At 37.4% G+C, this 144179-nt stretch overlaps 4 protein-coding genes and 1 pseudogene across 7 annotated transcripts; 1 reads left to right on the plus strand and 4 right to left on the minus strand.

The window, feature by feature from the left end:
* Positions 1-12627: 12627 nt before the first annotated feature.
* Positions 12628-33617, minus strand: LOC114094985 (adaptin ear-binding coat-associated protein 1 pseudogene; annotated as a pseudogene).
* A 3582-nt stretch (positions 33618-37199) lies between these two features.
* Cdc20b (cell division cycle 20B) lies at positions 37200-91027 on the plus strand. Of its 3 annotated transcripts, none has more exons than XM_027938148.2 (12): positions 37200-37262; positions 37506-37568; positions 56091-56313; positions 58695-58825; positions 63811-63904; positions 69108-69224; positions 80040-80236; positions 81426-81520; positions 83898-84123; positions 86287-86412; positions 86901-87018; positions 90476-91027. In XM_027938148.2, the coding sequence occupies exons 1-12, from the start codon at positions 37200-37202 to the stop codon at positions 90592-90594; spliced, it is 1572 nt and encodes a 523-aa protein (XP_027793949.2). In that variant the 3' UTR covers positions 90595-91027. The 3 variants fall into 3 exon arrangements, with proteins under 3 accessions (XP_027793949.2, XP_027793951.2, XP_027793952.2); XM_027938150.2 differs by having other exon boundaries at positions 86901-87006; XM_027938151.2 differs by lacking the exon at positions 86287-86412.
* Positions 43770-48042, minus strand: Gpx8 (glutathione peroxidase 8 (putative)). Of its 2 annotated transcripts, XM_027938152.2 has the most exons (3): positions 47704-48042; positions 46873-47134; positions 43770-44322 (listed from the first exon to the last, which is right to left on the minus strand). In XM_027938152.2, exons 1-3 carry the CDS (start codon positions 47905-47907, stop codon positions 44159-44161), a joined length of 630 nt encoding a protein of 209 aa, XP_027793953.1. In that variant the 5' UTR covers positions 47908-48042; the 3' UTR covers positions 43770-44158. The 2 variants fall into 2 exon arrangements, with proteins under 2 accessions (XP_027793953.1, XP_027793956.1); XM_027938155.2 differs by lacking the exon at positions 46873-47134 and having other exon boundaries at positions 44191-44322.
* A 381-nt stretch (positions 91028-91408) lies between the features above and the next one.
* On the minus strand, positions 91409-99232 carry LOC114095000 (granzyme A). Its single transcript, XM_027938158.3, has 5 exons — positions 99119-99232; positions 96044-96188; positions 94117-94258; positions 93448-93717; positions 91409-91761 (listed from the first exon to the last, which is right to left on the minus strand). Exons 1-5 carry the CDS (start codon positions 99186-99188, stop codon positions 91600-91602), a joined length of 789 nt encoding a protein of 262 aa, XP_027793959.1. The 5' UTR covers positions 99189-99232; the 3' UTR covers positions 91409-91599.
* Positions 99233-102840: 3608 nt separating this feature from the next.
* On the minus strand, positions 102841-113479 carry LOC114094999 (granzyme A-like). Its single transcript, XM_027938157.3, has 5 exons — positions 113312-113479; positions 110055-110202; positions 108201-108342; positions 105849-106121; positions 102841-103815 (listed from the first exon to the last, which is right to left on the minus strand). Exons 1-5 carry the CDS (start codon positions 113400-113402, stop codon positions 103663-103665), a joined length of 807 nt encoding a protein of 268 aa, XP_027793958.1. The 5' UTR covers positions 113403-113479; the 3' UTR covers positions 102841-103662.
* Positions 113480-144179: the final 30700 nt, after the last annotated feature.

Raw genomic sequence — 144179 nt, forward strand, 5'->3', positions numbered from 1 at the left:
ACTACACTTTTATCTCATTCCTGTTAGAATGACAACCATCATACAAATAATAAATGCTGAAGAGGATGTGGAAAAAAGGAACAATTTTATATTGTTGGATTGTGAATTAGTACAATCACTATGGAAATCAGCTTGGAAGTTCCTCAAAAGACTAGGTATTTATCCTAAAAAAATTAAGGTCAGCATACCCATGTTTATAGTAGCACAATTCACAATAGCTGAATATGGAAGCAGCCTAGATGTCAATCAATGAATGAATGGACAAAGAAAATGTGATTATATTTTCCATATACACAAACACACAATGGAATTTTATTCAGTCATAATGCAGAATGAAGTTGTCATTTATAGGAAAATAGAACTTGAGAACATTATGGTTAAGAAAAATAAGCTAAACTCAAAAAGTCAAGGGTTTTACTGTTTCCTCTTATGTGGAAGCTAGAGAGAAAAAAGGGAAAACAAAGGTGTGTAGTTGTAGACCTCCCAAGTTATCTGATAATTATTTCAAATTTAATTTTACTGTAGTCTGAAAGCAGACATTTTATGATTTCTATTCTTTTAAATTTGTTAAGGTGTGTTGTATGGCTCAGAATGTGACTATGTTGATAAATGTTCCATCTGAGCTTGATAATGTATATTCTCCTGTTGTTGGATGAAGTAGTCTATAGATGTCCATTACATTCAGTGGACCACTGGTGTTGCTGAGTTCAATTATGTGTTTACTAATCTACATTTTGGATATGTCTATTTTTGACAAGGGGGTATTGAAGCCTCAAACTAAAATAATGGGTCCATCAATTCTTCCCTGTAGTTTTATCAGTGTTTGCATTACATATTTTGAGGCTCTGTAAGTAGACCCATACATATTAAGGATTGTTATGTCTTCTTGGTAAACTGACCCCATTATCCTTTTTTTTTTATCCCTGATAACTGTCCTTGCTCTGAAGATTGCAGTATCTGAAGTTAATTTAGTCACTCTGGCTTAACAAATTTTAAAATATTTTTTAGTTATAGGTGGACACAATATTTTTATTTTATTTTTATGTGGTGCTGGAGATTGAACCCAGTGCCTCACACATTAGTAGGTGAGACTCTACCTCTGAGCCACAACCCCAGCCCCAGGTTTAACCATTTTTAAATTTTTTTAAATTGACAAATAAAGATTGTATATATTCAATGTATACAGTGTGGTGATTTGATATATGTATAAATTGTATAATGATTATCACAACAAATTAATACATCCATAACCACCTTCTCCTCCGAGTTCATCTTTTTTAGGTTCCATTTATAAGGAGATCATATAGTACTTTCCTTTTTGTGTCCAGCTTATTTTACTTATGAGTTGTCCATGTTGTCACAAATAGCAGGATTTTTTTTTCCTTTTGGTACTAGGGATTGAACCCAGAGGTGCTTTACCATTGAGCTACATCCTCAGCCCTTTAAAAAAAATTTTTTTTAGTTGTAGATGTAAATACCTTTATTTATTTTTATGTGGTGCTGAAGATCGAACCCAGTGCCTCACGCAAGCTAGGCAAGTGCTCTACCATTGAGCTACAACCCCAGCCCCTCAGATCTTTTTAAAAATATTTGAGACAGGGTCTTGCTAAGCTGCCTAGGGCTTCACTAAGTTGCTGAATCTGGCCTTGAACTTGTGATCCTCCTGCCTCAGCCCACCAAGTTGTTGGGGCCACAGTGTGCCACTACACCCAGCTTTGCCTCATAAAATTTTTAATGGGTTATAATTACATATAATATTGGGATCCATTGTTACATGCAAATTATATAATGATATAATTTCTTCTTTCTTACGGCTAAATCATATATTGTATATATTACCACAATTTCTTTATCCATTCTTCTGTTAATGGACATTTAAGTAGTTTCTGTACCTTGGCTATTGTGAATAATGCTGCAGTGAGTTTGGGATGAAGATATATCTTCAGGCTACTGATTGTTATTTCCCTCAGATATATACCTACAAGAGGGGTTGCTGGATTGCTCAGTAGTTCTATTTTTAATTTAAGGAAAACTATGCTGTTTTCCAAAAGTGCTGTACTTATTTATATTGCCATCAGTAGCATAAGGGAGTTGTCTTTTCTTTACATCGTCACCAATTGTTATCTCTTTTAGATAACCATTCTAAGAGGTGGGAGGTGATATCTCACTGGGATTTTTATTTGCATTTTCCTATTGATTAGTAATGTGGAACATCTTTTCATGTGCCTGTTGGCCATTTGTATATTTTCTTTGGAGAAATATCTATGTAGGTACTCTGTCCATTTAAAAAATCAGATTTTTTTTTTTTTTTGCTACAAACCACATTCTGTTAAGCCAAAGTAAAACCAGAGAAAGCAGTAACTTTAGATTATTCTAATGTTAAGAGATGTGAGAAAGTTTCATAAAATTGAAGGTGCCAGAGTTTGATTCATGATGTTTATGGCAAGAGGCCCAATTTACATAAAATAAAAGTGCAAGGTGAAGAAGCAACTGCTGGTGTAGAAGCTGCAGCAAGTTATGAAGAAGATATTGCTATTTGATGAAGATGTGTTATGTTTTATTCACTAGGAGTCCCCAAAAGCTCACAAATTAGACAATGCAAAAAGGTTTAAAGGTGAAATGATTCGGTTTTGAGAGCCTTAACTCAATCATTGAATTAATCCTCTGAGAAGCATGAATAGTCAGCATGCATGGAAGGGGATGTCCTTGGCCTTCCCCAAGCTTGGAGGAGTAGGTGGCACCTACAGAGGCATCTATTGGCTGTGAAAGAAGTCCAGTTGCCAAGACAGAAGCAGATGGTGGCCAGCCTCAGTGTTCACAGCAAGGTTCACATGGAAGTGCTCAGCAGTGCCATTGAGTTTTTGTGAGGTATATTTTTTGGATATTAACCCCTTATCAGATAAGTATTTTTAATTTTGTTGAATTCTCCTTTGCTATGCAGAAGCTTTTTAGCTAGATGAAGCCACGCTTATTTTTGCTTTTGTTCCTTGAGCTTTCGGGTTCATATTCAGAAAATCATCACCTAGACCAATGTCTGGAAGCTTTTTCTACTATGTTTTCTTCTAAGAATAGTTTCAGGTCTTACATTTAATTCTTTAATCCATTTTAAGCCATTTTTTGTAACTGATGTAAGATAGGGTCTAATTTCATTCCTTCCATGTGGACATCCAGTTTCCCCAGTACCAGTAATGGAGGAGACTATCCTTTTCCCATTGTGTATTATTGGCAAGCTCGTCAAATGACTACATTCCCATTTTTTATTGTATCCACATGGTATGTCTATGTATTCTAATTTCTACATATCTGTATCAATAAAGTTGTTTTTTAAGATAAGTAACATAGTTGAGGGTATTGTTTTTTGATCCTCTCTGGCAATCTGTCTTTCAATTAGTATATTTAGATCACTGACATTTATAGTGATTATTGATGTAATTGTATTAGTAGCTGTTATTTTGGTTACTGTTTTCTATATGTTGCCTTTATTATTTATTCCTATTTTTGCCTTCCATTCTTTTTCTGTCATTTGGGGTTTTAATTGAGTATTTTATATGATTATATTTCTTTCTTTTCTTAGTATATCAATCATACATTGAAAAAAGCTTTTTAAAGTGGTTACCCTAGAATTTGCACTATATATTTACAAATAACCTATGACCACTTTCAAATAATACATATGCTAGTTTGTGGATAGTTGGAAATACCTTATAATAACAAAATTATTGTGATTTCTTCCTCTCCTCCCTTATGTTATTGCTACCATTAATTTCACTTATACATAAGCATTCATAAGCACATGTACACATATATTGAATACATTTTGGACAAATTCTTACTAGTATATCAATTAAAAATAAGAAAAATAATTCTTTTACCTTCACCTATTTTCTGATGTCTTCCTTTGTTGATATAGATCCAAATTTCTTACCTATATAATTATATAATTTCTTTCACTCTAGAAAATTTCTTTTAACATTTCTTGCAAGTCAGGTCTACTGGCAACAAATTCCTTCAATTTTTATTTTTCTGGAAAGATCTTCATCTCTTCTTCTCTTTTGAAGGATAATTTTGTAGAATAAAGAATTATAAGTTATTTTTTTTCACTCTCAACTTAAAAGATTTCATTCCATTTCTTTTTTTGCTTTCATGATTTTCAGAGGAAAAGGGTCATGATATCAGATATCAGATATGATGTGATTATTTGTTTCTCTATAGGTAATTTTTTTAAGTTGAAAATTATGTGTTTAGGTAAGTTTTTCAGGCATTTATCCTGATTTGTGTCTTCTGAGTTTCCTGGACCTGTGGTTTAGTGTCTGACATCAATTTGGGGGAAATCCTCAGTCATTATTATTTCAGGTATTTTTTCTGCTTCTTTCTTTTCTTTTTGTATTCCAATTGTCCTACATCCTTGGGTATTCTGTTATCTGTTCTCCCAGTCTTTTTTCCTCTTTGTTTTTCAGTTTTGGAACTTAATCTATCGATATAGTCTCAAGCTCAGAGAATTTCCTCAACTGTGTCTAGTCTACTCATAAGTCCATCAAAGGCAGGCTACATTGTTGATATACTGTTTTTGATCTGTATCATTTCTTTTTTGGTTCTTTCTTAGGGTTTCCATCTCTCTATTTACATTGCCCACCTATCTTTTTTTTTTTTTTTTTTGATACCAGGGATTGAACACAGGGTCACTTGACTACTGAGCCACATCCCCAGCCCTATTTTGTATTTTATTTAGAGATAGGGCCTCACTGTTGCTGAGGCTGGCTTTGAACTCGTGATCCTCCTGCCTCAGCCTCTGGGATTACAGGCGTGCGCCACTGTGCCCAGCTTGCACACCTATTCTTGCATGCTTTGTATTTTATCTGTTAGATCCCTCAAAATATTAATCATAATGATACCAGATTGAGCCCCCCTATCAGCTCTGTTTGCTTACAGATGCTATTTTCTATGAAAGTTAAAACTGGATGTGGAAAACCATATGATCCCAATTGCTGACCATCAAGTTTTCATATGCTCCCAATAACAAAGGAACTCCAGACTGGCTCCATATGATTTAAATGCCATATTGACACTCTAGGCAACTTTAAATTCATTGTAATCTCATTGTAATGATAAAAACACATTTGCTGGTGCCATGACAGATCTGGTCATGCCAAAATTATGACAGAAAAGAAGTGGCCACTCTGACTCCTGGAAATCTCTCTTTTCAGTGAAAAACTGATGATGGCATATATACAATGCTTTTTCAGTCCTAACAAAAACCCAGACCTGCTTGGGAAGAAAATGCCTGTAGACCAATATTTATTAACCATTAATGAAATTCTCATCTATTCCCAGAACTTTTGGTTATTTACAAATAGCATTTTAAAAAAATATTTTTGGATTAACAATTTTTATTAGCACATATTATAGTGAGATTTATTGTTACATATTTGTATATGCATTCAATATAACAATATAATTTAGTCAGTTTCATTCCTTAGAACCTCCCCCTTTCTTTTCCCACACATACCTTTCCTCTATTCTACTGGTCTCCCTTCTCTGCTCATGACATTCCCCCTGTTTTCATTAGCTTTTTGTCACTATGACCAAAATATCTGACAAGGACAACTTAGAGGAAAGTTTATTTTGGTTCATTGTTTCAGAGGTCTCGGTCCATAGACCACTGACTCCATTACTCTGGGCTCAAGGTGAGCAGAACATCATGGTGGAAGGGCAGGGTGGATGAGTACTGCTCCACTCATGGTTGTGGGGTGTGTGGCAAGAAATATTAACCCTTCCCAGGGCACCCCTCCAGTGAGCTTACCTCCTCTAGTCATGCCCCACCTGCCTACAGTTACCACCCAATCTGTTCAAACTAGGATGGACTGATTAAGTTACAGCTCTCACAATTCAATCATTTCACTTCTGAACATTTCTACATTAACACAGGAGCTATGGGGAAACAATATCAAAACCACAGTACCCTCTTTACCTTTTTCCCTCTTTTTTTCTCTGTAACTTCCACATAATGAGAGAAAACATATAACTCTTGACTTCTGAGTTTGGCTTGTTAGATATAATGCTTTCAAGTTCCATCTATTTTTGGAAATGACATAATTTCATTCTTCTTTATAACTGAATAAAACTTAATAGTATGGGTTTGGGTTGTAGCTCAGTGGTAGAGCAATTGCCTCTCATGCTTGAGGCCCTAGGTTCAATCCTCAGCATCACATAAAAATAAATAAAGATATTGCGTCCATCTATGACTAGAAAAAAGAATGAAAAAAAAACTTAATAGTGTAGATGTACCACATTTTCTTTACCTGTTCATTCATTGACAGACACCTAGGTTAGGTGTTCCATAGTTTGGCTTTTATGAGTTATGCTGCTATAAACATGAGCATGCAGGTATCCCTGTAGTATGCTAATTCTTTAGGACAAATCCTGAGGAATAGCATAGCTGGGTCATATTTTGGTTCCATATTTGGAAGTTCTTTGAGGAACTTCCATACTGATTTCCATGGTGGTCATACTGATTTATAATCCCACCAGTAGAGTGAAAATGTTCCTTTTCTTCCACATATTCTCCAGCACTTATTATTCTTTGTATTTGTTTTTTGTGCCAGGGGTTGAAGGTGCTTAACTACTGGGCCCTTTTTATTCTTTATTTTAAGACAGGGTCTTGCTAAATTGCTGGCTGGCTTTGAATTTGGCAATCCTCCTGCCTCAACCTTCCAAGTTGCTGGGATTGCAGGTATGCACCACCATGCTTGGCTTATTGTTTGTATTTTGTTTATTTATATTTGGTGCTGAGGATCAAAACCAGGGCCTTACATATGCTAGGCAAGCGCTCTACCACTGAGCCACAACCCCAGCCCTTATTGTTTGTATTTGATGGCTGCCTTTCTAACTGGAATGAGATAAAAATCTCAGTGTAGCTTTGATTTTCACTTTCCCGATTGCTAAGGATATTCAACATTTTTTTCATGTTTGTTGGCCATTAGTATTTCTTCTTTTGAGAAGTGATTTTTTTTAAAGTTCATTTACCTGATTATTAATATTGTGTGTGTGTGCTTGTTAAGTTTTTTGCATTCTTTTATATTCTACATATTAATTCCCTGTAGTTAGCAAAGATTTCCTCTCTTCATACTCTTGTTTTCTTTGCTTTGCTAAAGAATTTTAATTTGATCCCATCCCACTTATTAAATCTTGGTGTTATTTTGTGAGCTTTAGGGATTCCTACTGAGGGAATCACTGCCTGTGCCTATGTTTTGGAGTGTTGACCTTATATTTTCTCCTAGCTGTTGTAGTTTTTGGTCTAATTCCTAGGTCATTGATCCACTTTGAGTTGACTTAGGTATAGGTTGAAAGATAGGGATCTAGTTTTGTTAATAAGGATCTACTTTTGTTAATTTTATTGAGTAGGAAAAATAAGCTTCAGCTTCAATAACAGATTTCTGGCTACTCTACCAAGCCTCCCAGATTGGAGGGGTCTCCCAAGCTTCCAGGAGTTCCCTGACTCCCAGTGGTGGCACAAGCAGTGGGTGGCAGCAGCTTGTCCAGGACTAATTCTGTCAAGTTGTTGAAACTGGAGGGAGCCTTGTTGCTAGATGACTGAGAGATACCCCAAGATTGTCCTACTTAACATTGATTTTTTCCTTCCCTTGGCCTTCTTTTTCTAGGGCCAGGGACCCAAGACCAGGAAGAACTGCAACCAAGTGGCAAGACAGCTTTTGTTCTCAGCTAATTAGCAACCCCCAAAGCCACAGGAAATCTAATGGACTCATTCTTGGGTCATTGAAAGATGTCGCTGCTGTGAGGTTGAGGGCTAAGATCTAAGAAGGGACCAGGACTCCCAGTCAACCCCCAGGAAGGTGCCAGAGACACTAGAGTACATGGTCAATACAGATATATTTGCAACTACCTTTTTAGTTTCTCATTTTTTTATGTGACTCTGGTTAAGATACCACTAACATCTGCTTCCTTTCCACTGCTTATTGCTTCTTAATATTTGGGGAGCCTTGCCTTCTTTTTTCTTTAATTCTTGATAGTCCCCCTATTTTTATATATTTATTTTTTAGTTTTAGGTGGACACAATATCTTTATTTTATTTTTATGTGGTGCTGAAGATCAAACCCAGTGCCTCATGCATGCTAGAAGAGCACTTTACCACTGAGCCACAACCCCAGCCCATAAGCCCCCTATTTTTGTCAGCTTTTTCACCACTTTGATCAAAAGACCTGACAAGAACAATTTTAGAGGAGGAAAAGTTTATCTGGATCTCACAGTTTCAGAAGTCACAGTCCATTCAGCCACCTCCATTGCTCTGTGCCCAAAGTGAGGAAGAACATCATAGTGGAATGGTGTGCCCTAGTAAAAGCAGCCCAGGACATGACAATCAGGAAGAACTCTTCTCACCAAGAACAAAATATATACCCCAAAAGCGTGTCCCCATTGACCACCCTGTTAATCCCTATCTGGGGATTCATGTACTGATTAGGTTAAAACTCTCATAACTTAATTGTTTCACTTTTGAACTTTCTTGCATTGTCTCAGACAAGAGCTTTTGAAGGACATCTTGTATCTAACCATAATACTGCCCCCCAACCAAGAAAAGAAAAAATTAAAGATTGACCACTAGGGAGTTCTACTTAGCTATCAAAAGGAATGAAATTATGGCATTTGCCAGTAAATGGATGGAAATGGATAATGTCATGCTAAGCCAAACTTAAGAAACTCAAAGTTCAAATGTTTTCTTTTATATATGGAAGCTGGAATAAAATAAATGGCAGGGAAGGATAGAATAACAAAGAACCAATCAAATACAAATAAATATATAAGTGAAAGGAAATCTAGTAGAAGGAAAATGGTTGGGGGGACGATAGGGGGAAAAAGGAAGAGGGAAAAGGGAGGAGGATCATGAACTGAAATCAATATCCATTTATGTATGAGTTTTTTTTTTAGGATAAACCCAACTACTATGCATAACTATAAAGCTCTAAAAAAAGAAAGGGAGATCAGTAAAGGAAAGGGACCAAGTGGTGGAAGATAGAGAAAGAGGAGGTGAGTGCTGGGGAGTGATATTGGCCAAATTATATTGTTATATCGTGCGCATGTAAAATATGTAACAACAAATTCTATCATTATGTACAACTATAATGCACCAATTAAAAATGTGGGACATGGGGGCTGGGTTGTGGCTCAGTGGTGGAGTGCTTGCCTGGCACATTTGAGGCACTGGGTTCGATCCTCAGCACCATATAAAGATAAATAAATAAAGGTATTATGTCCATTTACAACTAAAAATATATTTTTTAAAAGTGTGGAAAAGCCAGGCACAGTGGTGCACACCTGCAATCCCAGTGGCTTGGGAGGCTGAGGTAGGAGGATTATGAGTTCAAAGCCAGCCTCAGCAAAAGTGAGGTGCTAAGCAACTTAGTGAGATCCTGTCTCTAAATAAAATACAAAATAGGGCTGGGGATGTGGCTCATGGTGGAATGCCCCTGAATTCAATGTCCAGCACCCCCAAAAATGTGGGGAAAAAGACCGCCCTTTGGAATTGGTGAGTACTCAATGGGTCCCAACTAGGAAGGAATGCCTGTTGAGGAGGTTGTTAACATGGCACCTGTGCAGTAAGGGACCCACAGTAGATCCCCAGGCTAAAGAAATGGCTGGAGATCTCTTTAATCTTTAGACCACACCTGATCTCATGGTCTCTCACACTCCTTGGGATCTCTGGTCTAGTTCTGCTCTGGTCAAAAAATGCACTCTGGTTTACAGTAATTGCTTTACATATTCTCTTGTCTATAAATTTATTAGTCTGTGTTTGTGATAACTGGCTTGATAGAGGCTAAGGATTTGATGGCTACAGCGACAGTCCTATTAGAACTTTATATCCATGAGGGTCCCATTCTGGGACCTAGGCGACTAGCATCTTCATGGAGGTATCAGAACTTACCCATGTTGTGAAGCAGTCTCATAGGGAACCACATAAGAAGAATACATCTTGTTTCTGGGTTGGAGGAAAACAGGAGATGCTAAGGCAGCCTCTCCTGCATCTTGAGCTGTTCCACACCTCTTGGTGTTTAGGTTTTCAGAATACCTGGTGACTCTCTGCAAAGGAATTTCCATAAGTTGTATGTTACCAGACCCCAGACATTTCGTTAGAACTGACTCTTGCTCCAGATAAGCTTCTCACAAAATGTATCCCAGAGACAACAGTAGGCAAAATTCAGTTCTAATTCATCAAGATAATCTGCTCCCAGGAGTCCTAGGAATAGTTTTGGTGGAGGTTTCCATGGCTGCTCCCCTTTTTTGGCAGGGATTTCTCCTATACTTTTAAAATAATTGAGCTTAAGGTAATTATTTTATGGCCTTTTCCTGGTAAATTCACTTTTGGATCAGCATAGCTATTTTTTTTAAACAGATGTTTACTGAATAACGGAAATGACAGCACTACCTGAGCTGGGACTGGATAACTCCTAATATGTTTTGATCAGAATAGATGTCCTCTGCCCATTCCAGTTATAAACCTGTATGGGTCTGAGTTCATGAAATTTAGGAAACTCAACTCATCTTGCTCTTTGTTTTGGCATTATCAATACCTGCTTTAGGTCACCAGTCTGGGAAGTGAAATGCAACATGAATCGATCAGTTTTATTTGGTAGTGCACAGCCAGATTCCCTCTAGTGCAGGTGGGTTAGTGATGAACTGCATCAGATTGTGTAAGTCTGATGAAGTTATTTTCCCTTCAGTTTTGAAAGCTATTTTCATTGAGGTTAGAATATCAGATTCCTGTTTTTCTTTTCTTACAGTGCATTGATGATGTCATTTTACTATCTCTTGCTGTACCATTTCTGATGGGAAATTTGCCACGATCCTTCACTTTTCCCCTCTGTCTTTTTTTTTATGGCTTGTTTTCATAATTTCTTTTCTTTTAGAAAAATATTTTGATTGGCATGCCTAATTTAAAATTTTTTACTGAACATCTTTAAAATAATTCCTAGGCTGGCTTTGTAGAGTTTACATGAAATGGCTTTTAACCTTTCATCTATGTTAAATCTATTGACCTTTGCACATCTTATTTATTTATTTACTTACTTATTTTCTTTTTTTTCATTTTCCATATTTTTAATTACCATTATTGCACCAATACAGCATACGCTTTATATACATATATCTTAAACTTCATTTTCAATTTTTCAGCAATTCAAATACATAATATATTATCATCTTGAGAATACAAAGAACACAACATGGAGGAAGATTGAGAAAATAGGTTCCCAATGTTAGTCACTAGTGATTCTACAGACTTTCTTTTTAGTGTTTTCTATTGGAATTTTAAAATGTCCTGCCATGGCTCTGCAAGAATAGAGCTGCCTGGAAGGGGAAGCAATGAAAATTATGGACCCAAAGTTAGAAAGAGTTAAGAATGGAAACGGGCTGGGGATGTGGCTCAAGCGGTAGCATGCTCGCCTGGCATGCATGCGGCCCAGGTTTGATCCTCAGCACCACATACAAAGATGTTGTATCCGCCGAGAACTAAAAAATAAATATTAAAAAATTCTCTCTCTCTCTCTCTCTCAAAAAAAAAAAAAAAAAAGAATGGAATCCAGGAGAAACAATACATTTTCAAACTAAACATAAGGATCCCCCTTCAGCCAGAATGTATATCTCCAAATAGGTGCTAAGGGAAGTAATTACATCCTCCCATCTAATTCTCAAAATTGCCCTTTAACAAACAAAATAGGTAGTGCCCATTCATCCGAGGAGGTGAACTGTCTTCACAGCATTGTAAAAGGAATGGCAGGGCAGAGGGAAAGGAAAGTGAAGGGAGAGCAACTTGCTTTTAAGATACCCTAGCTAGCGGGTATCAAAGTCCAAGACAAAAACTGTCACAATAAAGCTGTGACTTTCTAACATCCTTCATAAGTGACAATATATGTAATAGCAGCTTTCTATTGAAGAGCCAGATGGATTGAAAAAAAAATGCTTATGGAAAGGGGTCAGATACCCAGGCAGCAAGGCAATGTGGGTACTGAATAAGACTTAAGTGCTTTCAACCTCTCTGTTCTACAGATCAGGTTAAAAACACAACTCTTCAAATTAGGTCAAATAAAGGGGTGAACATAAATTAATGCTGTGCTTCAAATGCAGCAACGAGGTGGAGCTGCAAGAAATTAAACACATCTATCGAATATAACTTGGAAAGCACAGCCCCTTGAACTTCCTCCATCCCAGAAACATCCAAAGATGTCAAAGATGTTGCACTATTCAATAAACACAACAGTAGGGATGCCACCAATACAACCCTCTTATCATAGGAAAAGACATGTAAACACACAAGAGGGCGATGGAGCTGCACCTAGCGCTGGACGTTCATTGAATAGGACAAGCCTGGAGGCTATACAGAAGAGACCCAAGATACTCATCTTTCTCCAAACATACCCTTATCAAAATTCTGAATCTGTAAATACTGAGGTCAGCCTGTCCATTTTTAGAGTCTTGGGTTAGTGGAAAAGAAAGTTTCAAGGCTTTGTCTCCCCTGAAATTGTAAAATAGGGTTTCACAAAGAGGCACACAAGGATCATGAGATGATTCTAAAATAAGTTCAAGAATTTAAAAGATGGAGAAAAATTTTACGGATTAAAGGTCATTTCCCCTCAAAAAGACACTGGTCTTTTGAACCCTGCATAGCCAGCCACAAGTATAGTTAAGATCTACTGTTCTCCTGCATTGGTAATCACCAGGAAATAACAGATACTCTCTTGGCTGTATAGCAAGTAATGACATAGAAGAGTGACATAAATCAACTTGAATATAATGGAAAAGCTATGAAGAAGATTGTCCATTAATTTTGGTTTGGGGGAGGGAAGGGGTTCCTAACCTCCCTCACAGATTGGTGCCCTCAACATCATTTTTATTCTTCAAGTCTGTCCTTACTGTCTTGCAATGCTATTCAAGACTAGACCCAGTTGGATGGCTGTGGTGCCTGGTTTGGAACTGAGCTGGATGCAGTACTAAAGTCTCCCCACAAGTCATTGCTTGCAGAAACTGGAGCTGGTGCTGTTGTTGTGACAGGTACAGGAGAATCCAAATCTAAAAGGATATCTGAATTACTACCTCCATGGTTAGATTTTGGAATGGGTGGTGGAGTGATATGATTACTGATGGCAACTGAGGAAGATGGTGGGGGAATAGTGACTTTGCCTCCAGCGGGAGGAGGAAGTAAACTTAGGCCCCCAGCTCCTGTAGTCCTGGGCTTAGAAGCAGCTCCTTTCTTGGTTGTAATGTTCCCAATACTCAACTTGATGGTCTGTCCTTCCTTGAAGCCTAGATCCAACTTGGGATGAGTATCCATTTCCTGAGATTCTTTGGAAATCTCAGATTCCTGCTTTACCCACTTGAAGTGATCTTGCAAGGAAACGTTAAAGTCAAAGGCATCTCCCCGATCTGTGAATCCAATGCCAATGAACGCACTTCGACCAGTACCATCCTGGATCCGAATTACAAAGTAGCGGCTAGAATCTGTCACTGTCTCCACAGCAATACCAGGATATTGTTCTACTGGTGCCTGAGCAAAGAGCTCTCCTGAAACTTTATCTTCAAGTTTGATATAGGCAATCTTTCCTTTTGAAGTAATTCCGAGACGACCGGTCCAATCAGGTTGGTCTAATTTCCAGTCAGATGCCCTGTAACCGCGTTTGGAGGCCCGGGGTGGAATCCGGTAGACGCTGACGTCCGGCTTTACACACAGCACAGATTCATACTCCAACTCGTCCTCCCTCTTGACTCCGCTCTCCGCGTTGCCAGGGGCGGCCTTACTTATTTTCTTTATTGGTACTGGGATCTGAACCCAGGGGCACTTTACACTGAGTTACATCACCAGTCCATTTTGTATTTTATTTGGAGACATTGTTTCTCTAAATTGACAAGACTGGCCTTGGCATTCTGAGTAGCTGGCCTTACAGGCAATGTTGGACCAGATCAGACCAACAACTAGGACAGGTCAATCCTGGCAATGGACAATCAACATGGATAAGATTGTTGATCACTGATGTTTTCAGAAAATGAAAGGAAGAAATGTAAAAAATTGTAAAATTTGTCAAAATAAAAATAAGGGTTACTTGTGTCAACCTTACCAACAGGTAAATAAAGCCAGGAGGTTATAAAGGAAGGCTACTTATGCATGATTGCTTGATAATATCAGAAAAGACCACAAGTGTGTATGGAGGCCACCATAACCATAAGTAAAAAGTACTACTGATAATTATTCTCAATTACCTGCTAGCAAAGGAGGTAACAGTTTCTAATGCTTTTTCTTATTTTTCATCTTCTTTCTTTCTTTGGTATCAGGAATTGAACCCAGATATGCTTAACCACAGAGCCATATCCCCAGCCCTTTTTCTTTTTTCTTTTGAGAGAGGCTCTCACAAAGTTGCTTAGAGCTTTGCTAAGTTTCTGAGATTGGCTTTGAATCTGTGATCCTCCTGTCTCAAACTCCCAAGTTGCTGGGATTACAGATTGGTGCCACCATGCCCTGCTTATTTTTTATATTCTTGATAAGTTTTGAGAAGCATTGGTCAAGCATATTGTAGGATGCCCCTTTATTAAAACTTTTCTGATATTTTTCTGATGATTAGATTGGAATAATATTTTTTTTCAGAGAAAGAGTATATCATATCAGGAGCATGTTCTTATCAACACAATTTATGATGACTGATGTTCACTTTGATTACCTGATGGAACACTATTTGTCAGATTTTGCCATTGTAATGATACCCTCTTATCCCTTTCCCTGCTGTACTCTTTGGGAGGACATCTTTATATGTAGTCTGATTTAGAAGTGAGGGGTTGGACATCCTCTTCTTTGGAACACAGCATGTACATAAATTATTTGGAGGTCTCTTGAACAGGAAATTTGTCTCCTATCCCCCAGACACTCATGTTTTAATTCTATCTATTTATCTATCCATCCATCCATCCATCCTTTCCTTTCCTGGTTAAACAGGGAAAACAGTAAAATATGACCTTGTTCTATAAGGCTTAATTTTGTTTCTTAATCTAGAATGAAATGTTATTTCTTTATGCCAAAATTTAAATAGAATAATGCCATTATGTTTGCTTCATCTTTACTAATATTTGAATTTTTTACCTAAAATATTAAAATAAAATTCTCTATTCCTTTTACTATTTAGTTTTTCAAGAGTTTGGCCTATAGGATAGAGCTATTAATCTTGTTTCACAGATGAAAAGACAAAAGTGCCATTACTAAGTTCTGACAACAAATGTATTAGCTGCTGCAAAAATTGATTCTTAGTGTGGCCCCCCACTTCACAGAGTGTTGTTACTTAATCAGCTCTGTCAATTTTAGTAAATTTTTTTTTTTTTTTTTTTGGTACTGGGAATTGAACCCAGAAGCACTTTATCCCTGAGCTATATTCCTAGCCTTTAAAAAAAATTTTTTTTTAGTTGTAGATGGATACAACACCTTTATTTTATTTATTTTTATGTGGTGTTGAGGATTGAACCCTGAATTATAACCCCAGCCCCTGAGCTACAACCCCAGTCCCTCCCCAGCCCTTTTTATTTTTTATTTTGAGACAGGGTCTTGCTAAATTGCTGAGGCTGGCTTTGAACTTGTGATCTTCCTGCAAACCTCCTAAGCCTCAGGCATGTGCCACTGTGCTTGGCTAGTTGAGTTTTTTGACATATAGTTACAGTGGGAAGATTTGGGCTGGACATGGTATGTTAACCAGGATAGTGTCTGGAAAGTTCTCCAAATACCTGTGTGTTGAAAGCTTAGTTCCCACTTGGCACTATGGGAGATGATGGGAACTTTAAGTGGTAGAGTCTAGAGGGAGGTCATCTGGTCATCTGAGATGTGCCCCTGAAGGTGATAGTGGGACCCAGGGCCCTTCCTCTATTTTTTGCTATTCTGACACCAGGTGACGGATTTTGCTTTACTGTGAGATTCCAATATGATGTGCCACCATAGGCCGCAGGCAGTGGGGTCAACTGATCAAGGACTAAAACCTCTAAACTGTGAGCCAGAATAAATCTTTTCTCTTTAAGTTATCTCACTTATTTGTTACAGTAATGAAAAACTAACTAATTTAGTATCTATGGATATTTGTTGGGTCTACTTATTTTCAGTGCTTCTCCTTAAAAATGCCTGAAAAGATTCTTTTACTTTGAGAGATTATAAAGAAAACTAATTGAAGAAAATCTCCACACCAGATGAAATAAATCATGCATGATTTATATACAAGTACATGCATTTACACAGTGAATGACAAAGGGCTGATAGCCCCATTGTGTGTCTGCACACTTGATAACCAGCCATTTCCCACAAAGGTAATGACTGAACCTTGGGCCAGAATTACTTAATATAACCTGCTTATTATCTCCTTTTTAAAATTTTTCCTCTTTTATATAATTTCCCATTTCTGTATTCTTATAGTCTACACTAGTTCATTTGAAATTGACTGCTTCTTTGAATAATCTGCTAATTGCAGGATTTGCATTCTGTTCATAGTTGCTCTTTCAATTATAGATTTTTCTACCTAAACTAGGGAGAATCCATTAATGATACTCCACAGTGTTGTCTGTTTATGTTTTTATTTCTTATTCTGCAAATTTGTATGGTATGGGAAATTTAGGTGGTATTAAAAATTATCAACATGAATAATTAATACAGTAGAATTATTAAATTATTATTCTGTAAATGCTTATTAATACTTATTTATTCTGTCTATAAAACGAACCAACTAAATTATCATTGTTGCATGAGAAGAGGTTTTATAAATTGCATTGGCTTCAGTCAAGAAAAAAAATCTTCTAGGCTCAGTGTTAACCGGAAATGTTTTTTTTTTTTATTATTTCAGAGATTATGTAATTGAGTAAACAAACCTTGGATTTGTTCCTCACCTGAAAAGATAAAAAAGAGACTAGGCCTTATGGGCATTTTCCTCTATGATCAGAGATAAATTCATAAACAATCCTTAAGAATTTAAAAGGGGGTATGATTACGTTAATGCAAGCAGAAAATATTTTCTTTTTTTTTAAATCAAAGTAATGACCGCCATAAGTATGTAGAATGACATTTAAAAACACATGGTTATTTTGGTTTTGTCTTGAGACTGAGTTATTGCCAATATAAATGTTGAGAAAATTTAGTTTTTGTGTGCTAGAATAATCAAGAGAAGCAAAAAAGCATAAGTTAAAGAAAAAAAAAAAAAACAGATTGAGATATGTTTGGATTTAAGACTACTTCTATCAAGAGTAGTAATGACGTTTATATGGTCAACACATGAAGTGTGGATGCCTGCATTGTTGAAAAGTTCAGGTGAATGTTGTCAATACAGAAGAGTTTTAATGCAAAATTGGAAAGACAAAGGCTATTCCTATACACATAAAGTGAAATTGAGGCAACTGATTTTCTAGATGTTTTCCACAAAATCAATTTTGACTTGCAAAATTCTGAAAATTGCTCAGTGACCCCTCTTCCTGCCTATACAAAGATAACATCTAAGGTGTTTTGTAATGGAGTTCCTTATTCTAATTTTAGCTTTTAAGTAAACTATAGGAAATTTCTACTATTACTAGGGTCCGGGGAGTCTTCAATTTGTAAAGTGGTTTTATGTTGTGGAAACAGGTGGGTGTTTTGGAAACATTTTTGGATTCAAAAATGGCATTGGGGAAAGAATTGCAAAAAGTACTGTTTGCTTAGGAAATCTCATGTCAAGCCAGGGAAGGCCTCTTGCCCTGCCCAGGTACACCTCCTTCAAGTCTTTTCAATTCTTTTAGACAGACACATTGTTGGACTTTCCTTTGATTAATAATTAATTTTGGTTAATAAATAGACTCTTAAAAATATGACTTCCCCCATTATAACTAGTATGTGTTCATTAATATTGTTTTAGAAAATAGAGAGTTTCCCCTTCCAAACAATCATTGTTAATATTTTGGTGCATTTCATATTGGTTTTTGGTAATTATTGGTTTTATTTTCCCCATAGTTGTGATTATCCAGTCAATAACACTTAGCAATTTTGTTTCACTTTTTAACATACCTCTCCCATAAATTATTTTGACAACTTCAAAGAAGGAACATGAGACTCCATAGCATTCCTGACTTAGTGCAGTTTTTTATACCAGGTTATTTCTCTCCTCCTACCTACCCAAGATATTGTGTTTAACAGGTGCTTTGAATGAAGGCAGAAGCTTGGTCCTTGAGGAGCTCGTGGACAACTTGGGAAAAACTATCAACCAAAGGATGAAAGTTTTGACAAAGAGGGAGAACCCTGGAATACTTGGGGAGATATGACAGATCAGGGCAGAACTATGAAAAGCATGAGGATTACATCTTCCAAGATCATCAGAGAAACGAGTACAGAAATAAAGGGGGGAAGTTACCAAAAAGAACTCCTCAGTATGACATTTTCCTAGGTAAATCTGAGGGTGTTGAAGTAAACATTGTTGAGTAAACATTGGCGAGAGGTGTTGACCAGGGAAAGAGGATGAAGAAACCTCATCTTTATCTAAATGCTGGTTGCATAGGTGTATTCACAGGAGAATCATCATCAAGCTATACACTTTAGATTAGCACACTTGATGGGAGTTATATATCAGCAAAAAACCTCTTGGGCTGCCCTTCTGCTCCAGTGGGAGAGGCTTAGAGTTGGTTTCTTCTGCTCTCTCCTGAGCTGCATCTCACTGTTCACAGGCACTAGGACTCAGGCTTGGCAATTAATATCATGGCTCTGCTATAAGTTGAAAAGCCTTTTGTGAACTAATTTTATACACCTTTTAAAGTTAACTCTATAGGGAAATGCAGTTGACTTACAAAAGAACATCAGGGAGGTAATTCAGCAAACATTTATGGAACATCTCTACTGTGTAAAAATGGACTTTTGTGCTGCGAATGTCTACAAGATGAATGAGACCAGGATTCTATTGTCAGAAACTTGTCCCTCGGTTAGGGTCTTTCCCATATTACTATTGGGACAAGTTTTAATTTTCCAAGTTTTAGAAATAATAAAAAATAGTGTTTTATGAAAAGATACCATCTTGTGCTGCTGTCGCAGAATACCATAGAGTGGGCAATTAATAAATGATTTTATTCTCTTATAGTTCTAAAGGCCAGGAAGTCTAAGATTAAGGTGCTTGTCTTAGCACCTTTGTTTCTGGTTCCAAGAAAGGTGCCTGACTGTTTCATGTTCCAGAGACAAGGAAATTGTGTCCTCATGTGGCAGAAGAGAGAATCCCTCTTACAAGCCCTTTTTACAGTAGCATTGCATTTGTTTAGGAGGGCAGAGGCTTCTAGACCTAAACACCTCCCCAAAGGCTCTGTCTCCCAGTGCTGTTGCCTTGGGGATTGAGTTTCTAACATATGCATTTTTTTTTAAGGAACACAATCAACCCATAGCAGATGCATACATCATTAGCTATCATAGAAATACAAATAAAACCACAATTATATGCCACTTTATACCCACTAAAATGGCTATAAGTGTTGACAAGATATGGAAAAATTAGAATCCTCATACACTGCTCTTGGCAATGTTTAAATGGTACAGCTGCTTTGGAAGACAGCTTGGCAGTTCCTTAAAAATAGAGCTACTGTATGACCTAGCTTTACTCTTTTAGGTATTTATCTAAGAGAAATAGAGACATAAAGGGCAAAACAAAACCTTTTGCATGAATGTTCACAGAAGCATTATTCACAATAGTCAAGAGGTGGAAACAACCTAAATGTGCATCAATTGATGGATAAATAAAATATGGTTTATGTCCATACATACAATAGAATATTATTCAGCAATAAAAAGGAATTAAGTATTATATATTCTACAACATAGATAAAATCATGCTAAATGAAATAAACTAGTCACAAAAGATCATATATTGCAAGTTTCTATTTATGTAAAATGTCCCATAATAAGCAACTATGCAGACAGAAAATCGATTAGTGGTTGCCTAAGGCCGGGGAGAGATGACTGCTAAATGGTAAGTAATTTCTTTTGGAAGAATCAAAATATTCTGTAACTGATTGCATTTATGGTTCTACAATACTGAATACGCTAAAGATCATTAAATCACACACTTTAAATGGCGAATTTTATACTATGTGAATTACATCTCAGTAAAGTTGTTTTAAAATATTGGCGTCTTTGAAGAAAGCACAAGTTAACACCACCATTCAGTTAAAAATTAAGAGGTACTCGGTTAAGAGGTACCCTGAAGAAGACCACTTGTGTTTTAACCTGGGCTAACTATCTGCTAGCTGTGGGATGGTGGGCATGTTATTTATCCTATCTGTGCCTCAGTTTTCTGTCTGGAAAATGGAGATAATGGTATGGCCTACTTCAATTGTAGGTAGATATGCACACAGGCCTTATGCATAACTGTAGTAATAAAATAAGCTCATGAACAGCATTCTTGATCAGTGCTTAATAAATGTTAGCTATTATTTGTAGAGCACTCTAACATTTTAAAAACACTCATATACATTTTTTCATTTCATAATACAAGTACTCAGGGAACTTTCTTTCCTTCTGCCTCCGTAATGTTTTGAGCAACTTGTTTTTGGCACTCAAAGCTCTGCTCACATCTGTGGCTCTCTTACCACTCCTCCACCCATAACACCCAGGGTTTGTCACTATTTAATTCTTGCTTTCACCTAATTTCACAGTCCGTTCGTCTAATAAGTGTTTGAAGAGTAGATGGGTTTACCCTGCTTTGAACATTATACAATGTATGCATGTCTCAAAACGCTGCCTGGTATTTGCTCCATAAATATGTAAAATTGTTGTGTATCAGCTAAAAAATGTGACCCAGCCAAGGACATTTCCATGTTAAAAGCAAAATCTTAAAAACCAAAAGAACTTGTAGCATCCAAAACACTGGAAAATCCCCAAGCACATCATTAGAGAGGCCGGTTCCAATTACTATGGTTCTGACTTTTTTGGGGATTAGCTTAGTATTTGGTATGCAAAATGTGTCTACTTTAAAATTAGCTTAAAAGTTCTAAAATTTAAGAATCATCTCCTTTTTACAATGTATACTTTTTAGGTTTATGAGATCTCATGCTAATAATTTACTTTAAATATTATGAGGTATCTTAGTTTTGTCTTTCAAAATAAAGCAAAAAAAAAAAAGTCAACATAAAACATTCATATTCCTTCCATTTTGAAGGAGACTTCCAGACAGCCATGATGATCCCTCCAGATCCCCTCCTCCTCCTTCTTCTTCCTTTCCCTTTCTCCTTCTCCTTCTCCTTCTCCTTCTTCCAGGGATTGAATCCCTGGATGCTTTAACACTGAGTTGCACCCGAAGTCCTTGTTTTTATTTTAAGACAGGGTTTCACTAAGTTGCTTAGAGTCTTGCTAAGTTTCTGTGCCTGGCTTTGAACTTGAAATTCTCCTGCCTCAGCCTCCCCAGTCATTGGGATTACAAATGTGTGTCACCAGACCTGGCACTTCCAGACTCTTGTGTGTATAAAGCACATATACATACATATAAATAGAATTTTGGTAAATTAGGATAGGAATCATAATCCACTGTGTGCCTTCTTCTTCTAACTAGCAGTGGTTATGGTTCTTTTATGATTTTTCTGATTTTTTTTTTTTTTTTTTGGTTCTGGGGATCAAACTTTGGGCCCTATACCTGCTAAAACTGCACTCTACCACTGAGCTGTATCTTCAGCTGACATAATTTATGACTTCATTTCATTATATAGATATTATTTAATCAATTTGCCCTGGCTATTTAATAAATATGCACCAGATCATCATCACCATTTTTCTGGTACACAGACTGAACCCAGGGACAGTTAACCTCTGAACCACATCCCCAGCCCTTTTTTGTATTTTATTTGGAGACAAGATCTCACTAAGTAGCTGAGGGTGGCTTTGAATTTTTAAACCTACTAAATCAGCTTTCAGAATTACAGGCCTGCACCACTGCACCCAGCTTGGATCATTAACGTTTACTATAATTATTTCAAAAGTGAATGAAATGCTAGCAAACTAAAGTAAGCAAGACATTTCTTCCAAAATTCAACCTTTGAACCTGGTGGTAAAATTTTGAGTTCTATAATCTAAGATAAATATTGAAACCTGAGGATTCAGGAGGACAGTAAACAAAGCATTGAGAAATAGAAATTGAAATTATTTAAACTTAAGAACAGAAAGCTTAAATATGGTTAGAGTTACATTTACAATATATAACTCCTATAATCCCTGATAGCACCTTGTATTTTCACTATATCACTCTCACATTCTGTCCATATTAGAATAATTATCTTAAATACCTTTTACGTTCTGGCCCAAGATCTCCCAGAGGAAATTATTTTCTATTTCCCATGCAGTGTGTGCTGTTTGAAGCATATATTTTTTAAAAAACTCAAGTTGAATATAATCATGATACTTCAAAGGAAGAGAGCAGGGATACTTTGGTCCTGCCTCTAGTCACAGTGTTAACTTTTATGAATTTCTAAAGGAATTGCCAGGAACGTGACCATAAATCTTGCTAGTATGCTCTTATTTGTTTCCTACTCCCATGAAGAATTATTTAAGGGCTTTTCCTCACTGTCTTGCTCTAATAAATCAGGTCTTTCTGTGTAATAGTACTGAAATGTCAACACATTTGTGTTGAAATAATGACCCACGTGCTAATATGAACTTCATGAAATGTTAACTAAATGCTTCTGTATTTACACAGGTATGTTTACTTGCTGGATAAGCATAGTTGGAAGTGTTTCATTTAAGTGTGATGATCTGCTAATCTTGTGGTGTAGCTGAAGGGTAAGTTTTCCACACTGCAATGTAAGTCAATTCAAGTTTTTGTTTTATTTTTGACTAAATATCTAGGAGATACCAAATTCATGTATTCAAATTATATTGCCTCAAATTTCCAGTGCTATTGTAAAATTTTAGTCTCTCGAGCAGCAACATTTTGGGTTGTTTGAATCACAACTTCCCATATTGGATGACAAAATTTCTTGGCTGGCTTATGCCTTGCTAAACTAGGTCTGATTCTAGCATTGTTAGTGGCTGTTTGTTCAAAGAAAACAGAAATTGTCTTTGATTTGATCTTCTTTTTCCCTTTGCCTTTCCTTTTCTTCTTTCCCCTCTCACTCCCTCTACCCTTCTTTCCTCCTTTCCCTCCTTCCTTCCCTCCCTTTCTCCTTTTTGGTAACAGGTAACAAAAGAATCAGATCTTCATTTAATAAAAACTTGATGTTTTGTTTCCTTATATGTTGTCTCCCCCCCAAAAAAAAGCAGAGAAACAAGTTTATAAACTCTTAATTTCTCTACAAAAATCAAATTAAGTTAAAGCTATAGGACTCAAATGCTCTTTCCTTGAAACTGGGGATTAAACCTAGGGATACTATCACTCAGATACACCTTCAACCCTTTAAAAATTCTTTTGAGACAGGGCCTTGCCCAGGCTGGCCTTGAACTGTGTGTGATCCTCCTGCCTCAGCCTCCTGAGTCACTGGGATTGCAGGCGTATACCACAGTGCCAGGCTCAAATACTCTTTTTAAAATAGCGCCTCCTGGGCTGGGGTTGTAGCTCAGTGGTAGAGCACTTGCCTCAGATGTGTAAGGCACTGGGTTCGATTCTTCAGCACTACATGTGAATAAAATAAAGGTCTATCAACAAACTAAAAAGATTTGACTCCTCTTTTCTGAATTCCACTACTTCTTAGTACAGTGTCTGAACATAGTTACTATTCAATAAATTTTAGCCATTAGATTTTTAAAAAACAGTATTTTAACATTAAAAATTCACTCAAAAAGTTAATAATGGGATAGGAGTATAGCTGAAGCTTAGTGTGTGCAAGGTTTCAGAACAAAAACAAAAAGAAAAAAGTTAATGGGTACAGTTACTATAGACAATACATTTGATTTTCAAAGGGAAGGAAAAAGAATTGCTATTTTCCTTCCATTTTGATTAAGATTATCAAAATCATCAAAATAATCGAGATGCTTATTATATTACCTTTAAAAAATCTAATAAAATAGTCTTATAATTCCAAAATAAAATAGTGAACAGAGCTAAGTACTTTTTATGTTCACAGCACCACCTTCCGGAAATAAAAGTGTTCTTTTAATTTATTCCATATGTATCCTTTGAGGAGGCTAGATCAAGTACCTAAACAGGTGTGATAATAATAATGTTTTAGTTTGTCATGATAATGTCTGTTATTTCATTGTTTTGGGAGGTACCAGGGATTGAACTTGGGGGCACTTGACCACTGAACCACATCCCCAGCCCTATTTTGTATTTTATTTCGAGACAGGGTCTCACTGAGTTGCTTAGCACCTCTCTGTTGCTGAAGCTGGCTTTGAATTCGTGATCATCCTATCTCAGCCTCCTGAGCCGATGGGTTACAGGTGTGTGCTAGTGCTCCCTGCTGATAATGTCTATTCTCAATCTTTCAGCCTTACTGTGTTCAATTTAGAAGAACAACCTGTGAGTCTAACTTTTGCAATGAGGCATTGAAAAAAAATGGGTTAGAGATGAAATGTATATGATTTCTAATTTATTCTGTTTGGAATACCAAATTTAGATAATCATATGTAAATTATGGGAATTTTATAAATCTCCAGGAGATTTAAGGATCTCCATTGATAATCTGTTCTTTTAACCAGTCTCATAAGGAAATCTTCAATTATATAAATAATGGGATTAAGCAATTACTCACTTTAAATACCAGAAATCGTACCCAGTGAATGAACAATTAGTTGAGGAGGCCAGTGTGAATCAGATTAGACAGCAGACAGCCTGAGGGAAGAGAAGGGGAAAAGCTACTAGAACTCTCTAGGGCTGCATTGTCTTTTAATACTGTAGCCACCAGCCACCTGTGGCTATTGAACACATGATATCCAGATGGTAAGAATTGAGGTGTGTTGTAACTGTAGAATACCCACAGGATTCTGAAGAACTAAAAAATAAATAAAATATATCATTAACAATTTTGTATTGATGACATGTAGGAATTATATATGTGTGTGTATGTATATATGTATATATTTTGTTGTTGTTGTTTGTTTTGTTTTGTACCAGGGATTGAACTCAGGGACACTGGACCACTGAGCCACATCCTCAGCACTATTTTGTATTTTATTTAGAGACAGGGTCTCAGTGAGTTGCTTAGTGCCTCGGTTGCTGAGGCTGGCTTTGTACTTGCAATCCTCCAGCCTCAGCCTCCTGAGCTGCTGGAATTACAGGCATGCGCCACCACACCTAACTGAAATAATAATATTTTATGCACATATTCAGTTAAATAAAATGTTTTAAAATTAATTTTACTTATTTAATTTTATATTTATAAAATATTTATATATTTATATTCATAAATATAAAATTAAAATATATTTATAAAACCTTGGCTATCACAAGTTTAAATATGTGGCCTAAATTTTATTTCTATTTGCCACTTGTGCTCTGGGGCATATGAATTATAGTGGAAGCAGCACTCAATCACAATAGGTGTTTTGAGCACACGACATGTGTTTGGTGCTGAACTAAGTGCTCATAAGAAAGCTGTATGGTAAAGTTCTCTGATTACTCCTGTTTTTACCTGGTAATTGAGGCTGACATTAAATAACTCTCTAAGATATCATAGCTAGTAAGTAGAATAGGTATTTGAAGTAATTTGATTCTATTCTAGACTACACTCTACACCTATCTGGAATAACCTTTACTTGAAATCATAGAATGCAGAAAAATATAGAGAAGAAAGAAATTTTAATTCAAACTCACAATAGCTGGGAGATATGAGGCCAAGAAAAGTTAGGTGACTTGACTGAGATCTATTGTAGTTGAGTCTCATGTGACTTATATCCTCATTTGGTGTGGGTTGAATCATTTATACATCCTAAGCAGGAAAAGATGAGACTGTCAGGAGAGCAAATGATTTGAGGGGTGGATATGTTCTGAAAGATCAAGAGAGGAAGTGATGGGTAAGAGCAGAAATTAACTAGGTCAAGGAGGAGGGACATTAAGAGGGAAAAATACACAATGAACTCTAGGTGAAAAGGAGTACGACTCTTTCAAGGGAGAATGCAAGGGCAAGTGTGGGTCCAGAGCAGGCTGCTGAGGCAGGCTTTTAGGTCTTATTAAAATGAATCTGCTTTTTTGTTCACTTGTTTTTTTTGCTGTCCTGGGGACTGACGCAGGGCTTCGTACATACTATGCAAGTGCTCTACCAAGGATTCTGGCTTTTGGAAAGTCAGAAACAGTGGAGTGACATGATCTTATTAATCTGCTCTTAAATGAGATCACTATGGGCTTTATTGTTAAAAAAAAAAAAAATAGAGTCGGAAGCAGGCTACTATGGCTGTTGTTAGAAGCAAGTGATTTTCACCTCCAGCAGCCTCTCTGCAGTTTCATGGCATGGATTTACTTAAGGGAAAATGCCACACATTTGGATACAGTCTTAGGACTTTTGTAACTGATGAGAGAGCAATAGGAATGTAGTATTATTGTTCTGCATATGAATATATGGTGGTGCTTTTAAATCATTACCTCTCTCCTTCCTCCATAACAATATTTGGAAGAATATGTTTTTGATTTTTTTAAGGATAATACAGATTTTTATATTTGGCCCAATGAAGTGTTATTTTGGTAACTGATGTATTGCTCATAGCCTGTGAAAGTTGTTTTAGACTTTTGTATTGCTCCCAGACATGTTGACTCTTTTTCAAATCATATAAATATTTGGGATGATAGAAAAATAATTAGAAACAACAAATACACAATAAAATACAAATGACAAGCCATAACAGCTAATGGGCTAGCTACTAAATTGAAAAGATGGACTCTATAATATCCTACATATAATTTTTCTTTTTTTAAATGAAACATTCAGCATTCTCCTCTTTTTATTTTTTTAGAGAGAGAGAGAGAGAATTTTTAATATTTATTTTTTAGTAAATAAACAATTTACGGACACAACATCTTTGTTTGTATGTGGTGCTGAGGATCGAACCCGGGCCGCACGCATGCCAGGCGAGCGTGCTATCGCTTGAGCCACATTCCAGCCCCCATATAATTTTTCAAAGATAAAATTCGGCCAGGTGGCACACATTTGTAATCCCAGCAGCTCAGGAGGATGAGGCAGGAGGATCCTGAGTTCAAAGCCAGCTTCAGCAACTTAGTGAGGCCCTAAGCAACTAAGTGAGACCCTGTCTCTAAAATATTAAAAAGGGTTAGGGATGTGGCTTAGTGGTTAAGCACCCCTGGGTTCAATCCCTAGTACCAATAAATAATTAAATAAATAATAAAAAATTTGGTAATTTTTCTCTTCTCTTTTTTTGTGTGGTTCTGGAGATTGAACCCTTGCCTTCATGAATGCTAGGCAAGAGCTGTACCACTGAGCTACATCTCCAGCCCTAAGGGTAAAATTTGGACCATTAATTATTCCATATACCTCATTTGATCTCAAATAATAAGATTTTTTAAGAATGCTTAAGATATAATTTCTACATGGATCAAAGTCATATTTAATTTGTGTTGTGATTCATGTAGACTTATGTATTTGAGTGGACATTTAAAAACTTAAGTACTATATATGGATTAAGTTTTTTCAAAGATATGAGATATTCTCATGTTCAAATTAATAAAAGTAAGCTTATAGTTTTAAAAATAATTTCAATTTTTAAAAATGCAGCAACTAAAACAATTTAAAAAATAGTTAATATCCTCATGAGGGAAAAACCTCATTTAATCAAAAGATCAGTATACTAAAAACCAGAAGAAATGATAAAACCATAATATATTCTGAATCTTAGTGTTAAGAGTAAAGATGAAGAAAGTGGAACAAACTGAAAATGAAATTGAGAAGGAGTTAGTGAAGCTCTCACAGGCCGTGGAGATGATCAGTCTAGAGATTTCAGAGTGAAACTTCCTTCTTTACTCAAGAAAAACTAAGTTTCCCTCTTTTCTGTCTACCACTGCATCCCACAAATTATTAAAAGGATAAAAGACAAAGGCTTAGTCTTTGAAAATGCCTTAGTTTGCCTAGTAAGATTGTACAGAATTTAAAACAAAGCAAATCAAAGAGAAAGGCTTTTCTTGATATGACATATTTCATTAATGCTAAAATATATGTAGTAAGCAAAATATAAGTGAACATAATTTTTTGTATCAGAATCAGAACATTATAGGCCAATTGTACTTTGAACACATGGTTTCAATTAGAATAAAGGAGGTATAATGGCTTAAAAGGAATTATAACAAAATCCTCAAGCAATGTAAGTTTTATTTATTTAGAATGCAAAATTTTAATGCATTTTTGGGCTTTTTGATTCTGATATGTCATATTTGAATTAACTGAATTTTAATGAAGGTAGTCAAATGATTTTACTATTTAGAAATAAATTTAATAAACTGAATAGTCAGGAAATTGAAGTAATAATTTCAACGATGTTAATATTTTACAAACCCTGTGGGTTAACAAAATTTCAATGACATCTAAATTTCTAGCCTGTCTGGTGGTGCACACCTGTAATCCCATCTACTCAGAAAGCTGAGGCAAGAGAGTTTGTAAAATTTGAGGCCCGCCTCAGCAATTTAGCAAGACTGTCTTTATAACAAACAAATTAAGAGCTATCTGTAGAAATCTTGAAATCAGACTGTGAAAATGATATAAAGGGAAACAAAAATTCTGTGGCCATATAGGACTCAGTTCCCTGCTCTCATGATATTCTGTTACCTAAGGGTATGGATAATATTCATTCCTAGAAAGCAAAATGCTTAACCATTTTCACTAACTATGTTTAAATAAAACATTTTATTGAGATAATTGTAGATCCACATGCAGTTTTAAGAAATATGGTGTGATTCTGTTCATCTGTTACCCAGTTTATTCGATCATAACATCTTGCAAGACCACAGTACAATACTATAACCATTGACATTGATAGAATTCAATGACTTTATTCAAGTCTTTCCTAGTTTTACTAATACTTATTTTCATGCACATGCATTTAGTTCTATACATTCTTTCACATGGGTAGGTACTGTGTATTTACCACCAAATTCAATATTCAGAACTACCAATCTGCTTTCCAGTTCCAAAATTTTGTCTTTTCAAAAGTATTATCTATGTGGAGTCATACAGTATATAACCTTTTGGGATTGGCCTTCCCCCCCACCCCCCAGCATAGTTCCCTGGAGATTAAAGATAGTTTGTCCTTTTTATTATTGAGTAGTACTCCGTGGTATGGATATATCACTGTTTAATCATTCACCTGTGGAAGGGCATCTGGGCTGTATGTATCCAGCTTTTTGCTATTACAAATAACTTCCAGCTAATTTTTAAACAGATGTAGGAAATTTTGGCATATTTCAGTTGTTTGCAATTTTTGGTGATTGGCTCTTACCTTTTGCAAAGTTTTCCCCTAAATTTCTTTTCCACTTGATATTCATTCCAACATGTGTATTATTATTGCTATTTTGCAGATGAGGAAACTGAGGTTTTTAGAAGGGATTGTTAAATGACTTGGCCAAGTTCACACAGCTAGTAGATGGAAAAGCTAGGATTCCAACAGATCCTCTGACTCCAAAGCCTGTGTTCTTTCTACAAGTCTGTGCTACAAAGGAGCAAAAGGGAAGAGGGTGTGATTTTTATGTCAGTCTAGGCTTAAAGGAGGTAATACAATTCTACAGAAATAAAAGCAGAAACCTAACATATGTTTTGGAAGATGCTCTTCAGGGTCTCTAGCATTCGTACATGTCTTGCTGGATATGCCAAGGATGACCCTTTATTGTTTCTCAGAATTGACTTGCAGCAAGCCACCCTGAGGGCTGAAGTAACCTGGGACAAAAAACAACCTTGCTATTGCTGACTATAAAAGCATGAATTCTCCAAGCTAAGTGTTCCTCTCTTTTCTAATGCAGTCTACAGTGGGTGTAGGCATGTATATTTGGGCCTTCTGCATCACCTCTGTGGGATATGGGAGCAAAGTGAATTGATGTAATCAGATGCTCATGCCTCTTGCTATTTTGTAATAAAGCTTTTTGTCTCTGATCCAGGATTCGTTTATCTTCTGCTAACTTCCACGAAACAGTAATAGGCTAATTTATTAGATTATAATTAGGATAAAATCAAATCCCAGACCCAAAAGTTTGTATCTAAAAGTCTCTGTAGCCCCTGGAAAACTTGGGAAAAGAAGGTACACGATCAAGCAGTCACAAGATAGTTAAAAAAGAGAAAGCTGGATTTTAAATTAATCAACTTTTGGCATGGGTTTATTTAAACTGCCCCTTGAACTCTTCACCCTATGGCTTTGTAAAAGAAGACTTTTAGTGCTTCAGGCTCCAAATTGCTCCTTGGGTGGTACTCTGCTCCCTGTATGTTAAGCTCAGGAATGCAAACTTCTCATGTGTTGGGGGCTACTTTTTCAGTGGGTCTTAGTGTTGTCATGATCATATGTGTTAAGAGGTTGGTTGACTGATTCCTGACAGTTTCCCAGTCAGGAAGTACTGTGAGGAAACACTACTTGGTAATTTATTAGCTGCAATGATAGGGCAGAGCTCCTTCTCTCTTGTCTCCTCCTTTATAAGTAACTAGACTTTAAGAGAGGAATAACCAGGCCAGTTATCACACTGCAAAATTTATGTCTGGGGCAGGTGGGCAAAGCATGTTTCCCATATTGCAGAATAAAGCTCTACCTTCCTGATGTCAAAAAACAAAACAAAACAAAAAAGTTAATAACAGAGCAAGAGTGTTTCCTGGAGCCAAACCCAACTGTTCTCACCACTTCAGTTCAATTCTAGTTCTCCAGAAGTGTTCTTAATTAATAGCAATTATGGGGTACTTACATTAAGTAAGCTCAAGTCTGGTGAAAAAGCTGGAATGAATTCATTTACAATTAAGAAATATATAGCTGTCTAGAGTAGGGGTACTTCCTTGTTAGGGGCAAGTCTTCCCGGGCTTCAGCTCAAGTCACAAATCAGTTGCTTGGTGAACACAGAACTGAATACATTTACACGCAAATATGTACTCTCTAAAGTGACATAACCATCTAACTAAAGCAGCCACACAGATTACTCTTGATTTACTAAATTTTTATCTAAAAATTGGTGTGGAAGTTTAGAAATCACTCATAATACTTACTGACCACCTATTAGGTCAGACACTTAAACTACATGTAAGTTCTGAATGTGCAGATCTATTTTCTCAACAAGTGCTTTATTTTTTATTTTTAAAATATTTATTTAGTTGTATATGAACACACAGTATCTTTATTTTTATGTAGTGCTGGGGATTGAACCCAGTACCTCACACATGCAAGGCAAGCACTTTACTACTGAGCTACAACCTCAGCCCCAACAAGTGCTTTATAATGACATATTTATTATCCAAATGCCCTTTTTAGTTCATCATTTAACCAACATTACTTCATCCCCAAAGAATGAAATTTATACTTTTAGGGGCTTTATATTTTCTCTCTTGATCCTCATCATAAATCTGTATAGTATATAATAATCATCTCATTTTACAGTTGAGAAACCTGAAATTTAAAGGAGCCAAGTAACATGTTTCAAGTTACACAATTAGCAAGTAGCAGCCGTGGGACCTGCCTTACTCCATGGAACCTTTGCTTTCCATTCTACAAAGATCCAGATTGATTCAAGGAACAAATTATTGAGCACCAACCAAATGCAAAGCTCACTATGTGCAAAGTACTGAGCCAATCTCCAAAGAGGACAAAATGGGTAGAAAAGCTCCTTGTATTCTTAGACCTTGCAGTATAGTGGGGAACACACACACACAGACACACACACACACACATGAATTAAGCAGATTAGAGGTCAAATAATAGACTATGGGAGCATAAAGAAGATAAAGAAAATCTAGCTAGCAGAATTTGAGAAGGCTTTTTGGAAAAGGTAGCTGAAATTTGAATAAAAAGATTTTGCCAGGAGAATATGGAGAAAAAGTCAAAAAGTGAGGCAGCATCAGCAAAGATCTGAAGGCAGGGGGGAACTGGACATCAACTACATTATGGAGACAGAAGGTATTGGAGGCATTGTGGGAGATGAGAATGGTAGAGATAAGTTCAATTATAGAGGGCTTTTGTGTGAGTCAGAGAACTAGGAACTTTATTTTATATGTAAGGCAAGGATACTGGGCAGGGGAAGATTGCTCAAAACAATTTTCTTCTTCTGGATCTCCACTGTTTTGCATAGTGGAGGGCACTTTCTAGATGCAAATAAATATGTTAAATTAATGGACTGGAAAAGGAATAGACTGGAGGTTGAGTTATCACGTTATTGTTATTGTCTGAGAAGATGGCAGATGTAATCAACACCACAGAGGGAAAAATGACTATGATTTGGTCATATGGGAAAGAAGGCTGACTGAGTCTGGCCCATCAGAAAGATAGTTACATTGGCTATTGGCAACAGGGCGCACACATAGAAGGTATAGATAGATGATCTGGGTAGAATAGGAATAGAAAAGATTCTTCCCTTAATTACGTTGCTTTTGAAGTGCTGGTAGAATATGCAGTTTTTCTGGTAGCTGGGAGAAATGTAAACTTTTTGGGTCCAGAGCATTCACCAGCCAGCCTTTCTTTGAAGAAGTTATCCTCATATGTCTGATTTCATCTATTGCATTAACACATTTTTTGAACCAATTTCAGTTTGATGTTCTTCTTACATTGCCATTTTGTCTTATTTGGGTAGTAAACTAAGGAGAAAGTGGGGAGAAAAGCATTAAAGAAAATGAGGGGTTGGAGGTGAAGTGATCTGATTACCATGCTTTAAAAGCTGGGCAGACTTGACTCTCCGCCTTCTTTAACTGGGGTATGGATGTAGAAATAAAATTTAAAGGACAAACCCTGTACTTAGGAATCAGGGAGTAATCGAATAGCGTATACACGAACTATACCAACCCCCATCACAAAATAAGCCACATAACCCCAGGTGTCCGATTACTTTATTGACTACTCTTCTGACTGGAGCGTTTATATTGCAAGTTCAATGTTTGGGAGATCTACTGTTAGTAGCGCTATTTTGAGCTATATTACGCTGGGGAGCTGACGCGCCCTGAGAATTTGGTAGTCTGGGACACGAGGATTTCCTTTCCCTTCTCTTCCCTTGGTGGCGACCTCCTCGCTTCACCAGAGAGAAGCTGCCCGCCGCTTTCCCCTTGGTCCAGTCCTTCCCTAGCCCACACCCACTGCAGCTGTACCAGCCCAGCCGCGTGGCACTTTCCCTCAGACACCCCCAGCTCCGCTGCACCCGCCCCCCGACCATCCAGGCGGGGCACGCGCCCCTGGTACCGTTGAAGCAAACTCCAACCGTCCCTTTTGTCCAGTCCGCGCGCGCGGGCGGGGCGGGCTGGCGCGCGAGCTCGGGGCGCGAGCCGCGGCGGGCGGGCGCGGGAGCCGGGCGGGGGCCAAGCGAGCGCGAGGTCGGGGGGCGGGAGCCCGCGGGAGCCCGCGGGTGCAAGTGCGCGCGGGACCAGCCTCGAGCCGGCGGGAAGAGCAGCGCGCAGAAGGGGCGCGCGAAGCGGCCGTTGGAGTCGCGGATGGGGAGCTCTCCCGTTTGCACTTCTGGTAGTAACTGAATACAGTGAAGTAGAAAAAGCAAAATGATAAGTATAACGGATCCCATTTTATGTGGGAAGATTCCTAGGGCCAAACTGTGTGTGCCCACGGATGTGGGTTAAAGGCACCAAGAATGGTCTGAGGATGCTATGGGGGAGGGAAGAGGTCCGGAGAACGGATGAAGGGAGTTAGCTTTTTACGTTGTATATTTTTGATACATTGAACATTATTATTGAGAATGAACGTATAATTGTGTAGTTAAAAAAAATCAGCATTTGGGAACTTTGGATACCCTCTTGGTTCCCATCCATAGGGATCTGCTTAGTCTCTCAGAGCAAAGCAAATTTGAGGGTCAAGAAAAATTTTCTGCGCTTTTATCTCTCTTCCTCACCGTTCCACCTCTTCTCCTGACCCTGAAATCCTTCCCTTTCGCCTTTGCCAAGGAGTCTCCCTCACAGCCCGACCTCTCACATCCTCCCTGCAAATCCGACTCTCAAGGAGGAGATATTTTGAAGCTAGTTAATTACAGGCACAGGAACATTTGAATTGACTTCGTTCCTAAATCATATTTGATAAAAATTGAGATAAATGTTTACAGGATATTTCTATTCCTTCTAAATAGTGTGCCTTAATGTTTTTATTAGAATGACCACATGATGTTAAGATTTTTTCTCATTTTGAAACACTTTCAGACTTAGAAAAAAGTTACAGAATTTGTAAAAAGAATTCCATTATTTTCTTCCCACAGCTTCCCCAAATATTGACAATTTATGTAACTGTAGCACGGTGATTATAACTAGGAAATTAGCATGACTACTCCTCTTTTAACTAATTTACAGATATTATTCAAATGTCTACAATTTTCTGACTAACCAGTGTCCTCCCACCCCACCCCACCGCCCCTTAATCCAGAATTCAATCCAGAATCTTACAATGCACGCAGTTGACATGTCTACATAGTTTCTTTTAATCTGTGACAGTTCTTGGTCTTTCTTATGACTGTGACGCTTTTTGAAGAGTACTGTTCAATTATTTTGTGGAATGTCCTTCAACTTGAATTTGTCTAGTACTTTCTCACAATTAACTTCAGATTATGCATTTTGGGTAAGAATACTACAGAATTGAGTTGTTCTCTTCTCAGTGCACTATATCAGGAGGTACACAATACCAATAGGTCCCATTAACGGTGATGGCTAACTCTGATCACTTGGTTAAGGTAGTATCTGCCAGGTTTGTTTATTGAAAAGTTGTGGGTTTTCTTTTTGTATTTAATTTTAGGGGTCACATATTTTTATTATATGCACAATAATTCAGCACTTATTATTATTTGGTACTAGGGATTGAACTCAGGGGGCACTCAACCACTGAGCCACGTCCCCAGCCCTATTTTGTACTTTATTTTGAGACAGGGTCTCACTGAGTTGCTTAAGGCCTGCTTTTGCAGAGGCTGGCTTTGAATTCAAGATCCTCCTGTCTCAGCCTCCCAAGCCGCTAGGATTATAGGCGTGTGCCACCGCGTCCGGCATTGCCAATGGATGCAATACCTTTATTTTATTTATTTTTATGTGGTACTGAGGATTGAACCCAGTGCCTCACATGTACTAGACAAGCCCTCTACCACTGAGCTACAACCCCAGCTCTGTGTTCATGATTCTTGATTGCAACAGATTACGGAAGTATTTGTCAAATGATGATTCTATTTCTACTATCATGATGGAAATTTAAATCTGAATATTTAAATGCACACTAATTTTAAAGAAAGATTTTTATTTACTATTTTTTTTCATGTTTTGCACTTGAAAGAAAAAGGCATTTGGACACTGCATATGTGTGCTGTGGAATTAATGACTAAAAAGTAATTTATAAATGTATTACAGATAACTTTATTCTAAGGAATGATTTACTGTTCTTAGTACTTGTAAGACCTTGGATTCTAAAAACCCCAATTTACATAGATTTAAGAGCTCAATAATTGAGTTGGTTTTATTCTTTGTACAAAATATGTACATTTAAAATGAAACAAAGATAAAACAATTTCATATTATTTCCAACCTATTGTTAATTTTAGTTGGCATTTGCAAAATTGATCATTTAAATTAACAATGCATTTGTCTCAAACAATGATTGTTCACTTTATTTAGCTTCAGTGTTTGCTGAAAGGATTTACTGGAAGTTGGAATGAGTACACCTTTTGAATGCACTGCAAGGAAAGTGGAATTTTTGTGGTAAAACTTAGAGGTCTTTTGATCTCAGTTGTTTGACTATCAAGCATTTTGGTAAATTCTCATTTGAAGATTAAGTTACCCTGTGAAGCAGTTTCCTTAACCTTTGTCATTGTGTATGGGAAACTGATCTAATATTGGGTCTTAAATCTTGATGCCATGCTTTTTTTTTTCTTTCTTATTTTTTGCTACCATGGAAAGCAATAGAATGAGTTTTCACTTTTTTTTTTTTAAATCATGAACCCTTTCCCCAGAAAATGCACAAACCCACGTACTGCATTAGAGCAAAATGCAATCTGATGTCAAATTGTGTGTGTGTGTGTGTGTGTGTGTGTTGCAGGAGTGAAAAGTGGGCTGCCAGATCATAGTTTTTCCAGACACTATTTACACTCCTGCCATGTGGCACAGCTTGCCTTTCTAGGCAGCTCAGATGGGCAGCCAAAGCAACAGCCCATCTGTCTCCTCCTCATTCCCCTGTAGATCCCTTTCTCACCACCAACATCATCCTCTCCTCCATCACCGAGCCCCTACTGTGCTCAGCTTTCTTACTGGCTCGTCGCTCCTTATCTCTGTAACCGGTTCTTTCCCCTCTCAGAAACCTCTAGTTTAAGAAGATAGCTCAAAAGCTCCAGTGACAGAATCTGACCCCTTCCTAATGGATGGAGCTGAGAATTTATTGAATATGTATGTCAATGCTTTCCCTTCTCATCCAATAAGACGTCTTGCTACCTTTTCCCTGCTTGAAATAGAGGAAGAACTGATAAGCACGATTGGGAAACAGGTCTAAGAATCAGTAGCTTTCCCGAACAGTGATCATTATCGAAGGACAGAAGATCACGGGTTAACAGGGTCCCTAAAATCCCTCGAAGGCAAGACGGGGCTGGAGGAAGATGGAGCTGAGGAATAGGGACCAGAGCCCATTAGAACGAAACGTTTTGTTTTTGAAAAAGGACAGGTGAATTGCGGGAACCCGCTCCTTCGCCCGCCAACCACTGGCCCCCTGCCGCGGGAACAGCCCACCGCGCCCGTCCCAGGCTCCGGCCCGCCACTTCCCGCGGCTGAGCTTGGCGCTCTCTCTCGCGCCGCTGCAGCCGTAGCTCCGGTGGCGGCCGGGTGGGGCCGCAAGTGAGCGGAGGGAATCCCTCCCGGGCTTGACGTCACCGAGCGCTGGCCAATGAGAAGCCCGAGACGGGGATTCCCGCTCCCGCTGCCGCCAGCCCTGCTTTTTAAATGGTACCCAGGGGAACGCTTCTGGAGCTGTGGGAAGAATGGGGGAAAAGAAGGTAGGTGGTGAAATATGAGGGACCTGGGGAACGAGACTCTAGGGGTTTGACGATTAGACCTTAAGTCTGGCTTAGGAGGTGGGGGGGGGGGACCGGAAGTGGTCGCGAAGAGGCCAAACTCGGGTCCCGCGAAGTCCGCCCGAGATGGAGTGGAAACTAGAGCGCACCGCCCGGCGGCGGATCCGGACGGAAGAAGAGATGCGGTGGGTGAGTAACGCCCTCTTGTTTCCTCGCTCAACGCTTTAAAGGGGCTTCTCGACGAAGGCACTGCTTGTAACCTGCTTAGAACCAAGAAACTATTACCTGGTCTTAATTTTGAGTTTTCTGATTCTGAAGGTGCCTCACAAAAAGGTGAATGTGGTTTTGACAAACTCATGAGCTAGAAAAATTCCACACCTGAAATGATTTTCCTAAACAATTTCTCTCTCAATGTGTTACCTGTTTTCAAAGGAGAACGTCATGAAGGTGCTCTCCAATGACATGAAGCAGAAGAGAAGTCAAGTTTCTCCCAAGGTATGTGTCCAGGGCCTGCCTTGCTGTCTTCATTCTGATCTGAAGCAAACTAATTCTTGCTAAAAAAGGCATTTAGAGGAAGTATGGGCTTGTCAGGAAATATGAGAATTAAAAAACCTCCATAATCTCAAGTGCAGAATCTAATTACATACCTTTAAAAATTCAAGAAACTGAAGATCTCTGACAAATAATGGTATCTGAATGGTGCTGTCTAGTTTTTTATCTGAATGTATATGAGTGATGCTGTAGTTTTGCCTCAGTAGCAAAGGATGAAGCTTGGATGTGTCAGGTAGGCAGTGCATTGCTAGCTGGCTGTTAGAATTTCATCTTAACAGTTGCTAGTTGCACTCCCCTCTGCTGCATTCTGAAACGTGCTTCCTAAAGAAATGAAAATGGTGCCATCTCGTGGACAATGCGGAGAAGTGGCATAATGCATCGCCCTTGAAAGATCCAGCCCAAAGGCTGTAAAAATCTAAAAAATTAACCTAACCCAAAGGCTTTTAGTTTCTCTTGTAATCACTGAAAAATCTAAAAAATTAAAAATCTCTCCACATAAACAACCCTCATTTGCTTTAAATCTCTAATTTTGACCATTTCATGTTTCTCACTGTTTTAATAAAAATTTCTAGATAATTTACAATTTTAGTTTCTATATTAAAGTGTGACACTCTAAATTGAACACATAGCCAAACTTTCAGAATGTAATGACTACTGTTATTTATAGTGGAAGACAACTAATGACTATTAAACTTTTAAATTTTTTAAATACTTTAATGTTAAATACTGGAATATTCCACTTTAAATACTTTAATATTGATTTCCACCTCCCAGTTTGCTGGAGTTGTCTCTCATGCCCAGCTTATATATTATTATGACTCCTAGATATTTTACTGCCTAATAAGACAACTTATCTTTTAGTTAATAAGTGGAAGTAATTTGAAAAGTTATAGTAAGTAAGTAACTTGGTTAATTTGTTTGTGTTGCAGTAATGTATGTTCATTATCCAATAGTTTAATTGTAAAAAACCTAAGCATAAGTATTCTGAAAGTTAAATTTTTTTTCATAACTTTGTTTTTACCTAGATTAAGGTAAATAATGATATTTCTCATGGTAGTTGTGAGAAATAAGATATGCATATAAATATGTAAAATTAAAGTTCTGTTCTGTGTTTCATATTGTGAATTTAGCCTCACTAACTTCATGGGATGTGAAAAGCAGAAATGACCTGAATCAGGTAGGCAGTGTATTGTTAGCTGGCTGCTTTGGTCAAGTCAGCAGCCACAGCTACCCTGCCACTTGCTTCTGGATAAATTCCTCTTGTTAATGAAGTGCCTTGGTGACCTGTGTGTGATGGGTTGGCAGTGTATTGTTAGCTGGTTGATATATAAATGGCATCGGCTAACATGCAACTGCTATCTTATTGCATATACAATGAACATCAGAGTGTAATTAAATCTGTAATTAATGTGTGTATTGTTTTGCTATGAAGCAGTGTACTGTATACCATAACAGTTATTATTGTTATTGGTTACTTAATTATAACACAATGGGTAGCCTCATAATGGTGAGGGAAGTACCATAGTTACTTTAAAAATTTCAAGTAATATTTTTGACTGGAGTCTTAGCTAAACAATATTAAAGTAATTGTGAAATTATGTATTTTTTAAAATAAAATATTTAGAACATAAAGACAATTTTATCTTTCCCCAAGTTTTCAACTGAGTCTTTTGTATTCTTTCTGGACTATCAGTTTCTTAATTTGGCAGTAGAATATATCTCTATGACCATGTATACATACAGCTAAAGGGAGAATTGAAGTAATTTCTTAGTAAGTTGACTAAAACATTTTAACTCAAAATATGAAGAAAACTGTGGATTTTTTTTTTTTCTGGAAAATGAGTTGAATTTGGAATACTTACCTCCATTTTGAAAAAAATTATACTTCATATATTTATTATGTAATATTTGGAGATAATATGAGATTTGGCTTATGAAGTAGGAAGAACTGACCATAAATATAATTTTAAATATTTTCTCATTCCCTTGGAGGCCATTTTGACCTATGAAGCAGGGTCAGATGTATGTTGGGTCTCAAACATATGGTGTCCTAATGTGGACATTTGCAGCAAGTTAGTGCAACTGATTTTCATGATCTGGTTTATTAATTACTCCTAAGAGAAATATAAGAAATATAGTACAATGTTTACATTATTGTATTATAAGTTAGTTGGTAATTTTTGTGCTTATTTAAATTTAAACATTTCTAGAACATAGGTTGAATAGGTACTGTAATTTGATGTTTATGCTTCTTACTACTTTCAGATTTCATTTCTGTTTTTGTTATTTGCCCAATCTGATTCTATTTTTAGGGTATTTGTGTTTAAGGATGCCTAATATGTAAATATTGTTTTCATTTTTTGTTGTTGTTGAGGATTGAACCCAGGGGTGCTTTATCACCAAGCTACTTTCTCCAGTTCCCCCCTTTTTTAACTTTGTATTTTGAGACAGGATCTCACTGAGTTGCTTAGGGCCTCACTAAGTTGCTGAGGCTGGTCTTGAACTTTCAATCCTCCCGCCTCAGTTTCCAAGTCATTGGGATTGTAGGCATGTACCACCATGTCTGGCTTCTTTTCATCTTTTTCAAAAGATTACATTTTGATGTGTTATTTCCTATAGATAGTCACTGACTTATCAATAAAAATAAAATCTACTGAATTTAGAGGGCTTGTCATTTGTGTTTTATTCTTTTTAAATTAAAGAGCAAGACACAAGACACCAGTATTTGTACTCAATTAGCAGAATACATATTTAAGCTTTCTTTAATTTCGTATTATTGAGATGATGAGAAAGGAAAGAAAAGGAATAAAATGAAATAAAAATAAGTTAAAGAGATCAATGGGTAAGGGGAAAGATGAATACATCAATTAAAAAAGAAAATGTTTCCAAAGGTATGAGAAAGCCAGGGATACATGCTGGGAAGTCAAGGGGTAAGTAGAGGGAAAAGGGATTGGTGGAGTGGAAGGAAGCTCTACTGATGGTGAAGTATTTGCTCGTGGGCAGCCATTATGCTGTTCTCTGAGCTGAGAACGTAAATGCTCCCCATCACTGACCTCTAACTGGCTTCCTTATCTCTTGCTCTTTACTGCTCTTTATTCTTCCAAAAGAGAATGTGTCTCAACTCTGCAAAGTACGGCCCTAATAGTTTAGCTGGAGAAAGGGAACAAAAGGAAGAAGAGCTTGATGGGTTAGTCTGTATTTGTAACAGCTAGTTGACTTTTTTTTTGTGGTTCTGGGGATTGAACCCAGGGCCTTGTGCATGTGAGGCAAGCACTCTACCAACTGAGCTATATCCCCAGCCCCAAGCTAGTTGACTTTTATTATTCCATGGAAAAGATGACATCAGTCTAAGGAATAAATATGGACAGAACATCCCTTTATCAGTTCTATCCAAATGTCTGTCATTTTTCTTTCAAAGAAATACTGCTAATTAAGATGCTACTTTGTTCAGAAACCACCTAACACAAGGCAGTCTTCTGAAACATTTTTAAAGAAAATATAGTGAAAAAAAATTTTTTTTGGAGTGGGGGCTTTGTCTTTCTGTCCTTTCCTCCCTCTCTGCCTTCAATTCTCTTGGAGTTTTTTTCTTTTTCTTTTTCTTTTCTTTCTTCTTCTTTTTTTTATCTGCAGACAGCCTAGTTAAGTTGAAAGATTTTAGTGTAACTTCATATACTCCTACATTTTTATATAACCTGTCAAAATAGTGTATAACAGAAATAGAGTATGTATGATAGATTTTTGCTCTAGACTTTTCTCTTTGGAAATCCTTATGATTCCTTGATCAAGTCTTAATTTTTAGGAATTTTGATGTGCTAGAGCCAGTTTGTATTATTGGTCTGTGAAAATAAATTATTACATTTTCAGAAAATTTACAAATTAGTTATTAAATAAACCATTGGTAGACTGAAATTGGCCACAGGGGAGCATTCATCCTTAGTGAATCCTGAATGGACACATTCCCTTTCTTTCAAGGAAATACATAGGACACCATGGAAATTGGCTAATTCCACAAGTCCAGGATTCCTTCTTCCTCCAGAATCTCTTGTTGAACATTCACCAGCCACCACTATAGATGTGCTATATATGCTAGAATTAAGACTTGTATATATGTACATATCCACATACTATAGATACACTAAAATTATTAACATTTAAGAAAATGAAGTACAACTTTCAGGTAAATTCATACTTATTTCAGCCCCCAATACTCTCTTGTTACATCTGCCAAGAAATGATGATCAGGAATTATTATAATTTTTTCTCCACCATCCATCCAATGAAACTATCAAACTTCATGGTGAAATGAGACAGACATCATTAACCTAGGTACATGTATGACTGCACATATGGTGCAACTCTACATCATATACTACCAGATAAATGAAAAGCTGTGCTCCATTTGTGTACAATGAACTGAAATGCATTCTGTTGTCATAACTAATTAGAACAAATACAAAATTATTTACCTCAGTTAAAACACATTTGATTTTGCCCTTTTGCTTTGTCATGAAGAGATAAATACCCTTTTATGTAATGCCTGATATTTTTCTGTTATACTCTTTAGTTTAGGGATACTATTGCATTATGTGTTCCAGACAAGATTACAAGAGGACTGCTTAAGAAAAAATGTGACTTTTTCTCGGCATGTGTTTGTTTAGCAGTATTTGTGTAAAACATTTGACTTAAGGGTGGCAGCATATTAGCAAATGGCTCCACTCTCTCTCAGCACATGTAGCCTCATCCTTAGGGAATCCTGAATGGACACATTTCCTTTCTTTCAAGGAAATGGATAGGACACATTTTTAAAGCCCCACCTGCCTGCTGTGAATAGCCAAAGCCTAAGGGGAGACTGGCTATTGAAGAGGCAGTAGGTTGGATAAGGCAACCAGGGTTGGAAATTTTTAAATGAGAAGTGCATTTATATGGCTTTGGAAAGAACTAAGGCAGGGTGGGCATCTGAATAACATTTGTGGAGACAGTGAAGACCATCTCGCAGTGCATCTGTTACGGTCTGGCATTGGGGACTTGCCTGTGTGGGGCTGGCACATGCAATTCTGCTCACACCCTTAATGAGGTACACCAAAACACCCTGGCAGTGCCACTGTGCTGAAGGGGAGCTCAAGGAAGTAAGTGGGGGCATGAGGCAAGAATGCTCTGGAAGCAACACTTGAAGGGGTTACCTGGACTAAATTTTTGTTTAGAGGCTCAGAATTCAATTGCTAAGACTCCGGGGTAAATTGCAAAGGATACCTACTAGAAATCTAGTTAGGTAGCTCCTGTGTCTTTGCCAACATCTAGGCTAGTTCTGATTTCTTTTCTGCTAAGTATATTCATTGACTTTTAAGGGGGCTCTGTGTTTCTTTCCGTCCTCTACTTAATTTGTAGGTGAGGAAACTGAAAGTGACAAGTCACATAGCAGCTGAGAGGGGAGCAGGTTTGCTGATACACTAATCTGGCATTCTTGAGGCTATCCCTGTAAATCACTAGGATGGAAACTGCCTCCACCGCCACCTACTATTACACTAAGCACACTTGAAGCTGAATAGTTGCATGGATACTTTAAAGCAGAAGGTACTCCAGGAAATATTTGTTGTTTTCCTAAGAACTTAATCCAGACCTAGAACTATAAGCTTTGGTGGTGTTACTGAATTCACCACAAAAATCTTTCACCTATCAAATCAGAATTTGGGAGTCAAACCACAGGCTATTAGGTCTTCTTCCTCCTTAGCCAAATTTTACATGAGTGCATTTTTTTTTCTCTCATTGTCATACAGATTTTGCTTCAGTCTTTAATCCTTTTATGCAGTGAATACATATTTCATGAGGTTATAATTAACCTTCACCAACTTGGCAGGTTGTTGCTAAATGATCACATGCTCATGGCCCTTTTCCTACACTTGGGATTTTTCACTCAAAAATAAGGCAGACTCAACTGTTCTGTCTGGAATTTGGATTGCTTCCAGAAAACAATGGTGGTGTTGAAAATGATAGACTTTTTCAAATACTATAATATCATTTAAAAAGACTAAGTATAGTAAAACACACTAGAAACCTATACTTAAAAGAGCAAAATTCTGTACATGAAACAAAGGTATGTAAGGATTTGAATGTATTTTACATTTTCATTATTTGTTTTATTGCATCAACATAGCCATTTATAGTTACATCAAAAATTTCAGTCACACACAATTCATGAAATCCAAACAGTGGTCTAGGGTGTTGGCATTTCCATAAAGTACAATCCAATAAAATGTCAAGTTGGACAATGGGATATGGAACACATTGGTGACTGTGTATTCTGAAATTTTTAGTATATCAGATGAAGTATTTTAATTCTTTGGCTACTTTTTTTTTTTTTTTTTTAAGCTTTGGGTTACATCTCTGTCCTGAGGATGTTCATTACCATTGACTAGCAAGATAACATTAAAAAAAAAAAAATTCTTCAGTGCTGTAAATGCTGTCAAAGTATTTAAAAAGAGATCAAATCCTCATGGAGATATTTCTCTGTGAATTAGAGTGGCTTGATGGTATTTTCATAGGTCCTCTTTCTTTTTTAGGATGAGTTTTCCAACCAGATTTGCTATCTCAGGTCTGATGGCTTCAATGGGCTCCTCTGGCCTCCAGAACTTCACGACTTGACCCTCAGGGTTGACTAGATACTTCCAAAAATTCCACCGTGGTTCCTTCTTTGAAGAATCTAAAATATACACAACATATTTTCATGAGCACAACTTTATTCTTAAGATTTTCTTTTCTTTTTGTATTTGCATAAGTGACAACTTTAGAATCAGGTTCTAGAAAGCAAAACAAAACACCCAAACAAAGTAGAGCACAAGTTTGAGTAATGAGGTTTTAATATACTCAATGGGTTCACTGATGACTCTACTGATCTGGAACCATAAAATGAAACAAAGTTGTTTAATTTTTAATTTCTTTTCAGTTCTGGGAATTGAACCTAGGACCTTGTGCACGCTAGGCAAGCACTCTACCCCCAGCCCCCAAAGCAGTCTATTTTAGATTTGTTGATCTAAATAAGAAATTTACCTTGTCACTAACTCAAAATTTTTTAAGAATAAGTCCTTGGTAATGAAAATGTGGGAATTAATTTTCATGTTAAATATATGAATGTTTTTAAAACTATTACATAGCTGAAAATGACAAGGAATTTAGCCACTTTATTTTGAAAAATTATGAATCTTTTGATAAATCTAAGAAATGTAGATTTTTCCTCCTGTATATTATCCATAATTTATGTTCAGATCATTGATATACATCAGAACAAGATATAATAACTATAAAATTTATCAAGTGGGGGCTGGGGTTGTATCTCAGTGGTAGAACACTCGCCTAGCATGTGTGAGGCACTGGGTTCGATCCTCAGCACCACATAAAAATAAAATAAAGTTATTGTACACCTACAACACATACACACATACATATACATATATATATATATATATATATATATATATATATATATATATATATATATAATATATTATATATATATATTTTTTAAGTTTATCAAGTGCTTACTATGTGCCTAGTAAAATATGTTCAGTGCTTTGAATAGATCCTCTTTTTTTTTTTTTCCAGTACTGGGGATTCAACTCAGGGGTTCTCTAACACTGAGCTAAATTCCCAGCAAGTTGGAGGTGGGCCTCCAACTTGCTATCCTCCTGACTCAGCCTCCCAAGTTGCCAGAATTACAGGCCTGGACCACAGTGCCCGGTCTGTTGTAGCTTTACAGAACCCCTCTGAGATGGGTATTATTATTTAATCCCCATTTTGCAGATGGGGAGAAGGAGGCCTACACTGAAGATGATGTGGTTAGTGATTGACAGGGCCAAGGTTGATAGTCAGGCCTTCTTCTAGTGTTTGTGCTCTTAACCTCTGGGCACTATTACTAAGGATCGAACCCAGTGCCTCACACATGAGGCTACAGCCCCAGCCCCTTACAAGCTTTTTTAGTGATGAAGAGGAATAACCTATGAGCTACTATGTCTAAGCATTTGGCTACTATAATTGATGAAAGATCATTTTAAGGACATATATTCTGGATTTTCTTTTTTCCACTAAACCCCAGAAATAAAAGGAATAAAGACTTCCTGGTTGGTATTCATGATGTTAGGCACTAAATCAACTTTCCCTACAAATTGAATATAATGTTTTTAGAAGTTTCTTATTACTTACATAAAATATTATTGAACATCTTGTTTGTTGAATTGAAGCTTGATATGCCTGAGGTCATGGTTTTATCAAAACTCAAATTATTTACAGTGAAAATAGGTCTGAAGATGACATCAGTATAAGGTAAGAGACCATTAGCTGAGTGCCATTTAGAGTAGTATCTGGTACAGAGTGAGCAGTGTGTAAGTGTTTGACTATGAATATACTTAATCCTCCCAAAAAACTTAGTGAGTAGGTACTACTTATAGCCCCATTTTACAAATGAGGAAACAGGTACAGGAAGTTAAGTTGTATGCTTGAAGCCACACAGCAAAAGCAACTGAGCAGGAGTTTGTGCCCAGGTAAGACCAAAGTTTCTATCCACACTACCTTTTTTTTTTTTTTTTTGGTGGTGGTACTGAGAATTGAATCCAGGGCCTTGTGCATGCAAGGCAAGCACTCTACCAACTGAGCTATATCCCCAGCCCCTATCTACACTACCTTTATGCTAACTAACCTTAGGAAGTCTTTAAATAAATTCTTCTGTGCTAGCTTAATTGTAAAGAAAGCCTAATATTAATGCTTTCTGAAAAAAAATTCAAGTTTTATTTTAGTAAAAACCTGGTAAACTGAGAAATTCATCCTTGAGGATAATGTCTCAGATAAGAAAGGAAATATAAAATCAACCATAAAGATATGTTCAGTTGATAATGCTCAGCAATAGTTATGAAATGTGCAGATTTAATAATGGGGAGGGACATTGCCCCAAAATGCTAGTTAAGCAAAAGGAGAATTATGATAATTTGTTAAAAATGTCACAGTCATATTTCAAGTAAAGTCTTCAGGAAGATGGTCGTAAGAAATTAAATACATTGGAGTAAACTTCTTTTGCCATCTAAGAATACTGATTTTTATGGTAGCATAACTTCTAGAAAGTTACAAAGACTCTGTCTTTTTGATCGTTTTATGAAAATTTTCCCAATAAAAAATTTCAAATGAAATAAAAAGTATAGTCCTGGTATATTTGTGTAAGAATGAATAGCAATTAAAGACATACTGGTGAGGCAAATATATTTACCAACAAGAAATCTAAATGCGGGTTCTGCTTCAGATCCTAGGATCTTAATCTTGTGGAAGATGGGGAATGTTATTCCGTAGTTTTGTCTTGCAAAAGATTCTACTTCCTTGCTCGAACGGGGTTCCGATTCTCCAAACTGATTGCATGGAAACGCCAGGACGCTGAAGTGGAATGGTCCAAACTCTTTGTGCAGTTCCTTCAGTGCTAAGTAATTTCTGTCTGTGAGTTGGCAGTCACTAGCCACGTTTACAACTAGTGAAACCTCCCGGAAAAAGAAAAACATCCAACCGGAAAGTGAAGCAAAAGATTAAAAAACCCCTCCCCTCCTGCATGTAGTTAAAATCCTAAGCCATTTTAGGGGAATATAACCTCTGATGGATGATGATTTCATGCTTTTTAGACATACCCAGTTTTATTGAAAACTATACCTAAATGCACAAGTTCAGACTGATACATTACTGCCATTAAAAAGCATTAGGGATGCATGAAAACTTATTTAAAAATAAATGATAATATCATCACTGATAGGGTGCTTTTTATTGTTAGATTATAGATGATACTTTTAGTAGTAATCATCACTATATTCACATTACTAACTATAAGCATTTTCTAGACAACTTAAAACAAAAAATAGAGCATTTTTGAGAAAAATAAGATAATTAGAAAGCATATAAACTCTCAAAACTGATAACTAAAGTGATGTACTAATAACATTACATTGAAGACCAAATTTTAACTAGTAACTATGCAATGGCAAGGCATTGATTCTACTAAGAGATAAAGCAGAGACATGGAAAATCAACAGATATAAAATCCGAAAATTCAACTTACTTTGCCTTTAAACTTTTCCAGAGAAACAGTTCTTCCTTTTGCATCTTTCACTTCAAAGGCATAAAAGCTGTTGATTCTAGGTTTTAGGAATTTTAGTTGTAGGAGAAATAGCATCATTGTGCACAGAACCATAGAGAGCAAAACTGCAAATATTTTCACTTTGGGCCCAGAACATTTTAACGGATGAGCAGCGAGAGGCTCCATTTTGGTTGATTCTACAGGGAAGTTTCATCAGGCTGGAATTCAAAGGAGGAGCTGAAACTTGAAACCCGCTTAATCTAACAAACCAGGAAGGATAGACTAGCTCCTTTCACTGCTGAGGAGTAGAAGAATACTTCTCAGAAGGCAGATGTAGTGAAACTTCCAAATGAAATAAAGAGCACTACAGAATTTCAATCTATTAGTGATAAAACTGCCATTTTTTGTCAGAAAAATCAGGACATTTTTGGTATTTCCCTAACTCCTTTCCTACAAAGAAAATATTTCACCAGAAGATGGTGCTCTTGTAATTTGGAAACTGAAATCTTAACTGCCCTAGTAAGCATCCTATCTTTATAGAACTATTGAGAACTGGGTAGGTATGATGCCCAGGTATAGAATGTAGATTAAGTGTGAACTATGAACATGATGTATGACCTGAAGGAACTTTATATTATCTGTATGGATTAAACATATTACATGAATTCAAGGAATTTATAGTGGAAAGCACCATGATATATTTGAAAAGGCTATTTATTCTGGTCTCATCTAGCTAAGGCAATCCAATTCCAGAAGAATGCAGTAAAAGTAAATAGAAAATAAGACATTTATAGCATAACTTAGCACACACACACACACACACACACACACACACATATAAATTGCCCTGAGAATTTTCCTGATGTAATACTTCTCCTTTGAACTGCAAGACAACTATGTCCATTGCATTTTTAAGCAGCCTGATTCTGCCATGAAAATGATTTCACAATTCACCAACAGATGTCACGTGTATATTTAAAAATACTGAACTCTATAATAGATCTATTTAACAGTTAAAAAATAATTCTATCAAAACCCCCCAAACCCTCATTTACTTGGGTCCTTCAAGTATTTGCTTTATTTTTTATCTTTTTTTTCTTCTGGCAGTTGCCTGTTTCAGGAGGTCTGACTTTCAATTGCTAAAGATCATAGATTTTAAGGGGAGAAAGAGTTGCATAGCCTAAAATTCATGGTTCATCAGTCACCTTAGAATCTGCACTGTTTAAGACAATGCACGTTCTGAATAAGGTGTGTCCACTTGGGCACAGTGTTATGGTGAGTTTCCAGAAAGTGCACAGAGTGAGCTGAGAAACTTGTGGGAGTGCCCTTCCTTCTACCTTTTGGGTGTTGGAGCTTTCGAGCTGGTGCTCAGGTGGAAACCCTGCTCTTCCTCTGGTCCCTCCTTCTGTGTGTTTGGGGGTAGCTGAGCTTGGGCTTAGTAAGAGGACCCATTTTAATACTTCCTTCATGGCCTAAGAATGAATAGGAAAACAAAAACCAAAAATCAATCCAAAAATCAAACAAACCCCAAACCTTAGTATTTCTTTTGAACATTTTTTCTAGTAAAGAACAAAAATGTACACAAACTGTGTTGTGTTACTTCTCAACTGTGGTAGTTTACTTTGGTGAATTCTGGCTGAGTTGTTTAAATTGTTAATGTCCCTGTGTTACCTGTTCCACAAGAACTGCTATGGTATCTATCTGGTCTTGTTTTCCAGGTGAGATTCTTGGGCCTACAGCATGGCTATCACCTGGGTATTTTTTAAGAAACATGGCTTGTAGGTCCCACCTCAGATTTCCTGAATCAGAACATGTAGTTTTATAGATTTTGTACATTTAAGTTTGAGAGCCTTTACATTCCAATCTTGTTTGGGTTACACAGTAGATATGTTGCAGGTCTCCACGAATATACTAGATGTTTTAATTAACTCCTTGGGCAGTCCAAGCAAATGGTTCAAGACTTGCACTTTAAAAGTTAATTCATAGAATGCATGCTATACATGTAAAACTGTCCGGTTACAACTGTGCTTTGAGATGAGGAGACAAAATGCTTATGTCTGGGAAGGGTGTTGACTGACTGTTCCCCAGGCAGGATCCCATGGGATGATATTATTTTGATAAACTCATTATGATAGCTGCTGGTCCATCGTTTTAAAAGCACATTGAGCATTGAGTGACCCAGAGCTGAATGAATCTGAGAGATCCAAACTTACACTGTATAAACTTGCCAATGAGGGCTGGGGATGTGGCTCAAGCAGTAGTGTGCTCGCCTGGCATGCGTGGGGTGCTGGGTTCAATCCTCCTCAGCATCACATAAAATAAAAAGATGTGTCCACCGAAAAAACTAAAAAATAAATATTAAAAAAATTCTCTCTCTCTCTCTCTTTAACAAACAACAACATCAACAAACTTGCCAATAATTGCTGTATAAGCCAGCATGCTTCATAAATAAGAATGATTATGCAAGTCTGATGCTTAGGTAGGCTTGACCTGAGATTTACTAAATATGAACACTACTCTGAAAGTGTAAGTGTACGTCTCTTATAAAGGATGAAATAAGAATCAGTGTGTAATTAAATGATCCTAAGTCTTGAGAATCTGAAATGATGAAATCATAATATATGAATGTTTACTTAGGTCTGTTAAATGATGGTTTGGAGAATTCTGGTTCTAGATATAGACAAATTTGGCCCCTGCATATACCTCTTTGTTCATTTAGCAGAGTCTTTCTCTGTATATGTTTTGACAACATCATCTCTCAACTTCTGGTGATCTGTTCTCATTTTCCATGTTTTTTTCCTATAGAAAGACTAATCTCAAACTATATATCATAATTGCAGATTTCTCTGTATAGCGACAGTATGCTAAAAACATCCGCAAATACTATTTTAAAAAAGTTTTTTTTTAGTTGTAGATGGACACAATACCTTTGTTTAATTTATGTTTATGTGGTGCTGAGAATCGAACCCAGTGCCTCACATGTGCTAGGCAAGTGCTCTACCACTGAGCCACAACCCCACACAAATACTCTTTTAGTAGATTAAGGGAAACTACCTAAAGGAGAGGAAGAGAGTAAAGGTCAAGTCTAGGGGAAGACATGGAGTCCACAGTGGGATAAAGCAATTGACTCAGCTAACCAACTCAGGCTTTGTAGAGGATATAAATAAAGTGTTAGTGAATGAGCTGGCCCTTACAAACTAAAAGCAATTTTGGAGATATGAGAGCATACATGAAACAAGGAAGAATTATAAGGCAGAAAATAAGTGAGTGCTAAATAACTTATGTTTTAGCTTTATATTGACCCTTGTACAAAATTACTTTTCCTTATGAGCTTTATACTGTATGTAATCTCCTTTAGTATACACATTATTTCCCTTGTAATAATCATTTGATATAGGAAGAAGGTAATAACTCAGCCAAGATCACAGAACTCATGAATGGAGTGGTGTTTAGGACTTTCAACTTCATAACTCAAATTATTTCTTCTGTATTCAAGCATTTCTTTGTAATTGATAAAATACGTTTAGAAGAAAACAGGAGGCAAGATTGCTGTAGTACTTTGGTGAAGGGGTTTTATTCATCTGGAGACATTTAGTTTTATAAGAAATCACTGTAGGAGCTTAAAAAGGGGAGAAAGAGGAAAACAACAGCAAAAAATTTGTCCATGTGTACTGAAGTTATCTGGAAGGTGTCCCAGGAGGTCTGCAGAACAACAAGTCAAGAGAAGACAGTTTCAGTGAAGGCAGCCTTTGCCAGTGAGATGCAAGAAAAGGGAAGGATGCTATCGATGCTCTGGAGCCCCCGTGGTGGGCATTGGCAAAGGAGCACAATAGTACCTCCCACCTGAAAATGGTCTTGTTGGTTTTGATTTAAAATGTATTTATTTATTTAAAAAGATTTTTTAGTTGTAGTTTGACACAATATCTTTATTTTATTCATTCATTTTTATGTGGTGCTGAGGCTCAAACTCACTGCCTCACATGTTCTAGGCAAGTGCTCTACTGCTAAGCCACAACCCCAGCCCTTGATTTAAATTTATTTTTAAACTGATACTTAAAAACTTAAAAATTAGCTTGGGCTTGTAGCTCAATGGTAGAACACTTGCCTGGCATGTATGAGGCACTGGGTTTGATCTTCAGCACCATATACAAATAAATAAATAAAATAAATGTATCGTGTCCATCTACAACTAAAAATATTAAAAAACCTTAAAAAATTATTCATATTTATGGGCTACCTATGTGATGCTTCAATACATGTATATGTTGTATAATGTTTGAATCAGTAAACCTTTTTTATCTCCTCAAATATTTATCATTTTATTATGGTGAAAACATTCAGAATCCTTTCTTTTAGCTGTTTGAAATATACAGCACATTATCATCATCTGTAGGATCTCGACAGTTTCAGCTTGTGCTTTATTGCCCATCCAATAGAATGCCAAGGCAGTTAGGGATTCAGATATAAGAAGAGGATTTTTTTTTTTTTTTTTGACTTATCCAAATGGTCAGAAATTTAGGGTCAGAGACCCTAAATTTGAGATGTCTCGTGAACAGAATGCTGCTCCTAGGGTGGTTGATGGTGGGTGGCAGCAGGGGCAGACATCCAGAGGTTAGGAAGGACAGGTGGGGTTATGCCTGAGCCTACAGGCCATCTTTGCTGCTTTAGACTTTGTCGTGAGGTTCTCACAGTCTCCAGCAACATCAGCATGCCTCCTCTGGAATGTCCAGGTTTTCCCCACCCTCTAAATGATTTGTGTGTCAGATTAGATAGATCCATTTGTTTCTGTTTTCTTAGTTGTTTCATTTTGTTACTTCCTGACCTTATTTTTAACCTCTCTAGGCTCCTTTCTATTTATTTGTTGGCCCTGGTGCTCTGAATTCCTCCTGATACAGTGTCAGTGTGATGAGAATCTCAGGGTAAACAAGCTGAACCCATGTGCCTGGACTACGGAGTCATTCATCCTTTTTCCCTTCTTTGTCTTATTTTTCTTATCTTCCTCTTCCTCTCTATTAATAAATACTTGAGTCATTTGAAACTATGCGACAGGCATTTCCTCAGCAGGAGATAGATCCTGGAACAAAAGTTTAAAAACATTGAAACTCAGTGTTTCCTGAGCTGTGGTCATTTGCATGAGTCCTCTGACATTTTTTTATAATTGCATATAATTTATTTACTTAACATTTTTATTTGAATATATTCACTTATTTTGCTATTTTTTTTAATAAGGGAAACTTTATGTCATTACTAAAAATTAAAAACATTAAACATTTACATTGAAAGTATGGAACTATTAAAACATTTTCATCCGTACCACTACAAACACTATATACCTAGTGGAAGGACTGAGAATTTTATTTTATATTCAAAGTGTTAAGAGAAGTTGTTCTTTAATTCTTTGAAAGTTCTTTGTGTTGAATAAAAATTTATCTCCCCCGTTCATTGGTCCTGTTTTGGCCATAGGGGGCAATGCAGAGTAAGTTTTTCTTGTTTTCATAAATTGCATCATTTTAATATGCGAAGACAGTTCCTTTTGAGTCTTCTTTATTTTAGATTAAACATCCTCATGTAAGGAGGACCTCACATATGTTGGGGGTGATACTCTGCTACTACCATCACTCTGATCCCCGATTGTGGTTCCTTTCCTCCAATGAACTTGGGTTTTGAATCCTGTCATATCCATCTCCCTTCTTGAATCACAGTTCAGAGTCCAGAAACTGTTCTCCAGATGAGTTCTGACTGGTCCAGAAACAGTGGGATTTTGCCTGCTACTATTCCAAACACCGTTTTCCCCTTATATTTCCTAAAATTATACTGTTCTTTTTTAAAAAAGGCAATTTCACTACTCTGTTGACCTATACTGTAGTGGTGGTGGTCTTAACCTGCAAGTGGTTCTCTCCCATCTTTTGCTTGTACAGTGAAAAGAACCATACATTTAATTTTATTGGCTTTTGATCTCACATTTTATTCTGAATCCCATTTCTATCTTTTAATATTTTAACTTAAAACAATCAACCATTTTGATAAATAAATGTCCACTTCAGCCACTGATGAAGTTAAATAGTGTATGGCCAGGGACAAAACCTGCAGCCCATCACAGGGAATGTATATAGGATAACATGGATCTAGGAAGACATGTGCCATTTAGGACCCTGGCTGCAAATTTATTTTATTGCTTGTTCTTCCTATTTGAAGACTATGAAAAATGTTTGTCTGTAGGAGGGGCATTTTCTTATTTGTCATGTTTATTTTTTCATAGCTCACTAACAAGTATTGGTTTTGGAAGGGTTTTCGGTTATCTGCTTTAAAGACTTGCCCTTATTTAAAATGCCCAGATGCATCTTGTTGCTTCATTTATATCAGTCTCTAGTTTCTAGAGAAATGTTTCTTTTACCTCATCCAATTTGAAAATTGTTCTTATTAATGGAGAAGAAAGAAATTAGCCTTGTTTCCTTGCCTCTGGATTCTTTCTTAAATCCCTTGTGCCTTTTTAGCACCAATGGTCTCTAAGAGAAGAGATTCATTCATTTATTCATTATGGAGTTCTGAGATGCTAATAAATAATTCTATGCCCCAAAGCTATCAAGGTAAAAGACAAAGTCCCTGGTCTTCAGGAGTGCATAATATAGTAGGAGAAAAATAAAAATAAGCAGAAAAGTGGGAGGATGAGCCCAGGAGCTCAAAGCACAGGGATTAGATTGATTTGTCAGAGTTCGAAACCTTGGCAGGGTCACCCTTCTTCATTGTGAAGATTGAACACTGCATATTCCAAAGGCTGCCACTCATGGAGGCAATGTGTGTATAACCGTATGCAGTGGCCTGAATCTTGGATGCACCACTTAGCTCTACACTCTTGCTTATTGAGCACTTGATAAATATTATTGTTAATAATATAATGTGGTGGTGCTGTTTTGGAGGCACACCTGGTCAGCTGTGGAAGTCCAATGCAGGCTGCACATTGATTCCCTACAACTGCTGTAATGAATTACTATAAACTTGGTGGCTTAAAACGCATATTTATTCTCTTATGGAGGCTAGAGTTCTGAGATCAGTTTCACTAGGCAGAAGCCAAGGTGCCTGCAGGGTCTTGCTTCACCCAGGGGTTCCTGGGGAGGATCCATGCCTTGCTATCCAGATTCCCATGACTGCCAGCATTTCTTGACGTGGGAGCATTATCACTCAGGCCTCTGCCTCTGTGATCATGTTGCCATCTCCCTGTCTGTATGTAGCCAAATCTCCCTCTGTCTTCCTCTTAGAAGGACATGGAATTGCATTCAGGACTCAAAAAGATAATTTAGGATCTATTCTTCCCATCTCAGTTTAGATTAATCCTTAATCACATGTTCAAAGTCCCTTTATCATGTAAGGTGACAATAGCAAGTTCTAGGAACTAGGATCTGGATATCTTTGGGGACCATTATTTGGCCCCAAACAAGTTGCCTGATGAAACTTGAATGGGTAGGAATGGAAGGTCAGAGATGCTTTCCTGAAGGAGCTGTTGGAGAGCATATTGGTAAAGATGGGCTAGGAGATCCAAAAATGAGAAACATTCAAGATTGACAGAGTGACAGAGCTGAGCCAGAGGATAATGGACCTTATTTCCCCCTTTTCAACTCAGGATCATTTTTTTAAATGAATATTTAAGTTCTAGGATGCCAAGGAAACCCTTGAGCAAGTTAATTTTTTTTTTTTTTCAAAATTAACTACATCTTCAGCGATGGTGGCTCCTCCACCTGCAAGGGCAGGAGCTGCTTGGCTAGTCTTATGGAGGCCCAGATATCCTCTGTTTGGTCCCACAGTGTCTTAAAAATTAACTTTAATCAGCTGAAAATTTGGAAAAATAGAGAAATCTATATAATTACTTCCTAAACTATTTTGGTTTGTCTACAGATTCTTCAGTAGAGGCTCTAAATATATAATGGGTTTAATTTTTTTTGTAGTTGTAGATGGACAGCATGCCTTTATTTTATTTGTTTCATTTTTATGTGATCCTAAGGATTGAACCCAGTGCCTCACCCATGCTAGGCAAGTGCTCTGCCTTTGAGCTACAGCCCCAGCCCCATGTATGTTCCCCCCTTCCCTCACACTAGAGGTTAAACCGAGGGACTCTCCACCACTCAGTTACTCCCCAAGCCCTTTTGATAAAGGGTCTCAGTTGACCAGACTGGCTTTCGACTTGTGATCTCCCTGACTCACCCCCTGTCTATCTAACAATCTAATATTCTCCCAGGTCACAAAAATTAAAATATTTTATACCCACATATTCTGTGTTGTATTAGATAACTCACTTGTAATTCTCTTGTAAGGAATTTTTATTTTTGCATCATTGAGTTTGCTATAAATTGTGGCTTTCTTTGTTGTTAAAACAGGTATTGGATTCAGTTACTACTACATATTCTAACTTCAAGAGCAACTTTTTGAAGCGCCTGTCAGCAGAGCTTCCTGTTGCCAGTAGCCCAATCGCCACAAGATGGCAGCAAAGGCAAACCGGGGACTTGGCCTGTTCCTTTGGAGCTGAGCTTTCCACCACTGACATCCCTGAATCCCTTCAATCAGTGCTGGGAACACCTGAGAAAGACACCTTGACTCCAGGTGAGCCTAGTTTTGAAATGTTAAAAGGAATGTATTCCTGAGAGAATCTTTGCCTTAAAGAACTATTTAATGTCATATCTAGTCAACTGCTTTTCCCTTTTTTCCCCCTCCCCTCCTCCCTTTTTTGGTCCCAGGGATTGAACTCCAGGTGTTTAACCACTGAGTCACATCCCCAGCCCTTTTTCTATTTTTTTTTTTTTAATTATGAGGCAGGGTCTCACTAAGTTCCTTAGGGCCTCTTGCTAATTTGCTGAGGCTGGCTTTGAACTCGTGATGCTCCTGCCTCAGCTTTACGAGTTGCTAGGGGGATTAGAGGTGTACACCACCATGAGCCACCTTTTCCCTCCCTTTGAACAAGAAATTGATAAGCAAAATTTGCCACCTCTCATCTAGTGATTTAATTCCTGTTCTTCCCTTTAAAAACCCTAGGGAACATAATTTTTGACTATCAGCATTTTTATAAAGACAAATGTTGACAGTTGTGCCAATTCTTCTCAGTGAGGCACTGTAGTTCTACAGATTGAAAGGGAACCCAAATCATTTTATTTTTTTCCCTTTTTTTATTGGTTGTTCAAAACATTACAAAGCTCTTGACATATCTTATTTCATACATTAGATTCAAGTGGGTTATGAACTCCCAATTTTACCCCAAATACAGATTGCAGAATCAAATTGGTTACACCAATGAAATTCCTCTGTAATGACAAGTATCAATTCTGAAATCAGCTGAATGCAGCGGTAGGAGATACAGGGTTAAGAAAGATCAGTGTTATGACTATCTTCTGAAAGAAATCTTTTGAGTCCCATTGTAATTGGGGAGCAGTTTTTATTGCTGATTGTTTTAGGGGCATCTCTGGCTAAAATTGGGGGCTTCCCTTTTTTTTTTTAGGTTCTAAATCAATTTATTGGTTGTTTCTTAGTAAAACCTTATGTGGGAAATTTAAAATTTCAGACAATATGTATTAGTCAAGAAGATTTTACAAGAAAGTCCACTTTATTTTCTATTTAATTTAGTACTGGGCATTAATCAGATAATTTGGTTTCTAAGTGTTTTGCTGCTGGTGTTTCTTTTCTTGGTTTCAGAAGTGTAAGGGACACATACAGAGAGGTTCATTTGCAGTTATGCTCACCACAGGAAACCTGAGAGGTCCCTGCTTTCTTTGGCTGGTGGACTTGACCTCTTTGTTTATGATAGGGATGATTGTCAGTACTTGCATCCAAGTGCACTTTTCCTTTTTCATTTGAGGTTCTGAGAGCTAGCCTTTTCTACTTTATACCCTTGTATAAATGGCACAAGGAAGAAAGCATGCATACTTTCTCAGGACAAGGAATAGGACATAAAGCTTTGAGGAACATTTCATGTTTTCATCCCTCCTCCTCCTTTAACGTAACATAACACCTCTTAGATTTTGAATATCACAGGACTCGAGGTACCAGGCTCTGAGAACATTAGCAACATCTTACCAAGCCCATGGTTTTCCAAATGAAGAAGGGATTGTCACATTCAAAAGGCCACAATTTTCCAATGGTTTCTTGGCCCCTCTGATAAACAAGCAATATGGCATATATTTAGTCTTAGAGGATGCCTTCACAGGTTGCCAGTGCAGTTAAAAACCTGTTAAGGGCTGGGGATGTGGCTCAAGCGGTAGTGCGCTCGCCTGGCATTAGATCCTCAGCACCACATACAAACAAAGATGTTGTGTCTGCTGAAAACTAAAAAATAAATATTAAAAAATTCTCTCTCTCTCTCTTTCTTTAAAAAAAAAACCTGTTAAAAGGCATTCTCAACCTTGAGAAGGACACAAATGTGAAATAATTAATGCAAATAACACTTACTTCTGTTTTTAACTTAGTGTTACATTGATGCTATCGCACTTGACTTTTGTAACATTTCTTTGCAGTAGGAAGGGGTGGGGGATGACAGTGATATTCTCATGATCATGCAGTGAGCACCAATGATTGACAACACAAAAACTTCCTGTAGTGATTCCCTGCAGGATGATCATAGTATGGGCAAATCAGATAGTCTTTGCACCATCTTTTTAAATTATTGAATTCTTTCCATCCATTCTTCAAATGTGCAAGCCTGTACTTTCTATGAAGAGGTGAAGCATTTCTACCACTGATGCTGCAGTTGGAGTCAGACCTTTAATCCAGCATTTCTTCCCTTATTCAGAGGCTACTAAAGCAGTTTCTCATGAGCGTTCACTTATGAACCCAGTGCTCTGTGTAAGGCCCTCTCTCCTCCTTTCTCTTACCCCCATCCTGGGTTTTCATGCTGGACCTCACATTCTGTTTTATTGTGGGAGATTCTGTGGTGAGACCTGCAAAGTGATTGTTATATTAAAAACCAAATTTAAAGCTAAGTGTCTTTCTTGTAGGAATCTACAAAGAGCCACTAAAGTTTCCTACCAAAGAAAGTTATGAAAGGAATAACTCTGCTCTCTGTGTTTGTGAGGCACCTCATGCTCTGGACAGAGCTGTAAAGGAAAATGTTGCCTCTAAAAGTCAGGTAGGTAAGAGAGAAAAGTGAAGATCCTACAGCTTAAGAAGCTTGGATAATTGAGACTCAAATGTGAGTAAAGAGCTGCTTAGCTGCCCTTAAAAATCAGTAAGAAAAAAATGATAGATTATTGACAGAAAAAAATGAGCAAATGAATATGAATAGAGGCACTTCTTAAGAAAAAAAATTCCACCAAATCATGTTGTTAGAACCAGTCAAAAAAGTGAAAATGAGGAAAACCATCAGTGAGGTAAAGATCAAAAATATAGCACAATTGTACATACTATGGTGTATATATATATACATAATGTGGCATACATACATATTATATATATATATATATATATATATATATATATATATATACACACACACACACACACACACACATATATGTATAGGTGTTCATGTGTGTGTGTGTGTGTGTGTGTGTATCTGTATCAATGTGTTAGAACAGGTCTTTTGTTGGATGCCTTATTGTAGGGCATAGAGTGAGGGATGGTTACAGATTTCTACTGAGATAATTAAGGATGTTGTTAGCCTCATGACTGGACCAGGTTATTTTTAAAAAATGATTTTTATTACATTATAGTTATACATGATAGTGGGGTTCATTTTGATTTAACCATACATGCATAGAATATAATTTGCTCCATTTTGGTCCCTTGTATTTCCTCTTTCCCTTCCCTCCTCCCTTCCTGAATTCTACTAATATTCTTTATGTTTATTTATAATTTTTTAATTGGTGCTTTATAGATATACATAAAGGTGAAATTCAGCCTGGTATGTCCATATAATGTACATAGAATAATTTGGTCAATATCATCCTACAGTTCTGCTCTTTTTCTGTCCCTTCTCCCTCTCCTTCCTCCCTTTCCCTCTAGTCTCCTGATCTCCCTTCTATTTTCATGGAATTCCTCACCTACTTCCCCCTCTTATTTTGCTCTAGCTTCCACATATGAGAGAAAACACTTGATTCTTGACTTTCTGACTCTGGCTTATTTTACTCAGCATGATGTTCTCCAGTTCCATTTATTTACTAACAAATATCATAATTTTGTTCTTCTTTATGGCTGAGTAAAACTCCATTGTTTATATACCTTATTTTCTTTATCCATTCATTTGTTGATGGGCATCTAGGCTGGTTCCATAACTTGGAATGAATTGAGCTGCTATAAACATTGAAGTGCCTGTTAGTACGCTGATTTTAATTCTTTTTTAAATAAAATATTTATTTTTTAGTTTTAAGTGGACACAATATCTTTATTTTATATTTATGTGGTACTGAGGATTGAATCAAGTGCCTCAACTATACTAGGCGAGCACTCTACCACTGAGCCACGACCCCAGCCCTCTGATTTTAATTCTTTTGGATAAATACCAAGAAGTGGGATAGCTGGGACCTAATGTGGTTCCATTCCTAGATTTTTTTTTTTTTTGAGGAATCACTATACTGCTTTCCAATGTGGTTGTACTACTTTAAAGTCCTACCAACAATGTAGATGTATACCTTTCCCCCCACATTCTTGCCAGCATTTCTTATTATTTGTATTCTTGACGATTGCCATTTTAACTGGAGTGAGATGAAATCTCAATGTAGGTTTGATTTGCATTTCTCTGATTGCTAGGGATGTTGAACACTTTTTCATATTATCTGTGGATCATTTGTATTTCTTTTTTTGAGAAATGTTTGCTTGGCTTTTTTGCCCATCTATTGGTTGTGTTATTTATTTTATTTTGGGTGTAAGGTTTTTGAGTTCTTTATGTATTTTGGATATTAATTTTCTGTAGGAGGAATAGCTGGCAAAGGTTTTCTTCCATTCTTCAGGATCTTTCTTCTCGCTCTTAATAATTTCATTTGCTATTGAGAAGCTTTTGAATTTAGCATCATCCTACTTATTGATTCTTGATTTTATTTCTTGAACTTTATAAGGGTCTTATTAAGGAAATTGGTGCCTGCACCAATATGTTTGAGTGTTAAACCTATGTTTTCTTCTAGTTTTTGAGCTAATTTCTTTTTAAATTTTTTTTAAATTTTGATTTGTTATACATGACAACAGAATGCATTACAATTCATATTACACATATAGAGTGCAGTTTTTCATATCTCTGGTTGTAAATTTCTAAGGTCTTTGATCTATTTTGGTTTGACTTTTGTCCAGGGTTAAAGATAAGCATCTAGTTTCATGTGTCTACATAAGGATAACAATTGTTTTCATCAGTTTATTAAAAATTTGTCTCTGTGTCTTCTATTTCATTGATCTTCATGTCTATTTTAATATTAAATCATGCTGTTTCTTTTATTATTATAACTTTGTAATATAATTTGAGATCAGGTATTGTGCAGCCTCCAACATTGCTCTTCTTGCTTAGTATTGCTTTGGCTATTCTGGTCTTTTATTCTTCCAAATGAATTTTAGGCTGCTTTTTCATTGTTTTTTTTTTTTTTTTGATGGAGATTGCATTGAATCTATTTAATGCTTTTGGTAGTATGGGCATTTTGACAATATTAATTCTGCCTTTGTAAGAACACAGGAGGTCTTTCCAACTTCTGAGATCTTCCTCAGTTTCTTTCTTCAGTGTCCTATAGGATTTATTCCTAGGTATATGTATTTTTTAGATTATTGTGAATGGGTTGGATAGTTTTCCCAATTTCTTTCTCAGCAGATTCATTACTGGAATATAAAAAAGCTATTGATTTATGGGTATTGATCTTATATCTTACTACGTTGCTGAATTTGTTTATTGGCTTTAGATGTCTTCTGGTGGATTTTTTTTTGAGACTTCTAGTTATAGGATCATACCATCAGTAAACAGACAATTTGACTTCTTCTTTTCCTCTTTTTATCCCTTTAATTTCCTTTTCTTGCCTGTTTGATCTGGCTATAGTTTTAAGGGCTATATTGAATAGGAATGGTGAGAGGGGACATCTTTGTCTAGTTTTTGATTTTCGAGGAAATGTGTTCAGTTTTTCTCTAGTCAGTATGATGTTGGCTTTGGGTTTGTCATATAGAGCCTTTATAATGTCGAGATAAGTTTCTTCTACTTTTAGTTTCTCCAGCATTTTTAACATGAATGGGTGCTGGATTTTGTCAAAGGCTTTTTCTGTATCTATTGAGATAATCATATGATTCTTGTCCTTAATTATATTTAGGTGGTGAATTTAGTGATTTGCATATGTTGAAACAACCTTGCATCCCTGGTATGAAATCCACTTGGTCATGGTATATTATCTTCACTGTGTATATCTGGATGACCTATCTAATCCTATCTAATGGTGAGAGAGGTGTGTTGAAATCACCCTGGGCTAGGTCATTAGCATCCACACTGATGCTTGAAATTTTTACTCTCCAGGCCCTCAGAAATTCCCTTTTCCTTCCCCATATCCTGTCTGGTAGTTGGTGGCAGAAAGGTTGGTGGCTCTGTAGGCTCACGGTGGTGTTGGAAAGATCTTTCTTACAGCAATTGTCATGCCACCTAGTACATCACTGAGGGACCTTGGCAGGGGATAGTAGAAACTGTTTTACAGCTCTATGTAGAGCATCTGTTGTCATGACCAGTAGGAAGTCAAAAAGCACCAAGTGTGGTAAAGATACTTTCCAGTAAATACATGTGGTCTTCATGCAGTCCTCACTTGATCACCTGGAGAATGTTTCTACAGTGAGGGCCTGACTGGCTGTGGAGTCTTTGAGAGTTCATATCGGTGAGCTCTGGGTTGTTAGTTAAAGTAATAAGTAGATTTCACTAGTAATGAGCACCTCTGAGTAGACAGAACAGAGAAGCATGTGTGGGAAAATGCCTTGTTCAGCTTTGGGGATTCTATGGGATTCTGAATAAGTGAATCTGTAAAGAGTTACATTGAGGGGCTGAGATTGTGCTCAGTAGCAGAGTGCTTACCTCGAACATATGGGGCACTGGGTTCGAACCTCAGCACCACATAAAATAAGTAAATAAAATAAAGGTGTTGTGTCCATCTACAACTAAAAAAAAAAAAAATAAAAAAAAAAAAGAGTTGCATTGAGCTACTACTGAACAGCAGGCCATTTTAGAAATGCTATTTAATGTGAGTGGTTCTCACCTCAGGGTAATTTTGTGCCTCAGGTGGCATTTTGCAATGTCTGAGAATGGTTTTGATTGTCACAGGTCAGAGAGGGGCCTCCTGTGGGTAAAGGCCAGGGTGCTGCCAAGCACGTGCTTAGGATAGTTTCTACAACAATGAATCCTTTACCCCAAATGCATCTTTCTACCTTGGACATATATATAAAAAAACATGATTCATTGATGGGCAATGTTTATTATGTCCGATAAGACTGAGAGAGAAACCAAAATATTAAAAAGATGCCTGTCAGAGAGATTTTGGTCTGAATCATTGGAAATTTAGGTATTGCCATACATATAAGATGCTGTTGTGAAGGAACAAAAATGAATTTTATCTGCCTTAACTATTCATTAGTATGTTTTTAGAAAATTCCAATAAGCTTTTTTCTTTCCATTTATTTATTGCTAATTGTCCTAGCTGGTTTTGATCTAAGTTGGATGAAGGAATGTCAGAAATGTGCTTTATATACTGGCCCAGTTTAATAACAGTTTTTGTGCTCATGAAAATCTGGACAAATTTCTTAAGATCTCTGTCTGTATTTTAGTTGGTAAAGGTGTAATAGTATGAGATTGGTTTATAGGCTAAGTAGATTTTTAGGCTAAAAAATAAAAAATAATTTTAATTTAGCTGATTAATATCTGCTGTAAGGGTTGTTGAGATTATAAATAATGTATAAATATATAAGCAATATATATTTTTATTAACCCTCAGCATTTTTTATTGAACAGTGATTAGTTAATAAATAATAGTAATTATTGTGGTGTTAGCTATAGCAATGTGTAATCTTTGAACTTCTTAGTGAATCATCAGTTATAACTCTGTATTCATTTATTGCATCTGAGATGTACAAGTGTGTTTCTAAAGATGCATTCTCTTTATGTGTGTTTATTTTCAGAAATGCCCAAACCAACTATTTTCTACCCAGAAAGTGGTTCAGAAAACTGATGGGAAAATGCAGCTCTGTGATAAATCCCAATGTATTTGGAAAGGTATGAGGCAAAGACTTTTCATTTGTCCTTCTTTCCTATTACCTTGCATCCTTCAATTCTTCCTTGTTTTAAAATATATTAGGTTAAATGTTATTGTAAGATATGGATGCTTCTCATAATCTTCTACCTTAACCACCTCTACCCCAAGTTTTATTTATTTTTAATAAATTTTTTTAAATGACAGCAAATCTCTTTCTCTCTCACTTTATTTTATTTATTACATGGTTCTGAGGATAGAATCCAGTGCTCTACCACTGAGCCCCAACCTCAGCCCACAAGCCCTGTTTTTCTAGAGGGTACCACCCTTAGCTTTTCCAGTGATTCTCCTGCTATTTACATATATTTTTGTATAATATTGGCAAACTTTTATTTCTTATAATTTTGGACTTTATCATGACCTCCTAGTGTAGTAGATAAGAACTTGGTTCTTTTCCTGCTTCATTCTTTGGTTTCTGGACATGGCCACATCATACTTTTAAAAAATCAAATTAGTAGTTGGTGTTTATATCATCTTCCTATAAAACTATATTCACCACCAAGCCAAATAGTATACCATATGTATTCTTCTTTTTTAAATATAGCTTTGTTTTTCCTACTTGCCTCATTTAACAGATGTCCATAAACTATTAATGTTTCCTCTAAATGCTCCAGTGTGTTTTTTTTTTTTTTTAGTGAGAGAGAGAGAGAGAGAGAGAGAATTTTTAATATTTATTTTCTAGTTTTTGGCGGACACAACATCTTTGTTTGTATGCGGTGCTGAGGATCGAACCTGGGCCGCACACATGCCAGGCCAGCATGCTACCGCTTGAGCAACATCCCCAGCCCCTCCAGTGTTTTTTCTACAACTATTGATAATATTTTCCACGCGGTTACTTTATTCTGTTTTCCTCGGTAACCTCCTTCTGAACCTGCTAAACAGGCTGCTTGTTCCCTTAGCCAATTGCACAGTTATAATCCTGGGACTTATCTTCTTGGATGTTAAGTCCATTATTTCTGAGAATGTCCTTTTTCTACTACTATACCTGATCCATAGTTCAAGTGGCTATAAATTCTAGTTTTGCTTAGAATTTTGAACTTTATTGTGTTCTAGCATTAATTGTTGCTGATGAGCAGTCATATGTTATTTTAATTTCCAATACTTTGTATGCCGTTATCATTTTCTCCCTGGATGCTCTTAGAAATATCTCTTATCACCAGTGCTCTAAAATTTCAGGATGAGGAAGCTTGGCATTAAAAAAAAGTACTCATGGGCTGGGGATGTGGCTCAAGTGGTAACACACTCGCCTGGCATGTGTGGGGTGCTGGGTTCGATCCTCAGCACCACATTAAAAAATAAATAAATAAAATAAAGATGTTGTGTCTCCCAAAAACTGAAAAATAAATATTAAAAAATTCTCTCTCTCTCTCTCTCTTTAAAAAAAAGTACTCATTGTGTTAGTTAGGCTTTCATTGCTATCATCAAAATCTCTGACATGAACAATTTTGAGGAGGAAAAGTTTATTTTGGGCTTATGGTTTTAGAGGTTTAATCCGTGGTCAGTCAACTCCATTACTTGGGGTCCAAAGTAAGGCAGAACATCATGGCAGAAGGGCATGGCAGAAGAGAGTTGTCAGCTCATGGTAGCCAAGGAGAGGAGGGGGGGAGGGAGTGAGACGGGAGGAAAAGGGGGAACAGGCGAGAAAGCCAGGGACAGCATATAAAATCCTCAAGGGCACACCACCAGTGACTTACTTCCTCCAGCCTTGACTTACCTGCTTATAGTTACCACTCAGTAAACCATTCATATCATTAGTCCATCAAATGGATTAATCCACTGATTAGTTTATGACTCTCATAATTAAATAATTTCACCTCTTTCTTTTGAGGGATGCCTCATATCCAAATCATAACATTCCACATATGGATTCCAAAAACTCATGTTCATCTCATAATCCAAAATACATTCAGTTTATCTCCAAGAGTCCATATAGTCTTAACAGTTCCAGCGTTGCCCAAAAGTCTAAGTCCAAAGTTTCATCTGAGTCTCAAGGCCAACTGTTGGTTGTGATTCTCTATAAAAATCAAAAAGCAAGTTATATGTCCAATATTTAATGGCAAAGAGTAAACATTTCCATTTTAAGGAATAAAATTCCCAGGAATAGGCACAAAGAAAGAAGGGATGGGATCAAAACAAGACTGAAACCTAGCAGAGCAAACAAATTCTGTAGTTCCTTGTCTAGCTTCTGAGGCACATGATGGCAAGATATGATCCCCAGAGGGCTTTGGCAGCCCCACCCTTTTGATCTTGACAGTCACACACCACCTGATCTCTCTCTTAGACTGGCTCTGTTCACAGTTAGCAGCTTTTCTTGGTAGACTTTTCACATTATTGGCATGCCTTAATTTATGGAGTCTCTGTTCCAGGTTTGGCATCCTTCTTATATCTTCCTGCATTGCCCTCTCAGGGGCTACCTGCAGAGATTACAATTCTGCCACACTCTGCCTGGCCTCCCAGGCCTTTCTTTGAAATCCTTAACTCCAGCATCTTGCATTCCTGCAGAATCAGCACTGACAGTAATCTCTTCAACAACCACACCTTCTTTGGTCCTATTTTATACATGATTTTTTTCTGGTCAAACTGCAAGTTTTTCAAATATTTCTTATCTGCTTTCTGCTCCTGATTATCACAGTAAATTTAGCTAAAAGCCACCAGCAAAACCCTGCCACCACTTGAATGCTGTGCTGCCTTGAAATTTCCTCCACCAGATGAATTCATCCATCATTTTAAAATTCAGACTCACAGAAAGGACTTGGACAAGATGTAGGCAACTTCTTTACTAGAATGTAAAATGAGTGGCCACTAGTCCAATTCCCAATAGATTTTTTCTCATGAAGCTTCATGAGCAGTCTTTAGTGTCTACATTCTGTTAGCATTCTGCTCTTCTAAACTCACACCAGAATTGACTATTAAGCTTTGCTTACAATAGTCTAAGTCTTCTCCAGCTTGCAACTCCAAACTTTTCTAAACTTCTCCAACAATTAGTTCCAAAGGTTTCTAAACCACACAGTCAGGTTAGTCACAATGATGACCTACTTCTCAATACCTATTGTGTTGCTCAGCTTTCAATTGCTGGGACCAAAACACCTGACAAGAACAACTTAGAGGAGGATAAATTTCAGAGTTCCAGTCCATGGTTGGCTGACTCCATTGTTCTGGGTTTGAGGTGAGGCAGACTATCATGGTGGAAGGGCTTGGTGAAGGAAAGCTTCTCAGTTTATGACAGCTAGGAAGCAGGGGGTTGGGAGGGAAAGAATACTCAAGGAACCAATGATAATATATATAATCCCCAAGGGCACACCTCTAGTGACCTACCTTCTTCAGCTATACCTTACCTGCCTTCAATTACTACCAGAAATCCATTCAAATTATTAATCCATCAATGGGTTGATCCATTGATTAGGTGACAAGTCTCATAATCTAATAATTTCATTTTGGAACAGTTCTGCAATGCCTAACACCATGAGCTTTTTTGGGGGAAACACCTCATATCCAGGCTATAGTACTCCTTGGTGAGCCTTTTCAATCTTAGAGATTCATAGTCCATAGTTCTTAAAAAGTATCTTTAATTTATTCACTTTTGTTTAATTTTTCTGTCTGAAATTACTTTAAAATTTTTTTTGTAGTTATAGATGGACAGCATGCTTTATTTTATTTTTAGTGGTGCTAAGGATTGAACCCAGTACCTTACATGTGCTAGGCAAGTGCTTTGCCACTGAGCCCCAGCCCTCTTACTGAAATTATTATGTTGATCTTTCTGTATTGGTTTTCTCACTTTTCTATCTTCTTTGTTCCATTTTTTCACCTGTTTTCTCTCTCCTGAATTATTACCTCAGTCCTGTTCAACAGCCTTATTAAATCTTAATTTTGGTTATCCTTGTTTTAATTTTTAAAGAGTAATTTCTTTGCAATGTCCCCTTTTAACAGCATTCTATTCATGTTTCTTGTCTTATTTCTCAAATAACATTATTTTATACATTTTCAGAGGTATAGATGTTCCTTGACTTGTGATGTGGCTATGTCCCAATAAACTCATTGTAAGTTGAAAATACATTTAATAAAACCAAACATAATCTATTAGTCTGCCCTACTTTAAACATCCTCAGAACACTAAATTAGTCTACAGTTGGGCAAGTCACCTAACACAAAACATATCTTATAAATAGAGTTGAAACTCTCATGCAATTTATTTGGAATACTGTACTGAAATGAAAAACAGAATAATGATGTGAAGGTGAAAAATTATTAAGTAGAACCATTGTTAAGTTGCAGACCATCTGTGTTCCTGCAGTAGGAATTTATGAGTAATAATTTGGTGTAACGGTATAGCATTGTGAAGCTCTCATGCCTTTATCAGAAACCATTTGGGTCACAGTGACCACAAATCACCTGGTTTGTCTTGGTTCCTATTGATTCTTTCATTCTCAGTTTGATGATAAATAAGTGGTTGAAGATGAAAAGACAGTGGTCTGTGGTTTGAACTTAGTGGAGTCTTTTAATGAGAAAAGAGAACAAAAGATGCCATCATGACTTAGGTAGTCCTGGTAAAATGAGCCCAAAGTGATAACTCTGTATGCTTTGGTACAGAAATAGAGAATAAGCTAAAATCAATGTATCAACAAATATTTATTGACAAAGAATTAAAGGAGGGTGTATGTCCACCAGGTAAGCATGGGTGTGATGAACATTGATGTACAAAATTCACTTTAGTTTTAAAATCTCATGTGAAAGAATAAAATGTTCAAGCCTGATGTAGTATTTCTGTGTGTTCCCCAGAAGACCTGTTATCTACACTTAAGTCTGGCACTCATGTACTTTTTATTAAAATGTGCCACAGGATAATTTTTAATGTTCTTGTTTAAATTAATACTGAAGTCCTCTTCATTTTTATTTATTTATTTCTTTATAACTTTATTTTGTTTATATGTGGTGCTGAGGATTGAACTCAGGACCTTGCACATGTGAGGTGAGCGCTCTACCACTGAGCCATAACCCTAGTTCCTCTCTTCATTTTTTTTCTCCCCAGTTCTTTGTACTACAGTTTCTATAATGATGACCACTTTCTTTTTTTGCTTTGTATTCTATTAATACCTACAAGGATAAACATTATATTTTCAGACTTTTAGAGATATTTAGAACTTTGTTCTAAATGTTTGTTCTTTGTAGGTTGCCAATATGGAGCCGGAGATGAATTCTTTCATCTTAACAGGTTCTGTGATAAAAACTATCCCATATGTCAACCAGAGGTGAAGATTCATCTTACTGGTCTTCGAAATGACTACTGTAAGTTATTGTTTAGATTGTGAATTAAAAAGTTGAATGAGCTGGCCGTGGTGGTGTACACTTGTAATCTCAGCAGCTTGGGAGGTTGAGATAGGAGAATCATGTGTTCAAAGCCAGCCTCAGCATTCAGCGAGGCCCTGAGCAACTCAGTGAGACCTGGTCTCTAAATAAAATACAAAAAAGGGCTGAGAATGTGGCTTAGTGATTAGGTGCGCTTGAGTTCAGTCCCTGGTACAAAAAAAAAAAAAAATTAAAATGACAATATTTTCTGTGCTCTGACATAAACTAGAAGTTTGATTCTGAAAGAATCAGATAGTCCTTTTGTCTCATATTCCAGTGAAGTACCATGCAACTATGGTTAATGTACTAATGTAGTTGTTTTTTCCTTGTGCAACTTCGATGTTCAGCAAAGGGTGTTATTTTATTGGTAGAAGAACAAGAGGATTTTTACTCATAAATACTTTTTTTTTTTTTTTTTGCCATACTGGGGATTGGGCCCAGGTCCACTATACCATTGAGTTACATCCCCAGACTTTTAAAATAATATTTTTGAGACAACGTATCACTAAGTTGCTGAGGCTGTCTTTGAATTTGTGATACTTTTGCCTCTGCCTGCTGATTTGCTGGCAGTATTACAGATTTGTGCCATAGTACCTGGCTCATAAATGCATTTTTATTTTATTGTATTAGAATGAACTGTACTAATGTTGGCCTATTCTTATGCATGTTTTAACATGGGTAAATCAAATCAGTTACCATATTGGATGTGCTTATTAAGTGCCTAACTTATAATCTACTTAGGAAGACAGTACTAACTCACATGAAACTGATACCAACATGCCAATGTGGAATATAAATAATGAACTATGCAATATAATGAGCTATAAGGGGATCAGTGAGCTCTACAGTTGTCCAGGAAGACTCTGGAGATATTCAGACTTCATCTGGGTCTTAAAAGATGGGTAGGATTTGTAAGTGTGGAGGGGAGAAAGAGAAATTTTGGTGCTGCTAACAGCATGATCAAAGACAAAATATTGGTAATTAATGATAATTAATTGCAATGAAGACGCTACATTGGGGACTGGTGCATAGGTAGGTATGTACCTATCTATGCAGATCATGAAGAAATTCAAAAGTCAGGTAGAGAAACCTATACTTGTTTGGGGACTTGTTGACTAGGAAAAATGTAAAGTAACATTCATGGTAGAGTATACAGAAAGCATTTAGCAGGAGAGAATTACTAAAGATTAAGGGTTTATTTATACTCCATGAGTAAAAATACTGGGCAAGATGGATGAATTTAAGATGATTCTATGTTTTTGAAGCAGGAGAAAGGTGATGTCTCTGAAAGACAGGGTGCAGGGAGGTGTTCTAGAGGGTGGGGGGAACTGTTCTTGGAATGTCATAGTAGAGGAGGCAGTGAGGCATGGCAGAGGCTTGGCCTATCATGATAAATGAAGTTAGAAGAGAGAATGAACCAGCATGCAAGCTGGATGATTAAGGTTGAAGGCAAGGGCCAGTGTGAACTCTGTAGAGGAGTGGGGAGCAGAGAGAAGGGAAACATCTACAGAGAGGAATGAATAGAAAAAGGCAAAATCACTAAAGGGAGCACTTTTCTGTCCTCTTTTGTTTTGTAGTTCTTTTTCCAAGGGAATTTATTGTCAAGACCACCTAAGGAGGATAAATTTTCAAGAAATATTAAACAAACCACAACATTATAAAGCAAAACACCCTCTTTCATTCCCACCTTTCCTTCAAGCTGTAGCCCCTTTCTTTTCTCCCCTCACAGCAAATTTGTCAAAAGGTGTTTATACTATTTCCCATTTCCCCACATTGTCCTGAGCCCACTGTAGTCGGTTTTAAATCTCACTGTTGAACTGAAACTGCTATTCCAAATATCACCAAAGAAACCCTCCTTGTTAAGTCCAACAGTTGCTTCTTTTTTTTTTTTATTTTTTCAGAGTAGAAATTAGAAGTTTATTAAAGGACAGCAGAAAAGACTTCTCCCGGAGGAAGAAGGGGACCCAAGAGGTGGAATCCGTGGAAGGGATGTTGTCTCCCCTTTTTATAGTTCTTTCAGTGATGGAATGTAGGTGGGAAGGCCCGAGGGGTGGGACACAGGTGGGCCAAAGAAGTAATCTGGTCAGGAAGGACTTCTGAGTCAGCACCTTTTTGCTGGGGGCTGTTCATTAACATTTCTTTGAGGTGGACTTTGGCCTAGGGCCTTTTAGGGACTTCATTAACATTCCATGAGTTGTCCTGTGTTTTCCCTGAGTCATTCTCAGCATGGTCTCCATTTTAGATTTCACTCGGCATTAGACCCGAGTTACCTAACTACACTGACTACCTAACTTTAAATCTGGCTTCATTCCCCCCTCTAAGTTGGGAACTTCTTACTGCTGTAAGGAAGGGGGGCGAAGAAGATCTTTCTGGCTTCTTCAGGCTGAAAAGGGACGGTGTGGGGCAAGCAGTTTGGAGTCCCCCTTTAAAAATCGGGTCTATTGAGTGGTCTATGATAGAAGTCCAATTGAGAAGTAATAGTCTGGAGGGCCATTTGAGTGATGGATGGTCTATAAGAGAAACAAGAATTCATTAGTACTGGAACCATATTGATGCAGCAATAAATGCCATAGCACAGGAATATGCCAATGAGTATGATGGCAAAGACAAAGACTAACAATGTTTTCCACCAGGAAGTACCAAGAACCAGGAGCTAAGATATTGTTTCCATGACAAAGTTGTTGAGGACATGGCTTCTATCTGAGCATGTAAATCTTTAAGGACATTTGTCACATTGCCAGAAATGTCAGGGATGTAAACACAACATTTAACTTTTAGGGTTACAGACATTCTTTCCCTTAAGATATAGTTTAATAATTTAATGTCATCTGATCTTGCAAAATCCTTTTACTAGTATAACCTCTGTGTCTAATAGAGAAATCTTTAATTCTGTTACTTAGGGCTGGATAACCATACTTGCAAACACTAAGCCTACCTGTGTAGGTTAGAAATAAAGGCCTTAAACTAAAAACTACTCTGGTAGTTCCTTTTGATAGTTATCAGGCATTCCTGTCTGAGAATCTCTTTTGCAGCCTCCAGTTTACTTATTTTTGGAAATTACATTTAACTATTATTATTATTTAAAATGCCCAGGAACAGCTGTGCTTTGGCTTTGACTGTCTTTGCTAAGTGTTTAAGATGAAGCAAGTCAAACTGACTTTTGTTTTTATCTATTGTTAACAGTCAGCTGAGCTTCCCTGGGAGTCCTCGGGGAACTTACAGCAGCTTCTCAGTTCCGCTAGTGCCATTTGCGCTAGGATGGGTCCAGGCCTTGCTTGACCATGTGGCTTCCCTCGGAAGCATCAGGGATGTCTCCCTTTTCTGATGACCCTCCTCTTCACAGCAAATGCACTGATTGGCTTTCTGTCCTCCACTGGTCTCATTAATCTCCCTGATCGGGAGGTTATGTGGCCTAGAGTTGCAAAGCTCTTTGGAGAAGTCCCCTATTCCCTGATTCAGACTGACTCAGAGGGCAAGAGCCAAATATTGGTTTTCTTGGCCCTTTTAATTTAACTTTAATTTTAAAACTTAATCTTAAACATCCAGCAAATAAGTTTCAACAGCCTTATACTAAGAGTACTGGGCTTTAATGTCTATCTCTCTCTCCTGTAGGTGATAACTCCTTATCTTAAATTAACCCAGGTTGTGTGTTCTTAAAGCAGTACCTCTGCAAAACATTAACAGGCAATCTTAAATCATTTATAAGAAAACTACAAAATAAAATTATCAAGAGTAAAAACATATTTAGTTCATGTAATAGCTACCTTGAATTTTGGTAGAGTTATACATTATAATCCCTTGTTTGAGATCCTGGTAATCATGACAAAAACCAACTTTTGGACACAACTTTAAATGTACTGAAATCTGGCCTACTTCTTCCATAGTCACTTTCACATGTAGTGAGATGGGACAGAGCCTTATCTCAAGTAAGGCAGGGCTCTTCATAAATCTTAAGTACTGTAGTTCTGAAACTGATCTTTGCTTTTTAAACATCATTTTACAAAGCCTACATAAATTGTTGCTCAAGTTCACTTGAATATTAGCTAACACAATATCACACCCAAAACATGAATTAAAGAAAGGCTGAAAGCTTTTAACCTTTTGTAGAAAAGTAGCAAAGTATTTTTGTGTTTTACAAGAAAACCTTTACACAGATTAGGCTCTCATTAACTTAAAAATACATTTAAATTGTATCTCAGTGTAAAAAGTAACATGGAACTTTACATATCTTATTGATAACAAGTCCAGTTATAGAACACAAATGATAAATAAATTTCCAACATGTTTTCTTTTAAGCCTAAAATTACCATACAACTTTAGAACACAGCTTGATATAATGCTCTTTCTAAAGCTTCTACCTAACAGACTTGTATACCTGGAAGATATGAACACATTAATAGCACCAATTACATTGATGTTTTTATATTAACCAAGTTTAGCTTTTAAAGAAATAACATAGCACAATTCTCTAAAACAACAGCACTTGTTTAACCAGCTGTTTAATTTCTTTAAGATTACTTGCTCAAAATCTTACACTTATAAGCAACTTACACAGACCTTCTTTATATCATTTACTTAAACACTCCTAATTGCTTAATCATATAGACTCTTATCCAAAACACATTTTCCCTCTATTAAATCCATACCTAGAACCTTCTAATTTTTCTTTTTCATCTGTTAACCTCCTTCTGTTCACATTTTAAAACAATACTTGTAAATTTTATAGACATCTTTTTTTTCATCTATTTACCAAATTTAAATTGAGCCATTTGAATCACGTGAATCAAAGATATTTGGATCCATTTTTTTTTTAATTTTTCATGAGCGCTCCTCATCTGTCAATTGTCATATCACTGCATGATATATGGACATACACACATACAGACACAGACATACAACACGTAACACAAGTGTAACACAACATAGTAGTAAAGGCCTTGTAGCTTTTTCAGGTGAAATCTCATTGCAATGTTTAAAAAAATTCCAGTTGATCAAAAATAGAACTTATCAGAAAAACATTAACTTGTCTGTAGGATCAAAATCATGAGCTCAAAAAAAAAAAAAAAAAAAAAATACAGAATCTAAGAAAAAAGCAAAGTCCTAGAAAAAATTTGACCGGCCAGTAATTAGTAAATGCCATACAATTTACTCTTTGGTTTAATCTAGTTTGAGTTCCCATAAAAAGACACTTTTACTCTTTTTTTTTTCTTGGGCCTCAGATCTGTCTCATACTGAGTGCTCCAGACTTCTATTTGCATATCAACTTAAGTCCTGGCTGAGGTCTGGAAGGAACTGGGAAAACTGGAATTCTGAGCAGAAACCTCATGCCTAAGGCATTTTAACCATAAGTCACAATTTTCAGGTTTGGATGTTGAAAATTATGATACAAGTTTAAGATACAATTTACAAAATTTCATACCTTTACATTTTCCTACACTAGAAAAACTTGCTCACACAAAACTGAAAATAGGATCTTTCTTGATAATATAAAAGCCACCATCAGAAGAAATTCCTTCAGGATCATTAAGCTACTTCCTTTGTTCTGAAGTTCCTAAAGTAGTATTATGTTACATTAAATCACCTGAAAAAAAAATCTTAAAAGAGAACCACACACTACCATGTATATCCAAAATTAAGCTTTAAAAATTTAAGACTGTTGCTATTCAATGTTATTTCAATAAGCCAGACCAACGTTCCAATTCAACATTTTTTTCCTAAATCTTACACACTGAGGGGAACAGATACCATATCATAATTTACTATCCTTGCCCAAGTTAATGCACTGGTACACCTAGTGAAATCTTCTCAGGCTACCCAGTTCAAAATAAAACTAAATGATTGGGAGTTACTTGCCAACTTGGAAGTAGAGTTCTTTTAATTTTCTATCCTAAGTATTTAAGTTCTCCAGCATGAATTATCTGGAATCACAAACTAAACAATTACCTAACCCCAACTTTTAACTGCAAGATTATGCAATGCTTCAAACTCATTTAGATACCAGATGTTACAATTAAAAAATCATCTTTTAGACACACATTTAGCCAAGATCATCCCCAAGAAACAATCTATAATAACCTTTAAAATAGAGAGACCAGATAAGAGAAAAATCTCTCCAGGTTTTTAACTTCCATTTAATTATGACTCCTATCAGTGGCACCATAGATTTCCCCATGAGTGGACCAGATGTTTTCACATAGGGGCAATTATAGGTGTAAAATCAAGGGTCTCAGTGTGACTGACTTTACTGCATTCAGTGTCCCTTCTTTTTAAGTGGACAGAGATGGAGCAATCCTTACAGTGCAGGAAAGGATGAGGAAATTCCCCAAAGCGAAAATGGCTCTGGCAGCTGCTGGGAGTGCCTCAGTTTCCCTTTTACTTACAGGATTAGCTCCTTTGGATAGATCCAATCCCAGGCAATCTGGCATATCTCCTAACTTTCCAGTAGAGTCAGTTTTTATCTGCCTTAGATCTTGAAGGGGGAAGGGGGTATGTACTTTGATCGGCCCAAATTTTTCTCTTGATTCTTTTTCCTCAGTGAATCCAAGATTTTTTCTCTTCATGGCAGATATCATAGCTAAGTCTACTTTACACTGTTGGCATAATTTAGGATTTTCCGTTAGAGCAAAGAAAATCTGAACATACAGCACCTCACACCATTTCCTTTTTTGTAAATTTTATCAAACTGTAAAATTGTATTAAAATTGATATTTCCCTCTGGTGGCCAGGTTTCTTCATCAGAGAGTTTGTATTGAGGCCAGGCCAAGAAAATGAGGCGCTTTTTCTTGAGCGTCTGAGGTTCAAATTTATCCCAATTTTTCAATACGCAGGCTAGTGGTGCACCTGGCGTATTGGAGAGAGAGAAGCTCCCGTCTGAGTGAGAAGAAAACAGGACTCAGGCGCCCACGACGCACCAGAGAAAACTGTTCTCATTAGGGACGTCTCCCTAAGTTTGAGCTTCCTAAACAGTCCAGAAAACCCGTCTCTCACCTTGCTTTGCCAAGGGGTTTCTGGTCCCCTTTAGCAAAGTGCTAGGGTCTCAGTTTGCCCTGTGCCAGAGACCCTGGGAGGATTCAGACTTAAGGGCATTACTGCTTATCCTCCCAGCCACTAAAAACCCATTGCAAAAGAGAAACATGCGCTCTTTTGTTGCCTTTGCTCTGTAGACTAAAGGAGCCGCCTAAGTGTTAAGGGATATCTACTGGTTGTAAGGTAGCAGATTACCTGAGGAGTTGATTCTAAAAATGCCTCTCTAGTAGCTTAAAGAGAACACAGCTCATTTTAAACATTGGGGTGGTAAAACAGACTAGTTAAAGTTACCTATGCATCTTAGGGAACCTGGGCAGATTTTGCTAATTATCCCATGCCTTTCTCTCAGTCCTACAACCTGAATTGCTAACATTTCTGACCTGCGAAGGAAGGGGAGCATCCAGGAGGAATGGATGCAGGGTTGGGAGTGTTGCGTAGCCCATATGGAGGCAAATGTGATTGGGGCTTTCCCTCAGTGCCATTCATCTACCGATCACCCTAGATACCCCTGAGGGCTGTCAGGAGGGGGCTCAAGAGAAAGGAACCTTAGGAATCGTCTGAGTGTAGCCCAGACCAGAATTCCGCAGTTGTTCCAAACTCCTTCCTCCACCTCCACGCATCCCAGGCAGATCGGGATTCGGGACACTGTGTACTCACGCCAATTGCTCTCCAGGCCCAGACAGGAAAGTTGGAAGCGGCTTTGGCAGAACCCAACATGCCTGCTCTGTATTGAACAGGTGATTGAGAGCTGCCTAGGCCGGGAAACCTCTCACTTGAAGAGTGGCGGCTGCACTAATTGCGTTTAAGTAGCCGTCGGGTGCCCACCTTACCCTCCAGAAAGAAAGAGAGAAAGATGCACCTCAAACAGACATGGGGTGCGTGCACTTACCTCGGTGTAGAATCTCGGTCTGGGACCTCCAATATGTTACCGCTGTTGACCGGTGACGAGTTCTTGCTTCCCCAATGTTGAAGAATAACACCAAAGAAGCACACCGAGGCAAGGTCAGAGTAGAAATTAGAAGTTTATTAAAGGACAGCAGAAAAGACTTCTCCCGGAGGAAGAAGGGGACCCAAGAGGTGGAATCCCCCAACAGTTGCTTCTTAGAGCTCATTTACTTTACCCTGTCATCCACATCTGAGACAGTTGATCTATGCCTCCTCTTTGATATTCCTCTCTCTTGGGTTGCCCCTAGGTTTTTTTTTTAATTGACACATAAACTTCCTAGTTTTATGTTCTGTCTTTTCTGGTCTTTTATTTTTTCTCTCCCTCCTTCCCTTCTTTCCTTCCTTTCCTCCTTCTCTTCCTCTTCTGTCTCCCTGCACTCTAATGTTGGAGTGCCCAATACTCATTTCTTGGACATCTTTTCTACTTCTGTCTTTTTGGCTGTATTTCTTTGTATTGTTTTTTTAGTTGTTGCTGTAGGGATTTCAGTGTAGTCCAAACTTTCTCAAGTCTATTTATAGTTACCATTGTACATTTAACTCAAGATGCATATAAAGATCTTGTAGTTCACAGGTCTCTCCTACTTCCTGTTTTCTAGGTTACTGAGTTGTCATGTATTTTATACCTATATCCACTGAAAACCTCACCACTGTTATAACTTTTACTTTAAACAGTTAAAACTGAAAAAGTATTTTAAATTTCTTAAGAGGGAAAAATATTTGCCAATTCCAATGTTCTTTTATCCTTGAAGATCCAAGTTGGAAGATTTTCCTTCCAATATTTTAAAGATGTTGTTCTATTGACTTCTGGTCTCCATGGCTTCTGGTGAGAACTCATGATCATTTGAAGGCTTATTCTCCTGTTTCCAAGGTTTGGTGGTTCCAATTACCCATATATTAGATTTTTTGGATAGCATTCCACAAGTTCCTGGGGCTCCATTAATTTTTTTCCTTTTCATTTTCTTCTCCATATTTTCCTTATTAATTTATGTTGGTTTGTATTTAAATTCACTCACTCTTTCCTCTATCATTTCCATTTTGCTAGTGAGCCTGTTCACGAAATTTTTCAGATGTTGTATTTTTCAGTGATAAAATTTCCATTTTATAGTTTTTGTACTTCTATTTCTATTGTTTTATCTTATAGTTTCTATTTTATTTATTAGAAAAAATATTTTTCTGCTGAGGTTTTCTATCTTTTCATTAATTTCAAATGCATTTTATTTTATGTAAAGTATAATAGTTGCTTTAGAGTCTTTGTCTGATAATTTTTCTTTCTTGGTCATCTTGTAGTTTTCCTCTATTGATATGTTTCTCTATATGTGTTCAGTAATTTTTAATTGTGTTCTGGACATTATACTCTTATGTATTTACTTTGGATTTGTGTAGAATTTTATTGTTTTGTCATAGTTAGGTTCACACTTTAAGTTTTATCTTGCCATTTATGTGTTGTATTTTAAATCTTAGATTAGTTTCTTAATCCTTGACTATGTTGGTTTGGGTCTGCCTTCCTATATGTGTACCTAAGTCTAGTCCAAGACTTACTTATATGAATGTTTTAAATCTTGGTTCATTTTTGAAAGCCTCTGCTAGGCTATGTTGAGTTTCCCCTGCACTTGTATGACTTAGGGGTTAGACTGAGGTGTCTGTGAGTTCATATACTCACAGCTGGAGGACATTTTTCTGAGGTTCTCTTCCCTTTAGACCTTCCTCTCACATCTTGGCCACTTTAAACTCCTTTTCTTGATTTCCTGGATAATAAAGATGGTGGGCTCTCTGACAGCGTCTTTGCTGCAGGTGGTGTTCAGTGACTGGAGCACTTGTCCTCAGGGCAAAGCCAAGTGAGGAAAAAGGTGGGACACTCTCACTTGGGCAGGTTTTCCATGTTTTGACTCCTTACTTAGTTTACCTGATTTCACTACCTTTCCAGGGTCCTCAGGTGTTTGTGTTTTACATTTTGTCCAAAGTCCATATTTGTTTTAATGGGAGGAATATGTTGTAGGAGGCTTAGTTCACTGTAATGGAACTGGTGTGCATCATAACTTTGTACTGATATGTGTTGATCAGGATAAGAGTTTCTGCCTTAAAAGAAATAAGAGTACATTTTAATAAGTGGTTATAAAAATATGGCTTCTTTTACCAGTCAGAATTCTTGTTAGTATGAGCTGGAGGATGCTACAGACAACTTATAGGTGCCACAAATGAGCCACCATCTCATCTAGATGTACTTCAGTTTCTGGTGACTTTTGGTTAGAAATGATGATGGCATTTCCAACATAAATATCCTAGGTTTAAGGATTACTCCAAAATAATTGTTTGCTTTCATATTTTAATGATGTGTTAGACAGAATTCATGTATGCTAATAAAGGTAGATGAATCTGCCCTGTTCTTTAAATGTCTCTAGATTGGTATCTTTGAGCATAAGTAATAAGTGTTATTGCTTATTAGACAATGAGTCTGTGTGTGTGTGTGTGTAATTTTTAACTTTTTATTGGTGCATTATGATTGTACATACTGGTGGGATTTGTTGTTACATATTTATACATGCACACAATATAACAATATAATTTAGCCAATGTCATTCCCTGTGAGTCTTGAACCAGATTCTATTCCAGTTGTTATTTTTGAACTTCTAATAATCTGCTTGGATTTGTAATTCTATTTTATGACTGACCATGGGAAGATCTTAATATTTCTCCCATAATCTATAAACAAAATTATTTACTTGGGAAGTTTTTCTTTGGCTATATAATCACCCTAATTTTAAATGTCTTTTTTTTTTTAAATAGATCTGAATATCCTGGACTGGAGTTTTAAAAATGTTGTTGCTGTAGCCCTTGGATCTGCTGTGTACATCTGGAATGGGGAAAACCACAATGGGGTTGAAAACATAGACTTGGGTCTCACTTGCAACTATGTGTCTTCTGTATCCTGGATAAAAGAGGGAACGTGCCTGGCAGTTGGCACCAGTGAGGGAGAAGTGCAAGTATGGGACAGTTTCTTTTCTCATAAAGTTCTTGTGTGATTATCAGAAAACTAAAATTCATTTTTATAACATGTCACTAATGTATAGAGAAACTAGCTTAGAGTGGCACGTAGGGCTGTGGGAAGCAAGGGGAGATACCACTTTGTTTTTTTCCTTTTTTCTCTGAATGGCATTTCAATCGGACTTAAGGGTACTCTGCTTAGTTTCCTCCACAGTATTTCTTTCTATCATATTTAATTTATTGTTGTTTTTGAAACATTTTTTCTATCAAACTGAAGTTGGATTTGTAGACTCCTTAGTTTTGGAACTTTGGAGAGAGAAAGCCCTTTCACTTCTTTTTTACCTGAAGCTGTGATTTGGAGTAGAGCTATGTGAAATGAATGGATTCTTTTTCCTGATAGGCTGATAATTTATTAAATTTTCATCTATGTAATTTTTCATATATCATTCTTATTGTTTATTAACAATGGTTTACACAGTGTTGCCCATGTTCTAGATGATCTAGGAGGGCCACAGAGGGCTCACCTGTTCCTCATCTTCGCAATGATAGAGGATACTATGAAGGTCATGTCACGATTTCTTCTTAATTCAAAGTTGTCATTCCATATCTGGGTCAGATTATCATCTGTGGCTAGTAGGAAAGGAGTCTCTTAGCAGTAAATTAAATTTCTGACTCTAGGAAGTGTTCAGGCACCAAAATTTTATTTATGCAATTAATCAAAAAACTTTAGATTTTGGAGAATTTGGATTTTGGATTTTTGGATTTAGGATCCTCAGGTGATAAAAATTCTATGCTCAACCTGTTCATACATATTTTGGTAACTGAAGTTGGATTCCAAAGTTTGGAAGTCCCACAGCTTAGAAGAAGCTGGAAGTGTGTGTGTGATGACTATCAACCCTTGGTTGTACATTAATACAGGGAGCTTTAACAATAAATGCCATATCCCCAGGTTCTACTCCACCAGTTAAATCAGAAGTGCCAGCATCCAGAGTATTTTACAAAATCCCAGGTGATCCTAGCATGCAGACAGAGTTGAGAACTTCTGGTTATAGTTAGGGTGCTGAATTTTCACTTATTTGATAACAGACTGGCTACATTAAGAGCAATTGGAGGTCAGGTCTTTAAGAAGACAGTAGGCTATGAGAAGGTCAATGCTATGTAATTCTGCTCATTCATTTTTTTTTTCAGTTATGGGATGTGGTAACTAAAAAGCAGCTGAGAAATATGCTTGGTCACTTGTCAGTAGTTGGGGCCCTGAGCTGGAATCATTATCTCCTCAGCAGGTAAGAAGTGTCTTATTTGAGCCATCTGTATTTATATCACCAATTGATTATGGGGACTGAGTGAAGAGAACTATAATATTTAAAACCCTAACCAAATGGAATGAAATGAGACATTAGGCTTTTTTTTTTTTTTTTTTTTTTTTTTTCAGTTCTGAGCCCACCCTCTCAGGTATTCAGGCCTTCTGTGGTGTACATATTCCAGTGCCCACACACACCAAGGCAGCTGTGTGTCTTCAGATTGTTCAGATAAAATGCAAAACTCTCTTCTCTACCAAGTAGTATCTGCTACAGTAACATTTTGCTAAAATCAAGTGTTTATTTCCATTGGCATCAATATTAAGGAATATGTTAGGTTTCTGGGGTATATTTCCAATATACAGACCCACTAAAGTCTGTTGGAAGGAACCTCATAGATGACCCTGTTCAGCGATTCTCAAACTTGAGTGTGAATCAGAATCATCTAGAGAGCTCCTTAAAACACCAATCACTCTCTTCACTCCAGGAATTCCTTATTCATTAGCTCTTAGAGGGGGCTGATCATTTGTACTTCTAGTTTCCCAAGTGATGATGATGCATCATTTTGGGAACTGCTGATGTAGTCTAATTGCTTATTTTTAACTAGAAAAGTAAAGTGATTTGTTCCTATGGTCCTACATAATAGGCTTAAATAGATTTGCTATTAACAATAGCCATTCATCTCTGTAGTGTATTTCCTAAGGTAGACTTATGTTACAAAAGCCTTTAACAATTTCTTTAAGTAGCTGTTGTAGTTAGTTCAATTCCATACTAAATTTCCTTTTGTAGTCTTCATTGTTAAAGATTAGTTTCATTATTCATGAAAAGAATAAACAGATCCTTTCTTATAATGATAGCAGATATTTTTAACTGCTCTGTTCCAGGCATTGTGCTATATTTTTTATGTGTAAAATCTTGATTTAATCCTTGTAATAACAATATAAGGTGATTTTTTTTTTAGTACTGGAGATTGAACCCAACTACTGAACCACATCCCTAATTATTTTTTAAAAAATATTTTATTTAGAGAAGAGGGTCTTGCTGAGTTGCTTAGGGCCTTGCTAAATCACTGAGGCTGGCTTTGAACTCATGAGCCTCTTACCTCAGCCTCCTCAGCTGTTGGGATTACAGGTGTGCATCACCATGCCTGGCTTTAAAGTGGTTTCTAATCCCTAATTTTTTTAGGTGAATAAACTGAGATATTAAATGGAAGTCACATGTTTAATGTGGGACAGAGTTGGGATTTGAACCCACTATGGTTCCAGAGCCCATACTGTGAATCAGAATGCTAGTCAGTGTTGTGCCTGAATAAATTTTAAAAAGTGACATTGGGCTTTGAGAAATTCCAAATATAGTTGTAGGAAGTTATTTTCCTGCTCCTTAGAGAACATCAAATTGGCCTTGAAAGAGTTCATTATCTTGGAAAAAGTGGTATGATCTTCATCATTGTTTGGATCTGACTTACTGGGAGTAGGTACTTTATCCACTGATTTTGAATCATTGCAGTTTACAATGACATTGTTAGTTTTAAATTCCTTTTACATTTTAGTAAAAGGAATTTATTGTCAAAACTAAGAGTAGATCTTTTGATTAGTAGGAATATACATTTTAGAAAAAGGAAACAATAAATTTTTATGTCTAATACTTTACTATAAATATATTCTAAAACCATTTCAGTGAGAAAATAAAATATTCTGAGTTTTGGAGAAGTAATATTTCACGGGTCCAGTATATAAACTACTTGCTGGGAAGGTCTGGTAGCCTAAATTTATATTTTCTATGGCTGACTACTTTATTTTAAAGCCATTAGAGACATTTTTCTTTAAATTTTTTTTTTTTAGTTGTTGATGGATGTTTATTTTATTTATTTATATGTGGTGCTGAGAATTGAACCCAGAGCCTCACATGTGCTAGGCAAGCACTCTACTGCTGACCTACAATCTCAGCCCCTAGAGACATTTTTCAAAAGATATTTTTTTCTTTTTTTAAATTTTTTTTCAGAGGTTTATGGATTTTTATTTTATTCATTTATTTATATGTGGTGCTGAGGATCGAATCCAGTGCCTCACACATGCTAGGCAAGTGCTCTACCACTGAACCACAATCCTAGCCCCAAAAGATAACGTTTTGATGCCAGTGAAACTTTGCCAGAAAAACCTGTTTCACTTGTGAAAAGAGTCATTGGGACAGAATATGTCATCTTTATTAAACTAAACAATTTCCATCTATCTTTGGAAGAGTTCTAAAGGGTCTTTCAATAGTTTACCTTGAACTGTGCTTTCCTCCATGTTTTCAAATGCTTATATAGAAACAGGTCTTGATTTTTCTGTTATGTAAACCTGCTACTTTACCTCCCATGCAGTGGGTCGAGACTGGGGCATGTATATCATCACGATGTACGTATAGCCCAGCATCATGTTGGAACACTTTGCCACAAGCAAGCTGTTTGTGCTCTGAAATGGTCACTGGATGGCAGGTTGCTTTCTAGCGGCTGTAGTGATGGGCTGCTGACAATATGGCCCTATGATCCGGGTGCCAGTACACGGGGCCAACCACTGAAAGTACTGCCTCAATCTACAGCAGTCAAGGTAAAAAATCCAAAACCATTCCAGATTTCCATTTCTCGGAGACCACTGAGTATCCTTCATATATAAGAAGAAAACCATTAAGCCAATAGTTTGAAAATTTTTTCTTCTTCCAGAATTTGTTTTGGATTTTGTCATCACTCTCCTGAAAGACAGGGCTATTTATATTTCCCATAAGTCAGACTTTTTGGCTATAGATGACTGAAATCAAAGTCAAGCTCAAGCATAAGCAGAAAAGTAAATTTATTTTCTCATGTAACTGTGGAGTCCTGGGTACATGCAGTTGTTTCAAATCTTGGTTGGATCTAAGATAATTTTGAGCACTGTTACCTGAGTCCTGCCTCTTTGGCTCTTGGATCTGCTTCTCTCTGTTTAGTTCCAGTCTTTCTTCAGACTCTGTTGAGTGGGCAACATGGCTATTGCAGCTTCTGATTCAGGTTCTCCCAGATGGGCTCTGGATAAGAAAGTCAACGTTCCTGTGACTCCAGTGGAAAAATGCCAGGGAGGACTCTGGGCTGCCTTTGGTCACATTTTTATGTTCAGTTGGTACTAGGCTTTAAAAAGAGCTCCTAAATATAAAACTAAGTTAAATATTCTACTTAGTTTTCATAGAAATAACAATTATCTTTAATTATCAATGAAGTAGATGATTTACTTACATATTTACATATGATTTAATTAAATCACACAAATATAATACCACGCTCCCCTGTCATAAACAGGTTTGGTAAAATACAGTGGACTAGATACATCTACGATTTTATCCACAGAAAAAGGGGTATGGAGCACTCTAGAGAATAAACTACAAGCTTATCAAGGGTAGGAATAAATATCTTTTATTAAAGTAATGGAGAACTTTGTAAATTTAACAAGTTGGTTAAATGCAGATTGGTGAAGAGAACAGCTATTGTATACTTAGGTGTATGTTTTTGAAAAATATAATCAAATTTATAAGAAAAACATTTAGGTGCAGGTATTTAGATGGACAAAAGGATAAATAATTCATGTGGGGAAGTGCTAGAAGAATACAAATGCATAGGAAGTAGCTCATTATGGTTAATAAGAGAAATGCAAAATAAATTCCCCTTATCTGTTTTATAATTATTATAATTTCATTAGATATTGAAATATCTACATTGACAAGTATTTAAATTACTAAGATTTTATTAGTAATTTAAAATTCAAGTAATCTTTAACCAGGAAGAATTACTATCTTACATTAAAAAAAAAATAAAAGCAAACAACAAATGAAACACACGAAAACAACAAAAAATTCCATTCCTCTTTAAAAAAAAATCAATACAACCCTATAAAACCAAACCAGAATAAAATAAAAAAACAACAACGTGGGTTTCATCATTAGAAGAACAAAATCAATTAGTGTACATGATTATATAGAATGAGATTATTAAAATGATAACTATAAAAAGTATGTTAAAATATAAAAAACTGTTTATCAAGTAAACAAGAGAAAATTAAAATAGCATAAACCCAGAGTTTTCTACTTTATAAAATATTTTCATGTACAGAAGATGATATGCAAAAATGAGATTAGTTTTTAGGATGACTGATAAATGTATATAGATAAAGATAAATAAAATGTTTGTTAAATATTTTTAAAAGTTATTGTTACTAGTCATATCAATAATCAATACAAATGTGAGATGCCAAATCCTATTTTTCAGAGTTAACTATAGCCATTTATAAAATAAATTTTCTTTTCTGAAATGTGTCAGGATTTGAAATGCATTTTGAGATTTTAGAGTTGTGAGTAATCACTTGTAGCTCTTTTTTGTCTGACCACTACCTGGAACCCAAGGACACAGGTAGATAAACTAGGGAAAAGATGCATTTCAGAACCATATTCTGGGGCACACATGAGCCACTCCAGTAGCAGAGTTTTGCCCCATAGCATGTGTTGCATGTAGTTTTCCCCCACATGTTATTATTGTAATCTTTCTATAATAAAATATCCACAATTGTTAGTGTAATTTGAAGAAGAGTTGTAATGGGTGCCTTTCCTTCCAGAAGTGGCTTCTAGTTCCTGAGAAGTAAACTCTGGAAGGTGCTGTTGCTCCTACCTTTGGGTGGCAGGACCAGAAGAGCGGCCATTGCTGCAGACCCCTGAGTCCTGACCTATCTGTGCTATTATTCAAAACTTTAAAGGCTATGGATTGGTGTCCCTGGCAGTCTGCGGTCCTTGCTGTTGGAGGAGGAATGAAAGATGGATGCCTGCATATCTTGGATATAAATACTGGGAAGAGCATCCAGACTCCAAGCACAAACTCACAGGTAAAAATCTCCTCTGGAGTTCAATTTCAATCTAATTATCTAGTTTCTGGTGAAAATAATTTATGATAAAGCATAGAACCCAAATACACTTCTCCTTACCTACTGAGTCCATAGGGAATTTCAGTCTTCAAGAGTTTCTTTTTTGTAAAACCTCCTAATCTGTAAGTCCAAAGTTAGTTTAATTTATCCCCCACCACCCCATTTCCCTTCTTTCTCACCACTGCTTTGATTGTAGAACTTGACAGCAGTCTGGCTCTTCCTGGCCAGTGATCCTGGTTCCTGTAAACTCATCAGTTTATTGTTTTTAAACCTACTTAATATCCTTGGTCTTTTGTTGCTATGTGATAAACTTTCTTAAAACTAATATAATTTCCTAACACCAGCTGCGAATGGGGGATGGGTGGTAGAAAGAGCACACTGTCTAAAATCCACTTAAGTACATTGAAAATGAATCAGAAATTGCTAAAATTTTATGGTCATCATTGCAGATTTGTTCTTTAATCTGGCTACCTAAGACAAAGGAGATTGCAACAGGCCAAGGTACTCCTAAGAATGATGTGACTCTGTGGACCTGTCCCACTCTGTCCAGGTCAGGTGGATTTTTTGGTAAGTGAATGGGTAAGTAAAATGCTGTGTACCTATAAAAAAGTGGGTTATCATTGGTAGAAAAAACCTGAATGAAGAATTTTTCTCCTTCTGACTTGTCAATGTAGATATTTCAAAAGAGGAAAAAGTCCTACATCTACCCCACCTTAGAGAGTGTATAGATTAGTGTTTCTGAACTTGATTGTAATTGTTCATCATTTAAAATTGTCAAGTCTTCTCTTTGTATTTTTGTATGGATTATACATTTAGCACCATAACATCTTATTTTGAAGAAAACTTAGCAGTGTAGTATCAAGGAAATCTGAAAGGGCGAGAAATTGATATATGCAGGGAAGCCACTAAAACTCATGAGGCTTCCTCTGTGAATATCTGTCCTTTCAAGGCAGACTGCTATTTTTTTTTAATTTTGGCGCTGGGATTTGAACCCATGTGTGTACTAAGCATATGTTCTATGTCTGAGCCAAACCCCCAGCTCCAGACCTTTATTCTTTCTCAATTTAGTTCTACAAACTTTTATTGTGTCTTTTTTTTCCCCCTTCTGTAGTATGATGACTTTAATTCTTTAGGATAAATACCAAGGAGTTGCATAGCTAGGTCGCATGGCAGTTCCATTCCTAATCTTTAGAGGAACTTCCATGCTGATTTCCATAATGGTTGTACTAATTTACAATACCACCAACAGTGTAAAAGTGTTTCTTTTTCCCCACATCTTCCCCAGTATTTATTATTATTTTTAATATTTATTTTTTAGTTGTAGCTGGACACAACACTTTTATTTCACTTGTTTATTTTTGTATGTGGTGCTGAGGATTGAACCCAGGGTCTCATATGTGAGACGTGAGTACTCTACTGGTGAGCCACAACCCCAGCCCATTTATTATTATTTATATCCTTGATGACTGCCATATTGGGTCTTTTTTGAGACTTATCATGAGAGAGGAAAGAACCAGGTCCTGTCCTCAGGGTCTTGATACTTGAATGTTAGTGGGGGCCTGGGGCAAGTAGGTGTCTGCTTCTACCCAGCCCTGAGAGACAGGAAGACAAAAGTGGTGGCTGAAGAAGGGACAGAGCACTGGCTCCTCTAGATCTCTGATAGTATATCTCGTTTTTTCCTTTCTCCACTTGACCTTGTCTTCTGGTCAATTCTACTATATTCCCAGAACATTGTGGGATGCAGATGATATGCAGGTAAAGGAGAGAGACGATGTTTTTACTCTCATGGAGGCTATACTTTGTGAAAGGAGACATACAGAAAACAAATATATGCAAAATTAGATAGTGCTAATACCACACCTCTCTTTGGAGATTGTGAGAATGTTATTTAGCAATAACAAAATGTTCTTATCAGATAGACTTCCTGCCTCTGCTGGCCAGCCCTGCAGACCCCTGGTTAACCTCAGAATGAACTTTTCTTCAACTCTCACACTGTGTGGTCTGATAAACAAGAAAGGCAACTTTTGACAGAGCCACTTTGGTGACAAGGTACAAATGTAGGAGGTGAATGAATTGATCCCTTCCTTATTTTAAATCATAAGATACAGAACTCCCTGGGATTTTTCAGAGAAATATTTCCAATCAGGCCTTAAAACCAGGTTCTTTACAATTCCAATAGCTGGTAGGGCCTTAGCTAGGTGGAGGTATGGGATAGATACTTGAATCAATTTCCCTATTCTTGGAATAAAGACTTCATACAGGTACATTTTTTTTTTCCTCTTTATTGGCCTTAACAAGCTGTTAAGTACTTTAGTTTTAATTCTTTGGGATTTCTTTTACTATTATCAGAAAAAACTTCAAATAGTTTGTTTAACCTTTTATTTTCTTAAAATATTGGTGGTTGAAGATGTGGATATTTTTGAGCTCTGAGATCCTGGTTTTCATTTCTAACCTAGTCGTTCTTTTTATATGGAATATTTCCCAAAAGTGTTTAGCAGAATGATTGTTACACAAGCACACATCATGTGGTCAGATGACTTTGGAGTTCTGGGTTAAATGAGAACAGTTCTTTCTTAAGGATATCTCAAAGGCTTGGATACATTATATGTAGTGTTATTCTTTCAGAGGAGGTTCTGGTATTTTTTCCAAATAAATCTGGGGTGCATCCTGAGGTACTTGTTCTATGAACCACTCTATGGATCATAGCCCTTTGGCATGGAACTGCTCTGGTGTTTACTTTCTACGTGTTTTCTTCTTGAGACCTTGACTAAGACCTGGATTAGGGACTTCTAAACCTGGGGTTGTGAATCATTAGACTATCAATGTAATAAGTTAAGATCAAAATTAAAAAATGAAACAGAATACTACAAAATAGAATATGATAGTATAAATTGAATGGAAAAAATAGAAAAATAGGTGTTGGTTTGTGAAATTTTTGTTAGAGATATGCACTAAATTTACCTATCTAGATATAGGATTGCTGCATATAATGTAATTTTGACTGTGAGTAATGGTCAAAGAGGAAAAAAAGCTATTCTAGATTATAATCATATCTTTACTAAGCCTCACAGTGTTAACCACAGTCATGATTCTGTAGGGGGTAATTTTAGTTAAAGAGGCCTCACCCATCTGACTACAGGAGAAAGATAACTTATAATTATTCCTACCTCCAAAATAATTGTAACTCCTAAGCTTTCAAACAGGAGTAGTCAGTTTCTAGCTTCCGTGTGAGAACTGGTCTTTGATTTGGTTTCTGAAGTCCATAGCAAATGTGCCAATATGTGGTCTCGTTTATGACCACAACAACATGAAAAAAAACAAAACAAAAACAACATTTCAAGGCTTCTAGTGACAGTATTCTTGGAACTTGGGAGGTAATCGCTAAAAGTGGTTCTTTGTCTGAGATACAGATGGCATTTCCCAACTATACAGTAAGTAGATTGATGTAATTACTGTGAGTTCAACCTGGATTATCCAGGTGAACCCTAAGTCCAATGAAGAGTGTTCTTATAAGAGAATCAGAGGACAAACACACAGAAGAGGAACTATGTGAACTCAGAGACAGAGATTGGAGTGATGTGGCCACAAAACAAGGATTGCCAACAGCTGCCAGACACCAGGAGTGCCAAGGCACAGAAGCCATACCCCAGTCCCCTGAGGGAGTGCAGCCTGCTGACCCCTACATGTTAGACTTCCCATCTCCAGACTGAGAGGATCATCTTCCCTTGTTCTCAGCCATACAGTTTGTGGTCATTTGCTTTGGTAGCCCCAGGATATTGATATGGGGGAGGAGCACCTAGAGGAGAAATGCTTGTCAAAACCTCAGACACTTGGAGATGCTTCTGAGTCAGATCTGGCTGGTGTTTCCCAGCATGCTTTTACAGGAGCCAGCTCTGAGTGGTGGAATGGGGAGGCCTTTTACCCCTGGATGGAATGTATGGCCCCACATGAGGTTGCCTACAGTCTTTAACAACATCCCTGGACACATAGAATATGAGAATATGAACTGTTCTTGTTCTCCCAGGTCACAGAGGCAGAGTGCTGCACCTGGCCTTGAGTCCAGACCAGACCCAGGTGTTTTCTGCTGCAGCTGATGGGATGGCCACCGTGTGGAAGTGCTGCCAGTCACCCAACCCTTCCTAGATGCAGTTTCTTCCTTTTAAGTGAGAGTAGTGATACTGGTTTTTGTTCTCCACGTGATTGTTATGAGTATCCAACATGATGAAGGGCTCTTTCCAGTGTGAACGCCTGCTCCTCTGACCTTCTCTCTCAGGCTACTTTATTAGCCTTGCTTCTTTCTTTGCATCTCCTAGAGATCATCTCTCTGCTTCTCTGCTTCTCTGCTTCTCTCTGCTTCCCTCTCCCTCCTTCCTTCTCTTCCCTCCTCCCAGACTTCCTCCTTCTCTGCCTTCTCTTTATCTCTTCCTTTTTAAAGATCTATTTTCACTGCTGAAGTCAGAATAATATATACAGCAAACCTTGGTTCTTTCCCATCCGACTTTTCCCTTAAGTTCCAAATTCATATTTCTTACTGCTTCAGATATTTCCTTTTTGAAAGAGTTCAATCTTTAGCTCAAACTCAACCCATTCACTTGAAAAATTCTTATTAAAATCCTCCTACATGCTGTGTGTTATATTATGTGTGCATATTATTTCCTCTAAAATAGCTCTTCTGTAGCATTTCCTTTTTCTCCATGTTTTAGTCTGTTATAACAAAATACACAAAACTGGGTAACTTATAAATAATATGAGTTCATTTAGCTCATGGTATTGGAAGCTGGGAGGTCCAAATGCATGGCACTGGCATCTGGTAAGGGTCTTTACATGGTGTCACCCTATGGCAGAAAGTGAAAGTGACACCCACAAGAGACCAAGAAAGAAGAGGGGGCTGCTTTTATGACAAACCCACTCTCATGGTCATCATCTGACTCCCATAATAATGACAGTAATCCATTCGTGAGGGCAAAGCTGTCATCACCTTTTATTAGACCACAGCTCCCAATCCAGTTGCATTGGAGCTTTCCAACACATGAAATTTGGGAACACATTCAAACCCATTAACATTGTAGGAGAGAAACAGTCATACAAGTTGATTTTATTTGCAATATGATTAAGGAAGTGACAGCAAGTGAAATAAATTACGATCACCTAAACTTCTCCCTTCACAGTCTTCATTATCCAGTTGAGGTGTTTCTCTGAGAGGAGAGTGTAGATGCCAGGCCCTTGAGGGGCTCCACATCTCCCTTGAAGGCCAAAGGCAGTGGTGCCTCTGAAAATGCCCTCGCATAGCAAAGGGCTTCCAGAATCTCCCTGGGGGAAGACAAGAGGGGTTGGGACTGGGGTCAGTTTGTGAAACACGACTAGAGAAATGGAGGAAATTCTTCAGCATTTGTTATAGAGGTAAGAACAACCTTGGGCTGGGATTGTAGCTTAATGGTAGACCGCTCACCTAGCATGGGCGAGGTCCTGGGTTCGATCCTCAGCACCACATAAAAATAAATTAATTAAAGATACTGTGTCCAGTTACAATTAAAAAAATAAATATTAAAAAAGAACAACCTTGACTTAACTGAAAATTAATGCGTAAAAAATCAAAATGCTTTGAATTATTTTAATATTTTAAAACATGAAAATGGAAATTTTGAGGTTGATTCTCTGCTTCTAGCACAAATAGTAGCTTCCAGGCCCCCTCCTGTTTGTCATCTCCCCTAAAAACTTAGTGACTCAAGGGATACGTTTTCAAATGCAGATGATACAATAAGGCAAAGAATAAAAGCCATGTTTTCTGGTTCCTCTAGCAGACAACTGTCTTCACACAAAAACAAAACCAAAATCCTTTTTTGGAAGCTTGGGTTTATGACTGCATAAAATAAGGAACCATCTGAGAAATTGGATTCCTCCCTAAATAGATTGATTTCCCCTGCCTGTTATAGCACCTGGAATTTGCAGAATTAGTCTTTTATGCTTAACTTATCAATGAGCAGCCCAGGGTATTGAGAGAGTAGGGTGGGATTGCTAAGTGCCATTGGTAGGGATTGGCTGGTAGGAGGGGACTAGCATTTGGGGAGACTGCTGTAGCCTCAGGATGTGGTATATGAGATCCAAAAGTAGGAAGTTCTGGGTTCCTGGGTGCCCAAAGTGGAGTATGTTGAAGTACGTGGGAGGGAGGCTAAAGAAGAGAGTACAGAAGAGTGCTAAAGACAAATGCCATCTTTCCCTGGGATCTGGCTAGCCTTGGTCCTGAAGGCAGGATATGGTACCTGGGAGACGGAGACCTCTGGCTCTCTCAGTGTCTGGTAATTCTCCAGACATGCATTGCACACACTTCTGAGAGTTCCTAGGGTCTTGGTGAAAGGTGGGAAATGACAAACCAGTACCTAAGCTTAAAAATCTGGAAAGTATTTTTTCTGTTCCTGTCTTTAAACCGAGTCTGTCCCTTTTTTTCTCAGGGGACCTTGGGATAGAAGCTTACATTTTCTGTGGTGTGGCTCAGACTTGGAAGTTGTTTGCTGGGAATTTACTCAGTTCTAGGAAGCTCTGAGGTTTAGCCTAAGGTCCTCAGACAGGCTTGGGAATGACAGGCTTTCAAGATCGCTCAGGTTAAATGTCAGAGGAACTTTTGGGGTGGTACTGAGGATGGAGAGGAGACCCAAGGCCTTTGAGGAGTCCCGATTTAAGCTCTCCTCAGTGTTGTATATATCTTCAAGTTTAGATCTATTTGAGGTAATATGAAAAATGAGAAAAAAGCATTGCTTCTTAGTGGTTTTTGATACAAAACCAGGATGATGTAGTAGGTCAACCATGCACTAGCAGAGAACTTCTTATTTTCAATTGCTCATTTAAGCTGAGAACATTAATATATTTCACTGGGGTTTTATCAAATTCTTTGAAAAATCACTAAAACCCTGTAGAAGTTGTGACAAGACAAAGCAGGCCATTACATTGTATCTGCATGCCTTACTCCATAGCTAATGTGTGAGATCTTATTTTACTTACATTGCATGAATCTTTTCCACCACGGGGGCTTCCAGCACAAACCATGTTCAGTCCAATCACAGGTTTAAAATCATAGTGATCTTTATCATTGCAGATTTTTCTGTCTATGATGGTAATATTGACTTCTCTCAAAGTATCTGATGGAGGTGACTCATTGTGAACCATGCCCCACCCTGCAACTCGACACACAGTTCCTGGTTTCACATCGTCCCCCCTTTCAGGTAGTTGAAGGATAGCCACATTTTTATTAATTTTTGCACGTTTCTTCAGCTGTTGGATGACAAGCATAATGAGTTAATAGAAATAGATAAACATTGACTTTTTTTTTTTGTACCAAGGATTGAGCCCAGGAATGCTTAACCACTGAGGCTAATACCCAGCCCTTTTTATTTTGAAACAGGATCTTGCTAAGTTGCTTAGCACCTCACATAATTTCTGAGGATGGCCTTGAACTTGCAATACTTCTGCCTCAGCCTCCTCAGCTGCTAGAATTACCGTGTGTGCCACTGTGCCTGACAAACATTGACTTTTTTAACTGAAATTCTAGCCCAACCCACTGTGACCCCCTTGCATGATATTATACAGTAGAGGCACTGAGGAAAGGCTTCTATGAAGGTGGCCATATTGAAGAGGGTTCTAAAACAAAAGAACATGATCAAAGGCACATACCTGTAGAAGTTTAAGATCACCTTCATGTGTGTATTTATCATAGCATGGGTAGGGAAACTCTTTCTTGACAGACATTATCTGTTTTTCTGTCTCATGCTTGGTAATTGAGTGAGCCCCAAGAATGACCTGAGATCTTTTGCTCCTGGAATAGAAACAACACTATTTACTGGGTTTATTCTTTAATCAGAACCAGAGCATATTATGTGTTGATCAATTTCATTGTATTGTTTGTAAATATACTTCTGTAGAAATACTTCATGGCTCAAAATAAAATGTGTGCTTTAAAGGGTAGAAAGTAAGATGCTTATGAATCCATTGTCATCATTGTCTTAGTTTTATGTTGCTGTAACAAAACACCCAAGGCTGAGTGACTTATAAAGAAAAGAGGTTTTCTTTTACTCACAGTTTTGGAGTCTAAGAGCATGGCATCTGTTTAGCTTCTGATGAGGGCCTCATGCCATGTCAACTCATGGCAGAAAAGTGGGAAGCAGGCATGTGTAGATGAGAAGGTGTGTGGAAGTGTAGGTACAGAATGGAGGAAGCAGAAAGTGAGTTGAGGAAGCTGAACTTGCTTTATAATAACTGCTCTCGTGGTAATTAGTCCACTTTCAAGGCTGCATTAATCTCTTCATGAGGGTAGAAACACTATGATCCAAGTACCTCTTAAAAGTCCCACTACCTCTCAATATGGTTACACTGGGGACCACATTTCCAGCACATGAACCTTTCAGGGACAAACCATATTCAAACCATGACAGTCATCATCATCTACCAGCTTATTTATAAAAAGCTAAACTAGGTTCATTGAAAAACAAACGAGAATTCCATGACAGGAAAGTCAAACTGTGTTCTAGTTTGCCCTCTCCCCTCACCCTGTTTAGCTGTGATAGAGAATTAGGCTGCATAGTATAGGAAAAGAAAATTTTCAGTAATCCAGTGACAGAAGCAAAAGGCACTAGATATAGTTGTAGGTTAAGGCACAGAAGAGATCTTTATAAAAGAACAATGAACTCGTCTTAAATAGAACAACTTCTAGCAACAGATGGCTCCAGAAAGGCCCCTGTTTGCATGGTGTTGAGGAGGTGTGTATTGCAGGGATGGTGATCTGAACGAGGGGCCCAAGTTTCATTCTGGTTAACAAAATCAAAATACTCTCTTAACAATTAATGCTTAGTGCTATTACCATTCACAGTCTGTTATAAATTATGCCAACTGATATTCATACTGTCCTTTTACCATCACATCAGCTGGGATTGGTCTCACTCAAGACATTAGAAATGTGCTTTTCATTAGAGCATAGGGAGCTGTCTGAATCTGCATGGTCCTGTATGGTAGCTAATAGCCACATGTGGTACCTAAGGACTTCAAATGTAGCTAGGGTGGGACTGAGGAAGAAAATTTGCAATTTTATTCAGCTTTAATTGATTTAAGTTTGTATAATCCCATGTGGCTCTCATATTAGACAGCCCAGGTTTAGAGGCTTGGTTTAGAGAGTGGAGAAAAGAGTAGGCCTGGGAAGAGTTTCAAGGTAATAGCTGACAAGGGCTAAAGGATGGCTGAAGGAAAGAGAGGGGTCCATTGAGGGACACAGGAAGGCATTGGAAACAGATTTTCTTTATCTGATGGCTCTACCAGCCCGCTAGGCAGTGGAACTTTAACCCTTCCCTGCTGTGGTAATGTTTTGCAGTACCTCTACCCAGTAGCTGTAGCAGATACCTTCAGAAAGAGTTTGTGGATACTGTTTGTACATTGGCTTGATTCTTTGTGGAAAGTCTGGGCTTAATTTCCTTTTCGGTTAAAGCAAACACCCAAAGATTTAAGTGATCTGAAAATAAATGTGAATCTCCCGGGGCTTAGTAGAGATTTTTTATTATTTCTCCAAATTAGAATATCTTCACAAAAGTGTTTTTAAAAACTAAGCACTTACAGGATACAGTGGGCTGCAGTCAACACCCAGTTTCTTGCAATCAAAGAGCCAGCACAGATGTTGCTTTTGTCAAGTTTAAGTAAGACCATGTAGGGTCTCGAATGAGGAGTTACTTCATTTCCTCCAATAATTCTTACACAGCCATCTGCTCAAAAGAAAAAGGTGAATCAGATCCATGCCCATCACAGAGAGCTCTTCATAAAGCTGTGTTCGTTTGCCCCTTGTTTTTCTCCACGTAGACCTGTAGACATCTGACTGTAAATCTTGTCCTGTTGAACTGTCTGAAAGCTCCCTGCTGTTGTGGCCACAGAAGCCATGCCATTGGTGTTCCAGGGACAACAGGTTGGAAATCTATCACCAACCTCTAACCTCAGGCCCTGTAGAAGGCAGAGAGCTGAGTTTTGGTCTATTCCAGCAGCTGCTTTGGAACATGCTAGTGGTGGTGCTGACTTGTGGGCTGAGTATTAGTTTGGGGAAGCAGAGGGGGCTTTTGGAAGCATGAGGACTTACCTTTTCAACCCAGGCCCTTTCAGAAACACAGCACACAACTTGATATCACCACCTTTTAGCTATGATCTTTGGTCACTGTGAGGCTATTGAATTGCATTGTGCTCATTCATGGGTTGAGAACATCATCTATTACACTGAAGGATTCTCTTCAATCTCAAAGCCAACACACATGGTTTAATCTAAGATCTTTCCAGTGATACAGGGGGAAAGGGAGAGAGATGCCAAGACTAGAGAATTCTGTCTTAGTAAAATTTCCATGATGGTAGGTTAGGAGTATAGACCGATTTTTAGAGAAAAATGAGACCTAAACACAGGCATATCATACACGTTAGTCAAGAGGACCTGTGTCTATGAGTATGTGAATACTCTTGGCTCTCCACTTTCTATACCAGATATTCTTGAAATCTAAAATATTTCTCTTGACTTTTGGCTAAGACTCATATTTCCTGAATAGGTCACAATGCCTCTTATTCCATAATTAAATTTAATTCACTGCCAAATTCACAGAAAGTTAACAATAGAAAGTTAACATAGAAGCTTTTCATAAGGTTTGATGAGGGTGAAGGTAAGGGGAAAGGAATGACCACAAGGGCTCTATTTTCCACAAGGGAAATAGGAAGGCAAAATTCTAGGCTTTAGAAATAAGAAGGTTAGGACACTTTAAAAGAACTTCAGTCACATTCCCTTTTTTCCCCTAGGGTGAGTCAGATATAGATAGATTTCAGAGGTGCACTTTTGGACTTGTGGATTTTCAGGACTGCAAAAATCACAAACTCAATAAATACTCTCCTTTGAAGAATTCTGTGATTGTTTGGTTGAATACATATACTGGCCTCAGAAACACATATCTAATTAGTTATATATTATAGTAGAATGCATTTTGACACATCATATATAAATGGAGTATAACTTCTTGTTCTTCTGGTTATATATGAGGTAGGTTCACAACAGTTGTGTAATCATATATGCACATAGGGTCATAATGTCCAATTCATACTATTATCTTTCCTATTTGCAGTCCCACTAGCAATGTATGAGTCTATTTCCCCACCCCCACATTCTTGCCAGCATTTATTGTTGCTTGTATTTATAATAATTGCCTTTCTGAGTGGAGTGAGATGAAATTCACTACTCAATGTAGTTTTGATTTGCATTTTCCTAATTGCTAGAGATGTCGGACATTTTTTTCATATATTTTCTATCAATTGTATTTCTTCTTCTGGGTTGGGGTTAAAGTAAGTGGGAAATACTGAAATCTCTGTCCCCTCAGAATTAAATTAAATTAGAATTTATGAGGCAAGTGTGAAGTCAGTATTTTAAAAATGTTCTCCAGATTGTTCTATGTGTAGGAGGTTGAGACCACTTGGTTCAGAGCATTATGCCCTGCTCTGCTGTGTCTGTTCCCTCTATGGCACAATACTATGCTCTCAAACACAGGAAACAGAGTGGAGCAGAGAAAGTTGCTTTTGTTATTTCCTTTGAACAAAAGAGATAGTTGGGTTAAAAAAAAAGAGGTCCTATTTTCACTGTTTCATGCTTAACACTCCCGAGTGTGGTCATAACATACCACGCTTTTAATGCTTACTGTGTGGTCCCAAATGTTCTGCAACATTGTTATTTTTGATTTTTTTTCATTTTTAGGTGCAAGATAAACCAGGGAACTTTCTGAGAATTCCTGGCATTCAGGTTGTTACATAAGCCCCTACTCTCCATTTCTACCAAAGCTGATGGATTTTGGGGCAACGCTGGCTGCCTCCATATTTATGAATGGCCCCAGGTAGTTCTCATTTCCTGGTAGGTTCCTCAAGGAAAATCTAGAACTACTCAGGAGTTAATAGCCTTCCAGTGACAACACTATACATTTTACAGCATCACAACCCATGTTGTGTGTGGAACTCACACAAAATCAGGGATATTGGTTACCATTTAGCACACCAAAGAGGTAACTGAATAGAAAACACTCCAGCTCTCCTGAGCTTATGTAAGGACTTTCCCAACATCCTGATCTATGCCCGTGGAGACTATCTAGCCTAGAGAAATAACTCCTGAATTCTAAGCAGCCCTGATTTATCTCTGTGTCTCGGGCAGCTTTGTCTTAATCGTCTTTAAGACTAATCTATGCATTTTCTGCAGCAAGAAAGGCTGAACTGACTAAGGTACTACTATTCTTTTCCCAAAAGGTACAATTTGTTTTCCTAACTCAAGATTATTTTGTTTGGTTGTCTGCTCATTTTTACATTATCAGTTTTGGCAATTTCCAAACTATAGATTGGCAGCAATAAATATTAGTGAGTCTGTCTTTTTTTTTTTTTTTTTTTTTAAAAAAAAAAGAAATTATGAAGAGAAAAGAATATTTTTCTTCAAAATAAAGAAATATTTAGAACACACACACATACATATAAGAATGCTAAATACACACACACACACATACACACAAGAATGCTAAACATTTTAAGACTTAGAGAAAAATTTTTTCTCAGTATAATATTTTAGGTAATATTATCAAAGATTCTCTGCACCATTTAGCTTAATGGTTGTGATGGAAATGATAAGAATCAGTCTTACCTTCAGAAATTAGCAGGAGAAAAATGACAATTGAGAGAGAAGATGCGAGAAATGTACGGGAGTTCCTCATTGTGGCTGGTGTCCCACATCAATCAACATGAAAATCTGTTTTCAGCTCTTGACTACCTCTGTCTTATTTAACAGAGTTCAAAGGATGTGGTTTCCTTCTCTCTCTTTCTTTGAAATTTCAAAGTTTACATTAGAAAATGAAACTCAAGTGAGAGCAGCCAGTGAAGGTGGCCAGTGAGCATGCTGCCAAGGGAGAGCATCCTACCCCACAGAGCAGGACGTCAGGGAGCCACATTCCCATCAGAACACAGTACAGCAGAAGGGACTTCAAAATGTCTCAGCTAAGATTTTAAAGCCTTTTTCATCATCAGCAATATTAATTTTAGTATCCATGAATGAAAGTTTTTTAAGACTTAAAAATTAGAGCTTTTAAAAAAATCCTTAAATTGGTCACTAATCAATTTTTTCCTAGCTATCTCCTTGGGTTATATAAGAATTAGTAGGTCAGTGCAAGAGGAGGTCAGGGGGAGGCTTATGTACACTTAAGCTCTTGCCTTGATTTCCCTTCCCTGCTTTGGGAAGAATGGTTTATTGTGCTTCTACCTAGAGTCCGTGGCAGGCTTGGGGTCATGGGATGGTGGTGTAGGAACTGCTGGTCCTTTTCAGCCCTCCTGTGTGCCTACATTCATTTTATGGTCACAACTCTAGATACTAAAGGTATGTCGAGTTTTCCTCCCTACCTATTTCTTTTATTTCTTTCCTCCCTCCCTTCCTCCCTCCCTCCATCCATCCTTCTTTCCAGATTTAGCTGAGAAGGGAAATGGGAGTTGGACATGAATATTTTGTTCCAGGACTGGAGAATGTCTCACTCTGAAAAGAATCAACCTCAGTCCCTGGAGGAACAGTATGGGATATGCTTGCTATCGGGATGCCTTAGCCTTTTCTGAGCAGAGGTTGTGGTCTCTACTGTGATACATGTGGTCATGTGTTCTGTCAGTCCAGCTGGTGTTGAGCTGCCAATCCCATGGTTAGCACCCTTGACCCGTTACCCTAGTGGTAACTCTCTTCTTTCCCCTCCCTTCCTTTCCTTTCCTCTCTTTCTCTCCTTTCTTGTAAAGAAATCAAAACTCTCATGACTTCAGATCTAGTGGTTACTTTTTTAGAAATCATATGACCTTACAAGGGAGCCCTTTGGAGACCCTGTTTCCTTTTTCCAGATCTTACTACGGTATCAAAGTTTAATCATTTTCACTACAAGGAGTGGGATACGCTTCTGGTTTGGGTGAGTAATTTTAGTGCACTTTTAAAAAGTCAAACTTTAATTGACTGCACCTACTAAAAATTTCTTAAAGGAAACATTGACAATTTTGGTTTTACGTGCCTGCCTGGGGTTGCCATTTTCCATTTATGTTGATTTTAACAGCTTTATGATATAATTTGCATACCATAAAGTCCATCTATTTAAGATGCACATTTCGATGGATTTCAGTATATTTACAGAGCTGTGTAAATATACTAAAACACCATAATCTAATTTATAACATTTTCATCATCCCCAAAGAAGACTTGCACCTCTTAGCTGTCACTCTTGTTAGGCAACTTCTAACCCACATTCTGTAGATTTGCCTATTTGGATATTTCAAAAAAAATAGAACCATATAGAATATAGTCTTTTGTGACTGACTTTTTCATTTAGCATAACGTTTTTGAGGTTTATCCATATTGTAACATCTATCACTACATTTCCTTTTATTGATGAATAATATTCCATTGAATAGAAATAACATTTTATTTCTTCATTCTTCAGTTGATGAATGTTTGGCTTATATCGACTTTTCAGTTATTATGAATCTGCCTCTATGAACATTCATGGACAAGTTTGTTTTTTCCATTTGAAAAATATTTTTAGTTATATTCACCATCCAGGATACAGCCTGACATAATCACAAAACCATGGAACACAGCCCACTCTAATTCAATCCCTAGCACTTCCCAGCCCCCCTGCTCCCCTCCCTCCACCCCACCAATCCTTTTTTATCCATTTACAGTTTAATTTTTTTTTTTAAACTTAAGTGTCCTGTGGAACAACCAGGACAATGGCAGGACCCACTGTGCCACATCCAGGCACGCACATATGGAAGCTCAGTCAGAATCAGTCCACCGCTCTTCCCTTTTCCTGTCCCTTCCTCCTTAATTCCCTTCATCTACTCTATTGAGCTCTCCTCTATTTGGATAAAATTCCCTCTCCCTTTTTTTCCCTTTCATTCCCTACTCCTTTATTTTGGATTAGTTTTTGCATATCAGAGAAAACATTTGACCTCTAACTTTTTGGGATGGGCTTATTTCACTTAGCATGATTGTCTTTACTTCCATCCATTTACTGGTAAGTGCCATAATTTCATTCTTCTGTATGGCCAAGTAATACTTCATTGTGTATTTGTACAACATTTTCTTTATCCATGCGTATCTTGGAGGACACAGAGGTTGGTTCCACAGCTTGGCTATTGTGAATTGTGCTACTATAAACACTGAAGTGGCAGCATCACTGTAGAATGCTGATTTTAAGTACTTTGGATATATACTGAGGAGTGGGATAGCTGGGTCATAGGGTGGTTCCATGTCTAGTTTCTTGAGGATCTCCATAGTGCTTTCCAGAGTGGTTGCAATAATTTGCAGTTCCACTAACAATGTGTACCTTTTCCCCCACATCCTTGCCAACATTTATTACTATTTATATTCTTGATAATTGCCATTCTGTCTGGAATAAGATGCAATCTCAATGTAGTTTTGCTTTGCATTTCCCTAATTGCTGGAGAGGTTGAACATTTTTTCATATATTTGTTGGCCATTAGTGTTCCTTTTTTTGAGAAGTTTCTGTTTAGTTCTTTTGCCCATATATTGATTGGATTATTTGGGTTTTTTTTTTGTGTTAAGTTTTTTTTTGAGTTCTTTATATATTCTGGATATTAATACCATATCTGAGGAGCAGGTGACAAAGATATTCTCCCATTCTGTAGGCTTTCTTCATACTCTCAATTGTTTCTTTTGATGATCATGTACAAGTTCTTAATGCAGATAATGTTTTTTATTTCTCTTGGGTCTATATCTAGGAGTAGAATTACTGGATACCTGAGTAATTACATAGTAAGTATATATTTAGCATTTTGAGGAATTTCTGTTTTCCAAAGTGGCTGTGTAATGAAGGTTCTAATTTCCCTATATCATACCAATATTGTTTTTTTTTTTTTGATAACTGCTATTCTAGTGGGTGTGAAATAGTCTTTCATTGTGGTTTTGATTTACATTTCCTTAATGACTAATGGTATTGAGCTTCTCATGTGCTTATTTGCATTCATATATCTATGGTAAAATATCTATTCAAATCATTTGTTTCAGAACTGGGCTATTTATCTTTTTATTATTGTGGTATAAGTTCTTACATATTCTGTGTTCTTTATTTATTTATGTGATTACAACTCATATGTAAATCCATTATAACATATATGATCTGAGGAGGTGATTAGGATGCTTTGTTATATTTTCTTCAGAACCTGAAGTAGGTATCCTCTTATTTATGTCTCTCCCTCATCTAGACCTGGAGCCTTTGAGGATGGTGATCATGACTTATCCCCCTCTGAATTTACAGTGCTGGGCATAGTGCCTGGTGCATATGAGCCCTTAAGAAATGTTTGAATTAAATTGGACAAATCAGAATCATTAAAGTGTGGCTTTATTGTAAGTTAGCTCTTTGGAGAAAAAGCAAAACAAAAAGATAAGATACAAATGGTAAATGGTAAAAGAAGTCAGTTTTCTTTGTTGTGTATCAATTTATTAACATAGAACTAAGTTTAGTGCTCATGTGTAGAGCCAAGACCCAATGCACTTCTTTCTATAAGTTGAATGAACTGAGGCCTACTGGCAGATGAAACTTTATTCTATTTGTAACTAATAAATGATACAATTTCTCTGAACTATTGCTTGCTTGAAACTTCACATTTTTCAAATATCTAAAACATACACTGAATCTTTCTTATTGTCTTATATTTAGAATTTAGTAAAAAGTTCAAATATATAGAAGTATAAAGTAAGAAAGAAAAATACCCCTCCATCTCTTTCATAATTCCATATTGAATAAAATCTCAAGCTCTAAATTCTAAGGGTCACAGGAATTTTGGAAAGTTGAAGTATATTCTGTTTTTTTTTCTGGGATCAGATTCTTTTCAACAGCAAATACAGTAGGGACATTCCTCAAATTTTGAATAAAGCAAGGGGTTTCTGAATAGAGGAACTTTTCCCCAAAGGATGTCTCTTGCTATGGAAAGAGAATAAGTGCGAAGAAGATGCAATCTCAGCAAAGCATGCCGGAGTGACGGCAGGAAGCCACTTCTTTGACTGATGGCTCTTGAGACAGACTATAATTCACGCACAAAGTTGGGAGGCTCTCTGAGGTGCTTCTTAGGTCAGGTCAAGTTTAAGCCCCCTTTTCTTGGAGTCTCCTGGAAGTCACCTCAGATGTCTGTTTTGAAGAAGCCATGTCATATGGCTCCTGCAATGGTTTTCTTTATCCAGTTGAGATATTTGTTTGTAAGGAGAATGTAGACACCAGGTTTCTTGGGGTTACCACATTTTCCAAAGGAAGTGACACCGATGAAAATGTTATTGCATATCAGAGGACTTCCAGAATCCCCCTAGAATAGAAAGTCATGTATTAAATAAGAGTGCTTTCCTGATGTATTTATTTGCCATTTTATTTGTTCATTCACACTTCACCTATGTCTTCTATTTCTCTTTCCTATTTAAGCATAATTTTATTTTATTTTATTTTTTTTATTTATTTCTTACATACATGACAATAGTGGAATGTATTACATTCATAATTATCCATTCATAGCACAATTTTCATAACTCTGTATATAAAGTATGTTCAGCCAAATTATGCCATTATACATGAGCTCTCTTATTGTTTTTTTTTGCATTATAATTCTTAATACACCTTTATACCACAATTTATCATATCTCTGTATGTAAGGTATGTTGACACCAAATTCACATCTTCATATATGTATTTTGTATAATGATGAAGGTTTGCTTTCACCATCCTTGCTATTCCCCTTCTCTCTCCCTTTCCCTCCCACCCCTATTGTCTATCTAGATTAAACCTAATTTTAAATTTCGTATTACTTGCCTGCACTTAGCACCAATTAACATAAATATGCTTATTTTACCCAATCATTTTTCCTTTTGAAGAAGGCAATTCTGGAGATGTGCAAACTCATCTTCATCAATAAAACCAAGAAAGAGGGCTAGGGTTGTGGCTCAGTGGTAGAGTGCTTGCCTAGCATGTGTGAGATGCTGGGTCAGATTCCCCGGACCACATTGAAATGAAATGAAATAGTATTCTGTCCATCTACAACTAAAAATATGTAAAAAAATTTAAAAAAAGAACCAAGAAAAACAAAGAAATCCTTTAGTGATGAAAAAAATTGTTTCTTTCAGTTGATGCATGTCCTTTTTTCTTGGTCAATAGATGTCTGGGGGAGAAACTGAAGGTTGGGGCTACTAAAAGACTTGAGTTGGGACCTCAACTACTCCCTGTTCTGAGGAGGGCACTAGCTAAGCCAGCTCAGACAGAGAGTATCTGTGATATTTCAGACAGTTTTTAGGGATCCTCCACCTGGCCCAGAGATTCATCAGCTCCCATTTATATATTCTCTCTGACCTGACAAGCACCTGTGCTTAGTGAGTTCTAAATAGGTTGAAACCTTGGTCAAGTCTGTTCTTGGCACAGTAAGAGGCAGAACAGTGCAGGTGTCAGGAGACAGACAACCTTGGTTAAATCCAGGTTCAACCTCTGATAGCTGGGTTATTTAACTTGGGGAAATCAAGTAACTTTTTTTTTCTTTCCCAAAAATCTTTCGTTTTTTTTTTTAAAGAGAGAGAGAGAGAGAGAGAATTTTTTAATATTTATTTTTTAGTTTTCGGCGGACACAACATCTTTATTTTATTTTTATGTGGTGCTGAGGATCGAACCCAGAGCTCCGCGCATGCCAGGCGAGCGCGCTACCGGCTTGAGCCACATCCCCAGTCCCCAAAACTTTCATTTTTAATACAACATAGAAATCAATCTTTACGTTTTAGAAAACATATTGAAATAAAGCCTTGAGTGAATAAAAAGTTTAGGGGAAACTCTTTGGATATATCTGAGTGACAAAGGAGTGCTGTTTTTGTGACAATATAATCATTCATTCCAGCCAATTTACTTAAGAAAGCAAATCTACAATAAATGAAATAAGTAATCTTTGAGAAAAAGACTGTAATCTAATCAGGATTAGGAAATTAAGTAACTTTCTACACCTTTTTCTTCATCTTAAAACAGATGACAATAGTGCCTATCTCATGGTGTTATGTGAGAATTAAGTGGCATATCAAAGTGTTGTTGAGTTTGGTACAGTTCTTTGTTCTTACTCCTGAACTAACTATTCTCTAGCAGCAAAATTGTTACCCATCATGATTAAAACCATATACAGAAAGTGATCATTAGTAAGCTGGGAACACCCTCGAGCAGAGGGTTTCACAAGGCACCAGGCAGCACGATACCATACCAGTGTCAAGCTGTAGTCCTCAGGCCTTGTACATGAAAGATAATAACAACTTCTACCTCATTCTTCTTAGGTACTCTTTTACCCTTTTATTTCCTGGTTAAAATTTTTAATTTACTTACTTCACATGAATCATCTTCACCTTTGTTACCACCAGCACAGATCATACTGTTCTCAATAACTGGCTTGAAATTATAATGCTCTGCATCATTGCATATTTTCCGGTCTATCACGGTGACATTGACTTCTCTCAAGACATGTGAAACTTTGCAAGAGTCTTTTTTGGTGCTTCCCCATCCTGCCACATGACACTTGGTGTGGGGTTTGACGTCTTCTCCTCTTTGGGGTAGCTGAAGTATTCCCACAGCTTTGCTCATAGTTGCTTTACCTTTCAGCTAGAAGACAGGAGATGGAGTTGCTTATGCTCCAGTGTGGGAGGCAGAGGAACAACACAGCCTAAACTCTAACAGAGGGTATTAAATATTTTGGGTAAAAGTGCAGAAGGGACTGAGGCCAGGTGGGGCAGGAGGGGAGCTACCTTTGATACCCAGGAGGGAGTTAGTGTCTGGGGGCATGGAGGAGGAGCAGAGGCCTGAGGGTGAAGCTAGGCCTGATGGTCTCCAGGTGGATATTGAGGAGGGCTAGGTTGTCAGTATTGGGGACAAGGAATGTGGAGGTTTTGTCAGAGGTGCATGAGTCCCAGGGCCCTCTGTGCTTCTGATGATGAGGGTGCACGAAGGCCTGGGTAATCCTTCTGCTCATGCTCCATCTTCCAGAGCTGCCTTCCTATTCCAATTTCTGCACAGCAGCCAGAATGATTATTCTAACAAGTCTGACAGTGTTGCTACCCTGCTTAAAACACCTTCCCATTTCCTTCCCCATACCTTTCAGACTCTTAACAAGGTTTGCAAGGCCTGGCTTTGTGGTCTATATTCTGCTAACTTCCTTTTCTCAAAATTCATAACTCCCTTTTCTCTCCTCTTCCTCCAAGTGATCCCTCTTATAATGCTGTCCTTCCTACTTGGAGGCCCTCCCCACTTTTTTCCTGGCTGCCTAGGAAACTGCTCTGACTCCCTGCTCTCCCCATGTACCCCCATAGAGCCCTCTTCTTTATCTTTGTCACTGATGAGCAAAATGCCATCAGTGCCTTAAGATCAGAGCTGGTGATTTGTCTGTCTTTCCCTCTAGGCTTGAGTGCCTTCAGGGGAAGTTCTGATTACTACTTATCTTCTGAAGAAGAAAAAAGCAGGCTGCCACTAACAGCTAAGCACTCAGAACTGGGTCTCTGCTTTTCCGGTTGCTCATAAATACAGATTGTCACTATCAAACAAGGTGACCCTAATGAAATAGGAGGGAAAAAAGGCAGCCACTGCCAATATTTTTCTGATTGTAGAATGATGTAGAATTACATTGGTCATATAGTCAAATATGCACATAGGAAAGTAATGTCCCATTCATTCTACTATCTCTCCTATTCCTATTCCCTGCCCTCTTCCCTTCATTCCCCTTTGTTTAATAAAAAAAAAAAAAAAGACAGCCACTGGCAGAAATGACATCATTGTTCATATTATAAAAATGACAAATGCTCCTCTCTTGGATGAAATCCACAACTGTTGCATCTTTACCAATTACAATGTTAGCTTATTTTTTTTCCTGTTCTTTCTGCCTCTTGGATAAGATTTATTTAGATGCATAATCATAGAATTGTCCCACTTGCTGACACTCTGCATTTCAGAGAACACTGCTACTTCCTTGAAACTTCCCCTAAGTTTCTGGACACAAGCTCAAATCCTAAAATAAGCCCCTTCTTATACAATCTGAGTGGATTGTGCCCTCGCTAGCATCAGTCAAATCTGTTTGACTCTGGGTGGGTTCCTGGTGCTTTTTAAAAATTTTTTTCTTTTGTTCTTATTAGTTATATATAATAGTAGAATTTTTTGACATATTATACATATATAGAGTATTACTTTTCATTTTTCTGATTGTAGAATGGTGTAGAATTACATGGGTTACATAATCATATATGTACATAGGATAGTAATGTCTGATTCATTCTACTCTTTCCTCCTATTCCTATTCCTCCTCCCTTTCCTTCATTCCTCTTTGTCTAATCCAAAGTATTTTTATTCTTCTCTACCATCTTCTTATTGTGAGTTAGCTGCTAAGTGAAATAAGCCAAAAACCAAAGGCATAATGTTTTCTCTGATATGCAAATGCTAACTCCTGGTGCTTTTTGATTAATGAGCATCAACTCTTTAGATGGCCAGGTCCTACCACAATAGGGGGAAGGAACACTTGTTGCAATAGTGCTGGCCTTGCTGTTTAACCTCTTACTCGTGGTGTTAGCTAACCTTGTGAGGTCAAGGGTATAGAAATTGGTTTCAGGTTACACTGATCTTTCTACCTTTCCACTCTTTCAAAATAGTTAATGGAAAAAAAACCCCACAACTGAACAAAACTGCAAACATATTTACCTGAAGGAGTTGAAGATCCCCTTCAAATGTCTGTGGATCATAGCATGGATAGGGAATTGCCTTTTGAATAGAAAATACTTGGTCAAGTTTCTCTTTAGGGGATGTAGAGTGGGCCCCAAGAATAATTTGAGGATTTTCCTTCCTAAGAAGAACAACAACAACATATAACTTATGCATGAGAATGGATAAAGTTAAATTGTGGACTTAGTTTCTTCAAGTTTGATCAGTGTTTTTAAATGTTTTCCTATTTATAAATAAGCACAGCAAGACAGGGAACTTAGGGAGAGTCTTGGGTGTTTTAGTGCCTCTACTTCAAATCTCAAGGTATGTATTGGGGGATATTGCTTCAACCTCACCGCATCTTTTCAAGGGAAACAACAGGAATGGAGGCCCAGACCTTCTGGCAGAGGCAAGAGCACTGGCTGGAGAGACCTGGAGAGGTCTGCTGGGCTCCAGCTTGGAGTGGGGGCTTCCACTGGGGTGGACAGTGCTGGAGGTCCCCACGGGAGGAAGGTGGGCTCTGCCATTTGGAGGCTGAAGGAGCAGCTGACAGTTTCTTCATCTGCTTCAGATTTGTGGAATAAAACCTTCCCCCATTGGCTTCTAGGTTGTTGACACCTAATGGAAATGAATAAACTCAAGAACTAAAACAGAAGTAGGTGGTTTACTTTTCTGGGCTTTAGGGAAATAGTTTGCCTTGCTGAAGTCTTTAAAGATAAGAAAGGTTGACCTGAGTCATGCTTTTTAGAGGCTGGAATGAAGAAAGGAATCTTGGTTTGGATTTTTTTTTTTAATTTGTTTTTAGTTGCAGATGGACACAATACCTTTATTTTTTATTATTTATTTTTATGGGGTGCTGAGGATCAAATCCAGTGCCTCTCATATGCTAGGCAAGTATGCTACCACTGAGCTACAACTATGGCCCAGAACAGTGGTTTTATAGTTAAAATTTAAAGCCAGGTTTATATAAACACATGCATGCATAGGACACACACACACACACACACACACCACATAGAGAAGCAAGCCAAAGTAGAGCTAACCATAAATCTAGTTTATGAAATTAATAATAGCTATTACAGAAGAGGGGGGCAAATCTTTTCACCAAATAGGCCTATTAATTAAGTGTATCAGAGCTAATCCCTCCCTCACCTCCTGTAAATTAAGCTGATATTCATCCCTGACAAATTCTTATTTTACACAATATAATATAAATCTGTTTGAATCTCCTTTGTGAGAAGCTCATTTTTAATATTCTTTTTTGTTCATGCAATTTGTGTAAGAGAGAAAAGGGAAGTGACAGGTACTGGTTACCAACAACAGGTACTGATTAAGAAAATAGCAGTATATCTACATGATAAACACTAGTCTGCCTTTCAAATTATGACTAGAAAAACTATTTGTCTGAGCCACAGGAAATTGCTATTTTTTTTAAAGTTAAACAAATAGCAGTAATTTCATATGGACTGGCTAATCACAGATGACATTTAATTTGTTCAACCTTGTAAATTATGCTTATGAAAGAAGTCTGGGACAAAATATACCAAAATACTGACGGTGATTGTGTGGGGTTGATGAGATCAAGTATTATTACTTTTAAACTTTCCTATTAAAATATTCAATAATGCTGTTATTTATAATTTAAAAATAACAAATAATATGAGAAAATGGTCAGGCATTTCATTCTTACTCTACAGATTCTGGCTTTTGCTCAGAGGTAAACGTTATAATAAGACATAGCACTGAATGTGCTTGCCTGCTTTCTTCTCCATCTTAAATTTTGGTTTTGGACTTGATAGCCATTTCTACTTCCCTGCATCAACCTTGAGAATGAGAGGGACTGAGATTACTTACACATCACAGTGAGCAGCTGTCAGCACCCAGCTGTCTTTGATCAGAGCCCCTGCGCAGATTTCCAGCCCTTTGATAAGAGCCATGTAGCGTCTTGCATGAGGTGCTACTTCTTTTCCTCCTATGATTCCTTCGCAGGATTCTAGAAAAACTAAAAGAGTGATCCAGAGTGAAATCTTACCTTGCCCAGACATCCTTGTCCTGAGAAAACTTGGCTATAATGAATAGATTCAGTGCGAGTTCATAGCCATGTACTTTGATAGACAGAGGACCAAGCAGTCCAGGTGGTGGTGGAGGGTGCTTTCTTCTCTAGAACTCTTCTCTGTGATTGCATCTCCTGCAGCACTTCATGTGCGACAGTGTTTTTAAATTAGTAGTACTTGTTTTTTGTGTTAATTTTATCATAAGCATACATTCCTATTATTTTAGATCTAAAGCTCTTTTTTTTTAATTGCCACATGTTCAAATTGATTTTTCTCTCTGTGTCATGTTAGGGTAAAAAAGATAAATGTATAGAAATGCTCCTTTTTCTATTATGTTTCTCAAACTTTAGTGTAATCATAATTGAGTACTTCTTAAAATGTGGATTTTCTAGACCCATCTCCAGAGAGTTTAGTTTAGTATCAGAGAACCTGCATTTCATTTTTTTTTCTCCTTTTCTTTTCTTTTTTTTTCCCTCTTGGTACCAGGGATTGAACCCAGATATGCTTAACCACTGAGCAACATCCCCAGCCCTTTTCAATTTTTTTTTTTTTTTTTTTAAGTTTTGAGATCAGGTCTTGCTAAGTTGCTTAGAGCCTGGTTAAATTGCTGAGGCTGGCTTTGAACTTGGGATTCTTCTGCCTCAGCTGCTGGGATTACAGGTTTGTGCCACCATGCCTGGCTGGAACCTGCATTTTGAATCATTTGGAATCATTTTAGGACCTCTTTTCTAAGCAATTTTCACACTCCCTTTTTTTCCATGCAATTATTCCACAATAATTTTTGAGTAACTACTGTTAAAATGGTGCAAAGATGAATGAAACATCATTCTTGACATTGATGAGCTTTAGTAGTAGAAACATGCAAAGAACAAAGCTGTGGATAAATGCATAAAGAATGACAATGCTCGAAAGTGCCTGGAGAGGGTCACAGGAGGAGCTGCAGGGCTCAGAAAACGCCTTTGGCAGGAAGGTGGTGAGGTCTCTGTGAGGACTGTTTTTTCCTTGAAGGACATTGGAAAGTGGTATAAATCTTTAGCAGGTGGAGCTGGAGGAGATTTCAAGTTAGGTGTGATATAATTAAAAGTCATCATGGTCAGGCATTATGAGAGTGAAGCAGATCATCTACAAGTAACATTAGACTAAATTTAACAATTCATCATGTTTAAATGCTTTTGAGGGACAGATTTGTCATGTGTCTTAGAGCTAGTCCTTAACATTTTAACTGTTAGCAAAGTGATTTTTATTTTTAAGCTCCAACTTAAATTGTTCCTTAATAATTTAAAACATTTTTTAACATAATATTTATTTCCTGTATTTATCACTACTTAAAATACAGGTAGGAATTGTCCAGCAATTTCTTTCTTTTTCATTTTTTGGTACCAATGACTGAACCCAGAGGAACTTAATCACTGAACCACATCCCCAGCCCTTTTTATATTTTATTTTGAGACAGGGTCTGCTAAGTTGCTTAGGGACTTGCTAAATTGCTGAGGCTGACTTTGAATTTATGATTCTCCTGCCTCACTCCCTAATGCTGGGATTACAGCCATGTACCACTATGCCCGGCTGGTCCAGCAATTTCTTTTTTTGTGGGGCTGGGATTGAACCCTGGGCCTTGTGTGTGTTAGGCAAGAACTCTACCAACTGAGCTATATCCTCAGCCCTTCAGCAATTTCTTAAAGATCAAGAAATCAAAAGATTAAAGACCCAGTAACACATAGTCAGGGCAGAGTGGTAAGGACCCCCCTTCTCCTGACTCCCTACCCTTCAAGGTTGTCACTTCTAAGGACAGGATTGTCTCAATCTCAGGCTGAACACTGTGTTATTAGCCTTAAAAATCTCACAATATTCCATAAAAAGGTTATTATTTGGAATTATAGTTTAGTAAGTTATATTAAAAACAAAGAAAAAAAATCAGCAACTATGGTAACAGTAATGAAGACATTTAAGATATACCAGACACCCTTTAGTGTTAGACACTCGCCATAATACTTAACTACAATAGAAAGTGGGTATTATTATTTCCATGTAGATAAAAAGATGAAGTAGACAGATTAACTAACTATCCCAAATTCACACAGCTAGTGATGGCAAAGTGATGTTCTAGCCTACTTATGCATAGTGCAAAATCCACATTTTTTCCCCTTGTTAATCACTGCTTCTTAAAGTATTGGCTCTTTTTTTTTTTTAATACAGAGTTTTGAGAAACTGATAAAATAAAATACACATATTCAAGTAAGTATTTGCATTCAGTGTCAAGACTCAGAATTTTTAATGCCTCAGTATGGCTTTGAATGAACTTATAGATCCCACAATAGGAATCCCAGCTCTGAAGGTATCACTGAACTATATATATCATAGTACATGAATGTGAACTCTGAGTTCGAATCCCAACCCTACTAATTGCTAGTTGGTAAACCTTAACACATTTACTTAATTAATCTCCCTGGTCTTCGTTCCTCATATGTAAAATATGGCTGATAATAATAGTTAAGAAGATTAAATGGGTTAATATGTGAAAATCAATTAGAATATTACTATTTTAATTGTGAGTTTTATTAAGCATTCACACACACACACACACACACACACATTATAGTAGGTAATTTTATACCAATGTTTTTCTTAATGGACCCTGATCCCCTACTAGAAATGGACATATCTACAAACAAATCCTGAAATTAAAAGTTTTAAGGTTTATTTGAGAGCTATGATATTCAATTACATTTGTATGATTGAGAGGTCCAGTTAATAAGTAAACTATTCATATCTAATTTAATGGCTTTGTCAGTTTTTCACTTAAAGACTTTGCTCTGTAGATCTGATATGGATTTATAAGAGCTACCAGATACAGTTAATGTTTTCATATTTTGCTATGGTTACATAGGATACATTTTTGTAAAAAGCCAAAGTGATTTTTAAGTGAAGACAAATGGTTGCATTAAAAATGGTTGGAATTTTTTATTTATTTTTCCTTTTCATGGGATGTAAATTAAACCAATCAGATACCCACTTTCTCACAAATGAAACTAAAAATCATATGAAAATATGTCTTACCTCCAGGAAGTAGAAGAAGAAAGATGGCAGTAGGGAAAGAGAAAAGAGAAGGCATTTTCATTGCCTCTGTTATCCACACTATGGAGAGCATTCAGTTTCAGGTATAGACTTTAATAATATATAATGAACACCCAGGATGTGGTTCTCTCTCTCTCTCTCTCTTTCCTTCTTTGCTGTGGTGTTGAAGATTTTGGTGTTTTATTACTGGAAAACACAACCTTAATCTGTGGTATGGTTACTTACTTGTTTCACAGTAAGGTCATTTCCTTTGGGTTTAGATGTCTCCGACCTTAAAGGGCAAATGTGAAGTGATGAGACCATGTCAACTTAAGAATATTAAAATAAAAACTATTCTTCAAATGAAATCATTCAATTAAAAATGGGCTAAGGCATTGTGGCTCAGTGGTAGAGTGCTTGCCTGGCAGGTGTGAGGCACTGGGTTTGATTCTCAGCACCATGTATAAATAAATACATAAAATAAAGGTCTGACCAAAAAAAAAAAAATGGGCTAAGGATCTGAATAGATGCTTGTCAAAAGAAGACATATGAAAACATGTTCAATATCATGAGTCACCAGGAAAATGCAAAACAAATCTACAGTGAAATTTCATCTTACCTCTGAATAACAATCATTAAAAAGACAAGAAATAACAAAGGGAGGCAAAATGAGGACAACTCTTATACATTGTTGGTAGAAATATAAATTAGTAGAGTCATTATGGAAAACAGTAGGGAGAGTTCTTAAAAAACTAATAGTAGAATACCATATGCTCCAGCATTGGATATGCATCCAAAGACAATATTTTACCAAAGGGATATTTGCACGCACGTTTACTGCAGCACTGCCACATAGCTAAAATATTGATCAACCCAGTTGCTCATCAGTGGATAAATGGATAAAGAAAATGTGCTATAAATACAAATGGAATATTATTCAGCCATAAAAACAATGGAATCCGGTCATTTGGAGCAACATGGATGGAATTGGAGGTCATTCATTATGATAAGTGAAATAATCTAGATACAGAAAGACAAATACCTCCTGTTTTCATTTGTGGAAACAAAAATGAATTTCATAGAATGGAGTAGAAAAGCGTTCACTATAGGCTGAAAGGGCACAGAAGGAGGTTAATTAGGGGCACCAAAACACAGGATAAATTAATTCTGATTTTCTATAGCCAAGTAGAGTAAAAACTGGTTAAAACAATCTGTGATGTATTTCAAAATGTCTAGAATTTAGAGTTTGAAATTCCTAATGCACAAAATAATTAATGTTTGAAGAAATGGAAGTGCTTGTTACCCTGATTTGATTATTACACATTGTATACACATATAATATTATTATAAACCACAAAGATGTACAAAGATTATGTTTCAATAAAAAATTTCCAAAAAAGGACATTGCTCTCCTTTGAAAACTTTTTTACTTTCAAATAAGACCTTATTTCAGAGCTGAGAATTTAAGTTGTCTTAGCATGTTTTGTGCTGCTTATAGAATTCTGGAGACTGGTTGATTTATAAACAATAAACACTTTACCCTACATTCCTGAAGGCTGGAAGTCCTTGCCCATATCTGGCAAGAGTCTGCTTGCTGCATTATAACACAGTGGGAAGCATCATTTTTCTGGAGAAAACCTTGTGCAGTAAAAATGTAATTTAAAACTCTTAGGTACTATATTTTTCTGACAAATTTCTAAAGGTTAAAAAAAAAGAATCCTTTCTGTGGTTGGGAATTCTTGTGTGTTGATTGTATTTCAAACTGCTACTGTCTTTTTGGTGGAAGAGAATAGCATATAAAGGGCTATTAAGTTTTTTGGTCTTTTTAAAATTTTTATTTGTTCTTTTAGTTATACATGACAGTAGAATGTATTTTGATGTAACATACATACATAGAGTATAACTTCCCATTCTGTGATTGTGCATGATGTAAAATTACACCGGTCATGTAACCTAACAAGTCATGTCTATGACTTGAAAAACAATTGGAACATACATTAAAATTTAGCTATAAGAAATTCTACTGCATTATTTTTTTGTAATGAAAAGAAAGTTGAAAGCAATCTAAATGGATTAACAAAGGATTGGGTAAGTGTGTTAGTTTCCTATGGCTACTATAACAATGACCACAAACTCGTTGGTGGCTTACAACAATGTGTAGTTGTGTAGTCTGTAGGTCAGAAGTCTGATTTGGGTCTCACAAATCAAGGTGTGGCAAGGCAGAGATCCTTTCTGGAGGCCATGGCCTTTTCCAGCTTTCAAAGGCTGCCCATGTTCCTTGGTTTATGGCCCCATCACACCTTCAAAGCCGGCAATGGCCAGTGGAGTCTTTCTCACATCATATTACCCTGACACAGACTCTTTTGCCTATTGCTTCCTCTTTTAAGGGTCCTTGAGATTGCATTAAAGACCCTTGTAATAGCATAGAGTAATCTTCCTATTTTGAAGTAAATTGATTATAATATTAATTCCAACCCACAATCTTGCTTTTTGTTATGTGAACTAACATTCACAGGTGCTAGAGATTAGGTTGTGGGCACTATCCAAAAACAGCCAGCATGATGGAACGGAAGAATAGACTAAAAAGGCTCAAGAAACGTGGCAGCTGAAGAAAAACTTCTGGTGGGTTTGAGATGTTGAGACAATGGCTCACATGTGATGATGTGTCTTCCAAAACTAGAATATGGGAATCTCTACGGATGAAGACAAAGGAGTGGTTCCTCTCATCAAGACCCCCTGTGAACCTTCTGCATATTTTTTTTTCTGTCTCTATGACATTGGGTTCTGATGGGTTTAGAAGTCCTGGTGACTCTTCTGTTGGGACAAAATAAAGCACTGAGAGCTCTATTGAACAGGAAGTTGAGAATAATGGATCAATTTAGGGTTCTCATGCCAGTGAAGTAGCAGGGAAAGAACAGACTTACTCTACTGGGTTGGGGTGATTGCAGTGGACTGGCTTATCACAAGGGAAGCATAAGTGAGCTGGGTGAACATGGGAGAGTGTGTATGGAACCCAGGGCCATTCACTGGATATCACTGGTACTTCTGTGCCCAAGGACAATGGTGAAAGAGCAATTGCAATGCCATGACCTGACAAAGGCAAGGACTTAGGTTCCTTGTAGAAGAAGGTCTGGGTCATCAAATGAAGAGAGAACCCAAGAGCAACCAAATTGCTGGCTACAGTTTATAAAACTTTGGATTGGGTGGCAGAGAAGGGAGATGAGGCATTTCATTGACTGATGGTGGCAGAAGAGATCATAGCTTTTCCTACTATCTTACCTCAAGTCTTTTTAGAGATTGCCACTGGTCACAAGCCTGGAGGAGACTCTGCCTGCATGTCTACCACCTTCTAACTCCTCACAGGTACCAGGGAATCCTGTTCTCTTAAAAATGGAGGTACCATGTAGTATTATATAGAGGCCAGTCATAATGGGAGGGCACTAAGAACGTGGATTACATACATTTGAGTATAGCTTTGGTGATCTCTGTTTTATGTGCCTGGGCCACTTACTCCCTCTGAGCTGCTATTTCAGCAACCAGCTCTATCTGGGTTATAACCAGCATCACATAGATGCTACCAAATGTTGCCATAACTAGGCCCTCACAGTATATTTCTCATTTCTGCCTCTTACCTTTCCCATTGCCACTGGGATGTGGGATGTCAAAATATCCTTCTAGTACCCACACATAAACCAGAAGTGAAGAGGGGGCAGGAAATGCCCCGTGAGGAAACTGACCAAGTGAGACCACCAGTGTAAAAATTCTCATTTTCCTGCCCTAGGTAGACTAAATTGGGGTTGTTGTTCAAATAAAACCCAGAAAATGGTCCAGTGAGATAAAGTATCACTGCACCTCACACCAGAGGAGGCCATCATGGCAGGACACCCTGCAGAGACTTCTTGCCTGCCTCTCGTTTGCCCTTGCTTCACTGTGGTTACACTGCTTAAGAAAATAGCAGCATCTGAGCTTGTGCCTCAGGCTCTGCTTTTTGGAGGTAATTGCTATAAACAAAACTGGTTAGCTAACATTATTATTTTGTTTATGTTGTATATATACACATACATGTAAAAATTCAGAAGGAAAAAAATCTGAGGACATATTTTATTTAATACCAGATCAAATTGACAATCAAAATTGACCATTACAGTGTATACACACACACACACACACACACACACACACACACACACACAATGTCACCATGCAGAAGGGAAGCTCTCTTAATGTTACTTATATTTTCTCATAGTCTTTCTGTCCCTTTGTCCATCCTTTACCCACATAACAATTCACAATTCACCGGTCTTTAATGAGGGTATCTTGCATTCCAGGCACTGCAATAAGCTTGAAAAGTAAATATTGCACTATCAAAATGGTAGGATAAATACCATTTTGGAACTGATGTGCAATAATTTTGTTAATGTATGGAATTGATATATATTATGATTTCAAAAAAATGCTTCAGTTAATATATATTTGATTAGGTGCCTCATATATGCTGGGCTCACTGCTGTATGAAGACTTGCATCCTGGGGCTGGGGATATAGCTCAGTTGGTAGAGTGTTTGCATCACATGCACAAGGCCCTGGGTTCAATCTCCAGCACAAAAAAAAAAAAAAAAAAAAAAAAAAAGAAGAAGAAGAGATGCATCCTGGCCCTTAGGACCTAGATTATGTGGGGAAATAAAAAACCAGCCAACTGTTTCAGGAACCTCAGTGTGGGAAGTAGTTGGAGATGAGGTTAGAATGCTGAAAACATTATAGAGACTTTTAGCACCATGATAAATGAGGTCCATGGACTGTCAAAGTGGGAGCCAGCAAAGGGTTTTAAGTGGGCACAGGATTCTGTCTTCATTAAAGAGGGACCAATCTGGTACCAATGTGGAGGCAATGCCAGCTCCTGAGTGTCTGTACATAAGAGGTTTCTGGGACAGCAATCTGCTGGAAGTTGGGAATTTGGGAATTGTCTTGGAGCAATGTTTTCATAGCAATATCCAGTTTTAACTTACAGCAAGAGCTTATTCAGAATGGGGTGCTTAGTAGAGGGGATGGCAGAAGCCTCATAGTATGGGGAGAGGCTGAAAGTTCAGTGATGGAGGAGTGGGTGAGGCTAGAGAGACACAAGGTGATTAGTATGGAAATTATTGTCAAGGTCTGAATTGACAGATTCTGTGGGGATGGAAAGGAAGGATTTGATGATAATGAGTTTCAACAAGACAGATTTGGTGGATAGGGAGGCCAGGCCCAAGGACAAGGGGCTGGATTGGAGAGTGGAGAAGCAATGGACTCCTGTACTTCTCTTGCCTAGTGGTGTGAGACAGCAGCTGCTCTATCCCCTGCCACTGGTGATGGAGTGTGGTGCTGAATGTGCTGTCACACGCCCATAATCCCAGCTACTGGGGGTGGGGTGCTGAGGCTGGAGGATCCCAAATTCAAATTTGATGCCAACCTGGGTCACACATTTAGACCCCTGCTTAAAAAAAAAAAAGAAAGAAAGATGGACCAGTGTGGGAATAGGGTCTCCCTAAAGTGGGGCTGGGGGAAGGGTAATTACAATTAGTTTGACTTTCTGAACTGTGGATTCAGATTTAACTTGGTTATGAGAACAAGCTTTTATGGGGTTCTCACCAAATCCTTTGGTCACGGTTTGGTCAGTTAGATGTGGTCTGTTGTCAGAAGTTTTTATCTGGTGGGTTTTCTAGCTGCCTCTCCTGATCTCCAGCATGTAGCTCCGCATCTTCTTGTCACTATCTAAACCACTCACCGCCTCTCATTGCTGCTGTATCTACTGTGACCATGAAGACCATACCTCATTTCATTTCTTTTAGTTAATTTTTCTTTGGTACCAGGGACTGAACCTAGTGGCACTCAACCACTGAGGAACATCCCAGCCCTTTTTATTTTTTACTGTGAGACAGAGTCTCACTAAATTGCTTAGGACCTTTCTAAGTTGTTTTGAACTTGTGATCCTCCTGCCTAAGCTTCAACTGCTGGGATTACTGGCGTAGACCACCATACCAGGCCATTTTCTTTAAAAAAAACACTTTATTGATATATACTTCACATACTATACAATTTGCCCATTTAAAAGGTACATTTCAATGATTTAGGGAATAGTAACAAAAATTTTAAAATATCACTTTACATAAAATATAAAATTTGCCACTTTAGCCATTTTTAATTGTATGACCTAGTGGTATTGATTATATTCATAATGTTGTGTAACATCATTCCTATGCATTTCTAAAACTTTTCATTACTTTAAACAAAAACTCTAACCATTAAGCATACCTCCCTCTTCTGCCTTTAGACCCTTGTAACCCTCTGATATACTCTCTGCTTTATGAATATGTCTTTTCTATATATTCATATAAGTGGAATTGTATAGTATTTGTCCATTGGTCGGACTTATTTCATTTATACAATGTCCTTAAAGTTTATTCCTGTTGTAGCATATATAAGAACTTCTTTCTTGCTGGGCATGGTGGCACATGCCTGTAATCCTGGTGACTAGGGAGGCTAGGCGGGGGGATTTCAAGTTCAAAGCCAGCCTCAGCAACTTAGTAAAGCCCTAAACAATTTAGTGAGACCCTGTCTCAAAATTAAAAAAAATAATGACAATAATAATAATGATAATAAAAAGAGCTGGGAATGTGGCTCAGTGGTTAGGTGTCCCTTGGTTCAATCCCTAGTATCAAAAAACAAACAAGCAACAAAAAACTTCTTTGTTATAGCTGAATAATATTCCTTTGCTTACCAGTCATCTGTAGATGGCATTTGGATTGTTTCCACCTTTGACTATTGTGGTTCATGCTGTGTAAGAATCTGGATCTCTGCTTTCAATTCCTTCGGGTACTTACATAGGAGGAAATTGCTGAAAACTTGTACATGACACAACAATTTCCTTTATACTCATCCTTATTTGCTGTCATCTCTTCTTGTGGCCTTAAATTTATATTTCCATTTCAGACCTCCATGACATTTCTACTTGGAAGTCTACCAAATATTTCAAATACTACAAATATGTAGTATCTCTAAAATTGAACTCTTGACTTTCTTCCCCAAACCTGCTCCTTCCATAGTTTCCCCCAATTCTAGCTGATGGTAAATTATTCTTTTAGTTGCTTAGGAAAAAATATTTTAATTCTCTTTTATCTTTTTGTATCCAACATTCAACTATGAGGAAATTCTGTTGGTTGTACATGTATCCAAAATAAACCACTTGCCACTCACTACCTTCTGCTGCTTTCATGCTCCTTGTCACTTATATCTTTTGCTTGGATGCTGAAGTAGCTTCTCCTAGGTCTCTGTTCCCACCTTGACCCACATCAGTGGTTCATCAACAACCACCATACTGATCCTTTAAAAACATAAATCAGTCTTTGGATTTTTGCTTAGGATGAAGAAAGGTGGAAAGAGTGTTGATCCCACACTTACAACAAAGAAAAATTTGGTTAATCTACAAAATCTTGAACTTCTCAGAGAATTTCAACCTGAAATTTAAGAAGTCAGGCACCTCCAGGGAGAGTTGAATCTTGCTAACCTGGAGTGAAACATGATAGAAGGGATACTGATCATAGGAGCTGTCACAGGGAATTGTGAATTTTTAAGGGCAGAGTGTTTTTAAGGGTTAGCGTGAGAATATAGCACTTATGGAATCTATAGACACAAATGGAATACATGCCGCCAGCAAGCTTTTCTCTGTGGATCTCACTGTCAGAAAGACTGAAGTGGGGGTAAGGGAGGAGGCTGGAGAGAGCTCTGTTGTGGGGCAGGGGAGAGCAGCCCTTACTGCAGGAAAGGAATGAAGCTCTCCCCAGATGCCTATTTCTTCACAGAACAAAAGCCCCATGTTGTTGAGGAAAGGGCAGCTCACCTTTAGGGTATATGTAAAGACACATTGTGATTGGAGGAAGAGTAAAGAAACCCACAACCTTTCATTCCTGGTGGACAGACATTAGGGGAGGTATAGGATCAATGAGGTCTTTCCATACCTGAGAGACAAAGGCCCACAGTGTAGGCCTAAGACTGAGACTAAGCCAGGGACACAGAATATGGCCTACCCCAGGCTAGCAAGAACTGAGTAACAGCAGCAGTTTACCACAAGGGGAGGGTGCAAAGACACACAGAGATAATCTCTTTGGGGTGCAGGCTCATAGGAAAAGCCTAAGGCTGAAGTGGACCAGAACACTGAGAAAAACTCTGGTAACCCTACCCACTGTAAGCACATGGTCATTAGAGGAATTGTGTAGGTAGGTAGGCTCAGAGCCAGGAAACAGATTTGGAATCCTGGCAGGTGGAAGAGGATGCAAGATGCAGTCAGGATAGTAGATATTATTTATTCAGAAGCAGTAGCCGCCCCCAGTCTCCAGTTCCAGTCACACTTTGCTTCATGAGTTCCATTTAGCCCATCAGTTCCATTTAACCCCCAGTCATATCTATAGGAGATATATATATATATACAGTCCAGATAAAGAAGACGCATTGCCAACAGGTTACTTAAGTGAATGCATGCTTATAAGCAAATTTATATAACCTGAAGTATATACATTGAATCAGGATATTTATGACCTTGGCTACATATTAAAAAATAACTTGCAAGAAGCCTTGGCGAGGGAGCCTAATTGTAGTCATTTGGGGACTGCCCTACAAACTGAAAGCCTGTGGTGTACTGAGGGTAACAGCATCAAGAATAAGTGCAAACCAAAATGAACTTCAGAGTAGAGTGACTCAATTCCTCACAGTAGAGTTCTAGAAAAGTAAAAATACTCATGTATCGAGACACCAAACTACCTTAGTGGCTATTGACTTACAAATTATAAGATTCACAGAGACAAGGAAGAAGAATAGCAAAGTTAAGGGACAAAGCCATCAACAGTCTTGCACAGATATAATCTGGATGTTAGAATTATCAGAAAGTGAATTAAAATAGTTATGATTAGTAAAGTCTCTAGTGGAAAAGGTGTGTAGCATGAATGAACATATAAAGGATTTCAGCACAGACATGGAAACTATAAGAAGGGACCAAATGGAGATGAAAACATGATGAGAAATCAATAACTTTGATATGCTCAGTAGTAGACTCAATCAGCTGAGGAAACAGTGGACATGAAGACAGGTCAGTAGAAAGTGCTCCAACCGAAACTCAAAGAGGAAAAAAAAAAAAAAGTGAAAAACCAAAGCAAACAAAAAGTCCAAACAATCAAACCCAAATTCAAAGTAGATTATCCAAGAGCTGTAGGACAATATCAAATGAATAGTCATATAACTGGAATCTCATTAAGAAGACAGGCAAAGGCAGCGAAGCACAACAGACACTAGTATGGCAATATGTAAATCAATGGATGTGTAACTGATGTGATTCTGCAATCTGTGTATGGGGTGAACGTGGGAGTTCATAACCCACTTGAATCAAAGTGTGGAATATGATATGTCAAGAAATTTGTAATATTTTGAACAACCCACAATAAAAAATTAAAAAAAAAAAGAAGACAGGCAAGGGGGACAAAGAATATTAGAAAATATGATTAACAGGGTCAAGGTTTTTATCCCTAGTGAAGGAATGAAAGGTTTTGTAGTATCTACTGTGGATCTGGGAATTACTGGCCAAATGGATTTAATGGTTATAAGTTTCTAGGCTGTGCTCATAATAGTGTGGTTATTTTTACATTAAATAGTTATACCTGCTCTACATCCCAGCCTCATAATTTAACATCTATCATCTCTGGGCACAGTAGAAGCTAGTTTAGGGGACTATCATGTAAAGTAATCATCTTGACTATTAAATACTTGGTCTTGGCTGACCCAGAGCATTTCCCCCAGTTTCCAGGTGATCGTAAAGTGGTTGTCATGGTAGAGAAGTGCTCCTAAAAAGTGTTGCCTGGCACATAGTTGACAGTCGCACGTAGTGCACTTCTTGCCCATCAACTCAACCTGGAATCACTTCCAAATCATAATCTTTGCCAGATGAGTCCTCAAGGGTAAAGTTGGCTACATATTTATTATGACTGGGGTGAAAGATGGAGTTAGAGTTAAGAGAGTCAAATCCAAGATGGGCTGTAGCTGCCCAAAGCTTGTTTCCCAGGGATTACAGTTTTGTAATTCTTCCTTCACAGCTTTTCTCAGCACCTGAAGCAAGAGCTTTAGCCCAAAGAAATGTAACTTTGCAGTCAGGTCCTACTTGTTCCTGGGGGGTAGTACTCTCTTCTCATTTCTCTGAGACTTAATTTAGTTTTATCCTCTGCCCTTAAAACAATTAGGGTACTTTATTTATTTATTTATCTATCTATTTATATATTTTTGGTGAAAACACATACATTAGGTTATAGTATAAGATTTTATAAATCTACCGATCAGAAGTCCTGAACTGGTAAAATTTGATAACTAGTTTTAATGGGGGTTGGATGATAGATCTTTAGGAAGTCCTATATTATTTTCTGTCTTTAAAACATTACCTATGTTGTCTCTATTTTAGACACAAGAGTGTCTTGTAATATATTTTGTCATTTATATATAGAGATATTATTGATCTTGGCCAGTTCATCAAATGCTCCTCCATATGTATCACACACTAAAAGAATTGAATTAATTAAAATGAATTACAATGTAAACAAATCTTTTAAGTCCAGCTTACCATTTAATGTTTATTATTTGAACTTTGTCTTTTTTTATTAATAGTTGTGAGATAGCTGATTTTGGGGGGTCTCAGTGAATTTGAAGAGATATGTAGGCATATTTGACTTTTTATAATGCTTCTAGAAAGCAATATAGACAGTTTTTGTGGTCGTGCACTGAGTCACTTGAAAGCACAGCTGCTGGGCAGGAAGTTAGAGCTCCTTGGCTGTTTGTGTTAAATACAGCACATTTTACTGCAATAAATATTCAGAGGCTGAAAACCACATCTTATGTGGTTTCAACTAAGCTGAGAAAATAATGAATGAGGTAATTCATGAGAAGAGGTCAGTGTAGGAAAGTGTTCGGGATGGCACCCTTTGTTTAAAGAAGAAGATGGAATAGCATTTAAAATAGAGCTGAGCTATAAGAAAGAACTTTTCTTCTTTTTTTCTAAACTATTTTGAGTGACTTTATTTTATTATTATTAAAGAACTTGTCTTCTTTAATAATAAATATACACATATAGACCTGTCCCTGTGGTGATGATCTCTTATAGTGTTCCCATCTGTCCACTTACTGGTTATAGTTAGGGAATTGTCATCTAGAATGCAAACACAGGCTGATTCCAGAGCCTATTCTCTATTTTTCCTTTCCTTTCCCTCCCTCCCTCCCTCCTTTCTCTCTCTCTCTCTCTCTCTCTCTCTCTCTTTCTTTCTTTCCTAGGGATTGAACACAGCCATTCAACCACTGAACCACATCCCCAGCCCTTTTTATTTTTTATTTTGAGACAGGGTCTTGCTAAATTGCCTAGGGCCTCGCTAAGTTGCTGAGTCCAGTTTTAATTTGTGCTTCTCCTGCTTCAGCCTCCTAAGCAGTTGGAATTAAGGTCTGTGCCATTATGCCTTGCCCAAAGCATGTGCTCTTAACCACCACGCAACAGCAATGTCTGCAGTGGTGATGGGTATGCAAAGGAAGGTCTGTGCAAATTTCTATGCAATAGTGAGGTCTGTACAAGACTATGGAATAGTGATGTCTATGCAAGAGTACATGTACCAGTGAGGCCTGTACAGCAGAGATGTAGATGTAACAGCAATGTCTGAGCCATCTCTCTATATGAGGGAGCTGGTCAATCCATCAACCTGTATCTGCAGTGGACACAGAATTTCAGAAAATACGGCTTCCAGTCTTGACTCTTATTGCCCTATGGGCTTTGCCCATTTCAATCCATTCATTTTACTTTTCAGCTGCAGCTTCTGCCCCTTGGTAGAGGGTATTTAGACATGAAGTCACTCTGGAGGAATGCTTTGTAAAATTACTTAGCAGAACATTGTTTTGGGAAAATGTAGACTGATGTACATATTTATTGTGATTTGTCTTGGGCACAATGTGGAATTTCTGAAGAAATAATAGATGCTGAGTCCCAAAGGCTGGGGGAGAACCAATCAAGGTGACTGAGTGGGCAGCTGCCTGGGGCTCTGTGAGCTGCCTGACTCTCTGTCCTCTGGGGAAACTGCCCACCAGTCTTGTCAGTTGGGATTTTCCTGTAGAAGAACTGGATTCATGGGTCTGGTTACAGCCCAGCGACAGCACACTGGCAAGGCCTGTCTGCTGCTTTCACTGGAGCCTCTGACATAATTGTAGTGGTGGATATTTTGGGAAATAGAGACACCTACTGTTTGGTTTGAGGAAGGCTAACTTTAGTTCTTTGAATTCAAATGTGTATGTTTGTGTGTGTGGTGGTGGTGATGGTAGTGGGGAACAGTGTAAGGACCAAGGCCTGGTGGTGGGAGCAGTGAGGCTGAAGCTGGTTATTTAGAGAATTCTAGAATGTCAGAGCCTGAGGGTACTTAGAATTCATGTTCTAGAGCTGTGCCCTCTAGTTGCTGTTGTCAAGCAGCTATTACAATTTAAAAAAAAGTAATTATAATTTAAAATCCAGTTCCTTGGTCACAATAGCCATATTTCAGGTGTTCAATATTCACCTAGAGCAGTGGCTCTCATACTGGGCAGTGCAAATACAAATTACTTTTCACATGTCATCTGCTTAGGTCTGTTTGATAGTACTGTCCTGGAGTCTTCTAGATCAACCCCGTTCTTTTGAAAATGAGGAAACTAAAGGTCAGAGAAGGGACTTGCCAGACAAGGACCCTGGCAATTGGCACTTTTTTGCCTGATGCCACTAAGATACTTCCTAATTAACCTATGGCTTTGGACCAGGTATTAGGAGATGGTGGTATGATTCTGATCTCTCCCTTGCTTGCCTGAAGGACATACGGACATGGCTTTTCAAATATCTTTTTGTTTTTTTAAGGGAGAAACTTTTTTCCCCATGAAGTCTTCTGTGAGTAGATAAAATAAGAAATAGATGGACACTAGAGCTATTCTGGCTGAAACCCAACCTAAGTGTGTATGTATGTATACCTGGGATCTGAAGACCTTGTCATTCCACTTCCACTTTGTGGCTCTTTTGTCTTCTTGGAACTATGGGGAACAGAAAGGAAATGTGTGATCCTCAGTCTTTCTGCCTGGTAGGACCTGGATTCCCATGTTCAAAGTAGATATAAGGCATGGGGATGGGAACATGCAGAGAGAGCAGGCCACATGGCTTATTGTATGCCATGTTTCACATTCTCAAAGGGCAGAGGTGGAGGTTTGGCAGTGATGACATTCCATTGCAGCATCTGGTTCCTGCAGAGATGGGGAGGAACTAAGACACTTCCTAATTAACCTTTGGCTGGAGCAGGAATATTTGAGTAACTGAAGATTGGTGCACATCTCTTTCCAGGCTTGCTGGGCTTTTCTTGTAGGATTTCAATTAATTATTCATTGGTTTAGTCATTGATTTGTGAGATATTTACTGAGTTCCTATTATGAGACAGATGCTGAAGTAATATTCTAGGGATACTTCAGGAAGAAGAAATTACTTTTCACTGTGCACTTGGAAAGGAATGGTGCATGAGAGGCCTTTGGTATGAGTGTTGAATGAAGCAGATCTGTATATGCAGGGATTGGGTAGAGGGCAGAGGCCCTCCTGGGAAAGGAGGCTCATGCAGAAATGTAGTAAGCTGGGAAAGTGTCTAAGAAACAGCGAGTGATTCAATTTGACAGGAACACAGGTAACTAAATGCATCCATAGGGTTTCCTCTTGCCCACACCCTACACCTTCAAGAATTCACATCATGTGGAGGAGAGCATTTGTCTCCTTGCTTCAGTTGGTACTAAGGAGAAAGGAATGGAGTACCAAAGTAATCCTCTGTCCTAGAGTCTTTTGAGTCCTGCCAAGGAGATCAGCTTCAAGCTGCCTTTCTTGGTGACATCCTCCTTGGGATTCTGAAAGCATTTGAAGAGGCATGCGAGCAGCTTTCAACATGGCCACCACAGGTAAACCTGTGCTGCTAGTCCCTTCTGTTTCTTAAGCCAGCTTCTCTCCACAGTTACTAGAAACACACTGCTGTTAAGTGAGCTGAGTCTTGGAGAAAAACCTAAAGTGAATCTGTTGCATTCTTGACTCTAATGCTGCCTTGATTCTGGCATTAGGAAATCCTTGGGTGTATGAGTTTACAGTAAGGATGACAAGAGCATCAGAGAGCCCCAGAATGGCTATTGTAAGATATTTTCACAGGCTCTCAATGCTATTTTCAGAAAACAAGTATGCACAGCATATCAGATGTTGGATAAATTAATGTGTATGTGATATATATATGTACATATATATACATACATATACACACATATATATATATATGTACATATATGTATGTAATTATACATGTTGTTACATGCAGAAGTTATTCATTCTTTTAATTCTCGCCCCCCCATGCCTGGGATTGAACCCAGAGATTTATGTGTGCTAGGTAAGTGGTCTATCATGGAGGCATAATCACAGCCCCATTATTTTCATTTTTAAAAATGTTTGCAGGATTTTATTTATCATACACACACAAACAGACACATATTTTAACCATTTGCAGTGTATGGTTCAGTGTCATTAAACATATCCATGTTGTTATTCAACTATCACCATGATCCATCTCCAGAAATTTTTTTATCTTCCCAAACTGAAACTTTATACCTACTAAGCAATAGCACCCCTTTCCCTTCTCTCCTGGACCCTGGGAACCACCATTCTTCTGTTTCTGTGAATTTGATTACGTTAGGTACCTCACATAAGTGGAAACATATGTCCTTTTGTGACTGGCTTATTCATTTAACACAATGTCCTCATTCTGTGTGGTTGCATATGTCAGAATTTCTTTCCATTTTAAGGCTGAGTAATATTCCATTCATGCATCAATGGATGCTTAGGTTGCGTCTACCTTTTGGTTATTACAAGTAATTCTTCTGTGAAGGTGGGCGTATAGCTATCTGTTCAAGTCCCTACTTTCAGTTCTTTTGGATACATGACATACACAGAAATGGAGTTCTTGGGTCATGTGGTCATTCTAGTTTTAATTTTTTGCCGATCTGCCATGCTGTTTTGCATAGAGGCCACAGAATTTCACATTCCCACCAGCATAGCACGTGTTTCTAATTGCTTCATGTTCTTCCTAGTATTCCTTTCCTCCCTCTCTTCCTTCCTTCCTTCTTTCCTCCCTTCTTCCTTTCTTCATCTCTTTCTTTCTTTCATTTATAGCCTTCTTAAGGGATATGAAGTGAGCAAACACTTTTTGAACAATAACAATAATATATGAGCTTTCCACAGCTTTGATGGTAAAACAATTTAATTCATGTCTTTTTCTCGGGCACCAGTTCTAAGTTTTACATGGACATTACACTAACTAGCATTTTTGTAAATCGAAGTCTATTCTCAAAGGAAGTATAAAAAATAATAGCATAGTAATGTGATGAATGAAATATCATGGTTACTGTGCCTAATGCTCTGTGTACTAACCACAGGCTGTCAGGTCTCCTTTTTCTTGTGCTTGTTAACCAGCAAAAAATTGTAAGCATCTGCCAGTCTTTGCCTGTGAGCTTTCTGTAGCTACTGAAGCCCTCTTAGTTGACAAGCTGGGTAGCCTTAAAGTTCTGGGGATTAGCATCACTCATCTGTTGATGGACAGGAGTTAGTGGATTAATACCCCAGCTGCTTCACTCCTTGGTGGAGCTAACTCCAAGTTATTGTTCTTCACCATCTCCCAACAGTCCCAGTGGGGATTGAGCTCTGGGGGCCCACGCCAGTGTTAGCCTGTTCAGTGGTGCATCCTTCACTGACCTCCTTCCCTTCCCTATTTTACTTTCTGAATTTTCTACAAGTTCATTTTGCAATCACTTCCTAGAAAAGTTTTATATTCATGTCCATGTCTCTGCATCTGCTTTAGGAGGGACATCCCCCTCCTACCATCTAAGACAGTTGAAATGATTATATGAACTTTGTTGTAACATGGTGACTAGTTTATTATATAATGTTACATTAAAAAGACTACACCTAGATTAAAATTATGTGAAAATAAGCTTCACAATAGAATATACATTTATGTAAACAGGATCCCCACCAACCATGGAGATGTTCCATATGTGTTTCCTTGTGAGTTATTTGTATATGTAATAGAAATATAAGAAAAATGAGTTTCTTTGGGCACTTCAAGGTTTTGATACTCCTGCTATACACAACATTTGAAAATATTGTGTATAAATACTGTTACCCTTAGAGAGCAACTCGTGTCCTTCTGAGATGGTTTGGGTTACAGAGCATGTACTCTGAGTCATTCAGTGCATCACTGTGGAAAGGTGGCCTCATGCTTGCTGGGGATGTCATTGTTTCCAGCTATGCTCAATCTCAAAAGGCAAGTGGGGCTTGAAGTTCTGCCCTTTTTGCCTTTACTTTTGTACTATTAGATCTCATTTATGAAATTTTAGAAAATCTTACTGAATCAAATCTCTGCCTTTGTAATGGGCGAAATTTTAAAAATTTTTCTTATGATAGATCATTCCTCCAAATTTCTTATTCTCAACTGATACTTTAATGGATGCCTACAAGGAAGATGATTGAAAGATCCCTAGACTAGCTACTTCTAGAAGAAGTGACTGTGACTAGAAGAGCTCCCAGTTATTCTGATTCACTGTAGGTTATATATAGTATTCCCTCCTTACCTGCAGGGATACATTCCAAGATCCCCAGTGCATGCCTGAAACTACAGATGACACTGAAAAGTATGTTATTTTTTAACCTATGACAAAGTTTAATTTACAAAGCAGACACAGTAAGAGATTAATAACAACTAATCATAAAATAGAACAATCATAATATACTGTAATAAAGTTATGTGACTGATTTCTTTCTGGAATTTTCCATTTAATATTTTCTGACCACAGTTTACCATGAGGAATGAAACTGTGGAAAGTGAAACTGTGTATAAGGGGGATTAGTGCATTCTATATTTTGTAATGGAGGATTTATGTGGAACATGAAATATATGTGGGTAAGGAGCTTATGTTCAACTTTTTGGTGCTATCGGCAGTCAATGTCTTTCTCAGAAGATTCACTAAAATTTTTGAAGCAGGTGAAATTTATAGCCAGGAGCTCAAGGAAGGAGATCTCTTTGATAGCGAAGTTAGATCCTGAAGAGGTGGGAAAATACAATTTCCCTTAAATCTTTGGGGCCAAGCAGTGGCAGACTACAGTTTGTGGCCATTAATCCTATAAACTAACACGAATCTTTACTCAGAAAAACTAAACTCATCAGTGGTGAAGTCATTATCAGTCTAAGGAGAAACTTATCTTGGTATGGTTGTTCATTCAGTTGTTACAAAATAAATGATAGTAAACTGATATTCCTTAAAACTTAATTAATGTTTAGCTGGGTGCAGTAGCAGACACTCAGCAACTTAGTGAGGTTATAAGCAACTTAGTGAGACCTTTTATTTAATATTTATTTTTTAGTTTTCAGCAGACACAACATCTTTGTATGTGGTGCTGAGGATCGAACCTGGGCCGCACGCATGGCAGGCGAGTGCGCTACCGCTTGAGCCACATCCCCAGCCACGAGACCTTTTATTTAAAGTACAAAAAATAAATAAGTAAAATAAAATAAAAAGGGGCTGGGGGTGTAGTTCAGTGGTTAAGTGCCCCTGGGTTCCATACCTGGTACAAAACCAAACATACAAACAAAAAAGCCTCCCCCAAAACAAAAAAATCATTAATGTTTAGAAGTGAGATATATAATTAAACAAGCTCCTTATAAGGCTTTCTATAGGATAAACATTCTTTTTTTTTTCTTCTTTTTTTTTTTTTTTTTTTAATTTTTTATTGTTGGCTGTTCAAAACATTACATAGTTCTTGATATATCATATTTCACAATTTGATTCAAGTGGGTTATGAGCTCCCATTTTTACCCCATATACAGATTGCAGAATCACATCAGTTACACATCCATTGATTTACATATTGCCATACTAGTGTCTGTTGTATTCTGCTGTCTTTCCTATCCTCTACTATCCCCCCTCCCCTCCCCTCCCCTCCCCTCCCCTCCCCTCCCCTCTTCTCTCTCTGCCCCCTTTACTGACATTCGTTTGTCCCCCTTGTATTATTTTTCCCCTTCCCCTCACTTCCTCTTGTATGTACTTTTGTATAACTCTGAGGGTCTCCTTCCATTTCCATGTATTTTCCCTTCTCTCTCCCTTTCCCTCCCACCTCTCATCCCTGTTTAATGTTAATCTTCTTCTCATGCTCTTCGAAAAAAAACTATTTTTAGTTGTAGATGGAAACAATACCTTTATTTTGTTTATTTAGTTTTTTTTTTTTTTTTTTTAGGTTCACTCTCATTTATTAGGGAAAATGCCTGTGAGGAAGACTGAGGAGAGAGCTGGAGAAGAGTGAGGAACATGGAGAAGGCTGGGGGATCTGTCTCCTGGGGATGCAGGCTTTTCCACACTGGGGAGAGAGAGAGGGAAGGAAGGAAACTTGGGTAGGAAGTCTGAGACTCTGGTGCAGTTCTAAGAAATTGTTAGCAAGGTTAATGTGGATTCTTCCAGCCAAACTCACCATCAGAGGAGTTCCACAGCTTTCCTGAACAGCTTGACTTGGTATCCCTAGAAGACATCCCCTGGGAGCAGCCTGGGGGCAATGTGGCCTGAGCAAGAGCATGGTTCAGCAGCTACACCGGGGTTGACACACACCATGGTTGGAGACCTGAAAGGCATGTTTTCATAGCAGCTCCATGTCACTAGAGGAGCATTTGACTTTGACTTCCATTTGTTACTCTAAGATTTCTCCTCTTCTGGTTTCCCCATTTCAGTCAATGTTGGCTCAACTCCAGTGTCTTCTCTTTGGGTTCACCTCCACCAGCTAGTCTAACATCTTGCTTTTGCTACCCTTAAAGTTTATCCTCCATAAAAAAAAAAAATTAGTGTTCTTTTAAAAATACATATTGGATCTTGACACTCCTTTGATTCAAATCCTGCCATGGCTTTCCATCTAACTCAAAATTTAGTTCAAATTCTCTTCTGGGACTATTAAGCATCTACATGCTATGACTCTCCTCCTAATTTACTCTCTTCTTCCCAGAACACAAGCCCATTCTTGTCTCCGGACATTTGTACTTCCTCTTCCCCCTGCTTGGAAAGTTCTTATCTCAGATTTCCTCAGGGCTCACTCCTTCATCCTCTTCAGATCTTTGCTCAAGAATTACCTGATCAGTGTGTCCTTCTCTGGCCAACTTATTTTGTTCCAATTACTCCATACTCAGTGCCATATCATGTATTCTGTATTTGTCATTGTTCATTGTCTATTTCTTCCAAGTAGAAAGTAAGCCCTCTGAGCGCAAAGCCTTTACTGTTTAATTATAGCTGTTTCCCTAGGGCTTGGCATGAAATAGGTTTTCAGTAAACGCTTGTAAGTGAGCAAATAAATACAATTTAAAATGTATGAAATTTGTATTGCTGAACATGCATTCTGTTTTATAGCATTTTATTTTATAATCTACTTTTGCATAAAATCTCATGAACCTTTACCCATACCTTAAACATTTTTCTTCTACATAATATTCCATTTATGGTTACAATTTGTTCCATTTTATGGATGTGCCATAGTTTATTTATTCAACTCCTACTAGTTCCAGTTTTTTGGCTATTATGTGAATAATATTGATAACTATATGTTCAATGAAGAACAATTATATTTTGTTCATCATTTTATCCCAAGTGCCTGACAAATATTTGTCAGTTGAGTTCATGAATAAACAAATACGTGAAAAATATTCGGACTCATTTTTATATCCTGAGCTTAACACTCAGAAGTTGAATTATTAGCTTTACATATTCATTTTCTCAAAACTAATTCATATTGTAAAATTGTGTTGTAGAAAGTGGTCACTTTATGCTTCTACCAGCAGAAGGTGAGTGCCTATCACTTTCTCAACGAATATTCATGGAAATAAAATGTTCCCAATTTGATTAACAATTATTATCACATTTTATTTTTTTTTATTTTTTATTGTTGGCTGTTCAAAACATTACATAGTTCTTGATATATCATATTTCACACTTTGATTCGAGTGGGTTATGAGCTCCCATTTTTACCCCATATACAGATTGCAGAATTACGTCAGTTACACATCCATTGATTTACATATTGCCATACTAGTGTCTGTTGTGTTCTGCTGCCTTTCCTATCCTCTACTATCCCCCCTCCCCTCCCCTCTTCTCTCTCTGCCCCCTCTACTGGCATTCATTTGTCCCCCTTGTATTATTTTTCCCTTTCCCCTCACTTCCTCTTGTATGTACTTTTGTATAACCCTGAGGGTCTCCTTCCATTTCCATGCAATTTCCCTTCTCTCTCCCTTTCCCTCCCACCTCTCATCCCTGTTTAATGTTAATCTTCTTCTCATGCTCTTCGACCCTACTCTGTTCTTAGTTACTCTCCTTATATCAAAGAAGACATTTGGCATTTGTTTTTTAGGGATTGGCTAGCTTCACTTAGCATAATCTGCTCTAATGCCATCCATTTCCCTGTAAATTCTATGATTTTGTCATTTTTTAATGCAGAGTAATACTCCATTGTGTATAAATGCCACATTTTTTTTATCCATTCATCTATTGAAGGGCATCTAGGTTGGTTCCACAGTCTTGCTATTGTGAATTGTGCTGCTATGAACATCGATGTCGCAGTGTCCCTGTAGCATGCTCTTTTTAGGTCTTTAGGGAATAGACCGAGAAGGGGAATAGCTGGGTCAAATGGTGGCTCCATTCCCAGCTTTCCAAGAAATCTCCATACTGCTTTCCAAATTGGCTGCACCAATTTGCAGTCCCACCAGCAATGTACAAGTGTACCCTTTTCCCCACATCCTCGCCAGCACTTGTTGTTGTTTGACTTCATAATGGCTGCCAATCTAACTGGAGTGAGATGGTATCTTAGGGTGGTTTTGATTTGCATTTCTCTGACTGCTAGAGATGGTGAGCATTTTTTCATGTACTTGTTGATTGATTGTATGTCCTCCTCTGAGAAGTGTCTGTTCAGGTCCTTGGCCCATTTGTTGATTGGGTTGTTTGTTCTCTTATTGTCTAATTTTTTGAGTTCTTTGTATACTCTGGATATTAGGGCTCTATCTGAAGTGTGAGGAGTAAAGATTTGTTCCCAGGATGTAGGCTCTCTATTTACCTCTCTTATTGTTTCTTTTGCTGAGAAAAAACTTTTTAGTTTGAGTAAGTCCCATTTGTTGATTCTAGTTATTAACTTTTGTGCTATGGGTGTCCTATTGAGGAATTTGGAGCCCGACCCCACAGTATGTAGATCGTAGCCAACTTTTTCTTCTATCAGACGGCGTGTCTCTGATTTGATATCAAGCTCCTTGATCCATTTTGAATTAACTTTTGTGCATGGCGAGAGAAAGGGATTCAGTTTCATTTTGTTGCATATGGATTTCCAGTTTTCCCAGCACCATTTGTTGAAGATGCTATCCTTCCTCCATTGCATGCTTTTAGCCCCTTTATCAAATATAAGGTAGTTGTAGTTTTGTGGATTGGTTTCTGTGTCCTCTATTCTGTACCATTGGTCCACCCACCTGTTTTGGTACCAGTACCATGCTGTTTTTGTTACTATTGCTCTGTAGTATAGTTTGAAGTCTGGTATCGCTATACCGCCTGATTCACACTTCCTGCTTAGCATTGTTTTTGCTATTCTGGGTCTTTTATTTTTCCATATGAATTTCATGATTGCTTTCTCTATTTCTACAAGAAATGCCGTTGGGATTTTGATTGGCATTGCATTAAACCTATAGAGAACTTTTGGTAATATCGCCATTTTGATGATGTTAGTTCTGCCTATCCATGAACAGGGTATATTTTTCCATCTTCTAAGATCTTCTTCTATTTCTCTCTTTAGGGTTCTGTAGTTTTCATTGTGTAAGTCTTTCACCTCTTTTGTTAGGTTGATTCCCAAGTATTTTATTTTTTTTGAAGATATTGTGAATGGAGTGGTTGTCCTCATTTCCATTTCAGAGGATTTGTCGCTGATATACAGGAATGCCTTTGATTTATGCGTGTTGATTTTATATCCTGCCACTTTGCTGAATTCATTTATTAGCTCTAATAGTTTCTTTGTAGACCCTTTTGGGTCTGCTAGGTATAGAATCATGTCATCTGCAAATAGTGATAATTTAAGTTCTTCTTTTCCTATTTTGATGCCTTTAATTTCTTTCGTCTGTCTAATTGCTCTGGCCAGTGTTTCGAGAACTATGTTGAACAGAAGTGGTGAGAGAGGGCATCCCTGTCTTGTTCCAGATTTTAGAGGGAATGCCTTCGATTTTTCTCCATTCAGAATGATGCTAGCCTGAGGCTTAGCATAGATTGCTTTTACAATATTGAGGTATGTTCCTGTTATCCCTAGTTTTTCTAGAGTTTTGAACATAAAGGGATGCTGTACTTTGTCGAATGCTTTTTTCCGCATCTATCGAGATGATCATATGGTTCTTATTTTTAAGTCTATTGATGTGGTGAATAACATTTATTGATTTCCGTATATTGAACCAGCCTTGCATCCCAGGGATGAATCCTACTTGATCATGGTGCACAATGTTTTTGATATGTGTTTGTATCCGATTCGCCAGAATTTTATTGAGGATTTTTGCATCTAGGTTCATTAGAGATATTGGTCTGTAGTTTTCTTTCTTTGAAGTGTCTTTGTCTGGTTTAGGTATCAGGGTGATGTTGGCCTCGTAGAATGAATTTGGAAGTTCTCCCTCTTTTTCTATTTCCTGAAGTAGCTTGAAAAGTATTGGTATTAGTTCCTCTTTAAAGGTTTTGTAAAACTCTGCTGTATACCCATCCGGTCCTGGGCTTTTCTTAGTTGGTAGTCTTTTGATGGTTTCTTCTATTTCCTCAATTGATATTGGTCTGTTTGGGTTGTCTATATCCTCCTGACTCAATCTGGGCAGATCATATGACTTAAGAAATTTATCTATGCCTTCACTATCTTCTAATTTATTGGAGTATAAGGATTCAAAATAATTTTGCATTATCTTCTGTATATCTGAGGTGTCTGTTGTGATATTGCCTTTTTCATCCCGTATGCTAGTAATTTGAGTTCTCTCTCTTCTTCTCTTCGCTAGCATGGCTAAGGTTCTGTCAATTTTGTTTATTTTTTCAAAGAACCAACTTTTAGTTTTGTCAATTTTTTCAATTGTTTCTTTTGTTTCGATTTCATTAATTTCAGCTCTGATTTTAATTATTTCTTGCCTTCTACTTCTTTTGCTGTTGTTTTGCTCTTCTTTTTCTAGGATTTTGAGATGAAGTATGAGATCATTTATTTGTTGGTTTTTTCTTTTTTTAAGGAATGAACTCCAAACAATGAATTTTCCTCTTAGAACTGCTTTCAATGTGTCCCATAGATTCCAATATGTTGTGTCAGTGTTTTCATTAATTTCTAAGAATTTTTTAATTTCCTCCTTGATGTCTTCTATAACCCATTGATCATTCAGTAACCTATTGTTCATTCTCCAAGTGATGTATTCTTTTTCCTTCCTTCTTTTATCATTGATTTTCAGTTCCATTCCATTATGATCAGATAGGATGCATGGTATTATCTCTACTCCTTTGTATTGTCTAAGAGTTTCCCTGTGACATAATATATGATCTATTTTTGAGAAGGATCCATGTGCTGCTGAGAAAAAAGTGTAACTGCTTGATGTTGGGTGGTATATTCTATATATGTCAATTAAGTCTAGGTTATTAATTGTGTTATTGAGTTCTATAGTTTCCTTATTCAACTTTTGTTTGGAAGATCTGTCCAGTGGTGAGAGAGGTGTGTTGAAGTCTCCCATGATTATTTAGTTTTATCTGGTGCTGAGTATCAAACCCAGGGCTTCACACATGCTAGGCAAGTGTTCTACCACTAAGCTACAACTCCAGCCCCAAGGATAAACATTCTTAAGAAGCTCTTCCTTAGAACTCTGGAAAGGTGAAAGGCATCTCTATAGCAGGGAGCTGAATTGTTCTAATGGGTAGATTCCTTCTTTGGTGCCCTTGCTACACCTGAGGGCACTGAGCTTGCTTCTGAAAGTTGGGAGAATCGATGATCAATTCACCAGCACCTGCTGTCTATGGTGCATAGCCGAAGACTGTGTTGGTTGCTGGGGATACTGATGAAAAAAAAATCCTCAAAAGCAGAATGATCTCTTTGATCTTTAATTCTCAAGTTCATCCTGCTGATTTCCTCATCTGTCCTTTTGCTTCTTTGATCTGTGGGAGCAGAATGCAACTTAACATGGAATTTTCTGAGAGTGAAGTGGTGCTAAGCCATCAACCCTCTGCCCCACAACTGAAATTATTTTGAGACAGATAAACTATAAAGGTGGTACTTACTATGTTTTATCATGATGGGTTGAGTCTTTGATATATTTTGTAGAGGGCTCAGTAGACAGGAGAAGTCACAGTTCAAGAAATCATTAAAATTGAATAAATCTACACAGAAATATTAGATAAAAATTTTACAGACCTATGCCGACATGATACAGGTTGAATATCCCTTATTAATATTCTTGGGATCAGAAGTGTTTCAGATTTTGGATTTTTTGAATTTTGAAGTGTTTGTATATAAATAATGAGATATCTTGTCCCAAAACTTAAATATAAAGTTCATTTGTACTTTTTTGTAAACCTTATACACACAGCCTAAAAGTGATTTTATAAAATATTTTTAGTATAATTGCATTTTGACTGTGACTTGTTGCAAGAGGTCAGGTATGGAATTTTCTACTGATGTCATGTTGATGCCCCTAAAGTTTCAGGTTGTGGAACATTTTAGATTTAAGACTTTCAGAGAGAGAAATTCTGAAATTGCTATAAAACTACTTTGCTTTTTTCATGTTACTTCCTTGATTGATTTGCCCCTTTGTAAAAAGCCTATCTTTTCACTAATTTAACTTTTAGTAAATATTTCTTCATAAAACAAGACACTGACCAATGATGTATTAGAGCTTCATATTTTTATACTTAATTATTTTATTTTATTTTTTGCTAATAAGTATGTTGCTGAAGCTATTTAGATCTATAATATCTGTACTATGTAATAGTATGCTACTAAGTGTCTCTTCCGAATTTCACATGGAGTGATGTTCTTGTTGGTAGCTTGAATTAGCTATAACTATTTGACAGTGGAAATTGGCAAATAATACAAATTAGGAGTTTTCTCCCTGAAGAGTTAGTTGCTAACCATTTAGCCAGCACATCTATTACTGCCATGCTTTCAAGGGCATTAGACTTCCATCTCACCTCCAATGAGATCTGGGGGTTATCTTGAAGGTCAGGGTAGCCTCAGTATTCATACACCAAGATACAGGTAGGCTTTGTACTGGGGCCACTGGCTGGCACTAACTGTGTGGCTCAGAGCAATTTCTTCTCTACATTGAAGCTGTAGTCAGAGATGACAAAAGGCAGTAGCCAAAAGACAATCTTAGGTTAGACTGAGAAACTTGTCCATTAAAACTCTTGTGGGTCCACCTGGCAAGCAGCTATCTTTCTATATGGTGTGCTTTTCATTTTTTCTACAATCATGAACTTTGCTTCCCTAATGGACTATCACTGTTTTGAAACAACATACATGATCTTGTTCTATAATTACAGAATGTAAGTTCTATCATAACCCTCTAGATACTGGTTGCAGGCTTCTGGTGTCTTCTCCTCAGGTAGCACCATCTGAGTGTCCAGTTTCAGAAGTTTCCTCCACACCATTCATACAGCCTAACTGAACAGGACTTGTCCACCACACATTTTTTTTCCCCCAGAATTTTACATCCCCCTTTAGTAAACACATCTTAGATTCAGAGGTCATTCCAACTTGGCACAAATGCTACTACTGTTATTTACTGGTTGTTAGTACCAGCTGTTGTTACTACTGTTACCTTTGAACCTAAGTTTACTGTTTAATGGTGTGGACCAAATAGCCCTCTGATATAAAGAGAATTACACTAGCAGGTAAACTGAATATCTGCTACTGTGTGAGTGCCTCCACTTGGTGAGAGCAGGATCTCTGGTCTCTCTTTTCAAGGTTCTTATCCAGCCTGATGTTCTGGAGGGTAGTTTGGCAGGTGTCCCCACTGCAGCTATGCCTTTGCAGTCACCTGGATATGGGCTTAGCCACAGGCCAAAGTTTGTAGGTGCTCCCTGCAAACTCCTCAAGCTATTGCTGCCCTTTTCATTTCTTTGGCCTTACCATGAAGACTTTATCTTTTTCTCTTAATTCACATGGAATTGCTCAGCTGGACTATGACTGTTAATAAGATTTTACTAATGACACATAGGTAAGACAAGGAAATTACAACATGAAGCGTGACTATTAACTTGCTTATAGATGTGGTTACCCTTGAGACTTACAGGCCCAGGATCCCCCACCTTGGTCCCTATTCAGATTTAGCCTGCTGCCCTGGAGAAGGGGCCAATGTCCCCTTCCCCACAACTGGGAGCTCTATCAAGCTTATTTATACTTCTCAGGATCAGGTTCTAGCAACTCTTCTGCCCACCCAAACTCTGTAGTGAGTAACAAGTCCTTTATTATTATATTACCTTTTATTTCCTTTAAAATAAAAAAATTAATAACTAAAAATTAACATTAATAATGATAACCACAGTTTACACTTTTATAGAGTTTTCTACATACCAGGTTTTGTTTCAAACATTGCATATAATCATCCATTTAAACCTTATAAGAATCTTGTAAGATAGACTATTATCTCAATTTTAGATAAGATGAAACAAACATAGAAGGGGTAAGTGACTGATCTAAGGTCAAGCCTCGACTAAGGGGACATCCAGATTTAAAGCAGACTCTGAAGCCTGTGTAGTCACAGTGATTGTACATGCATATTTCTATGTGTATTTGTGTGGGGGAATGCATGCATGCATGTGTGTGCATGTATACATGTGTGTGCAATTGTACTTATATATGCATGAATGTGTATGTTTGTGCATATGCATTGTGTGTATGTGTGAGTGTGTGCATGTGCATATTAACATTAATCCACATCCTGAATGGAGCCATCCAATTCAAGGAGAAGTTACCATTTGAAGGACTCTAATCAGGAGTTCTCATCACTCTGAGGTGGCTGCAATGAGTGTTTCAGATATCATTATCTAAAGCACAGAAGTGCTGTTTAGATAATCTAAAGATGAAAGAAATAAGTTTTCATTGGTGAAATGAGTCATGTTAAGATTTGTGATTGTTTAGAAAGACTGTTCAGGGCCCTTAGCTCTTGCATGAATGGGACTAAAATTAAGAGAGCCTAATCCTAGTAGGCAAAACTGTGGGGTCCAAACTGTGTAGTTCAACTAATGGTGTGAGTTTATACTGATACTGCTTTCAAAATAATTGTTGGATTTGCCTAAGAGGGAACCACTCATGCAATGTGCTTGCTTAAATTTCTGGAAAATAGGGATTTCTTGAGCCTCCAGGAGATATTGAATATTTTGTCCCTGCTTGCTGAGGATCTGTTCTAGTGGCAGAATTCTGTCTGATAGGAGGTTGTGAGATAGAGAGATGCAGCTCCCTCCATCTCAAAACTGGAGACTGCAGGTCTTTATCTATTAGAACCTTCTGTATGAGTAATGGACACATTGTATTGGGCCAGCTTGCAACATTTCCCCATCTTCATTAGGGCTCATTCTCCAATTCCTCATTTCTTGTTCTGGGATCTTCCATTCCCAGCATGGGTCACTGGACTATTCTGAGTCAATGCCTGTTCTGGTTCTGGGGAAAAACCTACCTACTTGCTATTTTGGGTGTTCTTGCCTTTAGGCCTGCAAAGAGCCTAAAGCTTAGTCAAGTCCTTTATTGGTATTTTTCCCCAAAGCTGGATAATTTATTCTTAAATTACTCCACCTATAAGACCACAGTGCTGACTTTCCTCTAGACTGGAGGAACTCAATTCCAGTTCCAGCAATGATGAAGATTCACATCTTGACTCTTGCGACCATGTAAGCAATTCACATGGGAACCTATATCTTTTTTTTTTCAAAACAAAATAACAACAAAAAAATAAATTCAGGCACTAAATCCTCTTTAGGAAAAAATATTTCTCTAAAGAAAGGGGTTGTCAACACATAGACTGCATGTTGATCACTGTTGAATTTAGTTTCAACCTTCATGGTGTGGACTAATATATTGTTTTAAATAATTTAAATTGATTTTAATCATTTTAAAACAGGAATATTACACATAAAAATCTGAATGTTGGGCTGGGGTTGTGGCTCAGTGGTAGAGCGCTCACCTAGCACATGCATGGCCCTGGGTTCAATCCTTAGCACCACATAAAAATAAATAAAATAAAAGTATTGTGTCTAACTACAACTAAAAAATAAATATTTTTTTAAAAATCGGAATGTCTCCTTTGTCCTGAAAAACACGAATATATGGCCATTTTAGGCCTGCCATCCTCTTCATCTACAATCAGTAGGAGCCAAGTGGCAGCTATAACCTTTAAGGAGAGCAATCACTGTCCAGTTTGCCACACTTCTCACCACTCCTATTGTTTCTCAATAATGAGAACAAACTCTAAATACCATTTATTATTGTGCTTGTACTGTTATTTTCCTTATAGTAGAATTAAGAGGATCATGAAATATATTCTATATTCATCTTTGTATTATAATTTGGAGCTAAATAAAATCTCAAGAAGTCTGCCCGTATCCCAAGTGTCCAGGTTTCAATTCAAAATCACTCATCATACCAAAAACTAAAAATCTCAGGCTGAAAAAAGAAAAGACAAAAAAATACTCACACTGAGGTGAAAAAGAGGTTTGATTAATCTGACAAAGATTTTGAAGTAGCCATCCCAAAATACCTCTACTAGAAATTACAAAACTAGTTGAAATTAATAAATAGAAAGTCTTGGGCTAGGGTTGTGGCTCAGTGGTAGAGCACTTGCCTGGCATGTGCGAGGCCCTGGGTTTGATTCTTATCACCACATATAAATAAATAAAATAAAGGTCCACTGACAAATAAAAAAAATAAAAAGAAAAAAATTAAAAAAATAGAAAGTCTTAGCAAAGAAATAACATAAAGAAAAATCAAATAGATATTTCTGAACTGGAAAATAAACAGAAATCTCAGTAGATAGGTTTACCAGCAGAATGGAGGGGACAGAGGAAGAATCAGTGAATCGGAATAGAGAACAATAGAAATTTCACAATCTGAACAATAGAAATTAGACTGGGAGGAAGAAAGAGCAAAATGTCAGGTACTTGTGTAACTATAACAAAAGATCTAATATTTGTGTCATCAGAGTCTTGGAGGAAGAGGAGAAGGAAGGTGGGCCTGAAAAAGTACTCAGAGAAAAAATGTCAGAAAAGTCCCCAAATTTGGCAAAATAAACATATAGATTCAAGAAGCTAAGAAATCCCCAAACAGAATAAACCCAGAAAAATCCACAACAAAATCCGTCAGATTACAAATTTTTAAAATGAATGGCAAAGAACTAATATCTTGAAAGCAGCAAGAGAGGAAAACAATTCCAACAGATATTTCTCCTCAAAACCCATGAAAGGCAGAAAGAAGTGGTGCAACATTTTTCAAGTTCTGAAAGAATGGGGCTGGGGATGTGGATCAAGCGGTAGAGCGCTCGCCTGGCATGCATGCGGCCCGGGTTTGATCCTCAGCACCACATACAAACAAAGATGTTGTGCCCGCCGAAGACTAAAAAATAAATATTAAAAAAAAATTCTCTCTCTCTGTCTCTCACTCTCTTTAAAAACAAAAAAAAGAGAAAAAAAAAAGTTCTGAAAGAAAACTTTCAGCCAAGAATCCTTTATACAGTGCAAATGTCTTTCGAGAATGAAGAAGAAATTGACATCTTTTCAAATGAAGAAAAACTAAGAGTTTGTTGTTAGCAGACCTATCTAAAATAATGGCTAAAGGAATTTATCCAAACAGGATGAAAGTGATAAAAAGAAAGAATCTTGGAATAACCGGAAGTAAGAAAGAACATAGTGAGCAAAAATACGAATAGGTACTATAGACCTTCCTCCTCTTGAGTCTTTGAGATTACGAGCATGTGCATTCAACAAGTATTCCAATACCATCATCGAAAGTTAGATGTTGAGCCTGCAGCTCTGGGTGACCATTGTGTAGTTTTTATTCTTCTCCTCTACCCCCAAAACATGACATAGAGTTAATCTAATAGAAGTGGAGTTTGTGGCCCTGCCTTAGGGTCAAAGGGTTATCAAATAACCCACAGGAGGGGGACAGCCAGTCCAGGAGAGTCCGCAACAGCAGTGTTGATTGGCATTGGAGAGTCAAATCCTGCCCTAGATTATAGCTCCTGTCCCTGTGGCCTGTCAGAAGAACATGGTGTTCTGGCCAAAGCCCATCAGTTTCAGGCCCACATTCTTTATATGTGGGTCTCCCACTTGTGATAAGTTTCAGTGTGGAGCCTTAGTTTAAGGTCTTCCTTTCAGCCTTAATATTTTTATTTTCTTGCTTTCTCACACTTTCATTCTATCATTTTCATTTTCAGGGCAAAAGTAACATAAATAAACTTCATGGTAAATTGTTTCTGGGACTTTAAATTGCTGGCAGACCCAAAAGGGACCACTAATTGGTTGAAGGAAATGCAATGGTCCTTTCTTTTTTGGATATGATTGTGGCAATGCCTAAGGGAACCTGAAATTGACAAACTGTTGACAGAAACTGCTTTGGCTGGATAAAAAGGGTATTATTAAAAAAAATTATTGTGGTTAAGATCACTTGACGGTTAAATCTGCCCTTATAACAAATTAAGTGTATAATACATTGGTGTTGATTATAGGTACATGTTATACTGAAGATCTTTAAAGTTTAT

Source organism: Marmota flaviventris, chromosome 5, assembly GCF_047511675.1.
Source record: "Marmota flaviventris isolate mMarFla1 chromosome 5, mMarFla1.hap1, whole genome shotgun sequence".
In the NCBI taxonomy this organism is placed as follows: domain Eukaryota; kingdom Metazoa; phylum Chordata; class Mammalia; order Rodentia; family Sciuridae; genus Marmota; species Marmota flaviventris.

Coding starts and splice junctions, on each gene's coding strand:
- Gpx8 (XM_027938152.2), bottom strand. CDS start 47,907: ATGGAGCCTCTCGCTGCTCATCCGTTAAAATGTTCTGGGCCCAAAGTG. Junction 47,135..47,703: donor TGGAAAAGTTTAAAGGCAAA/GTAAGTTGAATT, acceptor TTTTTCCGGGAG/GTTTCACTAGTTGTAAACGT. Junction 44,323..46,872: donor CGCATTTAGATTTCTTGTTG/GTAAATATATTT, acceptor TGTATATTTTAG/ATTCTTCAAAGAAGGAACCA.
- Cdc20b (XM_027938148.2), top strand. CDS start 37,200: ATGGAGTGGAAACTAGAGCGCACCGCCCGGCGGCGGATCCGGACGGAA. Junction 37,569..56,090: donor GAAGTCAAGTTTCTCCCAAG/GTATGTGTCCAG, acceptor TTGTTAAAACAG/GTATTGGATTCAGTTACTAC. Junction 63,905..69,107: donor ATCCCAATGTATTTGGAAAG/GTATGAGGCAAA, acceptor TGTTCTTTGTAG/GTTGCCAATATGGAGCCGGA.
- LOC114095000 (XM_027938158.3), bottom strand. CDS start 99,188: ATGAGGAACTCCCGTACATTTCTCGCATCTTCTCTCTCAATTGTCATT. Junction 94,259..96,043: donor ACTGCAGCCCACTGTATCCT/GTAAGTGCTTAG, acceptor TTTCTATTCCAG/GAGCAAAAGATCTCAGGTCA. Junction 93,718..94,116: donor GTGATCTTAAACTTCTACAG/GTATGTGCCTTT, acceptor GTCATCCAACAG/CTGAAGAAACGTGCAAAAAT.
- LOC114094999 (XM_027938157.3), bottom strand. CDS start 113,402: ATGCTCTCCATAGTGTGGATAACAGAGGCAATGAAAATGCCTTCTCTT. Junction 108,343..110,054: donor ACAGCTGCTCACTGTGATGT/GTAAGTAATCTC, acceptor TGTTCTTCTTAG/GAAGGAAAATCCTCAAATTA. Junction 103,816..105,848: donor GTGAAGATGATTCATGTGAA/GTAAGTAAATTA, acceptor TTTCTATTCTAG/GGGGATTCTGGAAGTCCTCT.